The sequence below is a fragment of the Lemur catta genome, chromosome 1 (genome assembly GCF_020740605.2).
Source record: "Lemur catta isolate mLemCat1 chromosome 1, mLemCat1.pri, whole genome shotgun sequence".
Taxonomy (NCBI): Eukaryota; Metazoa; Chordata; class Mammalia; order Primates; family Lemuridae; genus Lemur; species Lemur catta.
Genome location: NC_059128.1, coordinates 128,957,409 through 129,079,304, shown reverse-complemented (window position 1 = coordinate 129,079,304; position 121,896 = coordinate 128,957,409). Strand labels below are relative to the sequence as shown.

General features: G+C 40.1%; 2 protein-coding genes across 5 annotated transcripts; one reads left to right on the top strand and one right to left on the bottom strand.

Annotated features, from left to right (window-relative positions):
- Window positions 1-2,720: 2,720 nt before the first annotated feature.
- Window positions 2,721-11,650, top strand: C1QL3 (complement C1q like 3). The gene is made up of 2 exons (XM_045534101.1): window positions 2,721-3,308; window positions 8,964-11,650. The coding sequence occupies exons 1-2, from the start codon at window positions 2,721-2,723 to the stop codon at window positions 9,141-9,143; spliced, it is 768 nt and encodes a 255-aa protein (XP_045390057.1). The 3' UTR covers window positions 9,144-11,650.
- A 120-nt stretch (window positions 11,651-11,770) lies between these two features.
- On the bottom strand, window positions 11,771-65,063 carry PTER (phosphotriesterase related). Of its 4 annotated transcripts, XM_045534069.1 has the most exons (6): window positions 64,938-65,063; window positions 63,273-63,364; window positions 33,677-34,150; window positions 32,100-32,365; window positions 17,998-18,138; window positions 11,771-12,616 (listed from the first exon to the last, which is right to left on the bottom strand). In XM_045534069.1, the coding sequence occupies exons 3-6, from the start codon at window positions 34,121-34,123 to the stop codon at window positions 12,406-12,408; spliced, it is 1,065 nt and encodes a 354-aa protein (XP_045390025.1). In that variant the 5' UTR covers window positions 34,124-34,150; window positions 63,273-63,364; window positions 64,938-65,063; the 3' UTR covers window positions 11,771-12,405. The 4 variants fall into 4 exon arrangements, with proteins under 4 accessions (XP_045390025.1, XP_045390024.1, XP_045390042.1 ...); XM_045534068.1 differs by lacking the exon at window positions 63,273-63,364; XM_045534086.1 differs by lacking the exons at window positions 63,273-63,364; window positions 64,938-65,063 and adding an exon at window positions 37,070-37,085.
- Between the last annotated feature and the right edge of the window lie 56,833 nt (window positions 65,064-121,896).

The following is a 121,896-nucleotide window of genomic DNA, read 5'->3' as shown; positions in this document are numbered from 1 at the left end:
GTCTCGCTCTTGCTCAGGCTGGTCTTGAACTCCTGAGCTCAAACGATCCGCCCGCCTCGGCCTCCCAGAGTGCTAGGATTACATGAAAGGGGACTTTTAAGAAGCAAACCAGAATGTATGTTGGGGAGAAAGTAGGTCTCATGGCCAGGAGAGAACTTACTATGTGTTTGCTGCTTAAAAATATACAAATAAGGTATTGCATGTGAACAAAAATGTTACAAAAATAGATGTATAATTATGCCCAAGAAATAGACACACATTGCTAAAACCACTGCCCTAAAGTAAAAGTTAAAGGTTTGCAAAGTGGGAAGGCTGTTTTCGAGTACTAGAAACAGTGGCTCTATCAGCAGCCAGTGGCTGGGGACAGAATTTGGAGACCCCACCTCTCCAAGCCACACGGCACAACTCCTAAGTGTTGACTCTCCCAGTCAAGAACTGGAGGAGCTCCTGACATCGATTCTCTTAAAAGAATCAATGAATCTTTGTTTCCTTCTGTCTGTTCATTTGACCTTATTTCATTTGGAAACAGAGAAGAAGGAAAGAGAACTGAACTGTGGGGTGGGCTGGAGTGGGTGAGGACATGTCCGTGCTGTGGAGCCCACAGACAAGATCACAGGCTGCTGATGGTCACCGGACTGGGATTGTTTGCTTGCTGTAGTCTTATTTGTTCCAGCTTCTCATTTCAGATGCTTGCCCTGATGTAATAAGTCACCGTCTTCCCAGCAATCATCCCTGTATTGACAAGCAAATGTCACCCACGTTTGATTGACATCCATTGCTCCTGAATGCAGAAGTATGATTTAGGAATCAATTCTACTTATTTATTGAAAGCCGTTCTTGTGTAGCTACTGTATTTGTGGGTGGGATAGCTTGCCTAACATCTACTCGGGGTTGTGGAGGGGGTAGGGTGTTCCATTAATACTATAAATCCAGGCTGCTCCTTCGCCAGCTGACCCACCAGGAACGGGGGCTCTTCTTTCTCATAGTTTTCCTATTTCCCCCTCCCTCAATGTACATTTGGGAAATCTGCTATGGAGCTTATAGAACTCTTTCCATATTTTAGGAAAAGACCTTGCCCAGCACTTGTGTAAATGCTGCTTGCCTGATCTTAAGATTTTTCATGGCATTTTGACAAGTGATTATTTCTCACGCATGTAGCACCTTTAAGTAAATGCAACTTCAGGTCCCACGGCAGAATTGTGAGTCTGCAAGTAGAGTACATATGTATGCACTCACGACGGTGCATTTGGAAAAAGAACCAACCCTCCTGCCATTATGCTGTGGACGCATCCATTTAAAATCATTGAGAAATGTCCTTTGGCTTTTCAACACACCTTACTGTTCTCAGGGTAACATCTTATTTCATTTCCAAGGCTGGGAAGGAAAAATCATAAGGTTAAAAAAAAATCACATCTACCATCTGAAAAATTCTAAAGGGGCCCTCCTTATGTTAAATGTGGCATTTTGAAAAACACCTGAAGCGCTGATGATGGGTGAGCTAGCAAAGAAATACTGTCTAGCAAGCCACCCTCCTTTCAACCTTCACCCCCACCCTCCAACTGGGGGGGGGGGGGCTGCTGGCAGTGGGGAAATATGGGACTTAGGTGTGACCCTTGAGTCCTGAAGGCTGTCGCCCAGCTGTCTCCCTCCCCCAGGTATGGCCAGCAAGACCGCTGCCCTAGCCTGGTTCAGCCAGGGAGTATTCAGAATCTCACTGTGCATCCATGTGCAGAGAGGGGGAAAAAAAAAAAAGAGAGGCCGAAAAAAAAAAATCCCACATTGTCAGAGTAATGCCAAACTCTCTCTGAGTGGGATGAGCAGAGCAGATGCTGCGAAGAGACGCCAAAGCGGCTCCCCTTCCTCTGTGCCTTGGGTGCCTATAAATTGCTCCGGCGCGCGTTTGTCAGCCTCCTCTCCTGGCAGGTGGTACCCAGGCAGAATTCTGCGCTCAGTCTCTCTGTCGCCGCGCTCCGGGCCGTGAGGCGCTCTCCGCGGCTCGCCAGCTCCTCCGCTGCAGCCCCGAGCCTCGCCGAGCCACCGCCACTGCCCGGCGCACCCGGGGGGGCGCCCGGCCCGAGCCCCGGGGCTTTGGGGTGCGCCTCTGTTCGAGTTGTGGCGGTTGCAAAGGAGGAAGGGAAACACACACACACACACACACACCCGCGCGCGCACACACCGCCACCGGCAGCGGACGGGCGAACTGAGCGAGCGAAAGAAGAGGAGGAGGCAGAAAAAGGCAACTTCAGACGGAAAGTTGGTGCGAACTGGCGCAGTCTGCGAAAACGGAAAAGTCGGCCGCGGGCGGCGGCGGCGGAAAAGTGTGAGCGGCCCGGCGAGCGGCGGCGGCGGCGGCTGGCCCTGCCCTGCGGGTGGCCGCGCCCGCGGCAGCCACAGGTGCGAAGGGGCTCGCGGGAGGCGCCGGGCGCCCTGCGCACCCTCCCCGCCCCCACCCCCGGCTCGGGACTTCAGCTCAAGTCACTTGGCGCCCTCGCTCCCTCCCCAGCCGCAGCCGCAGCGGGGGGAGCCAAAGCGGGCAGGAGCGGCTGGTGCGCGCCCGCCCAGGGGAGTTGGGGTTCGCAGGGGGCTGTTTTCGGCTCTGAAGAGGTCCCCGCCCAACCTTCAAAATTTTGTCCAAAAGCAGACAAGAGGATCGCCCCGCGCTGAGCCGGCTCGTGGGCAGCAGGAGGCGCCTGATCGCCGCCGGGGCGCTGGGGGTGGTGATGGTGCTTCTGCTGGTCATCCTCATCCCGGTGCTGGTGAGCTCGGCCGGCACGTCGGCGCACTACGAGATGCTGGGCACCTGCCGCATGGTCTGCGACCCCTACGGGGGCACCCGGGCGCCCAGCACGGCCGCCACGCCGGACCGCGGCCTCATGCAGTCCCTGCCCACCTTCATCCAGGGCCCCAAAGGCGAGGCCGGCCGGCCGGGGAAGGCGGGCCCGCGCGGGCCCCCCGGTGAGCCCGGACCGCCGGGTCCCGCGGGGCCCCCGGGCGAGAAGGGCGAACCGGGCCGCCAAGGCCTGCCGGGCCCGCCCGGGGCGCCCGGCCTGAACGCGGCCGGGGCCATCAGCGCCGCCACCTACAGCACGGTGCCCAAGATCGCCTTCTACGCCGGCCTCAAGCGGCAGCACGAAGGCTACGAGGTGCTCAAGTTCGACGACGTGGTCACCAACCTCGGGAACCACTACGACCCGACCACCGGCAAGTTCACCTGCTCCATCCCGGGCATCTACTTCTTCACCTACCACGTCCTGATGCGGGGAGGGGACGGCACCAGTATGTGGGCTGATCTCTGCAAAAACAACCAGGTGAGCGCGGGCAGGCGGCGGGGAGGGCGGGGAGGGAGCGCGGGAAAGTGCGGGCGACAGGGAGGCGACCCCGGAAATGGGGGTGGGAGCCTGAGGAGGAAGGGCGCGGCAGCCGGGTTCCCGGGAGCAACCACGGGCGAGGGGGGACGCCGCTCCACCCTGGAGAGGCGGGGGTCGCACGCGGAGGAGGGCGCCCCGCGGCCTGGAGAGGGTGATCCCGGAGTTTGGGACCCTCTCCCGGTGCGCGCGCATGCGAGCGCGACCCTCGAGGGCCGGGAAGCCGGGAGCTGGGTCCCCGGGACGGCTCGTGCGCTGGGGGAGTCCTGCTGCGGGAAGCGACCCCTGGCCATGGGGTCCTCAGCACCGTAGGGTCGTTTACAGGCTTTCCCGGGAACGGAGAGGGCTGGGGGAGCCCGGAATGGGCGTGCCAGGGTGGCCAACTCGGGGGAGACAGACTAGGGCCCGAGGGAGAAAGAAGGGCCCCGAAGGACTGAGTCCAGGCGGGTCGCATCCAGGACGGAGGCGGGACCGAGGGACCGGCGGTCTCAGAGCCCTAGCGGCGTCCCAGGCTGTGAAACTCGCTTACAGTCGATTTCAAGCCGCAAACTCCAGTTTAGTTTTGAGCTGTGGAAGGGGAGAGGCAAGGAGTGCCGACAACAAAAGGAAAAGTTGAGATTCAGGGGTTTACGCAGCCAAACACAGAATCCAAACACCCCACTAGATTGCGGGGCAGGAAGACGCACAGGCAGGTGGCCCGGGGTGGGGGGTGACGACCCAGCCTGGGGGTTGGGGGCCTCCCCGCCAGCCGCTGGCCACCGGGACTTGCTCCCCCGAGCTGGGCGGCGCTGGCACGAGGGCCACTGCGGTGTTCTGCAGGGGCCACTTAACCGTGGAGAAATTCGCGGTCATTGCAAAACCGATCTTAGAGGAGGAAAATAATATTCGTAACTCCTTAAAAGTGTCGTCGGACCTTCTGTACCCGCTGAATCGGCCGCCACTGGGGCGAGGCCTTGCAGCGTCGCAGCCTGTGGCTGTTTCTGGGCTTTAACTTTGCTTCCTGAGTGGCGCAAGGCGGGGCGCGCGACCCCTCCTTCGGCATCCGCAGGCCTCCTCTCCCGCAGCAACTTTGGCTTAACAAGGGCTATTGGGCTTCAGGTGACTCGCCCCCAGGAAATTCAGACCCAGGTCTGTGTTAAGCACCATTAAAGTAGGATTTCCTCCAAAGACCTAACTGAGTGTCAGAATTCTTTCCAAGTGAGAGACTATTGTCCTAAATGTGAGAGAGAGAGAGAGAGACTGTCTCCATCCTTTCCTACAAATAGCTTAAAGGACCCTCAGGACACAGAACAAAACGAGGAAAAATGGCCACCAGGAGGCACTGACGGAGTTGTTTATTATAGTTGTTATGCACGAAAATAATATTAAGATAAATAAAAATTATTCGCGGAGCAGTGGGCTAGTTTAGGCAAATGGCTAAAAAGGGCATGACTCATTGTACCAGAATAGAGCTACCGTATCACCGTAACAAAATGAGGCACCCCTTTATTTACAAATTGGCTCTCTTCTGACTCAAAAGGTTAGATCTGGAAAATACCATCAGGTTCGAGATTATTTTTAGCAGCATCAACTAATATGAAATAAGATCCCAGTTTTCTCAGCAAATATATAAAAATGCTCACCTCTTTAAATATCTGAAAATTGCAACTGCAGGAAAAACCAGGGATTAACACATTTAAATTTCGTTTAAATGTTGATGTCTAGACTGCTGAGTCTGTGTATTTAATACTGATTCCAAGAAAATCATTCCATAAAGGTGTTCTATGTGCATTTTGTTTTTTAAAATGATTTCATTGTTTGGGGTATAAAATGCTCCTTTGTGTCACCCTAGCCCACACATTTCATGAGGCTCAGGAAAAATAATAAGGTAAAACAGCTGACCTTATAACGTATAGTGCTTTCCATTGGCAATATTAAGCTGCTACTTCTGCAAAACTGTGCAACAGGTAATTCAGAAAAATAAATATATAGTGGTAAATAACATATTTTTGAGTTCAGTGTGGACTCTTCTAGAAAATGATTATTAACTGTTACTGTTAAGGAATTTTATCTCTAGAACTATTTTGTTAAGTCTGATGTGCAGGCAGTTATGAATGAGAAACCTTGTGAAATCTTTTTATTAATTTTAAATAAATACTTTATCCTGGATTTTCAATTACACTCTTGTCTGATCACTTCTTAGTGTGGCAGTTTCCCCCTCTGAGCTGACCTAATTTGTTTTCATAAAACAGAAACTCAGAGATCCATGTCAGTGTAATGTTCTATGGATTAAGAGGATTTTGAGAAGCACAAAAATTAAACTAAAAAAAGCAGTTCACTCTAGGAGAGAGCAATGCCTCTGGACTGTAACCATATGAGAGCCATTTTATTTATGCTTTGTGTTGAATGTAGGATCACAGATGGAAACATCAAAGACCAGGAAATTAACGCGATATGCCACACTTAACCTTTTGTTTATGATTCCACAGAAGTACAATGAAAATGCAATTATGAGAACATCAGTAGCAATTAATTAAATTAGCAAATGTTACCATCAATATTGTCTCTAATGATAAACTCTCACTAATAAGATAATGCTAAAGCTACAACCTATTAGATTCTCACAAACACACCACTAAAAGGACCACAGGTCTCATATTCCCCGTGAAACCATCAACCTAAATTTAATCGTACCATTTGTTGAGAGCCCATGACAGTGCATATTAAAGGTGAAAGTTGAGCTCGAATAGCTTTACATAAGATACAGGAAATATTTTGAATGTTTGTATACTTTTAGCAGAAAACCTGAAAAAAATATTGCTATCTGAGTGCCATCACTATAGTACCACTATAACAAGCCACTTTAATAAAAACTAAAACTGGATCAGGATTAAAACTATAAAATGATTAAAGATCAAATTTTACTCTTCAGAATTTATTAGTTATGGCAGCAATGAACATAAAATATACTAACAAGAATGGATAGTTTGTGGGCTGATATTCATTTATTAGAGAGATTAATGACATGTCAAATTAATTATCTTTTTAGGGGCAGTGAGGCATTCTGTTTTAGGATAAAACAGAATCTAAATAGTTAACTTATAAGAAGAAACGATATGAGAATAAATTTAGGTAGAAATGGGTGTATATTGGGCTGAGAAAAGGATGTATGATATTCCCAGACAAAATGCTGAAATCAGTGTACAATTAGGAACCTGAAAATAGCCCCCAGGGTGAACCCATTTCTTTCCTCAATAGTTTGATGGCTTGAAAGCAGCATTGTTGAAGTCACAGAGCTGGATACTAGAGCTTGAAATTTCAAGTCCTAATATACTTTTAGAGTACGATCAGGTGAATAGGCAGACTAAAATCATGCAACGTGCACTGGAGTGTGGCAATTATTTAACTGCGAAAGCCTTATGCTACTGTATAGGTTAAAATCTTAGAGAATTACTTTCATTAAAAAGCAAGCACACTGACTGGCTTTATCCAACAGAGGTGGTGAAAACCGTAAGGGTAACCTTTCAGTCTGGGGAATCATTCTAATGCTTTCCCAGGTTTTTGTGGTTATACCTGCTGAATAAAAATGGTAACTAACATTCACTTGGTTTTGTGGTTACACCCTAGAGAATAAAAACTGCATTCTATTTTTTAAAGACTATTATCTCTAAATCAAGTGATTTTATTGTGTCCTGCTTCCAAAATGCTTTCATGTAGAAAACAATGTGAAAGCACAATACCCATAGAACATATACTAAATACCCAAAGCACTCACTAAAACATGTCTGGTTATTAGTAATAGCAGAGAGGTATATTAAGGATTGATAATCAATTAATATATATAATCAATTAGTACATTACTAATACAGCTAATTAAGATTTTATATTTTCATATTCTCACCCATTAAAATTCCACACATTGAAGAAAAAGTCATAATAGCGATATCCTCTTTATATTAATAGATTTTTTCCCCCTGGGAATTAATGACTAGATGAAATTAATGAAACAAAGCATTCAACTCCTACAAACTGATGATTAATTCCTAGGAAATATTATGAAATTCAATTCTGTTATTATTTAATGGTCAAAATGAATCACTTCACTGAATTGGTGTATACATCGGAGTCAATGCTTCGAAGCATAATTACATGCTATCTTGCTTTCATTCTGTTAGTGCTAGTTAGCACAGTGTTAAGCAATTCTAAATCCTTTAAGCCTTTTTCTCCTTTTGCAATATGATACCCAGAAAGAAAATTTTTAAAATACTACTCAAATGACTTTACAAGTTCAGCAGTGTCAAAGAGCCTTCTCCTTTTTTAACGTTTCAGCATTAATGTGAGACCATATCACACGAAAATTTAATTTAAAAACCTATCATTTAAAATTTGAAAGAAATGCATGGAAATTCTTGACTTATATCTCATTTCTCTCATATTGCCAAGTGATAAAAATCCAGCATATTGTACCCCAAGTCATGCATTATTACATAGTGCAGGTTTACAAAACCACTAAATCACTTGCTGTGTTATTCAGGGAAATATCATTATAGTGGAATAGAAACTGGCCACAAAGTAGGAGATGTTTTACTGAAATAAATCAAATGCAAGACTGCCTATGGAAAGATTTTCCAAGGCAGAATCAAAATAGAGCTAAATGAATATGAAGCCTAATTTGAGCTGAGAATCTGACAGAATGTCTACGTAACATGATATGATCGGCAATTTGATTGTTTGCAAATGTCTGTCAACTCCCTAATGAGATCACAGCTCAACATGAGCAGATTATAAGCAACCTCCATCCTCAAAGCAAACCACATGTTTAGAATCGTGTAAATATAAAAGGATGTTCAGTGAGATCATTCCAGATTCTTGAAATTTGAGAGGTCTCAAATCATGAAAATTTCGTTTCTTCTTTAACATTTAGATATATTGAGATTAAATCATTGATTTAAGTGCAAATATCATAATTAAGTGATAAAAAGGGCACAAATAGAAAAAAGAATTCTGAAAACTCAGGTGATACAACCAAAGATGTTTAAATGAGTTAAACTTCTGAAAGTAGCCTGGTAAAAGGCTTTACTAGAATTAGATTTTTAAAACCCTAAATCAAAAGGCTTTCTTCCTTTTTTTCTTTCTATGTAGCAGAGTAGTTGCTCTTTCCCTGGGTTTTTACCTACTATATAGATCTCAATTTTCTAACAACTGTGCTGACCAACTGAAGTTAGACTTCTGCACTTATCCACTGCTGGTTAGAATATTGCTAGTTTCCTTAAATTAAAATGCAAAAAAAAATATTATGTAAATTTCAAAAAGTGATGAGCATAGGGATTCAGAGACGTAGAAAAATGAGTGATTTAGGAAGAGAATAGAGTGTGTGCATTGTTTACAATGTATAGTTAGAAAAGACTGCTGGATTGTCTCCCTCGCTTTCCTCTTTCTCACTGACGTCATTGAAACTTACAGAGATGCCCTCCTAAAGCTCAGAGGTCAAGGTGGACCTCCCAGGCTCAATTTTGTGCTACGGCAGCAAGTTCAGCTTGGGATGCTGTGCGAAAGGCAAAAAAAAGAAAACTTGAGAATTCTCTTTGGTGAATTCTAATTCTTGTCTGTTTCACGCAGGTGCGTGCTAGTGCGATTGCCCAAGATGCTGATCAGAATTACGACTATGCCAGCAACAGCGTGGTTCTTCATTTGGAGCCAGGAGACGAAGTCTATATCAAATTAGATGGCGGGAAAGCCCACGGAGGAAACAACAACAAATACAGCACGTTTTCTGGATTTATTATTTATGCGGACTGATAATGCCGAAATCAAGCTTGAGATTCTGAGTTTGAACCCTGGATTCGTGTGGCTAACGTCAGTGAATCAAAGATCCGAGGGGATGCCAGTTACAGGGCGCCTCAGTTGTGTATATGTGGGGAAATCAAATGCTACCTGACTCACATCTGTACCGCTCAGAAACATTATGTAAAAAATATATATATATAAAAACAAGATAAACAGATGTGTGATCCACTACCGCCAAAGCAAATACTCCTATTGTTAGTGTCCATGTGAATGAAGTCCTATATAGATCACAAATTTTTATAGAAAAATCTAAGACACTGAATTATTTCTTCGATATATATAATACTTTGGTGTACTGTGATCTTGCTGCTTTTATCCATATGTCAGCTTTGGTTCTTGTGAGTTTACCTGCTTATTAGGATACATGGAGTCCGTTCATAGTGTGGGGAAGAATGATTTTACCCTGCAGGAGAAGGTCTGATTGAAATAATGCTGCTTGTCCCCAAAGAAATTGTTTGCCTTGTTACTTTCGTGACCTTTAGAGCTAGACCTGGGAAAGATTCAACTTCAAGCCTTAACCTGGAATTTTCTGGATTTGAGGGAATTCCCAAGCCTGTGGTCATTTTCACATTTCCTTTTTCTTAGGAATTTTCCTTTTCTCTCTTTTCTAGTGATAGTCTGTAAAAATAGAGATTGACCTTGTATCATAGGATTATCCTCTAAGTGTGAAAATGTGTAATCATGTGTGGTATTTAGGAAATCCCTTATGTGTCCGTTTTGTCGACCGAATACATTTAGATTTACTTGGAAAGTCAGAGAAATTGATTCTTTAGTGTTCAATCAAACTGAGGCTTTTCCCTTCTTTGGAACAAAAGATTATTCATCACCCAATGCACAAAGGTTTAATTTGAGCTACTGCACGTGTCACTGTCACCTTCGAACAGTTACTGCAAGTCTGTGGCCTGAGGTTATTTCAAAATTAACAATTTCACATATAACCAATATGATAACAAAGTGTTTATATTTTATACAAACACCTGCCCCCCCACACACACACGTTAAATGAAATATTTTATATATATATAAAAATATATATATGGCTTTAGTTCCATAAGGCACAGTGGCTGTATAGTCTCAAAATTTTAATTTAAAAAACTATATGCATATATGCAGTCACACACAAACATGCATAAATTATTTGACATATTTTGGATTGAAATATATTCTCAATGATGAAAATATATGGAGTAGCAAAATAATGAAAATGACTTCTCTTTAAGAATTATCCAGAAAATTAAATTTTATTAGATTGACATGCCCTATACGTCACATGTCGGCAAGTTAAGGCTATGGTTGCTCTATCACCATATGCCAATCAATATTTTAACTGCATTCTGTGGCAGACTGTTAATATGAGGACTACATAAACCAAGTGGCTTTCTTTCGCAATATTTATGAATTAGGTGCATTTGAGTAATCAATTTTTTGTTTTTTCTCAGATGGATTGAGGCTGACAGTACAGTAGACTTTGAGAGTAATGCAAATCCTTTCTCTCGGGTTAAAACACTCCCAAAAGCCATCTCTTTAATCTAAGGAAAAGATTAAAAATGCATGTTGATATCTCCTAACTATCACACAACTTCCACTATTACAATGAAAAATCTGTTCCCCTTTCAGTTGCCTTTGAAGACTCTTTTGACAAGTAGATTTCAAAAGCAGAGATTGAAAAATCTGCTTGTTTTAGTCGTGAAGGAGATTTGCATTTTTTCATTTAAAGGAATTAGTTTGTTCTCCTGGCTCGTTCCTCTTTGGTACTTTCTGTTCTAATACACAGAAAGCTTGATCATCTTTGATCAGCACAAATATCTTTTATTTAGCAAAGCTCAACTTTCCAAGAGTTATGCATGGCGTTCCCATCTGAAGGTGTTCTTTGCTCTGTTTAAATGTTTTGGTCTCTGCAACTGTCATGACTTATATGATTAAAAACAGCCATTAAAAAAAATTAAAACCCAGCCATTCATCAAGAATAATGACTAATTCTATCTGGCCTTTCTAATATATAAGATAACTCATAAATGAATTGCAATGGATTTTATTTCTATTTAACAATATGTATTTATCAAAGAGGAATTGGTAGCAAGGGTTTGGAGAAGTTTTTTAGGTCCCAAATAACATAATGAGGATTCAACCAAAAGATTAATTTATAAACAGCAGTATTATATCAACTAAGTGTTTTAACCAAGAGTTTTAAAAAAGGCTTTCTTTACACAAAATATCAGGGTTGGATATCTTTTAAAGAGTAGGCTCTAGAATCAGCCTGTCATTTCCAATAGATCTGACCTTTTCTTCAGATAAAGAAGCATTATTTTTCTCTGTTTAGGCCCAAGGAAAAACAAAAGGTAAAGGATATAAAGGGAATATATATAAGGCAAACATTTCTCTTTTTTTGCATTATATCTTATCAGTTAAATTGTGGCCTTTGTTATTATAAATGTAATGATTCATTAAACTATATTATGTAATATATTTTGACTTTTACGATTGAATTTTTATAACCCAGTACTGTTATATGTTCTTATACAAACTTTGCAAAACACAACAAAATTTACGGCAAAAAAATGGATACAGAAAGCCAAAGGCATCAAAACTGATTTATTATAAGAATATAGAAATAGGTGGACAGCAAAACATTAACCTTTCAAAATATTTTTATCATTGTGATTTGGTAATTGTATTACAGTATCCTTTGGGGGGAAAAAAAGGCTCAAAATTTAACTTCCCTTGCTGCAGAAGCTATTTTAAAGTGCCATATTATTCATCAAGCATTAATTAAAGAACAGCAGGATAATTAGTAGGATCATCAATATTACAAGAAGCATTAGATTGCTCGAGAAGGGAATAATTTAACTAGAAACACTTTAAATTTTCTGAAGTACTGCAGCTAATAGAGTAAAAAAAAAAAAACAAAAAACCACCCAAACCAACGCCACTTAAGGGATACAGACTTTAAATCATTGCTTAGAAATAGGTACTTCTGTATTTATTTTGTTAAGGCAAAATAATAGGGCTCAGTTAGGCTCAGTAACTCCCTAGAGGTGCAGATGTATAGTAACAGTCAGCAGGTTTTGGAGAAGGCAAACTCTCTTATTCTCATAAGAAGGAAATGATCAGTCATTTGTCCTAGGTAACTGATTAATATCTCACCGTGAGTTTGAAATCACTGAGTGTTCTCTGCAAGTTTTATACTCGAGGGTATGAGCCATAAGCCACCATCCTATTTGAAAGTTAGCCATTGCTTGGGGTTTTCTATAAGAATCTTATGAAGTGCGTTCTCAGTTATACCTCTAAGTAACATTTTAGGAACAATATTGGTGAATATATGGGAATAGCCGTGACCTCCGTATTTGATCAGCCGATGCTTCGTATGTATGTCATGGGCCATCAGAATTCGATCTTCGTAGCCCTCATCCACCAGGAGACGTACCCTGTGAAAAACGGTGACTCGTTAGATGTCATTTGTCTCACATTTTAGCTTTTCAGGGTGTTTTTCAACTTTTCACTCGGCAACCTATTATGCTTGTCATAAAGATACTGTCTTCCACTGTGGCATGTGTACTGAGAGACCTTTAATAAATATTGTGTGGTGATGATACAGATATTACTGCACCCTAGTAGGAACATGATCCTTCCTCCATGCACACGCAAATTTCTAAGCTGTGATATTTACGACAACGCTCGGTAATACTGCATTAAAGATAGCTCCTGATAGGACGTGCCAGTTTGAATGAATGACCACTTTAGCGTTTCACTAAATAACATTTTCCTGGGTTTCTATTTAGCATTTGTGTTCCCCTCCCTAAAATGCCTCTCTTAGTGGGCCTATTTTTCAGATCTCATCCCTGTTCTCTCCTTTTATCTAGGAAATAAAAGTAATGGGTATCTGTGATTAAACAGGAATGCAAAAGGAATCTTTGTACAAGTAAAACATTCTATGAGTAAAATTAGCTGGTTTGCAAGTGATAGGCATGTGATAAGTTATGCACTCGGAAAAAAAATAATGTTGGCAAAGGTACCTCAGTATTTTGAGCACTTGCCCCTTTGAAGTCTATGGGAATTTTTGTCTCTGAGCATTGAGTTAAATTGATCAATAAAAATGTATTCTATCTTCCTTCCATGTCAACAACATTGCTAAAATAAGAAGCTGTTCCTTTAAATTTATAGTCAGTTGACTAAAGAACAGCTTCCTGACTATGGTCTAAAAATGCAACCCTGTTTTCTTTGTTAAACGCTCTAATCTGTAGTGTGAGTCACCCCCTGACAGCCACCATCTGTATGTGTCTGGACTCTGGGCAGTGTCTGCCATGACTTCCAGGGGTCTCGGATGGCAGAAGATGCAATTTGCAGACAATGGCTCTTTTCTGTGATTCTCGGTATAGTCTTGCGTGTGTCTGGATTCCAAAGTGGATCTCGGTGGATGGACGGCGCCTTCCTCCAGAGGCTGATTATTTGAAAGGTAGCCTTTCTGTTTCCATAGCATTTCTTGGGCTTCCAGTGCATGAGTCATATTTAATAACTACTATAGTAAGCAAAATGTAGGGCACTATACAAAACAAAAAATCCCTCATACACAAAGCCCTACCCTCTGAGAAGATACATTTTAAGATAAATTATAATTGAAGATTAGACCTGGTATTTGCAGGTCAGAGGAATGCAAGTGCCACAATGGAAGAGCCAACCTGGGTGTTTTGTCCAGAAATCAGTGTGCATGTCACATGTACCCCATGCCTGTCCTTAAGTGTATAAATGCCATCTGTGTCACTAAGGTTTTTTTTCCTTGTTGACATTTGTGTAATGTCCTAAAGTTCTGACAAGCAGTTACTGTTAGAACAAACCCTATTTAAGGGAATTATCTAAGACAGTTATATGATCACTCATTAAAAAGAGAGAAAGATTTGACAGAATGGATACACGATGCTGAACCTTATTGCAGTAAACCTTGATCCAAAACTGCAAAAGGGCACCAAAGCACACGACCTTTCAGGTGACACTTTCTGCCTGATATTTTCTGAGTATTTCCCACAGTATTTGAGTATTTTGCCTCTTTTTCTTATCCAAGAAATATGCTATCTCATGCTACAAAGGCATAGCGTATGGATAAACAAATTCATGTGAGATGCCTTGTGTCGTCTCTTGAAACACGAAGTTATCAAATTGTAAAATATTAATAGTAAAGAAAGAATGTAGTGGACGAGATACTCTCATTTAAAAATGGGAACCCTTAGAACTCATTACGAATCTGGAGACTGGTTGTCTCATGAGAAAGATAATGTTATGGCTCTAGAAACATACTTATATTCTGATTATCAAGGAGACCTGCCTGGTCTTTAAGCTAAGAGATCATCCCTTGTGCTGTGGCGCTGTATGGAAGAACAGGAGCCACAAAGATGCTGCCAGAAGGGAGGAACCACTACAGATGAGAAGACAAAAAATCACAGTAATTATAGAAATACAAATGAGTTAGTGTTTTGCAAACAAATATTAGAGAGAGACTACAAAGTGTGAAAAGGCAGAGATATAATAAGATTCGAGAAATGGAGCAGAAGATTGAAAACAGGTGTTAGACGCAGAATTTCTGGTGCTGAAAACCAGAGGTAGGCAGAAGCGTGTTTCTGTGTTCTTGTTCTTCAGAGGTTTAAGATGGCTCAGAAAAGGACTGCAGATGAATGATGAAGCCAAGTGCACAAGATGGTGGGGGACAGGGGGGCCCTGGAGCACACACACTCCAAAAGATCATTTGGTACTTAACATGAGCTGTCCTTGGGTCAAGCGACCTAATGCATAGTTTGAATTTAAGGAAGATTAAGCACACACACACACACATATAGGTATATATAGAATAGTACATATATATCATGTATACATGCACTCTTACATATATAATATACATTATATATACATAACATTTTTACTGTATTTCATACATCCAGAATGTTCTACATTTGGCACAATAAAAGATAACCAAATAGCCAAAAGGAGGTGAGAAGGAATGCTTGGGAGACAGTGGTCACCCTTCCCTCCTATCTCCTCCATAGATTCCCCTTTGAAGATCTCCTCTCTCTTTTCTAGAGGGTCTAGGAGCCTCATGAAAGGCATAGGGCTACAGAAGATACCCCTCACCGCCATGAAAAAGCTTAGGAAAAGGAAGCAGATCCTGAGTGCAAACTTCCCATTTCCAAGAGGAGTCATAAAACGTGTTGAGATTGATCAATTCTAATCATGTTACCCCTTCTACTATATAAATATATATCTGCCCACTTCATCAAAGCCCCTCCTTTGTTTTCCCCAGGCTATAAATCTCATCTTTCAGATAGAATCCCAACCCTCAATCTCTTAACTGCTCTCATGTTCTGCTTCTACCTTCTACAAAGGTTCTCTGGTTCTACCACCAAAACATGAAATATCGTTTTGGAAAATAATCACCCAGTCACGTGCATTGAGGCCAATATGCAATCATGATTTCCAGCCTCAACTGGGTCTTGCACACATCACGTCCTGGTCTGTGTCTCTCTCGTTCACCCAACAGCCATTCTTAGCCTCGCCCTCCTCTACATGGTCTTGCCCTAAATCCACTCCTTGTTTCTCTAGCGATGGCCATGTCAACCTCACAGGGACACTAGAGGACACATAGCCGTGCGTCCTCAGTTCTCTGTTCCCCTCGCTAAGACATTTATTCAAATTCACACCAATGTTTGCTTTGCGCTCTGTCATTTCTGTGGAGAAAGTATCTATTCAACCAACTTTCTGTTTGCTCCCCGGATACCCTCTATTTATCTCCTTGTTGTATATTGTTGCATATTTCTTATCTATTTGTTTTTTTTAAAAAATCAACATCTATTGAACACTTCCATATTTTGCACCAGCCACTCTGATAAAGATGTGGCATACTTTATTTCCTATAAATTCCATAGCAACCCTGTGGCATGGCCACTATTTCCTGGATTCATTCTCTCTGTGTCTGCCCTTGCTCTTAGCTACATAAATATTGCGGAACTTACCAGAAGCTTCCCTTGATCCTGGGTTGTCTTCTAGCTTCAGCCCCACCTCTCTGCTTCCCTCCACTACCACGATTCTTTTTTTTTTTTTTTTTTTGAGACAGAGTCTCGCTGTGTTGCCCAGGCTAGAGTGAGTGCCATGGCATCAGCCTAGCTCACAGCAACCTCAAACTCCTGGGCTTAAGCGATCCTACTGCCTCAGCCTCCCGAGTAGCTGGGACTACAGGCATGAGCCACCATGCCCGGCTAATTTTTTCTATATATATATTTTAGTTGGCCAGATAATTTCTTTCTATTTTTAGTAGAGACAGGGTCTCGCTCTTGCTCAGGCTGGAACTGCCATGATTCTTGAAAGAGTCACCTCCACATTCTCTCTCCTCTTCCTCACTCCCTGCTCATCCTTCCAGCCTTTTCTACTGAGACCGTGCTTACTGATTATAAGATGCAAGCGTCTTAACTGTGTGATCCAATGGATCCTTTTCGGTCTTCATCTCACTTGCTATCTGCCACCTATTACAGGTGTCCGGGGCCTTCTGCCATGAGCATTCCTCTCTGCTGACTTCCGTAACAACATATTTCCTTGATATTATCACTTTGAAAATTTCTTCCTGACCTGTCCTTGAGTGACAGTTCTGACTCCATCCCTTAAATGTCTCTGTCCTCATACTCTCCTCTGAGTGATCTCATTTATTCCCATGGTTCAAACTATCACATGCAAACCAATGTGTAGATTTCTTTCTCAGCCCAAATCCCTGCCCTGAGCTTCACATCCTTATCTTAGGGCCCCACTGGACAGCAACACATAGATACTCTCGAACTAAAGTCTTCCTTGTCAATACCAAATCTATTTCTCCTCCCAGATTTTTTTTCTTTCTTTTCATTTTAAGAGACAGGGTCTCACTTTGTCATCCAGGCTGGAGTGCAGTGGTGTGATCATAGCTCACAGGAATCTCTAACTCCTGGGCTCAAGCGATTCTCCTGCCTCAGCCTTCTGAGTAGCTGAGACTACAGGTGTGTATCACCACGCCAAGCTGATTTTTTTATTTTTGTAGAGACAGGGTCTTGCTATGTTGCCCAGGCTGGTCTCAAACTCCTGGCCTCAAGGGAACCTTCTGCCTCAGCCTCCCAAAGTGCTGGGATTATGGGTGTGAACCACCCGACCCAACCTCATCCCAGATTTTCTAACTTGGTCCATTCAATCTTCATATACCATGTGACCAAGACCAAACCCAAGCCAGGTAACTACCCTTTCCACTCCTCACATTTTCCACTTGATTGCAAAGAATGACTCCGACAATGGTTAGCTTTCATCACACATTGGACAATTTGAGGAGGTTGCATGTTATATGATGTTTGATCTTCAGACGTAATACTTTTAGCATTTAAATTGCAATCACCCCTTCAATGAACTTTTAATAAAGCATTTCAAATATTAATTGTAGAAAGTTATGACTTTAGTGTGGTCAACCTGGGAAAGAAACAGCTTATTTTATTAGGGGCAAAAGAAGGAAAACGTTTTTTGTTCTCTGATTGCCATGGCAGGGGTTGGGTATTATCTGTGTTTCCTGTTAGCTGCCCATCTGCACTGAACTTCTAAGGCTCTGCTAAGCTTTAGCCTACTTAGGATGACTCATTTTCTCCTTGAAATAATGTATAGAGATTTTCTCCCTGAAACAGCACAGATATATTTTTCTCTGCAAGTCTGTGGTTTAGCCTGCTTACTGTTTTCTGAATCTTTGCTAATACTCACCCACATATGACAATCAAAAAGGGCTAGTAAAAGGAAACGCTCTGAGAGATTTCATCATATTTACCTTCTGATTCTTTCGTTATCATTTGGCATGTCGATGTCCGGGTTGAACGAGTAATGAAAGAGTTCGGTACCAAAGAGATCATATTCCAAGTAACAGCCAAGTTGAGCAAATTCCAGTAGCTCCTTCTTATTAACTAGGGTCCTGGAGACAATGAAACAGACATATTGTTATTTTTAAGAGCATATTTCCCCCGCGTACACATTAAAAGTAGTAAGCACGCCATGTGCTAGAACACAGATTGAGTTGGGCAATGGGACTTTTGAGCTGGCTCTTATGATGTGACTATAAAATAGTTCAATTCATTACCAGAAATAAGAGAGCTTACCCATCCAATAGGGTGTTTTCCTTTCTAAAGTACTTGGGGAACTATAGACTTATTTTAATTTTGCTGTCATTTCTCCCAAACAAGCTTGAATTCTTCGGTCTGGCGAATTAGGTGAGTCATACCTACCTGGGTAAAACATGAAGCTTTGCTGTCAGGTAGCAGGGTGATTCTTTTGTGAAGATCAGAAAGTGGTTCTAAAACTGATTTCAAAGCCTATGTGAATATAATTCCAGCTTTTCTGTAAAGGGACAATGCTCACAGAGATATTTATGTTCTGGAGTGCACGTTTTTTAAATGAAATGCATTATTTTACAATACATTTTATGGATGTCTTCTCACTGCAATAGATATCCTATTAAGAATATCATTATTTTGGCCGGACACGGTGGCTCACGCCTGTAATCCTAGCCCTCTGGGAGGCCGAGGCGGGTGGATCGCTCGAGGTCAGGAGTTCGAGACCAGCCTGAGTGAGACCCCGTCTCTACTAAAAATAGAAATAAATTATCTGGACAACTAAAAATATATATAGAAAAAAATTAGCCGGGCATGGTGGCGCATGCCTGTAGTCCCAGCTACTCGGGAGGCTGAGGCAGGAGGATCGCTTGAGCCCAGGAGTTTGAGGTTGCTGTGAGCTAGGCTGATGCCAACGCACTCACTCTAGCCCAGGCAACAGAGTGAGACTCTGTCTCAAAAAAAAAAAAAAAAAAAAAAAGAATATCATTATTTTAGGATGCAAGACTATGTAAATGGATGGGAAAGGAGAGAAAGGTAAGATGAGGACAGGCTAGATACAGGGGAGCACAGTATGAAGCACGAGTAGATTATCTCAAGGAATTCAGATCAAAACAAGTAAAAAGGGAGGTGTTAAGGGAACCCAAAGTACTGTTGTAGAGATTCAATCACATAGCGAACTAACAAAGAATAAAAACATCCTACCAGGAAACAATATGGAAAGAATGTAAAGAGGCTGGGTGCAGTGGCTCATGCCTGTAATCCTAGCACTCTGGGAGGCCGAGGCAGGAGGATTGCTCGAGGTCAGGAGTTCGAGACCAGGCTGAGCAAGAGCGAGACCCCCATCTCTACTAAAAAATAGAAAGAAATGATCTGGACAACTAAAAATGTATAGAAAATATTAGCCGGGCATGGTGGCGCATGCCTGTAGCCCCAGCTACTCGGGAGGCTGAGGCAGGAGGATTGCTTGACCCCAGGAGTTTGAGGTTGCTGTGAGCTAGGCTGACGCTACAGCACTCTAGCCCGGGCAACAGAGCGAGAGTCTTTGTCTCCAAAAAAAAAAGAATGTGAGAGGAAAATACACCCCATTACACATCACATGCAGAGAATTAAGGACCTACAAGAAGCAAATGATTGGGACCCAGAATTGGCCTGATGAACAGCTGAGAACATCAGACGATCATTGTCGTGTTAAGCTTCTCATCCACGCTGATATTCTATTACTTTGGCAACTCCAGGATGCGAGAATTAGAGCACTATTATATGTCTATAAACCTGCTTCTAAGAGGTCAGACATAGTTTCAGAGCCTTTCTTCCAAACCATAAGAAGACCAATTAAGCCTCCTTGTGTCACAGGTGCAGGAGGTTTCCGCCTTCCTGGGAGTTGACTATCGACTTTCATTCTGAGCTATCATATTGTGGCTGGCTCCTTGTCATTCTATTCACCGATTTAGCATAACTTATAGTTCCCGATGTTGTTTTAGGCAGGGAGGCTAAAAAATCTTCCCTTTATACTATAAAATATACATTAGTTCTGTGCTATCTTCTATTAATACGACTCCTTTTCCATCTTCATACCATGGAGACCATCTTTTGCTTCCAAAATTACTAGGCGAAAAGAATATGTGTTTTTCTACAGTAAACATATTCTGTTTTCCCCGGAAGAACCATGCTTAAAAACAAAATATACGCGATCAAAATAACATAAGAGGGAAGAGATAAGTTTGGTATTTTTTTCCTTTTGAGTCAACTCAATTCAGTTTGTTAATTATCCACTATGGGCAAAAGTACTGGGAGGGGGGAAGTCAAGAGGGCAATCAGGTCACCACAGACAGGTTGGATCAGACTCTTATTTCTGCTGCTAATATCTTTTTCCTTCTTTTGGCCTAATGCCTTGAGATTAAGTTTTCTAAATTTTAAGTAATACACTGAAGTATATGCTTAGTGAAAAGTTAATAGTCAAAGTAAAGCCATTGAAAAATCTTCAATTTTGGTTACAATTGAAAATGAAAAGTAGGCTGGGCGCGGTGGCTCACACCTGTAATCCTAGCACTCGGGAGGCCGAGGCAGGAGGATGGCTTGAGGTCAGGAGGTCAACACCAGCCTGAGCAAGAGCAAGACCCTGTCTCTACTAAAAATAGAAAAAATTAGCCAGGTGTGGTGGCCTGTACCTGTAGTCCCAGTTATTCAGGAGGCTGGGGCAGGAGGATCGCTTGAGCCCAGGCGTTGGAGGTTGCAGTGAGCTATGATCATGCCACTGCACTCCAGCCGGGGCGACAGAGTGAGGCTTTGTCTCAAAGAAAAAAGAAAAGAAAAGAAAAAGTAAAGTTACTTGTCATCATCATCTGTTTCTGGCATTGGGCTTTACATTAATTTTCTCATTTAATATTCTCCATAATCCCAACCAGTTCTCAATTTTACAGATGAAGAAACTGGGGCTTGAGAGATTAGATTGTCACGCAAGGTGACGCACTAGAATTCCAATTCATTTCAAAGCTAGAACCTACTCTCTTGACCCTTGCATTATATAGCTTCTCCTACTGCTAAATATTTTTTTACTCAAAGGACATTTTCCAGAATTACGTTGACTGAATGTGCACAGAGTATATTTTAATTTTTAACTTTGAAATCTGATTTCCTCCTCATAGAACCCTCAAACGACATTTGAAAGATGGGGAATTGACCATCAACAGGTAGTGTGGGGGTCAGGAATTAAAAAGCCCAGAACAGTAAGAAAGGACTCGCTTGTGGAGATCTTTAAATGCTAAGTCAGAGGGTAACTGCATAGAGTAAGCAGGATGAGACCTGACAGTTATTTTGGAAAATTTGAATGATGTGGTTGAGGAGAAGAAACTGTACTAATGAGGACAATCACTTACTCTCTTACTATGAGTCTTACATTGCTCTAAGCTCCTTTCAAATATTCAGGGGCACAGAGGCAGCATCCATCACCAGATCAGAACTCTTTCCTGAAGCCAGACTTGCCCATCCCAATGCCTGCTTACTACCTCCACTTGGATGCCTAATAGATGGTTCATGCTTAACATGTCCCCAAATAACCCCTCATTGGCCACCCAAATTGTCTGCTCCAACACGCCTCCCTATCTCAACTGATGGCGTCTCCACTGTAGCTGCTCAGGCCAAAAACCACGTAGTCATCCTTGACTGCTTTCTTCTTCTCATGTTCCATATTTAATCCATCAGAATAGCCTTTTGGCTCGGCCTTCAAAACGTGAACAGAATCCAGACATGCCATCATGTCCTGTGCTACCTTTTTGATCCGAATCACTCTAATGTCTTGCAGGATCCCTGCAGTGGATTGCCAACCATTCTCCCAGCTTCTCCCTTTGCTCTCTTACAGATTATTCTAAATATAGCAACAAAAGTGCTGCCTCCACGCCTGAGTCACACCAGGTCTCTCTGCTCCAAACCCAGCAATGGTTTCCCACGAGGCCCCCCACATGGTCTCTTTCGATGTGGTCTTACCGATGCCTCATCTAAAAGAGGAACGGGGACCTTCGGGAGCCAGTTCTCCAAGTAGCAATGACACCCAAACATTACCTGTGTTACAAATGTTATCTGAAGAATGTCACCATGGGCAGAGATGTCTTTCTAGAGGAAGGCTAGCACTGTGCCATAAGATTCATCCACACATGTAACTTACACAAGGAACTCCTGGGAATCCTTATCTTGTAGAAAAGCATATAGAAAGAAGCGTGACTTTGAGGGAACTGGTTTCTCCGTAAAATGCCCTTAAAAATGTCACAGTCACATGTAGAGGAGATTTCTTCAGAAGTGAAGCAATTAGGCTCCCATTTTAGACATTAGTAAAATGTAGTTTAAAAAGAGGGGCAGACAAATTTGCTGTCATTAAGATACACACACACACACACACACACACACACACACACACACATATGTAGCTATTATTTTTTTAACTGACATTTAGTGATATGATCCCCTCTGGATAACTAAGCACGGGTGTGAAGGCAATTAAGAAATGAATTCATTTCCATCCTCCTTATTGAAGAAGGAAACAGAGTGCAAAATCCATGGGGAGATAATGGTGTCAGTGATCACACCTATTTTTCAAAGGAAAGTCCTGGAAAAAAGCAGAATGCTGTAGTAGATGTTAATGAAGGGCAGGACAGGAGATGCAGGGGGCACCAGGAAATCAGCACCTTACAGTCATCAGGTATTTAACACAGCCCTCGCTCACTTAATCCTTACGAAAAATGCATCAGGAAGGTAGGTCATCCCCATTGTACAGATGAGGAAACTAAGTCCCAGAGAAGGGAAGTAACTCAAGCTTCCAACTTGAGGAGCTGTGAGGACACCCAGACTGCTTTTGTGTTTAGACTAGGCAGCCTCTTCATGGGGAGAGTACCCGCCCACCATGGCACGTCACTCTACAGAGAAACTCGCACCATCATAGTGATATCTAGGAGCAAGCACCCTGCACCATGAATGTCTAACAAGGTGACTTACCCACATGAAACTGACATTCAGTTGGATGGCTTCCAGGGACCACTCCATTCATGCAAGTGACTTTGTTTTTCACTTGGAGAAAGGATTGACCTCAAATGTCAACATGGCGCCATGGGAAAATGGGCTCTGCTTGACGTCCTCCAGATGAGGATGAAACAGAGGTCCTGCCCTCTCTGTCATCAGTGATCTCCTAGCACGTCTTGGAAGAGTAGAGGTGTTCACCTCAGCCTCTTTTCCTCATTCCATATTCTATATCCATGAATAATTCTATTCTTATTCCAATCCTCCCCAGCTTTTAGGATAAGTATTTTTCACTTCTTGCCCTAAACAATAAGGTGATGGCAACTTGCAGAAGAGCTACTGCATTTCACCCTAAAGAAAGTCTCTTCTTCAAGGAGGATGAACTTATTGCCATGTCATTTATGAAATACCCTGGGATTTCCCAGGAAGATGAGATTTTTGTATCAAGTAGTGGTTCACATCATTCATATGGTATCATTTCTTCTGCTGCATACTTTATACTTTTGTTCCTCAACTAATAAATAAATTCTCTGCAAATAAGGAACAGACAAAAAACATATTGCCATCAGCTAAAAAAAAAATGGTGTTTGGAGTGTTTTGGCTATCTTCATTTTCAGAATACACTTATCATTTACCCAGTGTTTTAAGGCTCATACTAAAACGCAAAACAGTGGATTCCGTTTTTCAACCCACTTTATATTCGAGATCTTATCCTTGTGCTGAGGGGTTTAGTTTAATGTCAAAATGTACTCTGAATGGGAGAAGAGAAATCTGCGTGAAGTGATAATTTAGACAAAGGTCTGTGTGCTCCCTAGGTAGAAAGAACTAAGAGAAAAAGATATGATTCATGGATATGGTCAAGATGACAACAATACCTACCATTTGTCTTGGGCTTTACCGTTTGAAATAACTCTCAAATATATTATTTCATTTCATACACTCCAACATACCTTCATGAATTAATTCAATAAACATCTCCTATCACCTATCTTGTGCTACCCTCTGTGTTGGTTGTATAGATATGAATAAGAAATTTAAGCTGCTGCCTCTAGGATCTTAAACTCTGCAGATGAAATGGACATTTAAGCTAACAATTCTTATTAAATGTGTGAAAAAGCTTTTATACTACAAATAAAAAGTATTCTGAAAGAAAATGAGGTGATTCATTTGATTTTTTTGGGTTCTTTTTTTTTTCATTTGATTCACTTTGATTCATTTGAGTTGAATCATAAAGTATGCTGTTTAGATAAATGTTGGTGGGGTTCAGTGTCAGGTAAGGGATGAACAATCCAGAGAAACATCTGATGAGAGGTTACAAAAGAAAAAAGTAAGCTTGTTGTTCCTCAATATAGGGCTGTAGTTTGTCAGAGCTAAAGTGCATGAGGGAATATCCACCCACCCACCCATCCATCCGTTTCATAAGAAATTGTTGATCACCTACTATGAGGCATGTCCCATCCTTCAAGTAGTTATCACGTATTTACTAATGAAAGAGACAGGGAAACAAATAATCGCTGACAGAATTTACCAAGTGTCATAGTAAGGGTGGTAGCTACTAGGAGCTGGGTTGGCAAACAGAAGGCGATACCAAACACTGTTCAACTGGTTCTAGAAAAGCTTCATGGAGATGAAACCCCCTGGTGAATCGCATTTTGAAGAAAGACTGTGGTAAATGGATAGCGGAGTGGTAAGCACGTGTGAGCAGCCGATAAGAACGATCAGCCCAGAGCCCTAAAGATGGGGTCAGTGTGGCTGCACCCCAGGTCCTGTGCGTCTAGTGGGAATGACATGAGGTGAGGTGTGGGGTGGGGGTGGGACGAGAAGACCAAAACTTTGGATTTTGTGCTGAAGGCAAAGGGGACCCGTTGAAGGGTTTTAAGGCAGGGGGCAGGAATATAACCAGATTGGCGTTTGGGAAGATCCATCTGGTGGATTGTGGAGGGCAGGTTTAGAAGCAAGGCTGAGAGACGAAGCCTGAGCTCAGGTAACAGCAAAGAAGGCGGTAAGCGGGGCTGTGTTTGGAGACCTTAGTGAGGCAGACAGAGGAGGCAGGAACTTAGGCTAACAGCAGGGTGAACAGTGCTGTCCTTGGCCAGAACAGGGACAGCAACAGGAAGAGCAAAGAATGGGATACTGTCCCCACAGTGGCAGCAACAGAGGAGGGGATTCACAAGTGTCCTGGGCAATTGATGCAATGTTGGTGCCATTAAATAACAAGCACATGGAAGGAGGAGGTTTTGAAACTCATGATACACTGGTGAAATAATTGGGTCACATATTAATGTCATTGCACAAATAAAGAAACTAAAGCATGGGTTTTTGAAGTGATCAACAACTCAGGTATTCCCACTGCTAGTCTAGCGCTCCTCCCATACTGCTGTGCTGTGACTTCATTCTAAGTCATCAGCTGTTCCCCTCTGCCAATTCCTGGGCCCAGAGGTGGGCACACGTGGGCCACTCCGTGTTGCTCTCAGAGCTAGTTCAAAACCTCCCAGAGCACATTCCCTGCTAAAACTTACAGACTCGAGTGCTTTTTAAAAACTGGTGTACGATTACAATAACAAGGGGGTACTTCCATATACAACTGACTTATTAAAAATGTTGCAGAATTTCAGTGACTGATGATGATAAAAATCGTTTGCCAAAAAAGTAATTTCAGAAAAATCTCTTTGTCCTCCTCCCCTGCTGAGTTTCTCAATTTAAAACCAATGGATATTTGTACAGATAGAGTTATGTGGGATTCTTTATTATTTTATGAAAGTTTTTTTAATAAGGACTTAAAAGAATTACAAAAGCCAACTAGAATTATTCATCTAATAACCTAAAATGAATTTTAAAATACTTATAATGCAATATTTAAAAGAAATTAATATGTCACTATAATCAAATGATTATAATCTAATGTACTATAATCTAATAAATTCAATATTAACATAATTTTAAAACACTATTCATGTGTATTCCTACACTACTCATGGCAGCTCCACCTCAACTATGAGACCTAAAAAATCCTCAGTTGATGAATTTCAATTAATTAAAAATAAATTTAAATGTTCAAAATAAAAACTACATAGGAGTGGCTTAAGTTTTTAATGTGTGGCCTGAACATTGCCTATGATTAAAAATATATAATTTGCTGCTTCGATTAAATATTTACCAAGAATGTTGGTTGGACCCAAACTCAAGCCATCAATTAGAATGGTACATTTGCATTAATATGCTAGTTTATGCCCACATATGGAGGTATTGTAAAGATTCATTGATCTTTTTTTCATAGGATTCTTTTTGCATGAAGGCATGACTTTTATTGAACAGGATTTTTGATTTGTAGAGTGTCTGGGAATGAAAAATAATAGAAAAAATACCACAGATTGCCATTATTTATGTTTTAACAAGCATCTCCCCTGAAAGTATTCGGTTCTCTGACTTCTTGGGAAGCGACAGTGATGTTTAATGACATCATAGGGAGGGATGACGTCACCCTTTCAATATTGTGACTTAAGTGTAGGCTTAAGCAAAAGGAACAGATGGCTGCAAGAGAGAAAAACCCTTGTTTAAATTAGACTAAAACCAGAAGTTGGCTGTGAATTACAAAGTGTAATTAAAACTTTATTTTAAAATGCATTTCACAGTTTATACATCCTGGGAAGAGCTTTTTACCATATGAACTTTGCAGTTGCCACACAGCACAAAAGAGGTTGTGTGTTTCGTGTAAGGTGATACACGGTTCAAGGAACGATGGTATTCAGGAGAGTGAAGATAAATCTCATAGACATGGCAATCCTATTTGTTAAACTGTCACATTTCATGGAAATGGTGTCAGAGTCATGAGAAATTGCTTTAGAAAAAAATTACTAGTGGAAGGTTTTGGGTGGGTGGAATTGTATCGTGTAGAATACATGACCCATGCCTTCTCTTGCCCTGATGCTAGGCAGATTGCCCAAAGTCTCTGTTAAAAAGTACAATTGGGGATACTCAAGAATTATTATAACTTTATTGCATTTTATTCAGCACTATTTCTGTATATAAAGAATTTTAGTGCATTTCAGCTTGTCAAAAGTTTGCCTGGACTCCCTCTCTCTCTCTCTCCCCACTTCTTTCTTTCCTTCCTTCCTTCCCTCCCTCCCTCCTTCATTCCTTCCCTCTTTCTCTCTCTCTTCCTCCATCCTTCTTTCTTTCTTTCTTTCTCTTTTTCTTTCTTCTTTCTCTCTCCTTCCTTCCTTCCTTCCTTCCTTCCTTCCTTCCTTCCTTCCTTCCTTCCTTCCTTCTTCTCTCTCTCTTTCTTCTTTCTTTTTCTTTTTAAAAAGAGGTCCCGTATATTGAGAGGAAATCCACAGCAAGCATTAACGGGGGGAGGGATCTGCAAAACACTTTGGGGTTTAAAATATATTTTCTTAACCCCTTTTGATATACGAGTAAACAAACCTGGAGGCCTGAGTAACTTGCTGAAGGTCACACATAAGTCCATGCTGGTGTCAGAGCCCAGAACCAGGCAAGCTGGCCCCAGGATCGCCTGTTTCTCCATTGTCCCCCATGGACATAAAACCTACATAGCATTAATGAAAGAATAGCTGCTCCCACTGTCATCAATCAATTACAACATAAATGTATTCAGGGGTTTTGTTTCTATGTCAGTGAGTACTCTTTACAAAACAACGTAGATTAGCATGTAAAATTTACTCACAGTTGTACCCAAGTATATATATGAGTGGCCATGATGATGTGTTAAGAGCATTTAGCTTTTCTTATAATTTTCCATCTCCTGTCGTAGTGAAAACAGAGGAAATGTCCATGGATATTAGTAACTGGAAAAAGGGAAGTGGTGTTAGCAAATATTTTCCATCAAAAATTCTCACCTGCTTATCAGGCCTGTCCTTTGTTGTCCGAACTAATTTTTAAAATTTCTTACTCTGTGTTTGGATCTGAACCAAAAGGACTAAAATAAGTTGATTTCACTAGCCATTATTTACACACTGCATATGCTATTACTGCACACTCATTCTTCTCAATGCATTCTATGCATTATGTATCTAATGCATGCTTATACACAATCCTGACAATAAACCTTTGAGCAATACAGCATCACATTCACAGGATTCTAGATGTTGTAAATAATTCCATGTGCATAACATTCCATTTTTTCTTTTAAAAAATGCTGTTGCACTGTTTAACTATATAAAGATGTTTTGCCCAATTCCAGTCTGCCAAACTTTTGCTTGGAGTTTTTTTTTTTTTTTTTGAAAGACTTCACATTAATTCACTAGTATTCTTAGGGATTAAATGTGTACAGTTCCAAGGATACCGCATAATTATTTTTTGTGGCTTTTCAAAGGAAACCGTAAGGTTAAAAGTCACCATAATTATAATTGAATAATCATTTTGAAGGCAGAGAGAGGGTCGTTCTCCAGGCTGTAGCCGTGTGTCTGGTATATGATAATTAGGCTCTCAAATATTTGTGGAATGAATGAATGAAGTGATATTACAGTCTCTTACTTCATCTAATTAAGAGCATAAAAAATTATATATTTCCAAGAGTTGGGCCACTTTGGCATGAAAGATCAGAGCAAAGGGAATAAAATGTGCTGTTGGCCCATCCCTTAAGTTTTTCCCTCTTGTCTTGCAGAAACCCTTGGGTCAAATTCCTCTACCTTCCATGGCTAAAAATTTTCAAAGAGAGTGATCTGCCATATTCCTACACTTCATTATCATTGTGCTCTTAATTAAACTCTAGGCCCTGGGTTTTCATGAAAGCCCTTTGGCTTGTTGAATAGATACCAAGCAGAAAAAAAGATTCAGGCACAGCACCTGTCTGTCACCATCCACGGGGCTCGACAATTTAATCAGTAAATAGTTAGTACCCAAATACCTGCCAGCCAGGTTGCCTTGCCCAGCTTTCATTGGTGATGAAAGAATTTTGTTGTCCTAAAAATACCCACAGCTACTCCAATAGTACACTAAGGATAAAACCTCCTTGAAGATGAATAGCAAAACAGGTATCTGTCGGGTGTTTTCTTCAATCACATAGAGCCTGTATTAGACCAGGGGGCGAACATGCCACCTAGAAATGTGGGTAGAGTTTTAACAGGTAGTAAAATTACAATAAATGTCTGAAAGGCAGAAAACCTTTGTGGATTAAAAGAGCAAGCAGGAACACTTAAGTGCTGGTGCTATTTTCCCGTAAATGTTGACTTTGGGTGGCTTTCACTGTCAAGGGCAGCCCCCTACAATGTTCCCTGGGGTTAAATCCACACCAGCCAACAGGCCCCGTGTTTCTTAAAGGGAACAGATGGTTAGGGGAGGGCCTAGACACGGAAGCAGATTTATCTTGTCAAGCTGTTATCTCCAGGTAAATGACCTTAAGTGGGTCACAAATAGTCACATGACAACCATGTGGTTCAGAGGCCTCCCAAGGTGATGGCTATTCATTAACTCTTCCCTCTCAGGGTCCCAACTGCCCCATGTGCAAAGCCATGTAGCAACTTATTATTGTAGTGTGTGTGTTGTGCCCACGCGAATGCAGGAATCCTAATGAAGATTTTATTAATATATACCCTCAAAAATATCAAACTGCTTCTAGGTGCTTGGGAAACATACTGGAATATTTTATTATTGTATTCTAGAATGATAGAAATACCAGTTTGAAGGCAGAAAATGAGCTGATTTTATGGGCCACTGAAGCTGAGGCTCAGTCCTGTTTGGAGAGCCCCAGCGTTCTAGAAGGAGCTGTGACACCCTTAACTTGTTACCTCGCAGCCACAGCAGCCTGTGGCTTCCGCACCGTCTCCCTTATCTCTGAAAAGGCATGGTGGGAGAAATGAAATGATTTTCTGTTTTGTTTTGGGTTTTGTTTTTTTGTGTTTTTTTTTTGGAGGCCTTGTTTTGGGTTTGGGGATGCTCTTTTTTGTGTGTGTGTCCTCTGTGCATTTTGTTGCATGAAATACATGCCCTTTTATGATTTGTCCCCATTACAGAAAGCTGAAGTCCTTGCCCTTTCAGTGCGGATCGGATGGTGCACACAGCCCAGCAGACCTCAGAGCGTCTGTGAAAGGCTGACCTAGTCAAACCTCAGCCCGCCAACTGTCTTGCTGTGAACAGTCACTTCAGAGAGCTAACGTTGCCTGCATCTGCCTCCCTGAATTATTTTTTTTTCTGTGATTTTATTCAGTTGTGTTTTTTGAAATGCACCACTTTTTCTAAAGCCATTTTCCCTAGTTGCCTCCTACCCTAGTGAAATGCTCTTCCTTCCATATATTTCTTTTTCAGGCACGGGAGCCCTGCCCTGAAAAATCTGTAACATAGGTACAGAATGGGTGGCTGTTGTAGCAATGGTCTCAGTGTTCTAGGCTGCTCTGAGCTTGTCTGATGTCAGGCCAACCTTTCCATTCAATTCCGAGCCATTCTAGAGGGAAACATTGAAATTGCAGCCAAATGGAAATCATGTAATGTTCTTCATTGTGTAAGAGAAAAGATACATATGTGTGTTTACATATATAAGTGCACACATATGTGTGTATATAGGCATAGTGTATACATATATGCATTTCACCAGTAAATAAATAAAACATTTGCAGTTTATATATTGTTTGATTTTATGAGCAAGGAAACACTATGGTGGTAGGACTTAGGGTTTACTTTACATTTTCCAATGAAAGCTTGTTTTCTCTTTACACCAGGCATAATTTTCTAACTTATATACATGTCTCACCATACATAGATAGGGACAGAAAGACTCTTCTTTCCTTAAGAACCATCTTGAGCCAGTTTCCAGCAGTATGGCAGACTAAATGTTCACAGAAAACCTTTCCAGCAGAGTGCATGTGAAATACTGAATAAAACTGAAGAGGAAAAAAAAATCCATATTTTTAAATGTTTGATTGAGCTGGTGGGAAAGTAAGACTTGCTCAGGGGGCAGAAACAAGAGAGCTGAGAAAATGAGGAATAAGGGGAGACCCGGAGCTAACATTTGCCTGGAAGATTTTAATGGGCCAAGTGAAACAGAGTTTGGGCCTGAACGGGGTGGGAGATCAAAGTGGAGACATACAAGAGGAGTAGTCCCCTCACCCAAAGACAATACCCTTGTGGATGAACTAGGTAAAAACTTGGCCCACAGAGAGTTTTTGGAGATGACAGACAGTCTCTAACTTATTTATGATGATTCGACTTAATGACTTTTTGATGTTACAATGATGTGAAAGTGAAGGGAAGAAACAGAGAGGAGAAGGCTAAGTGAAGACAGAGGCAGAAATTGTAGCTACAGACCCACAAGCCAACAAATGCCTGAATCTACCAGAAAACCAAAGAAACATTCCGTTTCTACCCTACAGCCTTTGGAGGAAAAAGGATTCTGCCCTGCAGCCTTTGCAGGAAGCAAGGCCCTGCCAATGCCTTGATTTCAAACTTCTGGCCTCCAGAACTGGGATAGAATAAATTTCTCTTGTCTTAGGTTGCCCAGTTTGTTATAATTTGTTACAGCCGCTATAGGACACGAATACATAATACCACCAAACAAATACTATACTTATTGCTATGATTTTTTTATAATGGCATTTTCCAAAATTCAGATGATTCAAGCCACAACGGCTGACACAAATGTGAACACTTATATTTGTGGTTTTCTTCTCAGGGTGAAATAAGTGACTTTCCCTCCCTTTATATTTGCAGATAAATTTATCACTGCAACTACTGGCAAATATTGAGCACGCGGAATGGCAGCTACTGTGATATCACAACATGAGACGAAGAAGTCAAGTAGACAGTAACACCTATTATAAAAGGTCATGAAGGATAAAGCAAATTAAAGGAAATGACTTATGCAGGTGACCTGGGATGTCACCTGACACAGAGTAGGGACACAAAAAATGGCAGCATTGAGTTTCATTAATGTCAGCTGTAAAACTTGATAAATACTGTCTTCCATGAAGTTAGTGATTTTCTCTAGGCCATTAGTATGGCTTTGATCTGATTACTGCTGATTTTTTATTTGATCATCCATCAATCAGATGGTGGTTTGCACCAATCTGTAAGGCAGCCTGCTTACCTATCAAGGTGTGACATAACTGTTTTGGAGATGTCTGCACCTGCTTCTTGCAAGACTCGGATAATCTGAAACGGTGCACTTGGGTTCCGTCCAGGATGGATAATAACAGGGCAACCAAGCTGGGTCTGGGCATGAGCTGTTGCCTGAAGAACCTTTCTTTCACTCTCAGTCAAAGGCCAGGAGCAACCGATTTCTCCAATAACACCACACTTGATATCGGTTCCATCAGCTCCATGGAGAACTTCACGAACAAGGATATCAGTAAGCTAAGGAAGAGTGAGAATAAACACACTTTACAGGTCGTGAAATTATCCAAATAGATCTACCACAGTATGTGAATGAATGTATTTATGTAGTCATTCATTCTTTTGAAAATGTATTCAACATTCACTCTATTAAGCTGGCCAATGAGAAAGACATTTTGCTGGCTAAATCACAAATTCAACAAATTATTCTAAATTTAAGAGTCAATAATACCTTACTGTGATTATTTAACAAGAAATTTACAGCTTTGGGGAGCCAGAGGGGGGAAAAAGTAGCTTGAGGGTACAGTGAGATTGAGAAAAAAAATCTGTAATTTAACCTGAGGAGCAGCATCTAGAATGTAGAAAGACTGTCACTCAATCTGTCAATTGCATTAAGTGATTCTTCAATTCTCTCTTATTTGTTCAGTCCTTTGCCCTCCACATCACAGAAATATACAGTGCACAATACTACTGTGACGCTTTGGGGTTCAAGTGCATATTTGCTGGTAAGAGTGGTTGGCAGAATGTATGATCCCTGTCATCTGCATAGTCTTCAAATAAGATAAATATATTAAAATATAAAGACCCGATAGGAAAATGATGTAGGTAGAATTTTGAAATACAAAGTGTTTTAAGGAGTAATTGATCCTTTACAAAGATTGCAACTGACATTCTATGCATATCAAACAGGCAATGGAAGATACATCAGAATAAATACATATATGCATCAACACATATAAACAGATACACCTAGTTAGAAAGAGGGCACATACATGTACAAAAAGGCTTTGCAGCTTATTCCTTCTTTTTGTCCCTAAATGATTTACTTCCTTCTGCCCATTCTTAAGATCATATCATGTCAGAATCAGGAGAGTGAATTTTCTTCTACCTTTCCTGTTTTGTAAAAGGAGAAGGAAACGTATTCACAAATATGCCAAGTCTCTGCCTGCCAAGTTTTGCCCTGCAGTGAATCTTTATTGAGGGTTATTATAAAATCCAGGAGAAAAAAAATCAAGGTTGCATAACTGAAGCTTCTAATGGAAAAATGAGGTTTACAAACAGACTGTGGCACTGCTGCTGGGCACAGATACAATACACAGAAATCTAAGTATTAAAATGTTTTTTTTTCAATGACTAGTACATTAAGATCTCCTTCCTTGACATTTTTTCTTTATAAAATAAAATGTTCCTGAGTCCCAATTGGCAGATGTCTTTGCTAGCTAGTAAATTCCTTTAGGATGGCCCAGCTACCTCTGAGCCAATGGCATTTATAAGATTATGACTATTCTGAATTTATAAACAGATATTGTTAAAGAACTTAGGGCTTTCTACCTGCTCCACTGACATGGCTCTGGTCTCGGAAGAGTGAGTTGCATCCACGTAAAACCCAGCTCCGGATATAATGTGGACACCGGTCTCTTCTGCAAGCCACTTCAACGTCCGCACATCTCGGCTAATTCCGGTGGTCGTGTTCTCCACCAAAGCCCCTCCGCCCTGAGCTTTAAAATACAACAATTCTTCCTTTACGGCTTCTATTTCCTCATTCAAATGAAGGTTCTCTTTATGGCAATAAGGGTTTTTCTGAATCCAAAATAAATTTTTCATCACGATAGGTTCCTTGGAGATAGCTTCGTGGCTGGGAGGAGGTGGATAGTAAGAGCAGTCAAAGGTCATGGTCAAGTGCTCATGGGTCAGGGTGCGGCCCAGTTTGCTGGGTTCCACCAGGCCCAAAACAGTTTGGACTTTCCCACTTAAGGAAGACATTGCTGATGGTACCATCAGGGGATGCTCTAGAAAGAGGGTTTTCTGGAAAAAAGAGAAAAACATAATCAGAAAATTAAACACACATATAAATTCCATGCATAAGGAGTAAGAGGCTGTGAATATATATATACCCATGTAAGAAAGAGAATCACTGAAACTAAAGATACAATGCCATTTATCATCCTGCCAAAGTCAGAGTCTGTCCCCACTAGACCTAAGGGACATGCATGGTTTTATATGACCCTCACCACTTCCACTGGTCTTCCTCTGCCTGACTTAGACCCAACTACAACTGCTGGAAATATTTCTCATTTTTCAGGTCACACTTTTCTTTCACTTAATTTTTCTCTCTTAGTCATAGCTCTGCTTTCTTGGATAATTCAACAAGGATCTTCGTTTAAAAAATAAAAACTCTTCATGATCAATAACTTACATCAAAACCAACCACGTATCAGTACTGTGTCATGAGTCACTTTTTAGCTGACTTAAACATAAGGAGGCAACTGATCATGCCACTGTTCATTTGCTAGCTAAGTGAACAGAATTCTTTCGAAGGTCTACTATGTGCCAGAAATTAGAGCTATAAAGAAGCAAAAGACAAGATGTCTGATTTCACAAAATGTGCCCCAACCAATGACAACAACTGAGGGAGCACACTTAGGTTTAATAATGAAAAAACTGAAACAAACCCACCTCTCTCCACTTGAGATGTTTGGCTGTCAAAGGGCACAGTCAGAAACACCAAAACTACTGAAAAGCAAAAATTCTTAGTCATAATGAAAGCAGCTGTGATCTATTGCGACCAAAATCTGCTATTTCTAAAAAGAGCAAACTGTCCTTGTTTTACTTTCATTTGTAACACAAATTAAGTATTCACCAATTTCTATCAGTGACAACAAGAACTCTAATTCCAGCACTTTCATTTACCGGTACACTACCTAAATAAAAGGATGTGACTTATAAAGAAAAGGCACTGCTGAAAGTGGTGAAGACCAACACCTCCAAGGCCAAGAGCAAAACCACTGGCAGAACCAGTTCCACTGAGAGCACCAACTGGACATGTTCAGAGGATGGTGGGAAAAATCAACTAGAAAACCAACTCGAAGCCTTCAAATTATTTCTTCAAAAGACATTCTGAAATCACTATTTCCCCCCCATATCCCTTTGAAGGTCTTCTCTGATTTTCTGAGCATCAGTTTTCTCATCTATAAATTAGAATAACAAAGCACATTTCATAGGTTGTCATAAGAATAAAGTTAAATTAGAAACCACAGGTAAAAATACCTGAAGAAATGTTTGGCACAGAGCCGCTGTTCAACAAATAGGAGCTTTGTTATGCTAATTCTAGGAACTATTATGTATTTCCTAGGTTATTTCTTTGCGGAAGGAGTGGTTGATTAGAGGGGAGATGATTTTGGGGGAACAATGGGGAAATTTACAATGGGTATAGTACGTACACAAGACAAGGTGAAAACAATGTCAGAGGTCAGAGGGTTACAGAATTATAGGCTGATTTGCAACCAGCTACTGCAATTATCTTGAACTCAGGTGTTCGAGATATATTGGCTCGCAAGGCATAAATGATTTATTTAGACTGTTTGACAGAGAACATGTGGCTAACGTGGCCATTGATTTTTGTTTGATGAGGTTCTTCTGCAAGCCAAGCTTCCAACAGCTAGGCAATTCACAAGGTGGCTATAATAAAAGCAGGTTGTATCTGTTCAGAGAATTACTCTACAGCTGCCAGTCACTGTACAGGGCAGTATTTTTCACTCATGATGTCTAGGAACTCACTGTTCAGCGTCTTATCACTTGTTACTGAGAGCAAGGAATATGTATAGCTCATTCCTTCAGTTGATGAAATCACAGTACCATTAATGATAGATTCAATCTTCCATATGGGTTAATTTTTTTTCTTTTCTTTCTTTCTTTGTTTTTTTTTTGGTTCTAAAAGACCTTTACTGGATGTTCCTTCCAAAGTGGGGGATTCACGCCCACGAACTGTGGTCAGGTCCCTGACACCTCAGTTTAAGGGACCCTGGGAAGGACATTGACTGCCCACACCCAGCACAGCAGGTGCGGTGGAGGGTGGGGGAGGCTCTAGCGCAGTCACGTCTCCAGGGGGCGCAGTTGAGCAGCTTCTCAATGGGGTCCACGTGGGGCAGCAGCACGAGGTGGTGGGAGGCTCAGGGCGCCCAGGGCAGCGTCCTCGGTGTACTCGGGCTGCAGGAGTCCCAGGTAAGCCCCTTACTTGTTGCTGATGATCTTGCTGCAGGTGAAGCGCCATTAATAACAGGTTCAATCTTCCATATGGGTTAATTTTCTGGTTTTTTTCCTTCTGGCTGCTGGTCTTATAGGTGTGTTGCAGAGAGTCACAGAGGGGTAGAAAGTGAGACAAATTGATAAAACGCTATCACTTTTACTAGCAAAGTACCAAACTGCATATTTAATGGATGTATATTTGAAAGAGCAATGTTGGTACGTTTCAAGCTCACAAGCTGTGAGTCTTTGTGGAAAAAAAAAAATCACTTAAGAAATGTCATCCCTTCTGGGAAATTCCTCTAATGCTCTCAGGCAGAACTAGTTGGCGTGTCCAATGATCACACAAAATGTAACCCACACTCAAAGGATAAGGAACGATTAAAGAACAAACCGGAGCCAACACCGCTCTAAGCTGGAATATGTCTTTCAATGGGGTGAAGTGTGTATCTAGAATTTACGGTTTTTCTGTGCAGCCAGGGAGCCCTTTTCAGCCTGAAAGCTGCTTGCTTTTCAACATTCATGCAAGGGGCTATTCCCTGGCTTCCACCATAGAGATGAGAGTTCACAGACCAAGAAAGGGGAGTAATGAACAATGAAAGCAGATGTACACAACTATGGAGACAAGCGTGACTACCAGCAAAAAAGCAGGCTTCTGGTATTTTCCAGAGCATGCATGAAAAGCTTCAGCATTGCACGTACCTGCACAGAAGCTAGTGGAAAAGGGATTAGCTAGAGCTATAAACATGTTGGTCAAAAGCTTTGCTGTACTTCAGATGTGAAGTTTGAGCAATCCGAGGGTACTCTGCAACTACTATCACAGCCTGGCCAGAGAAAACACCTCTTCTAATTCTGATGGGTCTGGAATCAAAAAGAACATGGGATTTTTAAAGACAAAAAAAAAAAAAAAATAGGGGTAAGAAAAGAGACTTAGAAAACAGCCCTACAGAACAGCTGGAAGACAGGGACACTACGTAGGATTTGTCTATTTTTAAAATATATGGTGCATGGAGCTTCTTCTCTAAATAGACTAAAATCTGTAAATACAGAATACAATTGTTTTTGTACTATAGACTGATGATTATTGCTACTATTTTTATGTCTTCTTACTGTAGCTTTTGCCAAATGAATATTTAGATATCAATTCCTATGCTATCTTAATAAAATTGAATACTATGCTATGAAATAAAATATATGCATAAAGTAACTTTGATCAAATATTTAGAAAATTTGCCTAATTGTGAAAGATTTGGTGTGGAGGAGTGTGGTTTGGGGGCAATTTTAGTTTTATCTCACTGAGCTGTTCCCACAGCTATTTCACCCTGGCCTGCCTGCTTAAGATAATTCTGTCTGCTTCAGTTGAATACACGTTTCAGTTGCATTTCACATTTCAGAGAGTAGGATTTCCAGAACTCTTACTCTTTTACCTGTGAATGAGGGGAATTTGTGTTAAATGCAGTACATTATCCTTATTTCACAGACATATGCTCTTCTCTTGCCCTTGCCTCTGCTGTACTTGGCTGTAGACCTGGTTGAAGGTACTAGTCTGACGATTTTAAATGCAATGGTCAAATCGGCACATTGATTTTCGGTGAATCGATTTTTAGTTCACTTCCCCAACTTCTCTCACGACGATGAAAGGTCTAAGCCCTGTCATAAATCCCTTGTTCTATTTCATTCATAGCTGTTTGGTTTCCCTGAACCAAACCCTAACTAATAAAAAAAAAAAAAAAAAAAAAAAAAAGGAAGGTATTTCAGGGTTTTATGGAGAAGATAGCAAGTAAATAGCCTGACAGCCGGGTAGAGATTCGATGGAAGGAAGGTCAAGTGTGCTTGCAAGGAGACCAGTGAGGCATTGCTATTATCCAGAAGAAAATCAGGTGATGGCCTGGTCTGAGAGGACACAGTGGAGATGGCTTAAGCAGTTAAGAGATAGAGCAGATGGAACTTTCTAACTGCACTTGGACTTGCTGGTACTCTAAAAGCATCCTCCAAATAAACGGGTGTCTAAGAAAAAAAAGAAAAGTATTGTCTGATCCAAATACATCAGCACTTCTATTTTTTCATGTGTAACATCACACAGTGCGGCTGCACTCTATAAACATCTCACTTAACGCTGACATTTGATTTGTGACAAAAATATTTTTTAAGCTGCATAATGTTTTTTTAAAGTTTGCTTGAATACTTCCATCGCGAGTGCAAGTTCAAAGCTGTGACACGTCATCTTTCAAGCAGCCGGGTCTGCTTGCTGAACAACGGTGACACCAGGAGTCGCTCCTTGCACGGAGTCACTGCATTTCCAGTTTCTCTGGTATTTATGGGGAAATGGTTCTCCTGCATGTAGATTTATAACTTTTAATATTAAACACTGTCAAAAAATCAATAACGATGTCTGAAGAGAGAGAAATCCGACCACTTGAGTATACAGAGTAATAATGGGACCCAGCAAAGTTCTTCAAACTGTGACATAAATAAAACAAAACTGCTCAGAGATACAAATGAGCAGCTTCGATTCGGAGGAAAATGAAAATGGTGGGTTTCATTCCCACGCTTTTTTTCATTCATTCGATTTCACTGAGAAAGTTATTCTTGAATTTGTTATCTGTTTAATCAACCAATTGAAAACACATTCTTGTTAAAAAAAGAAAAAGAAAAAGAGGGAAGGAGGTAGGCAAAGGTGGAGGAGAGGAAGGGAAGGGAGGAAGAAGACAGTATTTCTGCTATTTCTACTCAGCTCAAAATACAACAGTACTCACTCCTTACTATAGGAACACACTAGAGTTGGGACAAGGGCGATATTGTCAAGGCGATGTATGAATAACTGACCTTTACATTTTACTTAATTTGAAAAACTGCGATCTCATCTCTGCCCTTTTCATTCTCAGAAGAAGGTTGCCCACTCAATGCCTCGAGAATGTTTGATGTAAAATTTTTTTATTTCGCTGCTAACATATAATCCTGAGAGTGAAACATATACCAAGTTGCTGGAATCCAACCGTTGGAACTTCCTTTTCTTCGTACAGAGCTCTCCACTTGGAAGTCAGTTTTCAGCTTTTGTTAGAGGGGATTTTCTGTTCCATAGATCCCTAGCAATAGGTTGCTCCCAGAAATAGCAAGCCTTTGAGCAAATTTTACAACTGGTCCTTATTAACTGTATTTGGTCGCTAAAGAACTTAGAATTTGTTACTTTTCATTCTTGGCAAACCACGAGTTAAAGTTTTACACACGTAAAACATCTATATTCTTATAATTTCATCTGGAAGGCTATTCTTGAGGTGGCGTGGTCTAGTTGGAAGAACAGGGGGTTCAGAGTCAAGAATCTCTGGCTGTTCCGCTAAATAGTTGTGTGACTTTGGGCAAGGAAGTTAACCTCTCTGAACCTGTTTTCCCGTCTTTTGAAATGAGGAGGTTGGACCAGATGACTTCCAGATGACAGCTATGCATTTGTGATGTCCTTTAACTTGAAATGGATATTATCGATCTATAGATCATTAACTATCTATGAAGGTTATACTTTAAGAATGGGTTTTTAAATGTATATTTTATAATATATGCATGTACAGACATACATGCAAATACATGTAATGAGAGGGAGAGAAAGAGAAAATGAATTTCAGTTTCAGGTCCTTAAAGTTTAAAAGAGAACTCTGAGATGAATGGGTAGTTTGCAAGAACCCAGAACTTGGAGTCTTGGCTCCATCGTGTCCTAGCGGTGTGACTGCGGTACGTTTAAAAGCTCCTGGTGAGTTAGTTTCCTCTCTTGAAAAGTGGAATTACATCTGCCTGATCGATCACATAAGATTTGACATGAAAAGCAAGTAAAATGATACATAAAAGCACTACTTAAATTTTAAAGCACCAATGAGTGTTCAGGTTTATTAATGTAGATTAAACTTCAAATTATTTTCCAAATATTTGCCAAGTATCCTTTAGGCAAGTGAACTTAAACTTGGGTTCTAACAAAACTAACACACACAAAAACAACACAAAACAAAAAAACTAATAATAGGAGGTTGAAGTTGATGAATCAAACAAAGGCTCTAATTTGCTTATAAATGAATTTCTTCACTTGAGGCCTGTGATTGTTAAGGGCAGATTGACAGTTGCAATTGACATCACCACTCGTTAGCTTTTCGGAAATGACCCAGCAAAGTGATTACAGCTACAGCGGGTCCTCATTATCCATGGTTAACTGGTACCAGAAATGCCTTTTTAAATGAATGTGCTTAATACAGTGGGTTGGTGTCCATAGATGGCCTTCAGTTAACGTGCTTTCCAATGTCAAAATCCTTGTGTAGCCCATTCCATGCTGCATCTGAGCTGTTCTGACTCACATTAACCGAGAGAATGTGGTGAAAGCAATGGCATGCCAGTTTGGGACCCATAGCCTTGGAAGTAGCTTCTGCTTTTGTGCTTTGGAGGACTTTAAGTTGCAATGCAATAAATCTGGCTAAAATAAATAAAATCTGGCTAAAAAAATCTGGAGAAGGAAAGGCCCTGAGACTACATGGAGAGAGAGAGAGGGGCCCCAGCCATCCCAGGGTCCCCACTGAGCTCAGCCTTGCAGCTGTCCCTGTGAAGGTACCAGACTACCCAGCACAGCCTGACCAAACTACAGAATTATGCCCTCATTAGACACCAAATCTGAAAATCCAATAAGACTTTTTCACTTTTTTTGTTGTTGTTGAAGTTTGCAAGTGGATTGAGCATGTAATGTGCATGCCCCGAACAATGCTCTAAATCCCACTGGATTAAAATATCCTACACATAATTATTATTTTTTCTTTTATCTCCAGACAAATGTGAAGACTGGTTTAAATTTTGCTTTCTTAGTGATAAATGAAGAGAGCAGAAACTGTATACATAAAATGCTCATGCTTATGAACTAAACCTAAAGCATGATGTATTTTATTTTTATAATTTCCAGAGGATACAACATCATGGAGAACTGTCCAAATTTCAAATAGCTGTCCAAATGCCAAATAACTAGGGTATTAATTTGGGATTTCTGTTGCCAGATAAGCCCCAAAATATGGTGGGGGAGAGGGATGCATAATTTCAGTTTTGTGAATACAATGCTAAATAATAAAAATACATATATATATACATATATATATAATATTTAAGGAACTTATATTAGCAATGCATGAAACACCAAAAAACCATTTGAAATTTTTCATGAATAGACATCTAGCTTCATACTTCAAGAAAAAAAATCTTTCCATTTAAAATGATATTGATAACTTAGTCCTTAAAAGTTAGCAGAAGTAGTCACATAGCAGGGATCCAGTAGAAAGCATCACTTGGGAGACAATTACAACAAACCAGGCCAGTTCTCTGACTAGTTTGTGAAAATAAGCAAGATCGCAGTGAGTGTGGTGATTGTGGTGATATGACAACCCTCCTATTTACATTAGTAAAAGTGCAAGTTTGCCCAGCTCTTCTGAAAAGTAGTTTAGCAACATGTATCCAGAGTCTTAAATATGTTACTTTGCTGCTGGGTATCTGACTTAACGAAATATTTAGATGTGCGTAAAAAAATATTTATGCACAAATATTTAATTATGGCATTATATAGAATGGCAACAAAATGTCTTATAGGAATGTTTATATATATGATGGAACATTATATAACCATTCAAATTATATTTGTAAAGAATATTTAGTGACATAGAAAATGCTACTATTATATGAAAAAGCAAAATTCAAGACTATTTTAAGTATGATAAATTTATGCAGTGTATATATCTTCATATATATAGGGCTTAACAACCAGAGATACTGAAATACTATGCTTATCTTTGGGTGGTAGAAGGAGCAAAGATACACGATTGTTTTTTCATTACAATCTAATGTATTTTTCCAGTTTTTAATGTTTGCCTATTATATTTATAATCAGTAAAAGACAGTAAAATGGGAAAAAAATCTATGTTACTAGTTACAAACCCATCAGATGACTATACTAATGTCACAGGCAAAATGATAGAATATAGACCTTGAGTCTTCCAGCTAAAAGACACAGACAGGCAAAGATCTATGAACTTAAAAGCTATTTCAAATTTTTCTTTATTAGCATAAAGTTGTTAATTGCCAGTCTTGCCTGAGATTTGATATTGTTCATGTGCAAATATCTCAGATCAAATGACAGGACTTTTTAGTGGCTGTGGTCCACTTTGATTAAATTCAAGCTGTTTGAGTCAGTCTTTTGTCAACTGACTTTTGACTTTGGTTGAAGTCTTGGAGCTTCCACCAAAAAAGGCTCAGTGGCCTGAATAATTCTTACCACAGTCACGCCAGACAAGGACCAATGTCCCACTGAACACACATCTGTGTGGGGTTAGGAGCAGAGATGGGACGTTGTCAAGAGGACATTTTATAGGACAGTGTCAGAAATTATAAAACATGGGGCATTATTTATTTCTAAGTAAAAAAGAGGCATCAAGGGTAATAAATTTTAAGTATAGATAAACCATATAAGAATAAAACCATAAAAAGAATCCTTTTTAAAGGAGAGTAAACAACAACCTTTGGCAGATTAGCAAAAAAACAAGAAAATGAAATAGAGTGTTATTATAGATTTGATAAATATTTATTTAGCATCTATTAAATGAAGTGTAAGATGCTGTGCTGGGCAGGTCTATGGGAAATACAAAAACAAATAAGAAAACAAGAGTGAATCCCCCTCCCAACCCCATGCCTGTCACTTGGAGGCTGGGAACCAACAATGATGCCTTTTGTTCATTTACTAAGCTCCTACTATGTGCTTCATTAACATTCATATGCTTGCTTGTTTTAATCCAGCCCTATCCACAAAGGATTTGAGGCAGCGGGCACAAAAGAGGCAAATAATGAAGGAAGAACACAAATATCAAAGCAGGAGCAAGGAAATTATACATAGAAGGGGAATATGACTAGAGAAGATCAACATAAATGTATATTCTATGGAGGTTAAAAGTTTGTTAGAATAGGGCTAAACATTTCCCTGGAATACTTATGTAATATATTTCTGATAATGGATAATTCTGAGATCATAGCACACCCCTTCCACCGAATATCACATTATTTCCCTAAATCAGAAGAGCTAAAAATTATTAAAAAGCATTAATGTTTTCCCAAAAAGTCTTTGGGCTGTGGATTTTGAAGCCATGTTTGATTTTTCACCTTGTATCTTCACACTCCAAGCTCTCAAAAGACAGCAAATATCCCATTTTAGCTTTTTATTCTGTGCTCAACTACATAGGAATACCTATGCTTTTTTTTTTTAAACTTTCTCTTAATAAATATAATATTCCCCCTTCATCCATAGGGGATATATTCCAAGACCCCCAGTGGATGCCAAAAACCATGGAATTCTATACTGTGTTTTTTCCTATACACACATACTTGTGATAAAGTTTAATTTATAATTTAGGCACAGTAAGAGATTAACAACAATAACTAATAATAAAATAGAACAATTATAATAGACCATAATAAAAGTTAAGTGAATGTGGTTTCTCTTTTCTGTGTCTCTCGCTCTCAGAGTATCTTAATATTTTCAGACTGTGGATGACCACAGGGAATTGAAACCACAGAAAGTAAAACTGTGGACATGGGGGGACCACTGTAAGAGCAGGAATCTTGAGCACATAAAAATCACAGCAAGTGACTTCATCTTCAAGGACATTTCCTATCTGAATTGGTGGAAGTCAGCTGAAAATCAGAAAACTAAAAATACTTAGCAAAATGACTATAGGTGATGCATGGCCATAACCCTTCCTCAACAAGGAATAAATCTGGATAATGGCTCGCAGGCTAATGTTTTAAATGTGTAGACCATCTACACTAATTTCTTCTTAAGGCCATTTAATTCTACAATAATGTTTGAATTGCAGAAATTCTTTGTGATTCAGTTGCATAAATAACTAGGCAATATATCTACAAGGTATTTCCCACAAAATCTTCTCAGGTCTTTTATGTTGAAGAGCACACCACACAGGAGACGCTCTTAGAAAAGCCTTGATTTTCGCCTCTCCTTTGCTAATTCAGAGTTTCGAAGCACCAGTGCAGGTGTCTGTTTTTAGATGGTCAGGCCTAGCCCCTTTGGTGGAAAAAATGGAAGTTATACGGAGGCTTTTCTAATCTGATTTCAGCTCTCGTTGTCTTGTTCTAGTGACTTCTAAAATGTGATCTGGGGCCGGGTGCAGTGGCTCACGCCTGTAATCTCCGCACTCTGGGAGGCCAAGGCAGGAGAATTGCTTGAGCTCAGGAGTTTGAGACTAGCTGGAGCAACAAGACCCAGACTCTACTAAAAATAGAAAAATTAGCCGGGCATGGTGGTGCATGCCTATAGTCCCACCTACTCGGGAGGTTGAGGCAGGAGGATCACTTGAGCCCAGGAGTTTGAGGTTGCAGTGAGCTATGATGACACCACTGCACTCTATCTAGGATGACAGAGTGAGACTCTGTCTCAAAAACAAAAGCAAAACAAATAAAACCCATGATCTGCTGCCTACCTGGACACCTGTAGAAGAAATGCCACACCGTGCTTGATGAAAAGGAGAGTTGTAGAGGTAACTAGCTTTTGCTTTGATAACTACTCTGATTCCATTCCCACACCTGGAGCAATAGGTACCAACACGAAGTTATAACCGCAATTGGTAAGAAGTAGATGCTCAATAAATGTCTGTTCAACCAATAAAGAGTGTTCTATGCACGCTTCAATTCCACACTGATGGAAGGTAACTTCAGCCACAAGAAAATCTGTATTTTCATTAGCATTGTGATCTCTTTATAGGATTGTAATCGAGTATTGTTACTCTTCTTGAAATATTAAGAAAAGCTGCTTTGATTTGCAGATCTGAGGGCATAGCTTGGGCCTTATGTTCTCAGAGGACAGGAAAGCAACATAAAGAAGCCTTCTTCCCAGGCACCCACAAATTAGACCTGCATAAATTTCAACTCAAATGTTTGCTGAATATCTACCATGTCCAAAGAAGGATATGAAGGGAAACAAAGATAAATAAAGAAATAATCTTGGCTGTGGGTTTGTCATATATGGCTTGTATCATTTTTAGGTAGGTCCCATTTATGCCTATTTTGTTAAGCGTTCTTATCATAAAAGGGTGTTGAATTTTGTCAAATGCTTTTTCTGCATCTATTGAGAGGATCATATGGTCTTTATTTTTGCTTCTATTTATGTGGTGAATTACATTTATAGATTTTCGTATGTTGAACCACCCATCTCTGGGATGAAGCCTACTTGGTCGTGATGAATTATTTTTTTAATAAGCACTTAGATACGATTTGCTAGGATTTTATTGAGAATTTTTGCATCTATGTTCATGAGAGAAATTGGTCTGTAGTTTTCTTTTTTTGTTGAGTCCTTTCCTGATTTTAGTATCAATGTTATATTGGCTTGGTAAAATGTGTTGGGGAGAATTCCATCCATCTCAATATTGGAGAATAGTTTATGTAGGAAGGGCACCAGTTCATCTTTGCAAGTGTGGTAAAATTCAGGTGTAAACCCATCTGGGCCAGGGCTTTTCTTTTTGGGAAGGTTTTTTTTATTGCTGTTTCAATTTCAGTTCTTGATATTGGTCTATTCAGGAATTCTATTTCTTCCTGATTGAGCTTAGGAAGGCTGTGTGTTTCTAAAAATTTGTCCATTTCCTCCTCATTTTCCAATTTGTGTGCATAAAGATTTTTGTAAAATTCAAAGATGATGTCATGTATCTCTGTGGCATTGGTTGTGATTTCTCCTTTTATGTTCCTGATGGAAGTTATTAGAGTTTTCTTTTCTGCTCTTGGTTAGTCTAGCCAGTGATGTGTCTATTTTGTTTATCTTTTCAAAGAACCAACTTTTTGTTTTATTAATTTCCCTTATAGTGGAATCAGAGAAGACCCCAAATAGCAAAAGCAATTTTAAGCAATAAAAACAAAATGGGAGGTATTAATTTGCCAGACTTCAAACTATACTACAAGGCTGTGGTTCTTAAAACTGCCTGGTATTGGCACAAGGGCAGGGACACAGACCAGTGGAACAGAACAGAAAATCCAAATATAAAACCATCCTCCTATAGCCATCTAATCTTTGACAAAATAGACAAAAACATACTCTCGGGACAAGAATCCCTATTCAATAAATGGTGCTGGGAAAACTGGATAGCCACATGTAGAAGACTGAAACAGGACCCACAGATTTCACCTCTCACAAAAATCAAATCACAGTGGATAACAGATTTAAACCTTAAATGGGAAACGATTAGAATTCTAGAAGAAAATGTAGGAAAGACTCTTACAGACATTGGTCTAGGCAAAGAATTCATGAAGAAAACCCCTAAGGCAATCACAGCAACAACAAAAATAAACGAATGGGACCTGATTAAATTAAAAAGCTTCTGCACAGCCAAAGAAACAGTCACGAAAATAAACACACAGCCTACAGAATGGGAAAAAATTTTTGCATACTACACATCAGGTAAAAGACTGATAAGAATCTATTTAGAACTCAGGAAAATCAGCAAGAAAAAATCAAGCAATCCTATCAAAAAGTGGGCAAATGACATGAATAGAAATTTTTCAAAAGAAGATATAAGAATGGCTAACAAACATATGAAAAAATGCTCAACATCCCTAATCATCAGGGAAATGCAAATCAAAACCACAATGAGATACCACTTAACTCCGGTGAGAATGGCCTTTATCAAAAAATCCCAAAACAACACATGTTGGCGTGGATGCGGAGAGACAGGAACACTCATACACTGCTGGTGGGAATGCAAACTAGTGCAACCCCTGTGGAAAGCATTATGGAGATATCTTAAACAGATTCAAGTAGACCTACCATTCGATCCAGGAATCCCATTATTGGGCATATACCCAGAAGAACAAAAGTCATTCTATAACAAAGACACCTGTACCCGAATGTTTATAGCAGCACAATTCACAATCGCAAAGATGTGGAAACAACCCAAGTGCCCATCAATCCACGAATGGATTAGTAAACTGTGGTATATGTATACCATGGAGTATTACTCAGCTATAAGAAATAACGGTGATACGACATCTCTTTGGTTCTCCTGGAGAGAGTTGGAACCCATTATATTAAGTGAAGTATCCAAAGAATGGAAAAACAAGCATCACATGTACTCACCAGAAAATTGGTTTCCCTGATGATCACCTAAATGCACATCGGGGAAGGATACCAATTGGATATCAGACTGAGATGGGGGGGCAGGGAGGAGGGGATGGGTGTATGCCTACATGATGAGTGCGTTGCGCACCGTCTGGGGAATGGTCATGCTTGAAGGTGCTGACTCGGGGAGGTGGGGTGGGAGGGGATGGAGGTATGACTACATGATGAGTGCCAGGCACACTGTCTGGAGAATGGACATGCTTGAGGCTCTGACTCAGGGGGATGGGCGGGACATGGACAATGTATATAACCTGAGCTTTTGTACCCCCATGAAGAGCTGAAAAAAAAAAAAAGAAATAATCTTGCCCTAGGAGGCTGAAGAGCCCCCAGGGCAGAGCTTGGCACCTGGTAAACATTCAATGAGAGATCGATTATTTTTATATATTAGTGAGGCACTTGTGACATCAGGCAGAGGGCAGTCAGTGCTAGGAAAGAGGTACAAGGCAGGTGCCCTGTGGGATGGGCTTAGACAACTTTCACTGATGCTGGAGAGAATAAGAAGGCTTCCTGGGGGAGGTGGCATGTCACAGAGACATTCTGATGGCATGAGCAATGAAGAGCATGTTTTAGGGCTGTTAAGAAGCCTGTAGAGGCTCGTACGCAGGTTGCATATTTGGTACCCAGCGAGGATGAGACCTACATGGGCAGTGTGGAGTCTAGGCTGAATGGAGAAGCAGGAGACAAGTTAGGAAGCTAAAGCAATTTTCCTCGTTCCTCAGAGATCTCAAGAGCAGGACTGAATTTCAGGGGAAAGGCAAGCATGCATGAGGACTCCTTTTTCCCCCCTCTAACTTACAAAAGTGTTGTAATAATCATAGTTTGAAAACAAAAGAGAAAAGCCTTCAATGTTGACTAAAACCAGCACGACTTGAATACTTCACTGACCTGTCAAATGTGTTATTCATTGATGGGAAAAAAAATCACTCAAGATAGGTAGAACAATTTGAAAGTTTGCAGTAAAGGAATTCTGAACTCTCAAACCCACAATGCTGACCATTATTAACAAAACATTGTATGAATGTGTCTTCGTAAAACTTGAACTGTCTCAAAGCCTCAGCTTTCTCTATTGCTGGTTTCATTACCTTCAAGAGATTATGGAGTATCAAAAGTGTTATCTACAATAATAATGCTGTGTGTTCTTGGAAGAGCTTAGATACTCTATACGCTTTAATTAAATCTCCTAATGTCCTGGTGAAGTAGGCAAGGGATCAGCAGAAGGTGAGTCATCAAAAGCAGTGGAAGACTGGACCATAGGATGTGCTTTTAGATGAAATCCATTTTTATTGTTATCGTTCCCATTTCACCAATGAAGAAATGGGGTTATTGTTCACACAGAGATAGTGAGCTATTTTCCACTTTCACTAAAGTTCAGAACTGCACTGCTATAGACTCTGTAAGCATCCCCTGGGAGACCTTTAAAAATAGTATAATAACCATGACCTCTGAGATTTCTCCTTGAGAGTCAACCAACACTTACTAATGAACATGTAAAATGTGTGCCAAAGAAAATCCACATTGCCTTTTTCTTAGAAAAGAACACAGAATGACAATCCCAAGTTATCATGATACATCATCTCTTAGCTTTGATTAACTGATTCATTGCCCCTGCTTCCTTCCCTATATCCCTAAGCTTCCCTCAGCTCCAGAGATACGAGTGGACACGAGGCTTAAGGAGGTAACGTTAGGAGTAGGGTTGATTATGTTGAAGACATAGTACAAATGGCAGGGCTAGAAAAATTGGAAGGACTAGAAAACACAGAACAAGCCCTTACTCTTGGTTCTACCTTTAGGATACTGGTAAAGACCCTAAAGTCAGATGTCTGAAAAACAAACATACATGCAGCTATTATATATGACCTAGTTTATAAACCAACTCCACTTCTTATAAAGGACATTAAAGGGCCCCAACCACTTTGTCAGACTAGGGCACTGTTCTCTCAGTCCCAACTACCTCCTGACATTCTAGGAAATATAGTCACAACTGCCAGGGAAACAGAGACCCTGGTTTGGAAAAAAAATCATAAAAAAAGATAAATGCTGTTGTTTTAGATAATAATTGGGTATCACTAAAGTCTTAAAAAGAAATGCAGATGCAAATCATGAAATCTGATGGCAATATTTGGTTACAAAATGGATATAGTCTTCCAGAATATGCTTAAAATTATTTAGATTATCATGAAAATGAAAATACAAAATCAAAAATTTGTTGAGATTTTGTAGATCCTCAAGTTTGAGAAATATTGCTTTAGAGGTAGTCATGAAGGAATGGTCTGGGAAGGAAGTCAAGGTGATGAATTTTGGCTAGTCCTAAGAGAGGGTGACACGTGACATGGAGACTTCTTTTGGGGGATGACTGGTATTTGATTTACTAAAAGCAAAGTAACCAAGAGCTTATTTGTACTCCCAAAAGCTGTTTTACTACAGTGGGGTCAAGGGTGAATCTATGACTACATGTGTCATAGAGCAATAATCACTCTTTCTCAGTCTTTGAGATGGCTGAAAAAATGCTCTAATAGAACTCTAAGTTGTCTAGAGAAAAAGCCTCACAAAATTAAAAAAAGTTCCTATCATAAAATAACAAATTTTAATTAATTAATATATCTATGCCTTTAAGTATAAAAGGAATTTAATCGCTCATATATATTTTCCCCCTAAAGGTAAGGTGCACTACAAGATTTAGACATGGTTTTCTTGCACCATATTTAATTTGGTACCTTGATCATTGCTATCACCTGCTTTCTAAGAACTCACAGAATATCATATATTTAAAATATTATTTGTCACAACTATTTACATACTTCTATAATTATGCCAGCAGCACTCTTCTTTCATTGTAGTTTTAACTGTATTTTAACAATATTGCAGCTGGGTGTGGTGGCTCCTACCTGTAATCCTAGCACTTTGGCAGACTGAAGCAAGAGGGTAGCTTTTGAGCCTAGGAGTTTGAGACCAGCCTGGGCAACATAGTGAGACCCTCTCTCTATAAAAAATAAAAAAATTAGCCAGGCATGGTGGCACACACCTGTAGTCCCTGCTATTTGGGAGGCTGAGACAGGAGGATCGCTTGAGCCCAAGAGTTTGAGGTTGTAGTGAGCCATGATGATGCTACTGCACTCTAGCCTGGGTGACAGAGTAATATTCTGTCTCAAATAAAAAAAAAAGACATTTTAAGTCAAATTACAAATCCGCTAAAATATGTCAAATTATTAAATGCCATCCAAGTAAGGTATGGTTTTGAATTTAGATTAATAGTTTTAAAGTAGGTAAAATATTATTTAATCAAATATTAAAATGTATAATGCTTATAATGAAAATGTTTGTTTCAATTAATGTTAAATACTAATTGATCTTAGAATCTTTGAGCTGAGACCATGGAGATCATTTAATTTGATGACTTCATTTCTAGATGCTAAAACTGAATCTTTGATCTTTTGAAGGTCAGATAGCTGAAACTAGAACCCAGTCTTTGAGCTTGTCAGTCCAGTGTTATTTTCACGAAGCTATGTAGGTATTTATTATGAACATCAGAGTTACTTATTCTTGTTTCCATTAATAGGAAGAGCTATTCCAAGGTAACACCACACATTTGCTTTAAAAAGACGCTATAGTATTTCAGGGCCAGAAAATCTCATCTGAATTCCACTGTTCATGGGGTGACATGAAGCAAGCCATTTAATTGCACTGTGCTTTCCTTTTCCTAACTATAACAATAAGGACTCTAGCAATTTAGACTTACCTACTTAATTTGGTTTTTGTAAGAAGTGGTAATAAAAACATCTCTAAAGCATACAGCGTATCTAAGTGCAAACTGAATACTTAATAACAAAAACTCATCTTAACTATATTTAAACCAAGGAGCAATAACCACTTGAGTCATAATTGGGAGGGAGAACATATAAGCTACTGTGTGTCCTTATAACATCTGAACAAGCAACTCTTCGCCTTCTCAAAGGCACCATTGATTCCTAAACAGCGAAATGTTAAGTACCTATAGTACTGTTAATAGAATCTGAAGAATTTACTGTAGATCTACCCTCTAACTGATATATGCAGAGCATAAACCCTTCCAAATATTATTCCCTAATAGTAAAGTGTAGTTTCCCAAGTGACATGTAAAATTGTCCAGCTTAAGCTGACCTTTAAAACACAAACAAAACTTATCAACTGGCTTCTGGATAAGAAATAGCTCTTGCAACTAGAAAGGATGGGAAGAATCAATAAGTAGGTTTAAAAAGTATTGTAGAATGCAAATTTTTCAAGCAAAAAATGTGTACACTATGCATAGAAAATAATCTAAAAGAAAATACCCAGAGATGCTAATATAGGTCATCTCCAGGGGGTAGGATTTTTTCAGGCTTTTTTTTTTTTAATCTTCTTTTTCTCCTTTGTGCTTATCTGTTTTGTCTGATTTTGAACATGGATTAATTTTGTTACATATAAAAAAAGGTTACCTTTTGCAGAAAAAGAAATTTGCTTTCTTCTCTTGTTTCAAGGGAGGTAAGGTACTATTATGGCCACTTCAAAAATGAAACGAGAAAGCTGAAAATGTTAGCGGTTATGAGAGGAATGTGAATTGGATCCAGGCATCTCATATGTTGGTACTGTTTTTGGTTCCTTTGGAGGACCAGCAGAGAGGGAGACAGTCTGCAGAAGCCACTTGCATGAGAGCTTTCACACCTAGTAAATACTAACGGGCAGAGTTGCAAATGGTTTCTAGCCATTTCTAAGCTTCCACTCACTCGGCATGCATTCTTCACCCACAACTTTCATTTCTGGATGGCAACGTCGCCGTCTCCGATTTAAACAAGCCTTGCTTTCAGTGTTTAATTACAACTTAATGGAAATACCACTTGCATTCCAATTAGCTTTTAGTTTTCACATCACGAATGGGCATCCAAGTTATTGTGTCATTATAATCTCATGTTATAATGGCTTCATAATGCAAGTCCCTACAGGGTTGAATTAGTAGTTTCCTCTGGTCATGGCCCAACACTATGATACCATAATCACACAGGCATAGCTCCTGCATGCTGCCGCTGCAATCACGGTGACATTGTAAGAGCATTTTAATAGTATTAGCATAGATTCTCCAGAGAAATCATCTCATTGTCACTGCATTACCATATAAGATTAATTGTGACTGAGCCCAGTTGTGGTGATATGAGAGCTTAAAAAAACAACAACTAACGCTCAGCAGTGAAGCATTTCACTTCTCAAAAGGTCAGTGCATTTCGTACTAAGGTCTCCCTACAAGCCTTAATTGAATATTTGTCCTTGCACAAGATGTTAAGTTTTTGTTTTGCTTTTTCTTTTTGTTTGTTTGCTTAGGAATCACATGACAGTAATAAATTGGGTTAGTCCCTCTCTGTGATATACCAAAAAAAAAAAAAAAAAAAAGCAGACATAGTCCCTGTCTTCAAGGAGTTTACAATTTAATCAAGTTGACAACGAATTATGTACAGTATATAGGTAAACACAATGAACACTCTTGTGCTAAACAAAGTACTCTGAAGTATCTGGCATTACATAGTGGTAAGAGTAACCAAGCAACGCTTCCTTAAAGAAGAAATGTTTGATAATCAACTAAAGGGTTAAATCTATTCAGCATAAGGACTTTGAAGCATAAATGGAGGGCATGTTATTAGGATTCATGAGTCTGGCTGGCATCTTTTATTCAGTAACTGTGGGAAGAAGACAGACCACCAAAGACACTAGCAGTGGACACAGCCACATCCCCACCCCCCCCAAAAAAAAGGGAGCAAGAAAAACAAAGCTCTCCCCTGCAGGTGCTTCTGCTGCTCTGAGTGGAGAGAGTAGAAGCTGGACCTTGTTCTTTACTGCTAAGAGAAGGATAAGCAGAGACGTTCTCCTGAATCATCAGCTAAAAGGCCAGAATAAAAGAAACTCCTGTGCAGAAAAGCACTGTGCAGCCCCCCAAAAATCTTCTTGATTTGTTTTCTGTAGTTGAAACCCTTGTGTCCAATGACTATCAGGTACCGGTGACAAATGGCACATGCTGCACAGACTAGCAGGGTATTGTGTTCATTTGAGGGGCCTCTAATCTTCTGGCATTCTCTGGGGACACCACAGGAGAACTGCGAACGGATTATCGGAACTCTCAAGGAACCCTGTGTGCTCAGTGTGTAAGTGAGAACAACATCACAGCCAACATTTAGCACGATCTTGCCCATAGCACGATTACACAAACAAACGTTTATGGACGGGTGAATAAATTAACCTGACTGGAAAGAATGCACAGGCTTCAGAGCTGCTTTGGGTCTAAAAACACCAGTGAACGAACCTGTCATACGTGTTCTCCGGCAGCATTAACAGCAGAAGGATTAATAACAGGAGACATCTCTTGTACTATTAGAGACTTACCTGCCTTTTTGGTTATCGCAATCGCTGCATTCTAAGGGATAATAGTCGCTAATTTTCCCTTTCTCAACTTGTGGGAGACCTCAGAACTACTCTGGGCTCAGTTTCCAAAATAGAAGTAATAACATTTTTTTTAATTGGAACACAGTGAGGATAAAGACATGCTCTCTGCGTGCTCAAAGCTACTGTTACTAACAAGCTGCACAGCAATATAGTATAAACTTGTTATGTAAACAAAACTAGCTGTCCTTCCTTTCAGGTTATTTTTAACTTCACAGGTAAAGTCTCTCTGGCATGAGCTATCCTATTCTTTGAGTTCTTGTTTTGGCATCACCTGAAATTAAACTCGCTTTTCTTAGCTGCTTCTTTATAGTAACTCATTTCATACATTTTTCATTAAGTGTTAATATCAAAAGGTACTTTTATTACATTTGATTATCAGTTTTTATTTTATTATAATATAGCATTCATCATTTTATTATTGAATTCAGTGTTTATTATTTATTATTATTAGACAAAATTATAGATTAAAAATCAAGAACTTGGAATGTTTAAACCCACATATATGTGCCATAAGAAAATAATACTATGTATAATGTTATACATATTAATGTATATACATATACATTAATTATAATATATGATGTATATATGTATATTATATAATAGAATATACATATTATATGCATATATAATAAATATGTATAATATCTTTTTTATTTTTTTTCTATTTTTTTAATTTATTTTTATTTCAGGATATTACGAGGGTATAAACATTTTGGTTACATTTTATGACTTTGCCTCACCCAAGCGAGGATTAGAGGCATGCCCTTCCCCTCTACAATGCTTACCGCATCCATTAGTTGTGAATTTACCCCCTCAACCCCTAATCCTTGGAGAATATTCCTACCATGTGAGCCCCACAGTGTTGGTCAGTTAGTGCCAATTTGATGGCGAGTACATGTGGTGCCTATTCTTCTGATCTTGTGATACCTCACTTCGGAGGATGGTTCTAGCCAGGAGAGTACAAGAGGTGCTAGACCACCGTCGTTTCTTATAATTGAGTAATATTCCACCTGTATACATACACCAAATTTTAATAATCCACTCATGAATTGACGGGCACTTGGGTTGTTTCCACATACTTGCAATAGTGAATTGTGCTGCCATAAACATTCGGGTGCAGATGTCTTTATTATAGAATGACTTTTGCTCTTTGGGGTAGACGCCTAATAGTGCTATTGCTGGATCGAATGGTATTTCTATTTTTAGGTCTTTGAGGTACCTCCAAATTCTTTTCCACAGAGGTTGCACCAATTTGCAGTCCCACCAGCAGTGTAAGAGTGTTCCCGTCTCTCCACATCCTTGCCAGCATTTGTTGTTTTGGGATTTTTTGATAGAGGCCAATCTCACTGGGGTTAGGTGATATCTCATTGTGGTTTTGATTTGCATTTCTCTAATGCTTAGAGATGTTGAGCATTTTTTTATATGTTTGCTGGCCATGATTCTGTCTTCTTTTGAAAAGTTTCTGTTCATGTCCTTTGCCCATTTATTGATGGGGTTGTTTGAATTTTTCTTGTTGATTTTTCTGAGTTCTAGATAGATTCTTGTTATCAGCCCTTTATGGGATGTGTAGAGAGCAAATATTTTATAATTATGTATAATATTATTATCTTGACACTGCTTATAAAAATAGTTTTTCTCCCTCTCTCATTTAAATGTATTAAAGGTAACAGAAATAATTCCTGATTCAATAGGTTAATTCCCTAATTCAATAGGTTAATCTTTTACTGATACAAACAATAGTCACAGTAGCTATAGAGCATCTTGAGGGCTACCAAAAATTAATGTCAACTTGCTGATTTCAAAAAATGGAAGAAGGGACACAGACGAGACAACTTAATGCTCTTCTGAACATACCACTCTTTTCCTTAGAGGAAGAAAAGCCAGAACTTTACCAACGGCACAGATGTTACAAACCAACTTGATATGTGTCTTTGGGCAAATCACTTAAGTCTTGGACCTTGGTTTCCTCATAAATAAAACAAAGGAGTTGAACAAAGTGATCTCTAGAGTTCCTTCCAGATACAAGTTCCCTGATTCTATGTGGAGAGGTGTTAAATGGCCCGTAAATGTCCCCTGCAGTGGTTTCGCCATTAGTTCAATTTGTTTAAATATTAAATAAATGAGGATATATGTGTAGCAGAAAATCAGACAGAACATTTCTTTACAAGGAGCGTGAACCCTATTGACATCTTTCCCGATACGGATTCTTTTTCTGATGTCCCATTAGGCAAACCATACTCAAACAAACTGTATGACAACATTTACTTTACTATAAATGTACTATACACAACAGACTATTACTAACACACAAATGAAACAAAAATACCTCACAGCCCAGAAGTTCCAGGTTGTTAATTATTTATTAACATTTGTTATACTGCTTGTGAATAAGAATAAAATAGAAGCACAAGTATAACGGTGGCTTTATTAGCCCTCAAAGAAATGATGCTGACTGCCTGAGCCACTGAACACTGTTGGCTCTTTTCCAAATAACAGCTTTGGGGATCTATTATCTGTCTTTGTACATATGTATATGTGTATATATACATACAGACACACATACATACAGAGTTTTCCCAGTTTCCAGTCATCCCAGTACAACTACAGAAACTGTTCAGAAAATTTTGTGCCAACTTAACCAAGAATAATTTTGTTCTTCAGTGGATGGTGAAATAAGTTTAAAAACACAATAATCTGCTAAATTTTTGCCAGTGTTTTCAAAAAGTGATACATATATATATATTTTCCACTGGTGGTTCGAACCGATTTTAGGTGGCATATGGGCATTTTTAAATACTTTAAACATTTATTTATTTTAATGTGTTTTAGAAAAGAAAGTAATAAACACTGCAAGCCTGTGATTTCATAGATATTATTGCTTAGAGATGGGGCTAAAGCAAAAAAGTGGATTGGTTTAAAAAAATATACCAAGTAATTAGTGGTAACGGTAGTATTTAATACATAGGCATAGCAAACACTCTTGAAGATGTTATGAGAATAAATCAAGGTTCACAGGAACTAATGAAAATTATACTGAGTCTGTGAAAATTAAAGGGCATATCAACATCTCCACAATGTTTTGTCACACTGTGGTCCCCAACCCCCGGGCTGAAGACTGGTACTTGTCTGTGGCCTATTAGGAACTGGGATGCACAGCAGGAGGTGAGCAGCGGGTGGGCCAGCAAGCAGGGAAGCTTCATCTGTATTTACAGCTGCTCCCTGTCACTCACATCACTGCATAAGCTCCGCCTCCTGTGAGATGGTGGGGGGGGCATTAGATTCTCATAGCAGCATGAATCCTACTGTAAACTGCACATGCAAGGGATCTAGGTTGGGCACTCCTTATGAAAATCTAATGCCTGATGATCTGAGGTGGAGCTGAGGCAGTGATGCTAGTGCTGGGGAGCAGCTGCAGATTCAGATTATTGCCAGCAGAGAGGTTTGACTGCACAATAAATGCAATACTCTTGAATCATCCTCAAACCATCCTCCCCTCCCCCTGCTTCCTCCCAAGCTGGTGGAAAAATTGTCTTCCATGAAACCAGTCCCTGGTGCCAAAAAGGTTGGAAACTGCTGTTATAACACATTCATTTGCTTTGGCCTAGTAAAGAACTAACTAACTCCTTTTTTGGCATTAGCATCCCTCTCACCTCATCAGAAATATAATCTAGACTCCTCATTAGGCAGAAAAAGCTATTATCGAATTTTATCTCTCAGATCTTTTATTGATCCTATCATTGTTGACATTTTATTAATAAATGATGTTGGCTTAAAATATAAATATGATATATTGTATAGAGATTAAGACATTGTGGTCAGACATAGTACAGCTACTTACTAAGCTTTCCAGTATTTACAGACTAAAACTCTAAAGTTTAATACATCATTGACTAGAAACAGAAACTACATGTAAGATAGAAACAATATTTTAAACTTTCATTAAAACTAATGTGAAATTATTACATTATATAGGAATCATTAGTATAAACTTATTTTGGCCAAGATATCACTAACACAAAAATAAAAATAAAGTGGAAACAGGTAAACAAAAAACTATAGTGTCGCTACATAATGCATGATGAAAATTCCACATAAAAAGTCTTTTACCACCCTCCTTTGTCCTATCCAAAAAATAAAAAAGAATTTAAAAATTAATCCTTTTGACCTTACTATAGCAAGAATAAATAGTAGCAAAGGTCCATGAAGTATCCCTAATGCTAAGAAACTGCATATGATCTTTTATACATTATAAATCTAACAAAGAAATCTGATGGACTAATAGCACTATAAGAATCTTCATGGAGATCATTTTAAACTTGGAACTCTTAGCTTGATAGATTTTGATCTCTCTACCCAGATATACTTGGAAGAGATGATGAACATCAAAAAGGAGCATCACAACCATATTGCAAGAGCCTTCCCCTTCCCTGTACATCCATAAGATCAAATATGCCCGCAAAGTCAAAGGCTCAGTAATGTCTGTATTTGAAATAGCAGATTCTTTCCTACTTGTGCACTGAGTGAGCTGCTCCAAATTTTGAGCACACAGGAGAGAGAGAAACACTCTTGAAGAGGCACCTTAGTGAATGATAATGGGGCAAGCTCCAAGCAGCAAAGAAGCAAAACAGAATCTATGTCAGGCCTGAGACTTCAGCAGAAATGTGAGTGGGACTCCCAGGTGAGACCCAGGACAGTTTCTAAACCTAGATGCGAAGGCTGGGAGAACTTGGATGGGCCTTGGCCAGGACAGCAGCAGACAGGGCTTCGGAGTGTCACTCCTCCGAACAGTCAGGGGACAGCTTTTCTGCCTAATGTCAGCCTGTGAGATCCCTCTTGCAATAGCAGAGGACATTTTTATAGAAGGTGTCGGGCAGAAGGCGCTAGCATTGGAGGCAAGTGGCCTTTTCTTAAATTGCTGTGTTCAGTGTATTTCTGCAGCAGCTAATGGACAGGCTCTGAAGTCAAAGACTGAAGTTGGCAGAAACTGCAGCCTGGGAACCTCCCTAACTAGGAGAAAGGCACTGATTCATGTCCTATGCCAGAGAATGACAAATAAAAACATGTGTCAAATAATCTAGGCCAAAACTAGGAAAGATGCTCTTGTAGCCATTCTTGGATAAGGGTTTCAACAAGACTTTTCTATGTCGCAATTGGTAGTTAAAACCACACTCTACCCACACATGTATTGTCTCACATATGCAATGTATACCTTATTTAATCTGTCCCTGAACAATTATCAAATTTGGTATCACAGGAGGCTGTATATTTCATTCATTTCTTATCTTTTTAAATTTTTATTTAAATTTTCAAATACGGACATTTTCAAAAATTCACAAATGTAGGGAGAATGGTATAGCAAACTCTTATGTATCCATCATTCACCTTCAATAATAAATTCCAATTTAAAACAGATTTTAAAGGGAAAATTGTTTCACAGCCCATTCAAATCTCCAAATTATTACTTACATACTCTTATATACATAACAATTGTCTAAGGATTTCTGGCTATCAATTTACTATAAGAGATTTTTTAGGGATTAAAAAAGAAACCCTATTATTCTGTTCTGAAGGAACATTGTAAAGCTTGCTAGAATCAATGATGGTGTGCATTGCAGATATAGATACATGATGTCAAACTGAGGGCTTTTATGCCTTCACATTTTCCAATATTTCTTTGAATATAAGAGCTTTTCTAGCTTCTTGGATGCACAACTTTCTTTAGAGACTTTTTTCTTTTCTTAGACATCTTCAGTTGATAATATGGGGACAATAATATCCATTTAAGCAACATGAGCACAAGATGCCACCTTATAGGGAGAAAAGCGGAGATAGGACCACTGTATATGCTATAGCCTTTTGCCCTTTTTGATGGTACAAGAAAGTATACAATCTAATCATAGCAAGTTTTTTATTCAGAGAGGAAATTGTGGGTAAAAGTATCTGTAGGTTGTTATAGCAAATATTTGGATGGTTATAGTTCAGATGGCAAGGTACACTTGATGTAATAACGTGGCTTCAACTTCTGTCTAATTATGCCGGTGTTTCAAGTCTCAAGTGTTAAGCGCTCCTCCAAGTAATGTTAAGAAGTTCCTCAACTGAGTGGATCCTCCAATGACTTGAAGTCATCACTTGATGGCTCAAGTTATGAGAATCAAAGAAACTAACTCCTCAAATGGTAGTTTCCAAAGAGACCATAACTATTGTAGGGTAGCATGACGGGCTAAATTGTGTCCCCCCAAAATTCATGTGTTGAAGCCCTAACCCTCAGTGCCTCAAAATGTGACTGTATTTGCATCAATAAATAAGGTCTCTAGAAAGGTAGTTAAGTGAAATGGGGTCAGTAGAGTGGGCCCTAATCCAATAGGACTGGTGTCCTTAGAAGAAGAGTTATAAGGTTAAGCCTCCCAGTTTGCGGTATTTTGAGATGGCAGCCCCAGCAAACAATACAGTCAGTAATGGAGGTAGTCCAACTGAAGCTACAGAAATGGCTCTTAATTAAATCTGGGGGTTCTGACCCCCCTAGAAATTGAGAAGAAAATCTATTGAAAGGTCTAGCCAGGAATGTGCAATTCAACCTAACCCTTTGTTAATAAATTTTGATGACAATCAGATCCAAATAAATACTGAAGTCAATGATGTGTCAGGGAATAATAGCAAAGCCTCTTGAAACCTTAAGCAGATACCATGCAACATATGTAGAAGCTTTATGACGTGAAATATCCCTGGACTGGAGGTCAGTCATTATCTTTTCTCCAGACTTTCAGAGAGCAAGACTGATAACATTTAACTTTTCAGATATGTACGGAATGTAATAGATGAGGCAGGTAGAAATGTGAAGGTATAAACGTGAGATAACTTCTCGAGTTGATGAAAATGTTTAAAATATTTTAAAAATCAATACATATATAATTTTTTAAATAGTAGGCAACACCAAGAAAGAAATCTTCATTGCTACACAATAATATTGAGGATTTTGGTCACAATGGGCTTTCGATTACACAAAAGAGCATTCAATTAACAACAATATTTACCAATATTCTCTCAAAGTGCTTTTCAAACACCAAATAATTACCCAATTAAGCCACTGCAAGATAAGCTGTTATTACTCTGGATTTAGTGAAAGGGACTAATAATTACTGTTTTAACAGTTTCTGTCAAGATAGTTCACTGTATACACGGGTACATCCCACCCTTTAAATGAGTAAGGAACACAAAAAAACAAAAGGCTGATTATCTAAGTGCATTCAGTGGAAGACCGAGATGTCTAAGAAAGAACTAAGAGCCATGACCTGTGAAAACAGAGAATTTAATATGCAAAGCAGAGGCTACAATTGGCAGAAGGCTATTTATGAATCCTGCCAATACTCGGTATTGCAGACTGACAATAGAGAATCTTCGGTCGTGCCCTGAACAACATAATTCATCACACTAGTGCTTGGGGCAGTCATGTCCAAGCAATTTATCATCATCATATCATTCGTCTGAGTATGAGAGGGGGAGAACTTTGATTGTTAACCTCTAGGGAGACTGGATTTATAGCCAGCATCCCTAAGAATGCAGCACGTCTCTGCCCAAAGCAAAATGCCCCTTGCTTCACTTCTGTTTAAGTCAGAGTAAAAGCGTGAACACACTGCTCCTAGGTCACTGAGAGAAAAACCTAGGTCTGATACTCTTGGATCCAAAATAGAATAGCCAGGAAACCTTTTAAAAATATTCTTTGAAGCTGTATGAAAAACAGAAATTAGTCAATGGTAAGTCTGGATGATTCATTTCAAATGCCCTTTGGTGACAAAATAATTTCTGAAATGCAACCACTGATAACTGCATTTGGGAAGAATCATCTCTTCACAACTCATCCACGAACATTCCTCTATATTGGAAAACTTGGAAGTACATTGAAAATTTTAAAAAATGCATACATTGTGTTTTTCAAAGTAAAAATGAGAGCTTTGATTTCTATCCCTTCCAGGCACGGAGCCTTTATATATTTTACATTTTAACACCCGCTGCCCTTATGGAAGGTAATTAAACATCTAAATGGCATTCTTACCACCTTTGATTAAAATTATGAAGCTCACTGGAGCATTATGGGAACCAGGGCACCTGCCATCTCCCCACAGTGGGAGAGGCATGAGTCACAAGGCATGTCTCGTACAGCACCTTCCCAGAGGCTCTCAGTGTCATCTGGGTGTGCATGTGGCATGCATGTAACTCACACCTTACCCGAGTGTATGGACGAGGCAGGCTCGGCCAGGCTGTGCTGCAGTAACACACAAATCCCCAAATCTCAGGGTCTAAACACAACAAAAGTTAGTTTCTGGCTCGTATATGCCTAACACAGGGTGGCAAGGGGCTCTATTCATTGCTGTCACCCCGTGACTCAGGGTGACAGGGCCACCACTGGGTGGTCATTGTGGCAGAGCGGAAGAGGTTGCGAAAAATCTTTCACTGGCCCTTGAAACTGTCACCTGGAAGTGACACGTGTCACTCCACTTACATTTCATTGGCCAAACAAGTCACTTGGCCATGTTGGCCAGGAAGGGGACAGAGAAATAGTCAACACTGATTACTCTCCCACGCTGAGCAGGCAGAGGTACATGTACTCAGGCGGATACAGCTTTCATGGAACAGGTAGTCAGAACCACAGAGCCAGCTTATGCCAGATGGGACCAGGTGTCTTATTTTTCTTACTCTTTTCTTTTTTAAGTGAGGGAGGATGTCTATGAATGAGAAGACTTTTGTTATAAAAGTCTTATTAGAAAAACCTGGGCCACCCAACATACACTAGAAAGAACAGCTACAGAAAAACAAAATGAGGCCACAATTGGTGTATGAAAAAAATAGTCAACAACTATCTCAGCCAAGTTCCTACGGCGGCTGAGCAGGATAGAGATTGATCAGGAAGTCTCAGTACTGTTACTGGATGGTTTTCTGGGTTAACCAGGTGGAAGCAAGGTGGACACTTCCCAAGCTTTTCTCATGCTATACAGTTCATCATTTTGTCTTCCAGCTTCATTCCAGAAGCAATCTATAAAACGCCTGCTTAGGGATTCTTGACTTCCTATAATCACAAGGATCCTGTCTATGGCCAAGACCCAGACCAGGAAGGCACTAAGTACACAGGCTTGTACCTCTCCAGACTCTCAGTCTCCTACCCGTTATATATATGTGTTCTCTTGTTCTCTGCTCCTGTCCAGCTCACAATTTAATGACTCCCACTTCAAATTTGCCATTTTTCTTGATCACAGTTCCCTGCTTACAATTCGTAGCTGTTTGTTAACTTACCTATTTGTTGGCTCCTTCTTTGTTTCCTCTGGCTCCTCTACCCCCAACCAGATTATAAATTCCAAGAGGCTGGCATCATCATTTGTCCTGTTCTTAGTGGGTAAAAAATTCATATTTATTGATTGAATGAACAGACCCTTTCTGATGACCTTGTAATTTCAACTTTATCATTAAGTGGTACAATCAGGGTCTTATTTTCAAAAATCCATAGATTAGATTGAGTAGAGACCTAGAGATCAATTACCTTTTAAATCTGCCTAGAAAAGATATACAGCCTAGCTGAGTTGCAGTGGCTCATGTCTGTGATCTTAGCACTCTAGGAGCCCAAGGCAGGAGGATCGCTTAAGGCCAGGAGTTCGAGACCAGCCTGAGCAAGAGCGAGACCTTGTCTCTACAAAAAATAGAAAAATTAGCTGTGTCTGGTGGTGCACACCCATAGTCCCAGCTACTCGGGAGGCTGAGGTAGGAGGATCGCTGGAGCCCAGGACTTTGAGGTTGACGTGAGCTATGATGAGGCCATTGCACTCCAGTCTGGGTAACAGAGCAAGACTCTGTCTCAAAAAGAGAGAGAGGAAAAAAAAAAGATAAATGAAATGGAAATATATTTTGCTATTGTATTCCCAAAATCCATATTACATATATTCCAGTAACTTGTATAACGCTAAAGCAACATCCAGACTCCACAAATGAAAGCATAATTTCATAATGTTACACTATGTGAATTTGGTGTTCAAATTATCCTTTTAAAAATTACATTACTATCTTTCTATCGACAGCAAGTTGTCTGATCTGTTTTTCTTTGCAGGGTGCACTGAGATTTCTTTTTGAAGGGGGTCTAGTTATTTCTGGCATTACATCAGACCTTTAGGCTAACTGCTGTACACTCCTACTGTCTATGTAAAATAAAATGTAACTGGTCAAGTAGGTGTCACAAGTCCCAGAGCTCTTTTGCTTACAGATGTATATATTTTTTTTTGAGATAGAGTCACGCTCCATCGCCCTGGGTAAAGTGCAGTGGCGTGATCATAGTTCACTGCAACCTCAGACTCCTGGGCTCATGAACCTCCTGCCTTGGCTTCCCAGAGTGCTGGGATTACAGGCGTGAGCCAGGGCCCCAGCCTTTTTCTAACTGATATTTACTCCCTATGACAATGAATGCGACAATCCTTTAGGACAGGAATAAAATCTTGTCAGTTTCCTCCACTGTCGAGGTGATTTGAGGACGCGTGGACTCGAGTTTCTACACAACGCAAAAGTTCAGCAATGTCCCCATAGTGGGTGTCACTCGCCCGAGGCATCTTTACAAATATCCCCCCACAGCAGGGCTGTGAGGGCCCTTGCTCGCATCCCTAGGGAGGCGCACCTAAGTGTGTTCGGAATATCTTTGTGATAGAAACGGCGGGGCTGAGGCCTGAGTCTTGGAGGTGCGATAACAAAAGTTAGGAAAAGAGAAAGAGCAGGCCCCCCAATGACACCCCCCAGGGAGTTCCCATCCAGCCACCCTCTGGCGTCTAAAGGCACACGTCGCAGGACTTCAAGCAACACGCCCCCTCCGAGCCCGGGCTGCAGCGTCCCCAGGGCAGGCCTCCGCGGGGCTCCCGCGGGGGATCGCGCTCGGAGCCCTGCAGCAGCGAGTCCCCGGCGTCGGGTCCCCACCCCTCCTACCGGGCCCACAGCTCCTGCGCTCGCTTCGGCTCCCGGGCGCCTTCCCGCCGCTCGCCGCGCGCCGCCTGTTCCCCCGGAGCTCTCGGCACTACCACGGTCCCAGGCCTTTTCCGTGTCCCCACTGCCCTCCCCCTTCGCCCTCCCTTCGGGTCTTCTCCCCGCCCCCGCCTGGGCGCGCCCGGCCACGCCCCCACCCCTCCTGGGCCACGCCCCGCTCGCCCTAGGCCATGCCCTGCACCGGCCCAGGTCACACCCCAACCCCAGTCTAGACCACGCCCCTCAGGCCCTTGCCACGCCTCTCCCTGGTCCCAGGCCACGCCCAGCAGGTCCCTGCCCCACCCCACCCGCCCCCGGGTCCGGTCTGGGCTCCAGGCAGCTGGCGGGCCTAGTTCTCAGCCAGTCTTACTGCCCTGTAGCTGCAGAATCGCTCAGAGGCTGGCGGGGAGCCCACTTCTTCTGCACCCGTCAGGGTTGGGTAACCTGCGGCCTTCTGATCTCAAGATTGTTCTTTTTTAAGCACCAAAGGAAGCAAGAAAAGCGTCATCTACCCCTGCTGCACCCCTTTTAATAAAAGGATTTGTTCTGTAAAATTTGGATTCAGTCAAAAGGCCGCATTTAAGGTCATAGCAGGTCACGTATGGCCTTAGGGCCACAGGTTCCCCACCTTTGGGAGGGGCTAGATCCCTGAGGACAAAAGAAGTAGCTGCATATTCCCCAGAATGGAGCCTTTTGGAGCTCCTTCAGTTTTCTCCAAAGATATCAAATCAGAGATGGCCGGGCTGGCAATTTTGTGTCACAATAGGCTCTGGGTCCCCGTCCTGAATGTAGAACACTGGTTTGTATTCCCAATTCTTTTGTTTCATGTCCCTGGGCCTGAGTTTTCACCTCTTTAAAATTAGAGTTCTGTGTTAGAGCACTCGGACTGGCCCAGGACTTTATGTGACTGAAATAAGCTCAATGAATGTGTGTGAGTCTGTTGGCACACGTGGGATTAGGAGAGGGGGCCACACACAATAAGGAGAAATACCTGTAAGTGTCGTAGGGGCAGGATTTCCCTCCACCCTCTGAAGGTTCCTGAAAATTAGCTGCCAGAGGCAGACCACAGGAGGAAAGGCATACACGTTTACTGGATCATAGTTTTATGAGACACAGCGTACTTCAGAATGGAGACCCAAAGATGCAGGGGAGAGTGTCCATTTTTATGTTTGGGTTCAATAAAGTATGGACGGCTGTGTAGGATTGAACAAAAAAGGGTATGATCTAATGCTAATAGGCTGAGAAAACCCAGCAAGGCCTGTCTAGATTCTTTGTGGCCTCTCTGAGCAGCATCCTTCCTTCTGGGTGTGGGGCAGGGCCCTTTCTGGAATGGGGGTCTTATGACCTTCAATCAAACAAGGTAGGTCAAATAATTTCTTTATGGCCAGTTTATGCACAGAACTGGAGGGGTGAATTAGAGTAATATTTTTATGATTTTAAGATTTTTATGGCTGGCTTTGAGGAAAAGGGGTTCTGGGTCCTATGAATTGCCTTGAGGTTGTGGGATTCTGGTATCCATGTCTAGTCTCGGGGAAGACTGAGCGGCCAGAGAGAGGAGCAGTCAGAGAGTGCTCCCTTCGTTCTAGGGTACCGTTTTCTGAGCTCCAACAGTATTATACCATAATCAGTTTTATCCTGAATTCTGAGAAAAAGAAGTTGAGCACTCAGATGGGAAGAACCTACAGGTGTCATTTCAAAGGAAGATAGAGATAATAATAATAACAGATAATATTGAGGCCAACTCTGCCAGGCTTTGAAACAGGTATATGTTGTCTTGTTTAATTTTTTTTTTTTTTGAGCAACCTATATGTAGTAGTAGGAGCTATTTCCCTCCAATTACAGACACGAAAACAGACTTAGATGAGCATCTTGTTCAAGGCTAGGATTAGAACTCTGTCCGGTTGATCTAGATCACTACACCATGACTTCTTAGTAGAGGAAACAAATGAATCCGTTTAAGTCAGAAAAAAAGAGGAGAAAAGTATATACAGGTCTGGTTTTCTGTTTTTGTTTTGTTTTTTTAAGAGAAGTAAGAGTATGAGAATTTATTGAGAAAGGAGGTTGATTGGTAAGGAATAGGCAGGGAGAAGATTTTGAGAAGAGCAAAGGTTCTTACGCAGGGTGGCTGGGTAGATCCTAGAAACAGGGGAGGGGAGAAGAATAGGGCCTAAGAATAGCAGAAACAAGAATTGATGTTGGAATGCATTAAAAAAAAAAAGAAAGAAAAAAGCATAGATGTAGAAGTTATGAACTGCAGAGATATGAGTACTGGGAGAGTTGGATATTAGTAGGAATAACTGGGGCTCATACCAAGATTTTGTAATGAGTAGATGGATCGAGGGAAGCTTCTAGAGTGATTTCAGCACTTTGTGTGTGCTACAACCATGGAGCCATATAAACGTGGCAATGGTTGTTAAGGAGAGACCTAAAAGCCCGTTATTTTTAATGTTATATATTTCAGTAGTCCATGCTGCCAGATGCAAAATTATACACAGATTCTTGTTCAAAAATGACTTCAGTTTTTCTTTATTGAAGTTACTAAATTCTCCACTGCCCACATTAAACCCATGGAGCAAGATTTCTGATGGATTTAACATACAGGCTCTTCTTTCTATGGCTTTACTCCTAAAAAAGGCAGTGTTAAAGCGAAACTACGCTAGATTTTATTTCTCTTTGAAAGAAGTAGCTATAAAGACACTTCAAATTAGTATGCAGGAGATTTATTTCAGGAACTTTATCAAGCTATTGTGAACAGGTGTGTTCAAACAAGGGCAGAGACAGTATGTAAATCCAATGTACAACACGGGAAAACTTTTTAGGATGTAGCATCTGTGTATGTACTGTAATCCTACTTCACATCATAAGTGATTTAAGCAGTACTGTTAGTTAAGCACCAAATGCTGTTATAGTTTTTAGAAAGTAAAATAAACATTTTTCAGCACTGGCCTCAAAATCTGCTATCCCTGGGGACAAGCAGACAAGAATGGTTGAAAAGTGTCTTTTATGATGTTCTGCTGTCAAAAATGATAACCTGGCATCAAGCTTGTGTCCAACTCCATCTTTCAGTCTTTCTTCCAAGGGAAGCTTAACTTGGAAATATTTTTTCAAACCTAGAATACCAATGCACTGTCATATGTCTGCGATGAAATAGAGAAGTTAAAAATCACATTATTAAGGAAACAAAGGTTTCCAAATCAATCTCTCAGTTAAGGGTTTAGTTCAAATGCACTCTCACTTCTATTGTACTTGCTTTTCATTTTCGTAGTATCTTTGAATTTGGACGGTACCTGTACTCAGAAACATTAAATTGGCAGAGAGAATGAAATCAAAACCAAACATCCAAAGCCCCTTGCTGTTTGGGTTCAATTTCTAGAAAGCTCCCAGGTTTTCATCATCCTAGTTAGTTGTTTTAAATATTTACACAAAAATAGTCTATAGAAATAATTTGGGGATGTCAAGATATAAAGTAATCTTGATAATTATCAGATAAGTAGCAGGAAAAAAAAGCAGAGCCTATGATGTCAATTCTTTAAATGATGTTGCTATCAAGTATTAATTGTTAATTGGAAGTTGAAATTTACAGTGCTGCAGAGATTTTCTTGGTTTAATCTTTAGACATAGTGTGACAAGCCATTCTTATCATTTTTAGTAAATCTATTAGATACCATTGTTAGAAGAGGCTTAGAACAGAACTTTCAACACACGTTTTTTTTCTATCAAATTCCTATTCTTTTCTTTTCTAAAATAGTGACCGGATCTTGCTATGTTGCCCAGGCTAGTCTTGAACTCCTGACCTCAAGCCATCCTCCTGTCTCGGCCTCCCAAAGTGCAGGGATTACAGGTGTTAGCCACCACGCCTGGCCAAATTCCTATTCTTTATACTTCCCAGAGAATACAACTAACTATCCAACATATTTTATGACTTCACCTAGATGCAAAGAAAAAAAATGAAATTAAAATTATTCTAGTTCTTAAAGAGCCAAACTGAAAACACGTCATCACTCAATTGAATGAACCTTTTACTGAGGACCATGGCTTTATCAATGTACTACAACCTTTTGTCGAAGTCAATGACAAGTTTGTCTTAAAAAATATTTTGATTTTATAGATGCTGTGGAAAACAGTGTGGCAATTCCTCAAAAAAAAATTAAACATAGTCTTGCCATGTGATCTAGCAATATCACTTCTTGGTATATACCCAACAAGTAAAAACAGGGACTCAAACAATCATTTATAGTGGCATTATTTACAATAGCCAAAAGGTGGAAGTAACCCAAATGTCCATCAACAGATAAATGGATAAACAAAATGTGATATATACATGCAATGGAATATTATTTAACCTTACAAAGAATGAAATTCGGATAATGCTATAACTTGGATAAACCTTGAAGACATTATGCTATGTGAAATAAACCAGACACAAAAGAGCAAATATCGTAGTATTTCGCTTGTATGAGGTACCTCGAGTCATAAATCCATAGAGACAGAAAGTAGAATAGTGGTTCCCAGGGGCTGAGGGGAGGGGGAAAATGGGGAGTTACTATTTAATGGGTGCAAAGTTTCAGTTTGGAATGATTTAAAAAAAGTTCTGGAGATGGATGGTGGTGATAGTTGCACAACAACGTGAATGTACTAAATGCCACTGAACTGTACACTTAAAAATGGTTACAATGGTAAGGAGTTTGAGACCAGCCTGAATAAGAGCGAGAGCCTGTCTCTACTAAAAATAGAAAAAAATGAGCCCAGGAATTCGAGGTTGCTGTGAGGTAGGCTGATGCCACAGCACTCTAGCCCAGGTGACAGAGTGAGACTCTGTCTCAAAAAAAAAAAAGAGAGAGAGAGACCCTGCAAAAACTTGAATTAGAACACCTGTTACTCTCACTTGTATTTGCCAGTGTTAAATAAAAGGTCATACTTTTAAGTTATATCACCATTACTTTTTTTTTTTTTTTAAATCTTGTTAATTGAATTGCCTTGTTTATTTTTTTTTCTGGCCTAGTAATCCCTTTTGGTATTTGTGACAGAGACTCAGTGGTATTTGGTGGCTAGATGCTCACTGATGCAATTCCCCCCCTCCCACTTGCTTCCTGGACACACAGTTGGACTACATTTCCCAGCCTCCTTTGCAGTTAGGGGTGCTTCAGCCAATGGGATATGGAAAACACATGTGTTCCGGAACTGGCCAGTCAAAAACCATCCACCTGTCTTTGTCCATCAGTGGGCTGGGCAAAGAGGATTCCTAGAACCTGGGGAATGGAGACTCAAGAGGGCAGAGAGCTGTATTTCATTGACTGTGTGGAGGAGAGCCCTCCTGCCAACCTTAACTGTGCAAAGACTTAAGTGAAAAATATATTAATAGTTTTATTGTCTTAAGTCACTGAGCTTTGGAGATTATTTTTTATAGCAGACAGCCTACCTTGATTAATATAGTATTTGTCCTGGTAAGAGAATGGGATGAACCTGTATACAAATTGAAAACCACCTTCCTTTAGCCAGTCATTAATAACTAATATTAAATGGCTCCCATGATGGCTTCCAAATCCTTGAGAGAATTATTTAAACATTAGAGACATCTATTAGCACACAACAATGTGATTATTGATCTCTAATAAATACAGCATTGACAACTGTTTTAAACAGAATGAGTTGAATGCCAAAAAAGACGGCAGAGTAGCTATTCATTAACTGTAAGTTCAAGCATGTGTGTCTGAAGAATACCAACTGGTAGTTTTCCCAGTGTTGAAAAACACGTGGACTCGAACCAAACACTGAAAGGATCACTTGAGTTTATAAATCAAATAACTTGACTTTCTTTTCTTTAAGTAACAGGAATGATTTCTTTGTGTTTCGTTGGAGGATCTTTTAAATTTGTCTTTTCTGCCATGGAGTTAGTTTAAGTTTCTAATCAGACACTTTGTTTAAATATTGTTTTTAATTGTTGTTCTGTCTAAGCAACTCAAGCCTTTGCAGCCTTAGTTGCTAAAGAACTCTTCTGCCTGCATGTGTAGCTTGCAACATTGTGTCACGTCCTTAGTAAATATTACTAAAATATATAAAAATATCCAGGATATGTAAAAATATCTAGGAGATGTAAAATTATATATAAATATGAAAAATCATGTAAATAATATATATTAATAAAAATCATACTGCAGCTAAAATAACTGAGGATAAGAGTTTGATTCAATCTTTTAGCTAGAATAAAGGGGAAAAATCAGTATCTTCTATCTGGAATGACTCTCCTGACAGGGTGTGCTGAGGCAGCTACATTCTCAGTGAACACAGGTGGCATGTGCTAGGCATAGCCATGAGACTAAGAGGATTTGATATGTGTCCCATTCCACTGGCAGATGACAAGAGTCTGTGAAGCTGCCTTGAAACCAGAGATAGAGTTTATGTGTTGAAGATGGCAGAAACCCTGTACCTTCCTAGGGTTGGTGTGTGAATTAAATGATACTATATGAAACTGTATTATCTGGAGCTTTCAGAACGATCCTATGAGGTTTGCTAGACAGGAGAGGGTAATTAGGGCTCAAGTGCAGATAAGGCAGAAGTAGCAAATGGAACTGAATAAATAACGTGCTTTTAAACAGAAGAGTAGGTGAGTCTCAGGGCGCAGTCCTCTAAGAGATCACTGTGCAACGAGCATCAGACAGAAGTCCAGGATCCAAAGTTCATGAGAAGGGACCCAGCCCCCAGAAGAGGGGCAGGAAAGCCAAGTACCAGTGCCCTGGGCCAAGAGTCTAGGCACAATGATTTAGGAATATTGGCCAATGTAGTGGCCACAAAAATAACCATATTAGCAAGAACAACTATCATTTATTGACAGTTGATATACCAGTCTCCATTCTAGTAGCGCTTTGTAAACATTTTGAAGAGTTTATACACACATCATCCCCATTTTATAGATGCTTAGAAATGTCTCAGAGCTAATAAATGGGTAAATCAAGATTCAAATCTAGAACTCGCTGACTCTAAAATGCAAACTCTAAGAACTACCCAGTATCCAAGTGAAGCATTTAGCACCGTGCCTGGCAAAGGGATCAGTAAACGTTACCTGCTGTTATCTAGACAAGGGTTTGGGTGTCTGACACAGATCAGCAGCAGCAAGATTAGAGCTCACCTGGAGACCCTGTGAGGCCAGACTTCTTATAAACTCTGTGTGTGTGTGTGTGTGTGTGTGTGTGTGTGTGTGTAGGGGAGACAAGTAGGTAGGTAGAGGGACTTAAGCGGTGGTCTGGAGGTAAGTAAGGAAAGTTAATGCCCATCAGAGACTAAAGAAGCCAGGAGTCAGAGAGAAAAGTGATCCCTAATCCCAGGCGTCCTTCCTTCTCTTCAGTTGTGCGGAGAAGGAACCAGACACTTTCCTAACACGGAAGTCAGAAAGGCAAGCGAACACTTCTCTTGATTGTCACAGAATCAGAGATTCTCAGAGCCAGAAGAAGATCTTAAAAACAATCTAGTCTTCAACCCTTTCCTCTTGGAAGAGGTCAAACGGCATTCACTGAGATTTTTAAAAATCACCAACTGCAGAGAAATAAGCAAACTCAAAAGAGCTTTTAACACCAAGGGCCTGAAGTCTCAGAGAAAGGTTTGTACTTTAGAGAGGCAGGGGTGAGTCAGAAAGCACTTCATCATCACGGTGCATGCGTGACCCCCAAGGGTAGAATTCGTGGGAATAGTCACAGATGTGGTGGGTAAACTTCTGTCTTAGGCTGTGGCATTCTTTTTCTTAAGATTCCTTAAAATATTTTTAAATAGAGCATTTCATTATTCTGATATCTAGCTGATAATAGTATGTGAAGATGGTTTGGTCATTTTCATAAAGAACTATCTTTTGGGCTGGGCGCAGTGGCTCACGCCTGTAATCCTAGCACTCTGGGAGGCTGAGGCGGGTGGATCATTTGAGCTCAGGAGTTCGAGACCAGCATGAGCAAGAGAAAGACCCCATCTCTACTAAAAAAAATGATAGAAAGAAATTATATGGACAACTAAAAATATATATAGAAAAAATTAGCTGGGCATGGTGGCACATGCCTGTAGTCCCAGCTACTTGGGAGGCCGAGGCAGGAGGATCACTTGAGCCCAGGAGTTTGAGGTTGCTGTGAGCTAGGCTGATGCCATGGCACTCTAGCCCAACAACAGAGTGAGACTCTGTCTCAAAAAAAAAAAAAAAAAAGAACTATCTTTTTAAACAATTGCATAAATGTATAGCAGTTTTGTCTTGAGTATTAGGCACATAGAATTTTTTAATTGATACAGAAAAATATATGCAATATATATTATGTAAGTTACAAGGTCTAGTATAACAGCTGTGAACCCCCACCTGACATGACCAAATCCTCTGATACCCTTTGCGTACCCCCTCCCTGGCCTCATCCCCACCAGAGGCAGCCACTCTCGTGAATTTCATGTTAATTGTCCCTTGGCTGTTCTTAGAGACACTCACTATTTCAGGCCCCTTCACCACCGCCACCTCCTACATGGAGGATCCCAAATACCGGGCAAGTATGACCGTGGTAAATCAGAGTTGCAAAGTGACAGCAAATGCCATATTTCTTAATACAGTTTTGCTCAAATTGAACTTGTCTTTAAATTCAGCTCAGGATGGTCCTTTCCACAGAAATGGAAAATAAGGCAGAAGTGACCTATAAAAGTTCCCTCAACTGCCAAAATGAACACACAGTAGGCCAGTTAGAGTGTATACCAAATTAATAAACTTGACTTGGTCTTAGTAATATGGAGATTATAATTCCCAAAGGGCTAATGTCTATAATAGTTATCTATTGAAAGACTGTTTTGTATTTGGCAGATTTTGAATGATGGAGAAGACTTCCTAGCATGCTCTTCTGCTCCTTAGATCAGAGATCGCAAGCTTTTCCTGGTGAAACTCTGTATTGTATTTGTCAAAACCATTCCATTTTTGCAGGTACAGTGTGGGGTGAGGAAGTTTTGCAGAGAGGGTAAGACTTTGGTAAGAGCAGTTCTGGTTTCACTGGCTTCCTTCTTGGAGTTAGAGGAGGGGCAGATGGAGACCCCGGGTACCTGTGGGACCTCAGGTACCGCTGTGGTATCCAAGGAAAACCATGGATGGCAGGTCCTCGATCTTAACATTGGTTGGGCTCTCCCAGGGAAACAACCCAACCTGACCATTCAACAGAAAGAAACATGGAACTACAGACCCGGAGCCACTGATGATTTGGGATAAGAACGCGTGTGACTTTGTCAGAGTGGAGTAGAAATGAAGAGAAGAAAGAAGAAAATGCCAGGAATTGCTGGCTCTGTCTTATAAGTAAATAACAAAGATAACGATGTGAAATAACTTGTTTTATCATTTCGAGTGGTTGATGACCTGAAAAGTAACATTGGTTGGGTCTTATTTTGTCGCTCATTTTGGCACAGTTCTCTCTGCCTCTGGTTGTGTGTTCTAGAAACTATGTCCCAGTAATAACACTGGCAAAACTATCAGAATGCAGATGCCTGTGTCTAATATGTGCCAGCTCTAAGACAATTGTTTATATTGTGCTTTGCTTCAAAGCAGCCATGTGCTGTTGAGAGTGTTGAATGTTGTTGTAAAACTCCTCTGCCCGATTAGCAGATGGGATAAGTCCTGTGTCTTGCCTGAGAGTTGTGTTTTGCTTATGAATTACATGACAACCTAATGCGGCTCTTCCTCGCTCACACCTGACGTTGCAAGCACACCTGCACCCAACGATTCCTGTGGTTCTGGAAACTTCCTAATGGGTGGGGGATGGCCAGGAAGGGGCCAGGAGGGGAAAAAGTGGGAAAGACAGGATTTGAGGTTAATAAGGGACTTATTTAAAAGGGTAAACTCCTATTACTCACATCACTTATTATAGTAATAGAAGACAACATAATTTTTTTTGGACATCTGGCAAATTCAGTGTTTTACAAAAGTCATGGAGGAAATAAGATTGCACTTAGACCCCTCGGAGCTGGGATTATTACTTTACTTCCAGCATGGGTGCAGTCATGGAAATGTTTATTTCCCTAACTTCTTAGCTTGCTTTCTTCCTCTTTTAGATAACAGGACAGCCTGACTTATCAGCATAAAAAACTATTTCTTTCAGCATCCAGAGAACACGGAGTAAGTGTAAAAGAAGAGTGGTAATGTCAGCCTGCACTTTTAACCTGAGCCTAGACACCAAGAGCCACAGTAAATTAAAAAAAAAAAAAAAGTTGCAGGCTGTCATGCTAATTAACAGTTGATAAGGAACAAATATCTCAGCACATCTTTTAACAGGCAGATTGCGCCTTTTGACAGGCGGTAGAAACCAAATATGAAAATATTTCATTGAATGTGAGTATTAAGGTGGAAAATATGACTTTAGGTGGGAAGAGGAGAAAAAAAAAACCCTCTTGCTACAGCAAGACACATTTTGCCTTCAGTTGTCGCGGTTCAAAGTAACAGTCCGGACGTGCGTTGTGTCTTCATTGAATTATGGTATTGACATGATCTGCTTGTCTCCCAAAATAAAACTCCCATCACCACTTTCTTCTGAACTTATCCAGCTGTAGTGAGGGGCGATGTTGCAAGATTCTTTTAGGATCAAGTGAAAGCCTGCCTGATCGCTTAACATCGAGAAATTTAATTTTAAAATGAGAATGGTGTTTGCATATTAACTCAGGGTCTTGATTGAAACTTCACTCACCCCAATAATATTCCTCGCCCACCCCTACGCCCTCTAGGTATTACCATTATCTTTCAGTAACACCAAAATGAAAATCCCTTGTTGCTGTAAGTTTCTGTTCTCTGAAGCTAATTGTTTTGTTGGGAAAAGAAATCCATGTTCAAGGATTTATGCATAATCATGGATTCACGAGTTATCCATGGTTAGGATATTTGCATACTGCTATGGTCTGAATATTTGGGTCCCCCTTCAAATGTACATAATACATTGAAACCTAATCCCCAGTGTGACTGTATTAGAAGGTGGGGACTCTGGGACATTATTAGGTCAAAAGAATGGGGCCTACATGAATAGGATTAATGCCTTTAATCCTGCCTGGATCTTTCTGGTGACCTGCCCCTATCCTCAAGCTGCCTACTGCTTGCCTAAGGCTATCAAGTTAACATTAGCATACAAAAGACATCACTTTGGTGATTCCAAGGATTTTAGGATTTGTGTAGCAGTATAAGGGGATAAAGACCAAACTTGTATTTCAAATATCACATTCCCCCTCAGCAACTATCTTGAGTACAGTCTCACTCTTTCCCTAAGGGATTAGTGTCACTTGAGATGGTGTCAATATTTTTATTCCTCTATAAATGAAGTTGGAAAGAGATTGGAAAGAGAAACCTTAACAGAAGCACACAGATTTGTCAGTTTAAAGTACTGTAGGATGTCTAACTTCTGGTGAAAAGTAACTCGTATGTATTGCTTTATAAAGGAAATAGACATATAATAATTTACTGAAGAAAAGGAGGTTCACCCATCAAATGGTACATTTCTTAAGCATTATTTGGAAATTTATGGGGGAAGATATTGTTCTCCAAAAGCAAACCAAAACAAACAAACAAGAATTGGCAAAAAGGCATGCATTTGAATCCTAATGTTTGCCCTAAAACAATGTAAAAGGCATTATATTTGTACTTCTTCAGCCTATAACATGACTTTAAAAACATATTGCTCAGAACTTTCAAATATTACTCATAAAATCAGATTGGATGAAAACCTTAATTTAAAAAAATGTACAGTTGAACCAGACTAACAGATTTGATGAACATAATGAAATTTCAGTTTGTTAGGAATATATATTGGGGCTATAGTAAGTTTTGTGGGTTATAATAATGTAAAAGTATTGGATAACAGAAAAATAATAAGCTGATCAAATTACTATTATTAGACAGTCATTCAAATTGCTTTCAGGGAAAAGTTATAAGAAAGCAAGCTCTTCTGGTTAGAAAACCATACTAAAACAAAACCACTGCCCCTTTGCCAATACACCAAGAAGCCCTCCCTCCCCCCCAGCGCCACCCCCCCCCAACTTCAGTGCAAGAATTGGGAGTTCTGAATACTTGTGCTCACACGTGGGCAGACCCAGGAATGCTAAGAACAAGCTAAAGAATATTTTTTACTTTCTAAGAAAAGAGTTCATACATTTTGGAAAGATATTTGATAATGAGTATCGAAAGGAAAAGATCTTTTGTTTAACTGGAGTTAAACATAAATTTACTGTTGTTATCACCAAACACTTCCAAACCGCCCACAATGGCTGTTAGTGAATATTTATGCTAACCGAAGGCAATAGTGGCCTTTCAAGAATAGGGTACCAAGTTTCTAAACCTTTTGCTTTGAGAATGCGAAGTAAAGAGGTGCTTGCCAAGCCTACCCATAGGTATCCAACAGCTGTAACTTAAAAAGTGTTTCCACGGTATATTCAGCCTCTATGCATTAGAGGCTCCTTTGTAGTAAACTAACCTCAGAGTGCAAATGCTCTCTGGATAAACTCAACCTCTAGGTCCTGCATGACTTGGTACAGCCATTGCTAAATTTTTTTTTTTTTTTGGTCCTAGAATTCCTTTACATGCTTAAACCTTGTGGAAGGTCCCAAGATCCCAAAGTACTTTTAATTACGTTGGTTCTACTTCTCAATATTTATCGTATTAGAAATTAAAACTGGGAGAGTTTTAGAGCATAAGAATGCCTGCCACGCCTCCTAGGAGCTGCTAGAGCAATGAAGCCACCGCACAGCACGTGGTCTCTGCAAAGCTTCACTCTCCACTTGTGAAAAAAGACTGGAAAAGGCCAATCACATTCAGATATTATAGGATGAGTTTTCAACTCCTGAACTCCCAAAAAGGGACCCAAGGAACCCCAAGGGTCTCCAGACCACGTGATGAGAACCAATGTGTCCATAGAAACGTTTCTTAGAGTCCAATCCCTTTGACCTTTTGGTGGGCATAGGATCGCCTGCGTGTATGGGTTAAAATGCAGATCTGTGGGTCCCACACCAAGAGTCTCTGATTCAGTTGATTTGGGATAAGGCTCAGGAATTCTCCTAGTCAAAAATCATGACCCCCATTGCTCCTACCCTCACCCCCTACCTCAACTCCTCCTGGTGATTTTCATGCAGGGGTCTGCAAATACACCTCTAGAAACCCTTGCCTGTATCTTATTGCTAGATTGTTAATATACATCTTTATCAGATTGGTCCTAGATACATGCATGCAGAGTTCTGGATCAGAGACAGATTTCATGTTAACCATCCCATAGTAAACGTAACAAGTGCGCCGGTCCCGCTGGCCCCAGTCTTACCCCTGCGGTGACGCGATGAGAGCCAACAAGAGCCAGGGCAATTATCCTACAGGAGTGGGTAAGAACAAGGAAAATGATTTTTCCTGTTTTTAAAGGGACAGGAGGCAGCTGCTCCCTCCTCTCCTGAAAGGTTTCCTCCTTATCCCAGTCCTTTTGTATGTAAATGAAATCTTGCCAGGAGCTGTATAGCTTGGGACGTCTGACCTTGGGACCTCTTTAAGTTCCTGGACTCTTTCCTCTTTGAAATGCAAATACCTAGGGAGATAGCACCGCAGTTTTTCCAGGCAACTGGGGCTTACTTAGCCTAAGAACCTACTCAGGGTCGACTCACTTAGTGGAGCTATGAAAAGTTAGTACACTTTCAGATCAGAGAAATTAACTAGACAAATGGCTCCAGATGGAATTCTTCTGTTATGTGAAGAGTCACAGGAAACTAGGGCTTTTTACGGAAATGCTGAAAAATTCTAGGGAAGTTTTCTTTCTCTGCACCTATTTCCCAGGAAGAGAAAGAAAGAGAAACTTTCTAGCTGATCTAAGCTGCAGAAGAAGTAATTCTGTCACCTGGACTTTATGAGTTAGCAAATGCAATAGCGCCTGTATGGCCTGCGGTGTATTGGGGTGGATTATGGAACTTGTGCAAAACTCTGGTGGATTTAAGCTGTAAAGGAGCCATTTTTATGAACGGATAACAAGAATTGTCAGGAAGGTAGGGACTAAAGCTGTAAATAAGGAGAAAAGGAGACTAAGCAACGTGGCAAGGACATCGTTATTACTGCTGCCCCGAGGCAAGCAGCCATCGGTACCAACGCTGTCAAATCCAGGCCACAGAAGCGCCTGCCCTGGGTCCGCTGTCACACTCAGTGCCCTTAAATCCAGGCCACAGAAGCGCCTGCCCTGGGTCCTGCTCGGGTCCTACATATCTCTCTCTCTCTCTCTCTCTCTCTCTCTCTCTCTCTCTCTCTCTCTCTCTCTCACACACACACACACACACACACACACACACACACACACACACACACACACTTGGGCCTCCCTGACATTTGGGATCTGGCCTTCAGTGTTCGCAGTGCAGCGTGACTTGTAATCTTAAACATCTATCTGTTCTTTGGGTTAAAAGACTGCCTGTCACCAAGGTATTGTTCCTTGTACGAGTTAGGTAAGTTTTTGCCCCTCCCCTCCCCCTTCCTCCCTGCTCCCTCCTGGTTGATTTCCATTGAGTTTCCTTCCCTCTATGCTCACGTGCTTATCGGTTAGTTCCAATTTAGTGGTGAGGGGTGAGGACATGCGGTGTTTGCTTTTCCATTCTTTAGATACTTCACCACCTCTATGGAAACATCTGTTCTTGAGCTGAACACCGTTCTGGCCCCAGGGAAAACACTTCTCCAAATCTCTTGTTCTACGTTCTTGAACAAAAGGCCACCATACCCAATGCTGTGAATACTTGTGCCAACACTAGAGATGGACACTGCTTCAGTGCATGGGGACAGTTTGAGGAGCAAAAGGATGTAGGTAGGAGGTGCACAGAATTAACCTGTCAGATCCATCTTGGATACTGTCAATGCAATTTATTCTTACACAGGGAAACAACATTTCTTAGCAGAGCTGAACACCCACTTCCCTGCTTTTCTTCACGTTCTAATTTTCAGTCCTGCAGATGCTCATGAATTAACGTGGTATGTACTGTAGTCACACATGGCAGCGGAGGGAAATTTTGCATTATGAATTCATGTTACTCTTAAATTTGTATAGACTTAGGTCTAGTCTGCCATTATCGTCTCTGGAAATTGGATGCTATGGCCACTGACGATAAAATTTTGGGTCATTAGCTGTCAATTCTAAGTCAAGAGTTTGTGTATTGACAGATCAAGGGTACCTATATAACCAATGCCTAGCTGCAAGGGATTTGGTATTTGGGGCTTCCACAGTAGAAGGTGGACTTTGTCTCCTGCCAGTTCCCACTTGGTGCATATTACCAAGGTATAGAAAAAGGTCCAAATAGTGGGCAATTAAAAAAACAAAACAGAATGAAAAACATAAACCAATCAACAACTACACAAGTCTACTACACCTGGTAATTCACACTGTGCTACGTGAGAAGTAGAACTGTTCTCTAAGAGTGGTTGGTGTATGCTTGCATATTGAATAATTTTCTTTTAAAAATCTTATCAGGAGACTCGGTGTTGAGACCATTGAAAATAATAACTTTTACACTTTTGCTATTATCTACCCTCAGTATATTTGTTGAAATTAAGCTTCTAGCTGGTCCTATGATTTTCTTTCTTTTTGCTTCACGTTCTTTATGTTTTTTTTTTTTTTAAATCTATTCTTGGGAAGCAAGAATAGTCTTGGGAATCAGTTTTCAAACACAATGGGCAAGCCCATTTTGTAAATATATTTTCTCAAGGAGCTCATTGGATACCTTGTGTCCATCATTTGGGTGCTTGTTAAAAGTGTGGATTATTCGACTCTTCCATAATCCTTCTAAATTAGTGTTTTCCACATTGTGTACCCTCAAGTCTGAATTTCCAGGAGATTCTTGTGCCTACTAAAGTTTAAGAACCCCTACTTTTTTTTCCCCTTTAACTTGCTTGTATCACTAGTTTCTTTTGGTGCAAATAGGAAAACAAAACTTTGCAATCTGCAAAGAGCCTATTTTCTGAATGACAGCAAATGAAAAAAGTAGTTGAGACTATGAATATGCATTATGTAATGAGGTCTCTTGTATTTTTTCTAAAGTTCAGGACCTGTGGTCACTTTGAAATGAGTCTAGACACAGTCCCCTTTTTAGTATCTCTATGAATTACTCCTGAAGAAAAGAGAACGTACGAAAATCACAGAGTAAACCCTCCCTTCTTTCGAGGATGTATGAAATATAGGTGAGGGCCAGTTGCCCAAAGATCTGTTTGTTGTGTAACCTTGGCTGGATTCCTTTATTTACCTGGGCTTCAGGTACCTCACACAAAAGGTGAGATAAATGAGCCAGATGATCTCTAAATTCCCTCTGAGCACTAATAATCAATATATCGTTCTTTTTCTCCAGGGGAAGCATAAAGTTGAGTCAGAGGCAAAAATGGAAATGAAGATAGGAATTCTCTTAAACAACAAATAATAAAGATACATGTTGTTTTACAGCCAGTTTCCCCTTTATGTTTTTTTTCTCTCTCTCTCTCTTTTTCTCCCTCTGACTCTATGTACCTCTACTTCCCTTGTCACACAGCCTTCTCCTCTTCCAACCCTTTATGTTTTTTAATGTAATGATACTATACATCAGTGAAAAAGAGTAAAACACAGCTATACACACTGAGTTGGATGCATCTCAGGAAATAATATTGAGTGAAAAAAAATCAAGTCACAGAAGGATTCAGACAGTGATTCCATTTATATCAACTCAAAACATCCAAGGCCAACCTATGTGCCAAACTACAAGGAAAAGCAAAGGAATGATAAACCGGAATTCAGGGTAGTGGTTTCCTCTAGGGAGCAGTGCTATGACATCATGGAGCAGCACATACCTTCATAGGTGCAAAAAGGTGTCAGACTTTATCTTCAAAGATAACAGAAAAACCTTCTCTTCCTGGGTGGTGAACACCTTATACACGCGTTATACATATTCTTTTATATTCACTCAGTTTTAACTAAAAAACAATTTTTAAAACATCAAAAGCATTCCTATCTTGATATATTTACCATAGTAATTTCTTTTCTGTGCTGTATGTGTTCCCATGCTCCTTTTCTGTTTCTTTACAGACTTCCATGTTTAATTAAATAGATGTTTCTTGAGAAATACGAAACAGAACCTCTTACTTTGGTGGTTCTTCCTAGAAAAACAAAACAGCATCAACAACACAAGGTAAGAGAACATCAACAAATATGTAAGAGGTACCCTTTGCTAAAGTAAACCAGAACTGAGTAAACACGGATGGGTGAGCTATGCCATTTCTACAAACAGAGGAATTTGGTGCCAGATTTCCATGGCATCACCGTCTAGAATTATTATGAGTTCCTTACATTTGAAAACAGCAAACAAATTCCTCTTATTCACAAATATTGAAAAGTAGGGCTTACTCTTCCTCATCCCCTGCATCATGAATGCAATTATTCATTGTAAAATATCAATGTCCAGGCACTGCCTTGTGACAACTGTCCTTCCAAAGGACACCAGGTTGTGTGAGTGTTGAGTCTGGAATTCCTGGCCACACTGTTGAACCGGGAGTCTCCCGCCAGTAGATCAGTGGCTTTGGGGGCTATAGAAAATGTTAAATGAGTCATCATAATTTCCTTACTGCAGTTGGCCAGGTTTTTCAGCTCACAGAAGATAAAATATCTAACGGGGCAGGAAAAACAACAAAACAACAAAACAACAGTGAGCTCTGAGATTTTAGAACTTGTTTACTTTCCCCAAGTCTAAGAAACTTCACTGTCAACAATACCACCATGTTCTCCCACATACAATCACAATTCCTTACTCCTTTCTTTACCAATCCTAGTCATGATTTAGATCCTGGAAATTATGTATGTAGCTGTGTGTGTGTGTATGAGAGAGAGAAGGGAATGCATTTTATTTATTTTTTTTATTTCAGCATATTATGGGGGTACAAAAGTTTAGGTTACATATATTGCCCTTGCCCCCCACCCCGAATCAGAGCTTCAAGTGTGTCCATCCCCTAGATGGTGCGCATCACACTCATTATGTATGTATACACCCATCCCCTCCTCCCCATCTGCCTGACACCCGATTAATGTTATTCCTAGTGTGTTCTTAGGTGATGATCAGTGAAACCAATTTGATGGTGAGTACATGTGTCTTATTTTTCCATTCTTGGGATGCTTCACTTAGTAGAATGGGTTCCAGCTCTATCCAGGAAAATACAAGAGGTGCTATATCACCATTGTTTCTTACAGCTGAGTGGTACTCCATGGTATACATATACCACATTTTATTAATCCACTCATGGATTGATGGGCACTTGGGTTGTTTCCACATCTTTGCAATTGTGAATTGTGCTGCTATAAACATTTGAGTGCAGATGTCTTTTTTATAGAATGACTTTTGTTCTTCTGGGTATATGCCCAATAATGGGATTGCTGGATCAAATAGTAGGTCTACTTGTATCTGTTTAAGGTAGCTCCATATTGCTTTCCACAGACGTTGCACTAGTTTGCAATCCCACCAGCAGTGTATGAGTGTTCCTATCTCTCCACATCCACGCCAACATTTATTATTTTGGGACTTTTTGATAAAGGCCATTCTCACTGGAGATAAGTGATATCTCATTGTGGTTTTGATTTGCATGGGAATGCATTTTAAAAGCAAGGATCAAAGTAGCTCCCATCCATTTATCCCAGAAAATGCAAAAGGAAGCCATATCCTTTCTTATGTCTGGTTGTTAAGGAAAGTTTCACAGCTGGGATAAGCACCCTAAACTGTTTTCAAAAATGGAATATACAATGCAATACAAGTGAAATTCATTGTTCTAAACATTTAAAACAGAGGTAGGGTTTGATGATAAAATTTATAGGATTTCTCTTCTATTAACATGAAAAATAAGTTGTCTCCATTTGTAATTTTTCCAGAGGCAAGACCTCCCTTGTGGTTTTTCAAAAATAGAGTGATAAAGCTGTGCATAACAGAGATAACATACATGACACCTAAGAATAGATACAGAGGGAGACATAGAGCGACGGAAAAGACAGGGCTGAAGGGATGTACCCAGAATACTGGCTGGAGGGAATATACAAGCCAGTGGAATATTACCAGATGCTCACTTGTTTAAATGGAAACAAAAGCAGAGAAACACTGAAGTGAGTAGAGAAACAAGATCATATCCTGTAGGAGCCCAACCTTACACACATGGCAAATTAAAGGACTCCGTGAGCAACGTGATCAAAAGCAGCTGACATTTCTAACGCAAATAAGATCTGAAAATTTTGGTGGAGCTGCTTAGGCTTCTATTCAGACTCTCAAAGAAAGACCCTATTAAGCCAAACTAAATTGTACCAAGTGCCTTAAAGAGATGCCTGTCTGTTTTAATTTTCCCGACATTCCTCACTGAGGCTTGGTCTAATAGTGATTGTACGGAGCTATTAGGAATGCACCTGATAGAAAAATGCAATTGTCAGCTACTGCTTTCTTATTTTGATGCTATACAATAATTTTTCTCTTGACCACTGTTACAGTAAAAGAATATATTGACCTACCATCTCAGACCCTAATTAAGCAGCAATGAAATTTTATGCTAACATTGGATTTGAAGGGAAGATTGTATTGAAGACTGCATTTATCTTCAGACGTTACCTAATTATCATTAGTGTGCTATTCTAGACATAAAGAAATCCACTTTACAAATGGATTTAACAATGCAGTGCATTTTGTTTATTTTTTTTGAAATCTAATTTTTAAACAATGGTCGGATTTTTAACACTTACTTTCCCTTTAAAAACATAGACTGGAATGACTTTTTATGTGGCAAAGACATTTTCAGGCACTTTTTTTCTTTTTCTTGTGCTCCCAGAATAGGTGCTATAGAAATGTCACATTTCATTAATAATATATTTTGATTCTTCCATGATAAACCAATCAGAGAAATACTGAGCAGATACAAACTAACCTGAAAGAGGTGGGGAGTTCTTTTATAAATAGGGGACCACTTCTAAATTAGCAAGAAAATCAATGAAGTGAAAATTGTCGGCTATTGAAACACAATGGAGCAGAAAAAGGATTGATCACCAATCCACCACTGTATTCATTTGTGTTTATTTTAGCCACGCATACTTTTATTTCCGTGTTTGCACATCCATAATTTGGTATTTCCTGACCTTGACTGTCATAACCCTTAAGATGCTTGCAAATTTCCAGGTGATCTGTGCCCACGTGTGTCCCCGCCTGCCTTCCCTGACTGCTCCTTTCTTCTTAGTACATACTGTCAATTTCGATTCTTGTCCTAGTTTATCAAATACTATTTCAGCTCCAACTGGCCTTCTGTTGTTACCTTCAAATTGTAAGCAACACATTTCCAATTTCTCATGAACAAAGTACCTCCAGATGCTGGTAGGGCCTTTACAGACAATATCATTTAATCGGCAACATTCCTACAGGGTAGTTATGATTATCCTCACGTTATAAGAAGCCAAGACTTAGAAAGGAAAATGACTTGCCCAAAAATTATCTCCTCGCTGCTAAGTGGCCGAGGCAGGATTTGAACCCAGGGCTAGCCAACTTTGCAATAAGTTGTCTTTCCCCCTTGGTAGGCCACGTCTTCTGGATAGAGACCTTATAGATAGAAGACATCCGCAGTTTGGTGGATGTCTTCATCTGTTTGGGCTGCTATAATGGACTACCATAGACGGAGTGGCTTATAAACAGCAGAAATTTATTTCTTGCAGTTTTAGAGGCTGAGAAGTCCAAGGTCAAGGATCTAGCAGATTTGGTGTCCTGGTTCATAGAGGGCCACCTTCTTGCTGTGTCCTCATATGGTGGAAGGGGTGAGGGAGCTCTGGGGTTTGTTGCTAAGGGCACTAATCCCATTCATGAGGGCTTCACTCTCATGACCTGGTCACCAAGAGCCCACATCCTAATACTAACACCTTGGGGGTTAGATTTCCAGCCCAAAAGATCACCTTTGGGGGGGGGGGTAGATTTCAACCTGTGAATTTGCGGGGAGGATGGTGCACAAACATTCAGCCTGTAACAGTAGAGTTGTAAGTCAAATGCCTGAGCAAGCAAAATTGTCTGTGCAAGGAATATCTACAGGGAATAATGCTTAGGATAATTAGCTGAGGATAGGATGAGTTAGCCCATTTGGAGGTGAGTCCTGAGATATTAGAGAAGTTGGCGGTGATGGCAGTTGAGTCTTCTGGGGTATCGGAACAGAGGGCAGAGTGCAGAGCAGTGAGAAGCAGGATAGTCTCTAAGGCAGAGGTTCTCAACGGGGGGTGACTTTGCACCCCCTCCTCCTGCCCTGGGAACATCTGGCAATTTCGAGACATTTTGGTTGTCATAACTTGAGTGGGGGGCGGTGCCACTAGGATCTAGTGGTTAGAGTCCAGGGATGTGCTGATCATCTTACAATGCACAGGACAGTGCCGAAGGACAGAGAATTATCCAGCCCAAAATGTCAATAGTGCTGAGGTTGAGAAACCCTAGGTTAGGGTGATCCAAAAATATCAGAGTGGAAGAATATTGCTCCAGTATGGTTCATTTCACTGCACTGATTTCTCTTTGTGAGACCAACTGTTTTCACTTAATTATTTTCAATGAGTTGGATTTAAATGACTTCAAAATGAAGCCATTTTCAGCCTGTTCATTTTTGATCAGTTTCACTGTTATGCTACAGAGGCAAAGTCTTTAGTAATATATCTTCCCTCAATATTTTGTGACCCTAGTAACTTTGAAGTTAACTACTAATGGAAAAATAGCGTTCCGCTTTGTCTGTGACAGAGGCAACAGTCCTGTCCTTTGCATTGTTTTTAAACCAGAGGTTAAAAAAAGGAAAAAGCACTTTCTTTCCCTGCAAACTCCCCTTTTGTTTGTGTTGACTCCTACAAAAATCTGGGCTGCTACATTGGCTTCCGACAGGGGATGACTTCTCAGAATGTGGTATCACCCTGTCCAATCTTTAAGTGAAGACACTTCCTCTTCATTCTCTGTGGGTTTCTTTTCAAAACACCACAATGAAATCATTCCTTATTCTCCCCGAGATGGAATCTTAGATTGAGCAGAGTATTAGCAGCTCATATATTCATCGGCCTTTTTTTTTTCCTCCCTTGAAGATAAGGTTTCTTCTATGTGGAATATGAAAAGGCATTTTAACGCTATCTCTGTGACTTATTCTCCTGCGCATTTCCCTTTCCATGTTCGAGTTATTCGCTGCAATACTCACTCTTCTTTCTTTTTAAATAGTGTGTCTTTTAAGCAGGGCAGACCCTGGTGGAATGATCAGGGAGGATTTCATAGAAATATTGCTTCCACCGCGGGCTTCAGAGTCCCCCTCCTAACAGGCTGAGCGAGAGCGGTGTTTGTCCTCTTTTCAGTTCCACGGTGCAGAGAATATTTACTGCTCTTCTTTATTGAAATCTCCTGCTCGGGAGGTTCTTGAAAGACGAATCAAAAATATATATATATATTTTCTATTCCAGCTATTGATAGGCCATTCATTGCTAAGGGATATTGATTATGATCTTGGACAGAGAATAGAATGGAAGGAGCAGTTCCCTGCTACGGTGCTCGTTTTTCCTTTGACAACCCGCTGCCTCCAGAGAGTGGTCGCTCGGTGGCATCTCACTTGGGGCCTCAGTGTTTTCATTTGCTAGAAGTAATGCAACCTGCCCCCCCACCCCCCCTACCCCGCTAAACTTGTTTTTGTTTTTTGAGACAGAGTCTTGCTCTGTTGCCCAGGCTAGAGTGCCATGGCATCAGCCTAGCTCACAGCAACCTCAAACTCCTGGGCTCAAGTGATCCTCCTGCCTCAGCCTCCCAAGTAGCTGGGACTACAGGCATCCGCCACCATGCCTGGCTAAGTTTTTCTGTATATATTTTTAGTTGTCCAGCTAATTTCTTTCTATTTTTAGTAGAGATGGGGTCTGGCTCTTGCTCAGGCTGGTCTCAAACTCCTGACCTCGAGTGATCCTCCTGCCTCGGCCTCCCAGAGTGCTAGGATTACAGGCGTGAGCCACTGTGCCCGGCCCTGTCCCACTTATATTTGAGGTACCTGATGCTCCACGGATAATGGGCAGAATGGCTATGAGATTCTCAGGAATTTTAACTATTCAACACATTTTTATCAAGCACCCATTAATAACCAGAGTAATGAGGCTTGAACACGACAGTTCACATGCAAAGCATGTAGTTTGCTCCAGATCTGTGTTTATGGTTATTGCCATCCTAATTAACATCTAAAGCCAGACATCATGCACCATATTTTAAGGATCGAAGGCCAAGACAAAGCACACTGTGCTTAAGTGGAAAACTCCTTTCTGGTAACCCTGTTCATAAACTATAACTGACATGAGGGAGCCACAACCTACCAGCGAGGTATTGTCGCATTTCTCTCTTCTGTACAACTACTGTGAGAGTCATCTCTCTCTACATCCCCCTCCTACCCACCTCCCTGCAAAAAGGTTTACTCTAATCCAAACAGGTGCTCTCTCTCCAGCAATAGTTCTCTTCTAATATTTATTGAGCACTAATTGCAAACTAGGCTTAAGCACTGATCTTTCCAGAACATAGGTGCTGTTATTAGCTCTCACTTCACAAGTGAGAGGCTGGGATTTGGATAGTTAGCACCTTCTCAGGGTCCCCCGATGAACAAGTAGTGGCACTTTAATCCCTAAGTTTAACTGCAGACTCAGTTACGTCTACTGTATCTGACAGACTGGCTTCTTCTTCCACTGCCAGAGAAATGCATCAGTATTTGACACACATCTTGCTCTTTGAATGATTCTAGTCATTATGGGGGTAGAAATAGTGTAAGCCCTATCTTTACCCCCCTGGATTGGTAAAGATCATCCTCCCAGCTGCAGTGAGTGGATAGTTCTTTATTTTCTTAGGGAAAAAAACTAAGTCTGGACTTCCTTAGTCTGAGGCCCAAGATTATAGTAAATAGTCATGAAAGTAGAATCACAATCAAAATTTTGGGAAAACGTTAAGTTCTTTTAAAAAACAAAGTGCAGCATAAATAAATTAGGGATAATTCAATTTATTTGCAAACTCATACTTAACATTATGTAAAAGAGGAACCGCGGAGTCTGGCTTCCTGGCTATTCCCAGCTATAAGACAGCTATGAGGTAGGTTTCTTTTCTACTTCTCAAGATGGCTTTCTGGTGGTTTCAACATTTTGTTTTCAGGGAATTTTTCTGGGGCCTGGGTTCGTGTCTAGGGCTTCTTACAAATGTTTGTTTTCTTGTGTTGCTGGAGTGAAGTGATTTTTCTCCCTTCTTTGGTCCCTGGATAAACCTTCATTTTGTTTAGAGAAAATTGAAAGCTCCTATTGCTAAAAATAAGGGAGATGAATTGATAGTTAAACGTATTAAATAAAAACATTATACTTGGCTGAATATGAGGCTAGCAAAACATAAAAAGCACCATTATAATATTTTCCACTTCTCTTAATTTGACACTAAGCGGCTTGCTTGCCTTTCTGCGCAGTCAACATCAGCTCACCAGAAGGTTGGTAGTTAAGAAACAAGCTGTTAAATATTAAAGCTGCATCTATGTAATTGAATGTTTTTGGTATGGCTGTGTTTCTAAATATATCCTATTAAGATACTGTTCTACAGAGATATTTAATTACTGACATCTAATCATGTTACTGCTGTTTCTTTAACCAAGCGAAAATACGAAGTGCTGGAAAGAAAACAGTTTCATTTGGAACAGCAACATTTTATTAATCTCGGCAATAAAACTAAACTCAAATCTCCAAATGAAATCATACCATTTTTAAAGATAGCACTTCTCAGTTTGGTTATCCTTGTGTAATGCTGAGATATATGGCTATACTTAAGGTGTTAAAACATCCTCAGAAATAACACACACAATAAAAGTTAATTATGCTCGTTTATTACATCAAAATAAAATCTAAACTATGAAATGCACAAGGAGAATTTCACAGTCAACTATGGAACGTTATTTTAGATGTTTATGACTGTAACATTTTTATTACCTTAGACAACTTGGGAAGACATTAAGGCTATAATCAGATAATAATAATATTTTTCACTTGTATAGTGCTTTCACAAATTCACGAACATTACCTCATTTTATCATAACAGCAGTGCTATAAATTAGGTGGGGAAGATATTGTTCCATTCATTTTACATATGGGCATTTGAGAACTTTCCATTTTACATATGGAAATTTGTGTGACTTGTTTTAGTTCACAAGGCAATTTAAGTGGCAAAACTGGAATTATGATCTGAGACACTTAATTTCAATTCACGAGAATTAGAAGCAAGGTTAAATATTAATAGTTTTATAGTCGTGGTTTCTGATGTTCAATCTTAATTTTTAAAATTGAAGGGGTGTTGTTTAAAGTGATGTAGCAAAAGTGACTTGATCATTAAATATTTTCTCTCAGTCCAAATATACTATTAATGAAAGTTCTAACTTCATGCAAATACCACAAACAGTGGCTTCTAAAACAAAACTACAAAGCCATCTTTATTAAAAGATAGTATTTTTGAAAATCAAAGGCCTACTTCTTGATTTTTCTTCTCATCCTCACTTTATTTCCTCTTACAAACAAGTTAATTTCTACCAAAGAGAATTGAGTGACTGTCTCCAGTCTCTGCATAAACCGCGAGGAGGCAAGTAGGAAGTAAAAATGATGCACCTTGAATGCTGAAACAATTTTTTAAGGGTGCTACTGTTAAGTATTGGCATTGGTCCACATTCAGATGAAGGAGTTAGGAAAGTTGAAGTTTGATGATTGAATCGGTAGGCTGTAAGGATTAGAATGTGAGGGGAAAAAAAAAAAAAAGAAATTGGATACACCACTATCTTATCCCAGCTATCAAGATATTCAAAATGAGTGAATTGACCAACTTTATGATTTCATGACTGTGGATTAGAATATCAGCCCACTAATCTAATAGGTAAGAGGCAGTCCAGCTAAATAGATGGACATTCAACTTCCATAATAGCTGAATATGTGAAATCAGCTTTCAGAATGGTTAATCTAACCTGCAGTGAGCAAACTTCTGATTTAATCTTTCTAATTATCTAGACCAGTGGTCAGCAAACATTTTTTTTTTTGTAAAGGGCCAGATAATGAATATTTCAGACTTGCAGGGCATATAATCTCCATTGCAACTACCCAACACTGCCATGGTAGCACAGAAGGAGCCACAGCCAACATTTAAACAAATGGACCCAGCTGTGTTTCAATAAAACTTTATTTACAAAAAACAGGCAGGCAGGGGCTGGAGTTTGCTGACCCCTGATCTGAACTGGTTGGATTTTGTTGTATTGTGATTATCTATGAAACATCATTCCAAAAAAATTAATCTGATTGCGTTTTTCCAACCATTTGTTTTGGCATCCACATAGATGCAAAAGTTTGTGGATAATACTTTCTCATCAAATAATAAGCCTTATAGTTAAATTGTCCTTGCTTTTTCTTTTTCTCTGAGTTTCTTTCCCACAGATATTCATTTTGATGGATTGAACATCTGCTAAGTACTAAGCAACATTCTAGGCACTGGAGAAAGAACCTGAAGACCCAGAACACCTCTCTCTGGGGGACAATAGCTTATTAAGGTGACTTCTGCAAACAAAATGTACCTGATTGTCATGCAGCTGTCCTGGACATTTGTAACAGGAGAGTGGGGCTTACAGGGGGTAGGCAGAATAATACCTCCCCCAGATGTCTGTGTCCCAATCCCCAGAAATTGTGAATATGTTGCTTTATATGGCAAAAGGGACTTCTAGAGGAGATGTGATCAGGCTAAGGATCTTCAGAGAGGACAATTATCCTGTATTATCTGGGTGGGCCAATGTCATCAAGAAAGGACAGAGAGAGGCAGGAGAGTCAGCAACAGAGAGAGGGATGTGACTCAGAAGCAGAGATCAGAGTGATTTGAGGCAGGGGACCCAAGCCAGGGTCATGAAGACAACATGTCAAACAAAGTCTAATCACTTGAGAAACGTCTTTGCTCTGACTATGCTATTTAAGAAATGAAAGTGTATTTGAACTTTTGCATTTCCAACCAGGCATATGGTTCCAGGAAAAAACTTTTCAAGTGGGACCAGCTCTGATTTAGGTAGATATCATCAAAATAGAAGAATAAAGAAGGAGATAGTTTGTTCACATTTAGCTCAGACATATTCTCACTTTTTGTTTATAGAGTTCTGTTTCCTAAGGTTTCATCCAGGGTGCTATATTTGAGCGGAAGCTACTTGGAGGTGGGAATCTTACCTGTTCATCATTTTTTTTTTTTTTCCTGAGGCAGAGTCTCACTCTGTTGCCCGGGCTAGAGTGCCGTGGCATCTACCGCACCCAGCCCTGTTCATCATTTTTGCATCTCCTACAATTTCTGATACAGTATCTTACACACTGTAGGTATTTAAGAAAGTAAATAAATGAATGAACAAATGAAAAAAATGAATTAAAAATGAATGAATGGGTCACCCTGCTTTACGCTGGTAGAGTTGGAATGGACAAAGGACTAGAAATATTGATGGCCTTTTAACCCTGTTGCTTATTGCCACGTTTTAACGCATTTTCCAAATTATCTTGATGTATCAGATTTCTTTTTTTTCACTTGCTGACCCCCTTGTTGTAAGACTAACACCATTTTTTCTAGAGACTGCTGAACAAATGCCTAGCAGTTTCACATCGGGTTCTTCAGTCCTTAACAGGAATTCAATCTGACCCTGGCAAACTATTGAAATTCTGAGCTCTTTCCCCATCCATGTCTGTGCTGTGATGGAGGATATCGTATTGCTGAACTTCTAATAAGATTCAGTCATTTTGATAAATATAAATTATTTATCACTTATTCCCCATTTTATAGGCTGGATGGTATTTAGAATTATATTATCCGGCACCATAGTGCTCCCTGTCCCACTTCCCACCGTATCGAGACCCTTTGCTAAAGGGACACATTGGCAAATGCAGCATAGGAATGACAGGCTTTCTAACAGACAGATGAAGTGATTGTATAATTTAATCCTGGTCACTTACTGCATAGAAGACTTTATGAGGGAAGGAATCACAGTAGCTGTTTTTGCCCTTCAAGGACATAAGCCAAGGGACATTAATCTTCGGTGATTGAGATATTGGTTTGACTGGTTGGCAACAATGCAGCAACTTTTTCCAAGAGGAGAGGACCACATGAGCTATGTGGGTTGTTATTCTTCCATAACAGCCTGATGAGGAACCTTCAGCTAGTTCAAATCAAAGAGTGTCTGGGAAGAGGTCCCCCCGCCCCGGCAGATAGCTGAGCATCTAATTCCAGGGAGAGAAATATGAGCGCACTAGGAAACGCAAGATCAATGTATGGCGACTTGCTGCAGTTATTAACTCAAACACCCTTACAGTTGACCTCCAGAGCCCAGCAACTTTATTCCTGGAGGTGAGCAGACTTTAGCAGAAACTAGACATAAAAGCAGAGAGAAAGTAGGGGGTTTTATCTGATTATTTAAGACTCTGAGAGCTGGAGCCGTTCACTGCCAAAGATGCTTTGCGGGTGATGGAGAGAAAGCCTACTTTAAAAAACACACATGTAAACCGAAGCGAAGCTGGAATTGGGACGTTGCCAAAGTGTTCACCTTTCTTTTAAAGCGAGGCACACGGAAACCAGGCTCAGGAAGATCACTTAGGCAGAGATCGGAAACAACAGCTGCAAAAATCAGGCAGCCGAATATGTAATTCAGGTAGACAGGACGAGTACACACCGATGGAACCAACGATAGATCCATTAATTAGAAGGGAGGCTCTGGCTGAAAGACAAGAAAAATGAAATAATCAATATGTCAAGGGGAACTTGTTTGTGGTGATGGATGTAACAGCTGGTAACTGGCGATGCTTGGAAAGCAGTCAATACTGATGGGGCTGGATGGCCATTTGGGGGTGTTTACAAAGGGGGTGGGGCAGAAAGGTGCTGCCCTCTGTGAATGAATGGCCTGCAACGCTTTGGAGAAGCCAGCGAAATCTTAATGCGGAATAGATTTCAAGGATAAGCAATCTTGGGATTTGTTTGGGCCGAAACGTATTCATTCGAAGTCCTTCTTGGCACAATTATGCTTCTCTTTCACTCCTCACGTTCTCTTTTTACCTTATTCTGTATTCTTATAGCAAAGGAAAATTGCCCAACTGCCTCTCGTAATGGTCTCCTTATGGAATGTAAACTCTATGAAGGTGGCGGGGGTTGGGTTGACTTCTTTTCCCCTTGTTTTATTCCCAGTGTTTAGGACAGTGTCTGGCACTTAGGACATGCTCTCCACACATATGTACTGAACTTCTACATTTCCCTTTTGGTTTTACTTTCTGCTCCTAGTTACTTTCTGTTCCCTCTCCTGCCGCCCTTTGCTGCCAGAGACCTGAGCTAGCTAGGATCAAAACAAACAGAAACCTTTCTATGGAGCTGAAAGCATCTCACGTTTATCCACTCCCCTCCCCAAACACTCGGAGTAGGAAGAATCCATTTGGTAGCAATTCTGGGTGTGTCATCATTTAGTCTGCACTTGATCACCTCCCCAGTGCGGGGCGCTCACTTCCATTCTGGATTCTCCGTTGCATTTCTGGAGATAGTTAACTGTTTGTTTCATTGTTTTTTCTCACATTTAACTTTATATGCCATCTTGAAACTGTCACATACTCATGGTCTTGTCTCACACCAACAGATTAAGTCTACAGAAAATCCATTATTTGAAGAAAGAAAAGGTGTTCCCTGTCTACCCCTCCAGCTAAATATAGTAGTTTATGGATTTCTCACCATTCTTGCAGTCCACTTCTGGCTGCATGGTAATTTGAAGATGTTTCCTTTTAAAATCCCAGGCTTAGAAGTGAATGTGTGTGTGTGTGTGTGTGTGTGTGTGTGTGTGTGTGTGTGTGTGTTTAAAGTAGTTTGACCAGTGTAGAATAGAGTAGGGCTATTCTCTTCTAAGAACTGGAAAAAAAAAATACATACATAAGAGTAGCAGTAACACTATGGCTCAAACAAAATTTGTATCAATCAAGTATGCTGGTGTGCACCTATAATCCTAGCTACTTGGGAGGCCGAATCGGGAGGGCTCCTTGAGCCCAGGAGTTCAAGACCAGCCTGAGCAACATAGCGAGACTCTGTCTCATAAACACAAGCAAACAAACAGACAAAAACAATATTTGTATCAGTGACACATTCCCAAAACCATACTGATTTTTTTTTTCTTCTCAGTTGTGCTATCTGTTCCGTGATCTTATTTGTTTTTGGTTCTCATTCCAGCCTGTTGGGATTACTTCGTAGCTTGATCATCATTTGTTTCTGGGCATTTCTTCCCTCCAGATTTTGCATCATCTGCATGGTACTAGGTCTGGATATTCCTAGATAAGGTAAGCATGCTTCTTGGGTCTCCATCCAAGTTATTGATAACATGACTGAGTAGGATAGTCCCAGAGAGCACATTTTGCCATCCCACTAGAAACCTCATTTCAGGCTTCTGTGGCTGCAAATCCACTTTCTCTAGGAGGATGGTATCTCTGCACAGTAGAGACATGTCTCAGCTGATATTGAATCATCTTATCCACAGCATATAAGAGATACCCAATCTTGCTGAAATCATGAAGTATGTCTGAATGGCATGCCCTTCATCCACAATTGTAGTAGACCTATTGAGAAAGAAAATGTACAAGCCAGACACTCGCCTCTTAAAGCGAAAGAGAAGGGTTATACTATCGGTAGAAAATTGGACTTCTTCTGAGCTAGGCAGGATTGTATATGGAATCCTGAAAACTATCTGATCAGTTCTTTATTTCAGATTCAATCTACCAGTGGGAGTTCTTAAATGAGATGGAATTCAGAATCACCTGGTGGGAAGTTGTTAAAGAAGTAGAATGCCTCCGGAGGTCCTGATGTAGTGGGCCAGGACAGGGTGGGGAGGTTGTGTTTTCATCAAGGTTCCTTAGGTGGTTCTGATGCGGTTGGACCACAGACCACACATGGATAAACAGTGCCACATGAAGTCCATGTGGAGTTCACACTTGCTCTTGTTCTCTAGGGTCCCCACGAGACGTAATCTGCAATGAGGCATCTCCCTGCAGCCCTTGCAAATGCTATTATTTGCTCTTGACTTTTCGCACTTCTTCTTCCATATTTAAGTTCACAAACCATCCTGTGGTTCGTTCTCTTGCTTCCTGACATCCTAATGTACCTCAGTGAGGTCACACATTTAAAACAAAGGTTTAACCACACCTGTTGCTGGAGATGCGTTCAGGTGTCTCAGCAGGCTAAGGTGTGGCATATTTTAGCATGGGTCAAACTTCGTATAACCTGTAAGCAATACCACTTTGTGGTAGCCTTTTGTACATTTACTCAAAGACAGATCCAAACATACGGGCTGTGAGTCCGGTGACAATAATACCATTTATTGGCGAGGTGCAGTGGCTCACGCCTGTAATCCTAGCACTCTGGGAGGCCGAGGCAGGAGGATCACTCGAGGTCAGGTGTTTGAGACCAGCCTGTGCAAAAGTGAGACCCCCCCCCACCCCCGTCTCTACTAAAAAATAGAAAGAAATTATCTGGACAACTAAAAATATGTAGAAAAAATTAGCCGGGCATGGTGGCGCATGCCTGTAGTCCCAGCTACTCGGGAGGCTGAGGCAGGAGGATCGCTTGAGCCCAGGAGTTTGAGGTTGCTGTGAGCGATGCTGATGCCACGGCACTCACTCTAGCCAGGGTGACAGAGAGAGACTCTGTCTCCAAAAAAAAAAAAAAAAATACCATTTATTGAACTATGACTACAGGCCAATTACCTTCTGTTTATTATCCTTTTTAATCATCATACAAGGTAGATCCAGGACTTGTGGGGCCTGAGGTTTATATAAGTCAGGAAGCTTTGTTTAAGAAAATAAATAAAAAGTACGAATACAGTATTAGGTCGGGGGCCTTGGGAGGGAACCATGTGAGGGAGCCGTCCTGCAAATTCAGCTTTGTGGCAAATCCACCTGGGTCTTTGTGCTAAGAGATAGATGTGTAAAACCTGTGGCCCAATTGTGGCAACAGATGCAGCCAATTCGAATACCATGTCGGGAATCACGCAGCTGAAAATGGTAGAACTGGGATTCGAACCCAGATCTGCCTCATTCCAAAGGTTACCCGCCCCCTCTCCCCCCACACTGTATATCAATGGGCCTCTTCTAACGCATTGCTGTCCTGGTTCCCTGCCGCTCTGGGTTTTGGTAGCGGCTTGGTCTAGGATGTCCCTGCATACCCTGACTTGAGGACAAGGAAGAATGAAGGAATTTGAGGTAAGAAAGGACATTCAGTTGATTTGGAAGAAAAATGTATCTGTGAGGAGGTTTATAGATGAGTGTGTTTTGTCTTAGTCTCTCTAGTCAGTTTCCCAAGGATTCACTACATTACGGGCCCAAGGGCTTAAAAGCTACTCTTTTCTTTGGCGTTTTGTTTTTGTGAAATAGCAAATAAAACTGAAACAGAATTTTGTTATTTAAGGATATTTAACACAAAGTCATGACATAAAGATTGTTAGAGAATGGGAGGGGAGGGTTAAGTAACCCATATTTTTTTTTTTTTTGAGAGACTATTACCTGCCAAGTCTGTAATCCTCACTGTGAACCTATGGGATAGACACACAAATCTCAATTTCTTCAATGATTGAAGAGACTGAAACTGAGAGATTAAGTAAAATAGGTCAAATCTATGCCACTATCACAGCAAAGAGGAGGCTGCTATTTATTTTAAATGGCACCAGTTTAAAACAAAGAAAATTTCTACAAAACGCTATGTCAAATCCAAATTTATTTTAACGCAAGTTAACTTAACACAAGGTAGTGGTTTTCTGCAAAAGAAAAAAAAGATGAGCTTTATTTTCACAGATGTAAAATGTGGTTTATCCTATATGGTACAGCACCATTGAATTTCTTAATTGCAATCTACTTAAGGGGTTGGTTAAAAAGAGTTTGAGGGACCTATTAACACCCAGTATAAAACTGTGACAGAAAAGTAAGAGAACAGAAAATTCCAACTTCTAATTGTGGAATTGGTGTAGGCTTAGGTTCAGTGCCATTTTTCAGCAAGTTCATTAAAGTGCTGTAAGGACCATCTCTCTACTCGGAGCTGATTGCACGGAGCCCCCCTGAGAAGTGGTCTGTTAGCCCAAGTCTTTCTGCCATATGGGGCTATGTGTCAACCTCTGACCTTACCAAGGTGGGGACTTTTTTTTTTTTTTTTTTTTCTTTTTTTTGAGACAGTCTCACTCTGTTGCCCAGGCTAGAGTGAGTGCCGTGGCATCAGCCTAGCTCACAGCAACCTCAAACTGCTGGGCCCAAGTGATCCTACTGCCTCAGCCTCCCGAGTAGTTGGGACTACAGGCATGCGCCACTATGCCCGGCTAATTTTTTCTATATATATTTTTAGCTGTCCATATAATTTCTTTCTGTTTTTAGTAGAGACAGGATCTCGCTCTTGCTAAGGCTGGTCTCAAACTCCTGAGCTCAGGCAATTGACCCGCCTCGGCCTCCCAGAGTGCTAGGATTGTAGGCATGAACCGCGCCCGGCCAGGTGGGGACTTTTGATGAGGGCTTAGAAAATATTTCTGTTCCTTGATCATCTATAGAGAAATGTTCCTAGATTATTGACATTAAAGAAAAGTAATGGTTGTAAATGCACCCTTCTGAAGGCCTTCGAATGCATAGAGTAATAAAGTATGTATGTGCCCACAACAGGTAATAATGAGAGTGCATATATTAACTTCTGCCTGGAACAATTTTATTCCAGCTTTGTTCAGTGAGAACACCAACTTCATGCAATAGTAGGAAACTAGTTGGTCTTGTTTGGCACACTGGACATTTTCGTCATATTACAGAGGTTATACACTAGAGGCATATTTTTCCTGTATGTTTCCTCCTTTATGTATATTTTAATTGTTTTTTTCAGAGGGTGTCTGGAACAAAAGTCATCATTCTATGTAGGGTCGATAGAGCAGAAAAGAAAAAATATTTAAATTAGTTTGTTCTTTGCTGGTTAAAGTTTATGCAAAAGGACTGTAAAATCTAAATGGATCATAATGATAGTAGCGTTTAGGCTCATGTTGCTTTCTCTAACGTTTTCATAGGACCAGGTTTCTTGGATTTTTCTTGCACCGTATTTGCTAGTGAAGTCATTCGCTGATTGCAATCCAGCTGTCTTTCTGCAGATACCCGTAAGTACCCTTTGCCGGGGCTGAGCAGGTCTTACTCAGTGCTGACCCAGACCACCAGAGCAGAGGCAGCTGTGCGGCATCAGAAGTTGGCACGTTTTCCCCACTCGGTTTCCAACCATATGCCTCGTTCCACGTCTTGGCACGGGCTCTACGTGCGTGCGTAAGAACAGCCTAATCGGAGGCAGCAGCCTGCTCCAAGGAGGCAGCTCTTCTGAGATAATCAGATATGCTTCCTCCACGGCGCTGTGAATTTTACCTTGCCCCTCTATAAGGGTGAGAGCCTCTGATTATTGCCATGGTGATCAATTTGTCCCCTAGGAACCAGCTGCAGCCCATCAAACTGATTCTATGCAGGCCATTAGGTAATGCAGAGAATCTTGAAGAGAATTGCATTTCTCTATGAAAAGAATCCCTGTGGACGACCAGCGCTCGGTTTAATTGGACTGTCTAGTTAATACTGACTGAGAGGGGGACAAAGGGTCTGGGGAAATAGTCACAGAAGTGAACCGACTGATGGGTTAGTCATATCCCGCCCCCTTGTTCTTTTCCTCCCTTTTTAGATATTTAACAGGAAGGAGGTGAATCTCGGTGTTTTAGGGCCAGAAGCTGTAAGGCTATTTGCAAGTAATGGATTTGCAGATAAATAGTTCAGACATTTTTTAGAGTACGACATGCATTTAGGTCTTCATTGGTAGGACACCTGAAAAGTAATTGTTGCTTCTTAGAGGCCAATTACTAGACATCAGCCTGGTTGGAGGCCACATTCCCTCCCTCCCCAGCTCTTGCTGAGATTTTGCCATAGATGAACCAACCGCTCGTGGGCACCTTTGTGGACCGTAAGGAACCTCATCCCTGTCTTTCCAGATGTCTAATCAACCTTGTTCTGATACTGGAGAAGTTTATTGTGGATTTAAGCTCCACAGCTGTGAGTTCCTACTGCACTCTTCAGTGATTTGTAGGGTGGGTCCTTAAGCCGATAATGAGAGTTGTTATGGATTCCAAAGCTTGACCAATTTGTTAATTTCTCTGTCATTAGGTACCTGCTATTTGATGCTTTATCTATAGGCACTGGAGAAAAGTTCGCAAAGTGACTTGCCCTGAGTGGTCATACAACCAGCTAGAGGAGGGGAGAACTAATATTAAAGTCTTTTGGCTTAAATCAAATGCACTTGATGGTATAAGACAACATTTGCCTTGTTTGCTATTCCCTTCTGTTGAGGTTTTCTAACTTCAGTGTGCATCGGGCTAGCTTTACAAAGTTCCAACTGTGCTAATGTCTATGTTCAGATACTTTTTTCCTGAGATTTACATGCCTAGACAACAAGAATGTCTGCAAAGATCACCCCATTCTGGGATATTCTATTCCACAGGGCCAAACTGCCTTACCATCTCCCCTGGTACCTTCCTATACCTCAGCCCATGGTTATCTCAGGCACGTGTACAGGGTATCACTACACTGGCTGAGGCCCTGCCTGGAGCCCTCTCCTAGAACACCGAGCTGTTTGTTCCACCCATCGCTAGAGATGCTCCTACATCCTCCTCTACTCCCTGTGGGTCTCCCAGAAATGAAAGTAAAGCTGACCATTGCCCTTACAGTATGTTGCAAATATGTATTCATTTGAATAACTACGAAGTGACATGTTTTGGACCATTTCTAATTATGTTTTCCTATCCTATATTCCTGTGCATTATGGTGTTTGCAGCCTAACAAAGCAACTGGCAAACAATTATGCACTAAATACGTAACCAAGTGATGTGTTAGGTAAAAACTGAGAATATGAAATTATTGCAAACACAAAAACTAAACAGCAAACGGGACCTAACCAGTCATGCTCAATGGACATTTACTAGATGTTCCTGGAACATGATGGTGATGGTTTGTGATGTTTGGTTAGCAGATCACACCTGCTCAAAATGTGATTGAAAAATTACCTAATTTTAGTTGAGGGCCTCAAAACTCTTTGAATTGTGGATTCTATTACTACTATTCCATGTTATCCAGCAACTTCTCTCCTTTTGTTCAACATCTGTGAAGTTTGGTTCCTTTCCCTAAAGGTCAGGCTTTTTTTGCATTCTTCCTTCTCCCCTTGAATTGTCTGGGTTTTTTTCTTCGAAAAACTTAATTTCTGTTTCATATTCCTTTTCTCATAGCTTCAATACTTCCTGCAAAATGCTTCTGTCCTACTCGGCAACATCCTTCGATCGTTTGTCTATGATCCGGTTGCCATAGCATTCTCTCTTGGTGCAGACACTATAAGTAGCAGAGGAAAAAACAAATTCTTTACTTATTAATCATTTTTCTCAGTCTCCAAATCAATGGAGCCCACAGCAGAGGTTAATCATGAAGCAGATTTCCATCCATACAGGGCAGTGCTCACAGACAGCGGTCACCAATGAGTCATCTCTGAATCAAGAGCTGTAGATGCTTTACTTTTCCAATAAAGGTCAACCATTCGGTCTACTTTTTTTTTTTTTTGAGAAAGAATCTTGCTTTGTTGCCCAGGCTAGAGTGAGTGCCGTGGCATCAGCCTAGCTCACAGCAACCTCAAACTCCTGGGCTGAAGCGATCCTACTGCCTCGGCCTCCCGAGTAACTGGGACTACAGGCATGTGCCACCATGCCCAGCTAACTTTTTCTATATAGATTTTTAGCTGTCCAAATCATTTCTTTCTATTTTTGATAGAGACGGGGTCTCACTCTTGCTCAGGCTGGTCTCGAGCTCCTGACCTCGAGCGATCCACCCGCCTCGGCCTCCCAGAGTGCTAGGATTACAGGCGTGAGCCACCTCGCCCGGCCTATTTCGGTCTACGTTAAACCACTCCTTGAGTCAAGGTGCAGAAAGTCATGTGCAGGTCGAAAGATGAATCAACAATGTAGTAAAAATTAGTTTACGGTGGTTTTGAACCTTAGCTTTCCTTGGTAAGGTTTTTCTTTGAACATTCCTTTCTATTTCTTTGTCCAAGAATTCTATGGGCTAAGGGTGGTTTCAGGTTGGCCCTGAAGTTTGACTTCTAAAAATTCATTAAATTATATTTAAGTTTGTTTGATATCTCAGGAGACTCTCCACCTTATGAAAATGTCATCACTTTTTAAAGTTAATTCCATTAACCTTCCAAGTCATTCCTTGATCATCTTAGGAGATAGGAACTAATGTTATGGGTTCTCTGAAAAAAATGTTTAAATCTGTTTGATTTTAATTGAAATATACTTAAAATAATGATGTAGAAGAGATTTCATTGTGTTTTCTTAAAAAAAAAAAATCAGTCTATATCAGAGATGAGGCCAGATCAGTTTTTAATAGGCTTAAACATTGTATCTGAATTAAAAATCTAAACAAGAGTAACTTGAATGGGTAAGGAGTTGAGATAGAAATGGAGTCAATGGAGGGAGGCTCTCTGAGGGAAAAATAGGGGAGCAAAAAAGCCTAAGGATAAAGTGCTCTGAAATCTAGCAGACAGGGTCTGAAGTTGAGGCCACGCCCCTAACTGGCTGTGTGCCCCCAGGCAGGTGAGTTGACCTCTCTGAGTTCTGACTTGTGAAATGGTAGTGATACTAACAATACTTCATAGCCTTCACAGGGCTCTTCTGAGGATACATGAGTAGAACACGTTAGCTGTATGCTTAGCACGTAGCCTGTACTAAATAATTTTTTTTTGAGGGGGCTTGTTACTTTCTGCCTTTGTTTATATTTAAAACAAAACAAAATCTTGATTATTTAGAATGCTCATGACGGGTAGAAGATATGACTCAAGATATTCTCATGCTTAGAAAAAAAATGTAACAGATACAACTTGGGCCTGAGCTATAAAAGAAGCACCATTTTCATTTTCTTCTATTCTAAGTGAAACTGAAGGTAAATCCTTTTTTGTTTCATTTTTAATTGGCAAGTAGTAACTACATATATTTATGGGGTACCATGTGATGTTTTGATACGTGCAAACCTTGTGGAATGATCAAATCAGGCTAGTTAGCAAATCTGTCACCTCAAGTATTGATCATATCTTTGTGGTAAGAACATTTAAAAATCATCTTTTTTAGGTATTTTAAAATATACATTATTATTAATTACAGTTACCATGCATAACAATAGAACACCAGAACTTTTTCTTCCTAACTAACTTTGTACACATTCAGCAAGTTCACCCCTCCCCACCCCCGACCCAACCTCTGGTAACCACCATTCTACTCTGTACTACTATGAGTGTGACTTTCTTAGATTTCACTTATAAGTGAGATTATAAGGTATTTGTCTCTGTGCCTGGTTTATTTTACTTAGCATAATGTCTCTAGGTTCATCCATGTTTTTGCAATTGATAGAATTTCCTGTTTTGGCCAGGCGCAGTGGCTCACACCTGTAATCCTAGCACTCTGGGAAGCTGAGGCAGGAGGATCCCTTGAGCTCAGGAGTTCGAGACCAGCCCCAGCAAGAGTGAGACCGCATCTCTACTAAAAATAGAAAAAATTAGCTGGGCATGACATATGCCTGTAGTTCCAACTACAGAAGGCTGAGGCAGGAAGATCACTAGAGCCCAGGAGTTTGAGGTTGCTGTGAGCTAGGCTAATGCCACAGCACTCTAGCCTGGGCAACAGAGTGAGACTCTGTCTCAAAAAAACAAAAACAAAAAAAAAAAAAAAAAAAAAACCAAACTTTTTTTAAGGCTGAATAGTATTCCATTCTGTGTATTACTACATCTTTAAAATCCATTCATCTGTTGATGGACAGTTAGGTTGTTTGCGTATGTTGGCTGTTTTGAATAATGGTGCAGTAAGCGTGATAGTGCAAACATCTCTTTGGCATACTTCAGTTCCTTGGGTATATACACAGTGGTTCACACCTGTAATCCCAGCACTCTGGAAGGCTGAGGCAGGAGGATTGCTTGAGCCCAGGAGTTTGAGGTTGCTGTGAGCTATGATACTACAGCCCTCTAGCCTGGGCAACAGAGTGAGACTGTTTCAAAAAATATTGAACCACACGCTGTTCTACTGATTTTTAGTTATAGAAAAGCTATAGCTCTATATACAGTTTTCTATTTTGATACTGTGAAGGTGTATTTGTCAAGGTGGCAGAACATACTTTATTTCATAAATTTTCAGCTGGATTTTTAATGTGAAAATGTTTAGACAAATATTACGTCTGCCTACATTTGTCAACTTAACCATCCCACAAATGTTGGCAGCAGGTGTAAACTGAGGCAGAACAGAGCATCTGCAGAGAAACAGTTACTTTAATTTCCCTACTACTGAACTCTACAGAAACATCCTCTGTGGCCACGTAAGAGAAGCTGCTTCCTCCATATTGTCCTCACAGAAATTGACACATGCATTTCTCTTTTCAGTTAATTGTGGTCCCATATTCAAGGTTCCTTGACTTTAGAAGTTTCTGGAGTTGCCGTCTGTCTCTCTCACAGCCCTTGTCTATAGAAACAGATCTGATAGAATTGTGTCACATATTGATGTAAGAGAACAAAAATTAAAGAGTGGAATTAATACCCTTTTTTTAAAAAAAGTGGGATTGACGTCTTGTGGGGAAAAATTAGAAACATTTTAGAGATGTTCTTTTACCTACAACTGTGCTTAGGTTTTGTCATTTCAGAGATGAACATATTTATGTACTCTTCCTATACAAAAACATTATGCACCTACTACAGTGATATTCACATGAAAAAGGAAGCCTTGTAGATGTGTTAGTAACTGTTGTATCATGTGTGATATGCATCATACTGTTATTACATGAATTCAAGATAAAAAATACATTCAAAATACATTCTTTGCAGAGTTCATATTATAATTTCAGTTCTATTTTTTCTTGTAAGTAATTTGAAGCAAAAACAGGGCTTTTTGTACTACCAAAACATACATCTGTTGAAAATGTGGTTGCTTCTCTGCTGATGTTGAGGTTTACTGAATTTTTCTCGCCTTACTAGTTGGCCAGTGAAATTGATCAGGAGAGTTCTAAGTGTGCCACGTGACTTGCCACTAGGAAAATGTCTTAAAGTTTTCTCCCTCGAACCTGGAAGCAAATGCCTCCTCTTTGCTCTTCTCAGTTTATGAAAAGACTTGGCATGAAGAAGGGAGCACTTGAACAACGAAGAAGTGAGTTGATTCCTTCTCTTTAATCCTAGACTCTCCCCCCAAAACATAAAGGATGACCTTGAGCACAACTGATCTCTGAAACCTACCAGCTGCTGCCTTTATGGGGAGATGTCCCTGCCTGTGACTACCTGATGACTTTATCATCTTCTCTCTGAACAGTTGAGTAGCTTGACATTGGTGATTTCTCATGTTCCTTGTGACTTCAGGGCTTCCTTACTGTAAGCTTCAAGGATAAAGACCTGAGTCATAAGCTCCTCACCTCCCAGCGAGGAAGGGACCTCCTTCCACCTTTTCGTGTGTCCCAGATGCAATATTTTAATTTCCTAAGTGTGTAACAGTCAGTGAGGTGTCTTTGCCTCCATATTGATCCCATCAGATATCCAGAAAGCATGTATTATGAATACCCAATGACTTTTTGCATTCTTAGGGGAGTGGAATCTACAAAGAAGTAAATATAAGGGAGAGTAGAATGTCATGAAATTGGCATCCATGTAACCATATCATAAATTTTAGATGCTGATGATGAACTTGGAGGTCCATTCTGTGAAGCGATCAAAGGTACTTTCTGGTCACCAGGATCACCTGTATAGCTTTTATTTTCTTATTTTTTAATAAAATTGCTAGTGAAGCAAAGCAGTGGGAATGGAAGGGAACAAAGGAATCTGTAACTGGTTGTGATCAATAAGTTGTAAACACCACTGCACACAGGCCAGCCACCTGCCTGTATAGCTTTTAAAGATTCAACCCCCTGGCCTACTGTTTACCTACCAAATAAAATTTGGGGGCAATGAGAAGGATTGAAGGAGTTGGAAGTGATGCTACGTTTATTCTACTCACCTCTCCGCATTCACTCTCCAGTCGTCTTTACTCTGCTTTGTACCCAAGAAGCTGGTCTGTACAGATATTATCGCACACCTTTGCCTCTGGTTTCCAGGTGAGTGCAGTAAATGGAGCCACAGCAGAAGGAGGGAGGGAGGGAGGGAGGAGGGTGAGTCTGTATCTTCATCTTCCACCCACCCTAACTCCTCTCTGCAGGCTGTTTGCAGCTGGCTACTGCCCTGCTAGAGGTCCTATCGAGGCAGCCCTCTACAGGACTCTGCTATGCTGGTTAGGACTCCCTTCCTTGTGCCTTTGGCCTTGGGGCTGTTAAAACCTCTCGGTTACTGCACTTTCACTTACAGTTTTCTTGTGTTCTGCCCATGTCTTTAAAATAACTCCTTCATCAAAATTCTCCTCAATTACCTAATTTGAGTTAGTCATCTCTTTTTACCTTTTTGCCAGAATTCTGACCTGGGAGTTTAAAATACCCATTGAGGCCAGGTGTGGTAGCTCATGGCTGTACTCCCAGCAATTTAGGAGGCTGGGATGGGAGGATTGCTTTGAGGCCAGGCATTGAAGATCAGTTCTAGGCAACATAGGAGACTCTCCTGTTTCTACAGAAAAATTAAAAAAGATTTGCCAGGTATGGTGGCATGCATCTGTAGTCCCAGCTACTCGGTGGGCTGAGGTGGGAGGATTGCTTGAGCCCAGGAGTTTGAGGTTGCTGTGAGCTACGATCGTGCCACTGTACTCCAGCGTGGGCAATGGAGCAAGACTCTGTCTCTTAAAAATAAAATAAAATGTCCGTCTAAAATTTGCAAGATCTTTGTTCCTGGAGATAACACATTGCTATATATCTTATGAGTTTATTTAGAATGAGTTTACGTTCTGTGTGTGCTTGTACCTAAAACAATTTAAAAACTTTGGCTTCTGAAATAATATTTATTGTACCCATTTTAAGTGTATAGTTTGACTTTTGAAAATTGTATGTGATGTAATCATCTTGACCTGCAATTAAAAAACATCTCTATCGCAACAGAAAGTTCTCTTCCTGCCTGGCTCCTGCTTCCACTAGCCCCAGGTATCAACTGATGTGATTTGTCATTACAGATTAGTGTTGCCTGTTCTAGCACTTTAATAGAAATGGAAACATGTAGACATACTCTTATGTCTGTCTTTATATTCATCATCATGTTTGTGAGATGCATCCTCATTGTGTCTATTAGTGGTTGGTTCCCTTTTTTATTGCTCATCAGAGTTCCAATGTATAATAAACATAACAACTTGTTGATCCATTTGGCTATTAATGGATATTTGAGTTATTTCCAGTTTGGGGCTATTATGAAGAAAGGTGGCATGAGTATTAATGGAGGTCTTTTTGTGGAAATATGTTCTCATTTTCTTGGGTAAATACCTAACATGGAATTGCTGGATCAAGAGGTATGTGCTTAGCTCTCTTAACTGAAATCTTTAAGATTGGTTTTATATGCTGCTTACATACCATACATATGATACTTATCCATTTACTTAAATTTTTATTTTTTCCCAATAATGTCTTATAGTTTTCAGTGTGCAAATCTTATATACTCTTTCTTAGATTTATCTCCAACTTATTTTATGTTTGATGCTATTTTAAATGGCATAACTTTTCAACTTCCATTTTTGTTGCCGATCTTTAGAAATGACTTTTATATGCTAGTCTTGGAACCAGTGACTTTGCTAGATTTAATTGCTATTGCTAATAATTTTATTTTTTGCATTTTCTGTGTAAAAATCATGTTAAATAGTTTTGTTTTTTGCTTTCTGATTCTTACACTTTTTTTTTCTTGCCTTATCACACTGACTAGAACTATCTGATTTTCAATAGAATTTCTGTGGCATCCTTGTCTCTCTCAATTTGGGGACAGCTTTGAATATTTCACAATGTCTCACAAAATCCATATTTCTTGGTCAGATAAAGGAAGGTCCTTCTATTTGTATTTTGGTCACTGTCTTCCTATTACCATGAATGAATACTGAATTTTCACAAATGCTTTTTGGGGATTTATTTAGATGATTATCTCAATCATTTTTTATAGATTTGTCATCTGCACGTTCATTTAATCTTTTAGGAACTTGCTGTTACTTTATGTCTCTATCATCACTTGGATAATGATTTAATTTGCTTTCTTATATTTATTTGCATATTTCCCGCAAACGTGAGAAACTGTTGCTACAGTGCTGAGTAAAAAACAGAAAGCATGTTTATTCAATTCACTTTTTGTAATTTTTATAAACTTTGATCATAATCACTTTCACTTTGTTTTTGCGGATAATATCCCTTAAATGTATGCTTAAACTCTCAAACCTATATATATATAGATATATAGAGAGATTTTTTTTTGCAGGGCCCCATAGGTGAACCTACTTATATTTTTAATGTGTTACAATCTATATGACTTGTTTCATTTGTTGTATCCCTACAACTTAAATAATCATTGCACCTAACTTTAGAACAAATAAGAGTAAAAAAAAATAAGTGGAGTACACGTGACCAAAAATGAGGAGATACTAATTGGTAAAAATATTCTTCAGAAAAACGTGTATTTGCATAGTTATTTCTTATGTGCCCAAAATGTGAAATTCCTTATTTTTGGGGTCAAATCCGGGTGCTCGTTGTCAGAAGTCACATTCTCTGGTCAAATGGGCTCTGAGATGGGGATTGGTTTGCAGGGGGCTTAGTAGGAACCACACATAGGAAGGGAGTGAGGGAAGCCAGGTGGAATCAGTTTGGAAGTCCAAGTGCAGCGCAGTTACCATAAGACCTCAGTGATTCCCACAGTGACTTCTAAAGCCAAAGTGGTCTTCAGTGTCAACCTACCTTGGAGGAGGGGTCAGTACTCCTCCCTGGGCCAGTCATTCTTGATAATGTTCTGATATTATTTACTTAGCACAGTTGAAACTGTTGCAGAGTGCTACTATGCTGGAAAGAGATGGAATTTGGAGTTAGAAAGCTGTCCCCCCACCCCCATTTCATTTCTCCCATTTTATGGCTCTTTGTATACTTGTAAGTATGGCCTCTTAAGGAATCTGCATCTGGGTTTCCTGTTCTATGAAAAGAATAGTATATCTTCAGGTTTTGAGGCATAAGAAACTAGTGACTGTTACCTTATACTTTCCTTTTGTATTTTTGCTGAAGAATGTTTCAATTGACATTTGCAGATTATTTGCTTATTCACAAACCAAATCCCATGGAGTAACTTTAAAAATATTTGATTGCACTATTTTAGAAGCAGGGTGAAATGGCTGGTTCTAAGGACCTCTGAATAACTTAATTAGTGTCTCATACTGACTCTCCCTACACGAGATGGAAACTGACAGGCAATGGCCATGTTAATGGAACACCTACTTGAACCCAGTGAAGAGCTCTGCCCTTGTAAGTAGCATTACATTTAGTTCCAAAGAAAGTCTCCTCCTAGGAGACCACATGGACTCTGAAAGTTTTTATTACTGTTCAGTGATACATTTTTGCATTCAAACACGAATATTAATATAAAAAACATGGAATAATAAAAACTAGTGAGCTAATTTCCAGGAAAATGCCCTCTAAAACTGCCCTGTTGAAGACTGCATAGTGGCTCTTCCACGACTAATCCTTTTCTTGTCTTCTGGATACAGTAATCACTCTTTTCCAATGGGACATATGTGTAGTCATCGTTGTCTTTCTGTAGCACAGATCATCCATTCCTAAGCAGTGGCTGTTTGAGGTTGAATTTTAATTTCCCCTAGGCCACGGTAGATTTTTAGGCTGCATCTGGGTTCAGAGGGTGAAGTACAGTTGCGGGAACCTACTCGGAGTTAAATAACAGCTAGTTGGTCAGTCTTCGACCTTTGTTATTCTACAGGAGTGTGAGATGTATTACATCTCCTAAAATCTCCACCACACTGCATTTTCTCTTCTCTTCTCCCTGCCCATGAAATGACATTATGAGATTTCTTCTTGCATGCAAGTTAGTTAATAGCTAAATTCCATCAAAATCAATTTGTGAATAAGTAAACACCTCATAATAAATAACACACTTTCAAAGTTCATGTTTTCTTGGATAAATCTAACATGATCCCGTAAGTTTTTGCCAATATCATTTCATGTTAACTTCTGTCATGTTTAAATGCTTTCATAGGCTAATGGGGCAGTTTGTAATTTTGCTATACCTACGCTATAGCTCAGATATATGGCATATGACGGGTAAATAAGATGTCCACAAAGGTATTTGTATTGAATGTTCACCGAGGGTTTCCTCTATTCCTGCCCCCACTCCCAGAAGCTACCCTGGGAGATGAAATGTGCCAGGATAAGTTATCTGGGACTCATAAAATCTTTTTCAGAAGATTGAAATAAAGTCAGTGCTTGCAGAAGACAAATCAATTGTGACATTTCTGAATAGAGTGCGATGCATTTAATTAGCACAAGACATACTGGCAAATGCTGAATTACCCAATAAATCACTGGATGCTGGAACCCATACAGAGCGGGGAATCGGCTGTCTTGTGAGATGTACAGCAAGTGATAATAGGGAAATCTGGCCATTTGTATTGTCACTTTGCCCCATTTTCTGTTAATTTTTTTCCGTGTTGACATTTGCACACAGAGCTCCTTTAATTATTCTAAACTATCAGCCCGAACTCTGTCCCACCTACTCTGAGAATACCTTGCAAATATTTGCATTTGCAAAGGACATTCACTGCTGTTGATGTGATAGGGCAGGTGTGGCAGAGGAGGTCCTCTGTAGCAAGGGAGTAAGTGCAGATAAAAATCCCCAGCACAGACATCCTCAAAAAAGCAGCTAACAGGGTCATTGTGCTACAGTTCATTGAAAATATTGAAGGTGTTACTTCAGTCAATTTTTAAGTCTCACAAAGATATCTACCAGTTTAGGCAGAAAAATGGCTTACTTTCATGTTTGACACCTTTGATTTAACATTTTTTTTTTTTTTTTAACCTGGAACTTGGATGCTACTTCAGTCTGTGTCTGAAATGCTACAGCTAAAAAGCATTGAGGCTTAAGCCCAATGTTTTGGCTATTGAGAATCTGGGGAAAAATTGAAAATGAATTCTAAATGAATCTTGCTGGCTCTGGAAAGACAAGGCAGAACATTCCCTCCAAGATAAATTGGCGATTGTGCTAGTGAACCTCTTACAGAGTAGCTTTCTATGATACAAACATTAAGGTAGCTCACCTAGTAAGTACTAGATCGTATAAAAGCCTCCTGCTGCACACCCACTGCACTCTCTGCCTTTGTCACCATGGCAAGCGGTGTCATTTCAAAGGTAGATACAGGTAGATAGATGATAGATGTTACATAGGGGTAAGGATGCTGTTGCCTAAGAAAATATGAGGTTTGCAATGTAAGGAAACAAACAGGTTTTCACTGATAAAGAATCTCAGGTCTACAGAGTTGGAGTCTGATTTTCTGGAGAGCTGAGACTCCAGATACACTTAGCACCATCTGTCTGAGCGCCTGGGAGTCTAGCTTGCGTTACTAGGGCTTCTCTGATCACAATGCACAGAGGGGAGAAGGAATCTCAGTATCCCCTGGAAAAAAGGGTTTTCCCTCCCCTAGACATCCTAAAATGTGAATGGAGAAGAGCTCTCTTTACCCCTCAAAAATCTATAGAGGTAGGGAGAGCAGCATAAATTTAAAAAATTAAACCCCCATGCATCCAACAATATCGATGACACACTGTTCAAACCCATCGGCACCCACCTGTACCTTTCTTCCTGGTTCTCCTCTTTTAGTGTGGTTGGGGGAGCTGACTTCCCCAGCCCTGGGTGGCTGAATCTTGATTAGGTTGAACCTGTCCTGCTAATTCCATTTCTTTTGCCAACATCTGGTTGGGGAGAGGGGACATCACACAGTTCTAACCAGTGAGACATCTGGGGAAGTCTGGTGGACGGTTTCTAGGACAGTTTATTGCTTTAAAATAGAGGCACAGAAAGAGAAGTATCCTTTTCTGCCTCTGAGTGAATTTGAATGAGAACTTGAGCTGATGTAGCCATTTTTAGCAATGGGAGCACAGGCCTGAGGACTAAAGCCAACACCTTGAGGATGGAAGGGTTGGTAGGGGGACCAACCATCCAGGTTTGTCAGGGGCTAAGGGGGCTTTCAGGACATCTCGTTTTAAGTGCTAAAACCAGGAAATGTCCCAGAAAACTGGGACAAGTTGGCCACCCTAGAAAAGAAAGCGTTGGATGTTTGAGGATATCGTCATGTTGCTAAGTTAAGCAGCTCTGCAGAAGGCCTACACCTCTGGACTTCAATCCTTGTGACAAATGTCCTTATTGTTTATACCACCCTGAGTCGTTATGTTTCATGCAGCTGAAAGTGTTGCAAATGACCAACATGCAAGGAATTTTACTCCAAATAAAACCCAACAAAAATGAGTGGATCCTAACAGTCATAGGAAGAAAACCTTTCCCTTACAGCCATTAATTCATGGACACTTATTAAAATGTACCTAATAGGAATTAATAATTTAACAACCAGCCATATTATGTTGTCTTTTTGTCTTATATTGCCACTCTCTGATCCTACACTGTAGTGAATTCTTAGAAATATAAATGAGTATGAAAGAGAACAAGCAAATAGTATTGTTGAAGCATCTTTTACATCAACAGCAATAAATGGCAAGTGATAGGTAAGAATTCAAAAGTGAAATAGTCTCTTTTTTTTTTTTTGAGACAGTCTCACTCTTTTGCCCTGGCTAGAGTGCCATGGTGTCAGCCTAGCTCACAGCAACCTCAAACTCCTGGGCTCAAGCAATCCTCCTGCCTCAGCCTCTCGAGTAGCTGGGACTACAGGCATGTGCCACCATGCCCGGCTAATTTTTTCTATATATTTTTAGTTGTCCAGATAATTTCCTTCTATTTTTTTTTAGTAGAGACCGGGGTCTCGCTCTTGCTCAGGCTGGTCTTGAACTCCTGACCTCGAACTCCTGACCTCGAACTCCTGACCTCGAGCTATCCGCCTGCCTCGGCCTCCCAGAGTGCTAGGATTATAGGCATGAGCCACTGCACCAGGCCGAAATAAAGTCTTGATGAGCAGCTTCAAATGACCACAGCAGCAATGAACCATAAGAAACAAGGACAGAAAAAGGACCTCAGTATTATGTATATTTAAGAACCGCTGATTTTTAGATAACTGTCACCAATCCACTGACTATTATCTTTTAATTGTCTGGAGATGCATTTCTCATTCTGCACTTCCAGGGAGAAGGGTTCTATTAGAAGTCTGTCTCAAAGTCTAAGCAAACCATAAAGCAGAGACTTTGGAAAAAAACCTGTAGATAATTGGGCATTGGAACATTTGGCAGTAGATGCTCTGATCTAGAGGACTCTCCCAGTTGAGTACCTTGGGATCCATTTCCATCCATCTCTGCTGTAAAACGTGCGATGGTACCACTCAAGCAATGAGGAAATGATGTTGGCGTTGGAATCATCGGCTCAGTGACAGCACTGAGCTATTAATCTCCCTTTATTGGAGCTGGATGGTGGCAGGTTTCAATGGCTGGTCAATTGAGGCTCTGAATCAAAGTAAACTGGTGGGACTTGGGATCTACAATCAGTGATAATAGCCATCTAGGGGTGTCCTCAGTGGACTTAAGGAGGTCTTAACGCTCAGCAGAAGGGCATATAATTGCACTTTGTGATTTGTCCAGCTTTAGTGGACTATTCTCCTTTGAAAAAGATAAGCATTCATAACGGAATCCAAACTAAGCCTTTCTTGCTCCATATTTTCCTTTTTCAGCCCAAATAAGGTGAGAGGAAAACCTAGAAAGAGTATCCGATTTCCACAATAGTATGTTTTCAAAAATTGCTGCTTTGTAACTGTTAAATTAACAACTTGCCTTGCCTTGAAGTAAGGCAGTTTTTTTCCTGCAAAAACTTCTCTCTGATTAAAGGATGTGGTTACACATGCTTAATTATATCAATTTGTCATTTCTCTGTGTTTGCAAAGAAGCTTCACTCTGACTCTCTAATTATCCCTTAGGATGGACCCACTAAGCACTCTGGGTAGGCCCCATAATAAGTAAAGCTTCCTATATCTATAAAAGAATCAAAAATTAAAAATCCAATATCAAATCAAATGTCACTTTACGAAATATTTAGAAAAGGATCTTATAAATCATTTATAACAGCCTCCAGAGAAAATTAGAAGAATTCTAAATTTTCGTCTGAACCAGGACTTTAGTGGTGTGTGCTTTCTTTTTTTTCCATGAAATGAGGTAGTGGAACATAGAAGCTTAGATTTAGAAAATATTTTTTTGAGATGCTGAGGGCTTTGGGTTCAAATCCTTGCTCTCCCACTTGCCTGTTTGATATGTATCAAATTTTCAGAGATTTAATTTTTCTCATTTGAACACTGGGGTCATAATAGTTATAACATCTGCTATTACATAGGTTGTTAAATTTTAAACTTTAGATGGTATAAAGCAATTAGCAGAATTCCTGGAACAATAATGTTCAATAGATAGTATCATTGTAATTAGTAGTAATTTGGATTTGTGTTATTTCTAAGTATACAACTTCTTCACTTCGAGTTGCTCTCAAACTCATCATTCATTAACCCTTACAGCAATCCTTGTCGAATAGTAGTATCCTTGATCTAATATTGTCACCAACCTTTTAGCCAAAGCATTTTGCCATTTGCCTTTGACTCTTTAATCATTTTTGTTTTCATAGTTAGAAGTTGATTATCCTTTGTAGATACAAACCAACAAATACACAAAAAATTCTTTCCCCACACTGCTACAATACAGAAAAGAAAAACAACTGTATGTTTTTTTCTTGGGTTTCTTCTACTGGATCATTTTAAAGGAGAGAAATTAACAACTATATTAGTTTCTTAGAGATGCCATAACAAATTAACAAAAACTGGGTAGCTTGAAAGAACAAATGTATTCTCTCAGTTTTGGAGGCTAGGCGTCTTGTATCAGTGTTGGTTCCTTCTGGGGCTCTTAGAATCTGTTCCAAGGCTTCTCTCTCCCCTCCCTTCTGGTGGTTGTTGGCAATCCCTTGCCTAGTAGAGAAATTGATCTGATCTCTGCTTCTGTCTTTATAGGGCCACCTATGTGTTTCTTCTTGTCTTTGTGCATTGTCAGATCTCCTCCTGAGCATGCTGGTGGTTGGATTTAGGGCCCACTCTAGTCCAATATGACCTTATCTTAACTCATTTGCATCTACAAAGAACCTATTTATAAATAAGGTCATTTCTCTGAGCTTCTTGGTGTACATGAATTTTGGAGACACAACAGTCAATACAACCACACACAAAAGTTCGTATTATAAAAAGAGGCAATAAAAGTGAGTTTGTAGTTTTCTGAAGAATGTGCCTCTAAAGCATTAAACTGGTCATTAGTATTTGCCGTTCCCTTTTTCCTCCAAATTCTCATTACTACCCTAGATAAGCTTACAGTGCATAGAGCTAATATTTTGAAAAGTGTGAATGGACCTGTTTTGCCTTCTCCAGTGAACTTGGCTCTGGGCTTGGAATATCTCTCTGCTGGGGGTTGGGAGTCCAGGCAGGAGGAAAGAATTAAGATCCTTAAAGGAATAGAAGTGATATCAGATTGACATTCAAGTTAGGTCTTTACAACGAAGGTAATTGCCTTTGCAAGCCTATCTATTTGTTGAAAAGGAATTCACGAACTTCTTTTGGCACTAGCCTCCGTGTTTTTTGGCATATTATAAAACCAGGGATTCGGGTCATAGACTACTCTCAAAATACATAGCAAATACCAACATTTGTGATTAATTCTTAGCTAGGCATTGGGAACTGGAAAGGAGGAGGTGTATTTGAAAAAAAACAAAACAAAAAACAAAAAACCTCTGCTTGAGATTCTTCTGGAAAAAGACAAAACTTGAAAACCCCTGTTTCCTGGGTTATGGGAAGGAAATTGGGAAAGAGAAGAGATCTAAACAAGATATCGGTCAAAAATTTATCTTCTAGCTAGGATACAGAAGTTCATCATTCCTCCCATGATAAAATGGGTAACCATAAAATCTAAATATTTTTAAAACCAGCAAAGAACTTTGGGTGCAAAGATATCTAAAGGAACTACATTCCGGAGAAGGACAAGCCTTTCTTAGGTTAGTAAAGACTAGCCAATTTTATCCCAGGAACAAATTACCAAGTCAGAACATGGCAGGCCAATTATTAGGTCTGCCACAGGAAGGGGTAATGAGGTAACAGCAGAACTTTAAACCATTATGTGTAGGTTGGTGACAGATGAGAATGTATAATAGAGAACCTCAAATGCAGAGCTAGTTCTTCCTAATTCCTGGGTCCCCCTCTTTCCCGAGAACTTTGCTGAACATAAAGGGCCCAGGGAAGCTGAGGGTGGAGCTAGAAAGCAGAGAGAGAAAGAAATACAAGGAAGATCTTGCCTTTTGAGATATTTAAAGCCGGAAGTGAACCAAAAACTAAAGTGGCAAAGCAACCTCAACCCAGGGCAATTCCTGATTGGGTCAAAGTAATCAGTTACTCATTCTGGTTCCAGACAGAAAAAAGGATATGTCCTCTCTGGAGGGGAGGTACTATTCTAGTTTCTACAGTTCTTTAATCAGAATGTCCGAGACACAAGAACAAAAAAGAGACATGTAAATTATTTTAAAAATCCAAGAAGAAAAATAGTTAAGAGAACCTGATCTACCGATGACCCAGATGTTGGAATGAACAGATTAGACTTCAACAATTATGAGTATTTTAAAGAAAATAAAGGAAAAAAGTACAGAAGAATGAAAAATAAGTTTTAAAAACAATAAGAATGCTACTAAAGAAACAAACTGACATTTTAGGACTACAGAATACAGTATCCAATACAGTTAAGGATTTATTGAATGGACACAGCAGAAGAAAGGATCAGTAAATTTGAAGATCAATAGAGATGATTTAACTGAGGGAGTAAAAAATAAAAGTAGGAAAGATAGCATTCAAGAGGTGAAGGGCAGAAACAAATGGTCCAAGTACTTGTCACTGAAGTGAAAGAGAATGAGAATGAGGCAGAATAAATGTTCAAAGAGATAATGGATGAAAATTTTCCAAAACTGATGAGAAGAGAACCCACAGATTTAAGAAGCTCATCAAACTCTAATCTGCACAAATGCAAGGAAAATCATACCCTGGCACATCCCAGTGAAATTGCTGAAAAGAAGAGAAAAGCAGCCAGAGAGGAAACAACAATTGTACTCAAGAAAACAGGGATGAAATTGACTTCTCAGCGGAAACAATGGAAGTCAGAACACAATGGTTGATTACTTTATGAGTAAAAAAAAAAAGCCTATCCAGAATTCTATATCCAGCAAAAGTAAACTTGAAGTTAAAATAAAAACATTTTTAGACAAACATAAGCAGAGAGAATTCTTTGTCAGCAGATCCAATAGTACAAGAAATAATACAGCCCTTTATCGGGCTAAAGGGGAAATATTCCCAGATTGAAAAACAGATCTACAGGACTGAATGGAAAGTAACATAAAAGGTAATTGAAAAATATTTTGAAGACTATTTAAAGCAATAATAAAACCAAAATGATACAAATGCCAAGTATATTATGTAATTTATAACATGTAAAAGTAAAACATAGTAACAGTAGCATAGCAGGCAGGGTAGGTTAGGGAAATTATGGTTTTGTTATGTTCTTGTACATACAGTGATAAAATAATCATTAAAGGTAAACAGAATAGGTTAAGAATGCATATAATGTCAAGAGTAACCATTGAACAAAATACAGAAATGAATAGCTAAGAAGTAAAATAAAGAATTTTTAATCCAAAAGGTGGAAAAGATTGAAAAAAAGGAACAAAGAACAGAAGGAATAATTAGAAAATAAATAGCAAGATGGTATACTTAATACGATTACCAATACACTTTAAGCACAAAGGGAATTAATACTCCATTCTCAGATGCTGCCAGTCTGAATGACAAAGTGCCTGTTCCCTTGGTCCCATCAGGAAAGTCTGAATAACAAAGCATCCAACTATGTTCTGTTTATAAGGGACACACTTTAAATATAAAGACACTGATAGGTTGAAAGTAAAAGGATTAAAAAAGTTACTCTGTGCAAGTATTAACTCCAGTAAAGCTGATGTGGCTATATTAATATCGGACAATGTACTTCAAGACAGAGAACATTATCAGAAACAAAGAGGGACTTTTCGAGGTAATAAGAGTAATTTCATAAAACTACCCATAACAACTCAATGTGTTCGCAACTAACAACATAGCTTCAAAATCCCTATCACCTGATATGAATTCCCTGTAGGATTTGACATAAATTAATACACATTCCTCCTTGATACCATTCTTTTATGTAGCTTGCAGGACTGTACACTCTCATGGTTTCCTCGCTGGTTAATACATTCCAGTCCCTTTTACTAAAATCTCTTATCTTTCTTTGTGATATGAACATGTTCCAGGGTTTGGTCTCTATTTCTCTTTTCTTTTGGTTTACATTTACTTCACTGGTGTTCACATCCTGTGTAACTGTTTCAATTGTCACGGCTATGCTAACAACTTCTAGATTTTATATCTACAGCCCCAACTTGTCTCTCAGATTCCTGACTTGATATCTAAGTAGCTATTGAAATCTGTACTCAATTGTCTTATAATCATCTCAAACTCAACTTGGCCAAAACTGAACTCCAGTTACTTGGCTCCTGCTTTAGCCTTCCCATCTCAACTGAAAGCAGCTATACTCTTTCAGTTGCTAAATTCAAAATCCTAGTGATTTCATTTCCTTCTTTCATACCTCACATCCAACCCCTAGGGAATTCCTGCTGGCTCTACCATAAAAATATATTTGGAATGCAACCACCAGCCACCTCCCTGGCTGCCACCTTGGTCCAATATAGCCTGTGCTTGGACTGGCTTTGTGCAGTGGGGGTCTGGATGACTTCTACACTTATACCCTGTGATGCAGAGTTCTTTCAATATAGCAGCTGAAATGATACCCTCCCTTTTTTTCAAGAATGAGAGGCTAATTTATATATTTTGTGTTGTTCTGTTGAGGTGAAACAAACATAAAACCATTTTAACATGTACAATTCAGTGGCATTCGGTACATCCACAATGTTGTCCAATCAGAACTTGCATTAAATTTCAAAATTTTTCATCTCAAAAGAAAATTCTATATCCATTAAGCAGTCACTCCCCCATTTCCTGCTCCCTCCAGCCCCTGGCAACCACCAATTGCTTTTTCTATGGATTTAACTCTTCTGGATATTTCATGTAAATGGAATCATATGATATGTGACCTTTTGTGACTTTTGTTTCTTTTGCTTTTATCATGGTTTTGAGGTTTATTCATGTTGTAGCCTAATGTATCAGCACTCCTTTTTTTTTTTTTTTCATTTTTTCTTTTTTTTGGAGATGGTCTTCCTCTGTCACCCCATCTAGAGTGCAGTGGCACAATCATAACTATAGCTCATCACAACCTCAAACTCCGGGGCTCAAGCGATCCTCCTGCCTGGGCCTCCTGAGTAGCTGAGACTACAGGCGTGCACCACTGTGTCTTGCTAACTTTTTCTATTTTTGGTAGAGATGGGGTTTTACTCTTGCTCAGGCTGGTCTCTAACTCCTGAGCTCAAGCGATCCTCCTACCTCAGCCACCCAGAGTGCTAGGATTACAGGCGTGAGCTATGGCGTCCTGCCAGAACTTCATTTTTTATGGTTGAGTAACCTCCCACTGTGTGTCTGTATCGTGTTTTATTTATCCATTCATCCATTGATGGGCGTTTGGTTTGTTTCCAGCTTTTGGCAACTGTGAATAATGCTACTGTCAACACTTGTGTGCAAGTATTTGAGTACCTATTTCTCATTCTTACTTTTGATATTTTTTAAATATATGAAACAAGGACAAACTTACAGAGAAGCTCAAGAACAGTACAAAAGAACAGGTATTTTCCTGAATCATTTGAGAATACATTGCTATCCTTATGCCCCAAAGTCCCCTGATGCCTTAATGTGGCTTTCCTACAAACAGGGACACTCTCCTAAGTAACCGTAATACAGCCGCTAGCATTGACACATTACTGCCATCTAGTCTTTAGATCTCACTTGAGTTTTGCCCATTGTCCTAACATCCTTTATAGCAAAATGATTTGGTACAGAATCACATGTTGTAATTAGTTGTCACATCGTTCTACGTCCTTTCAGTCTGAAGCACTTCGTTTTTTTCTTTGATTCATACAGCTTTGACACTCTTGGAGATTATAGGCAGGTTATTTTCTAGAATGTCCCATATTTTGGAATTACAATCTTTTCTCATGATTAGTCTTAGATTATAAATGTTGGTCAGGAACATCACAGAAATGACAGTATGTTCTCTCAGTTGACACATAATCTCAGTTTGTCCCATTGTTTTTTGTTTGTTTGTTTTTGTTTTTGAGACAGAGTCTCACTTTGTTGCCCGGGCTACATTGCCATGGCATCAGCCTCACTCACAGCAACCTCAAACTCCTGGGCTTAAGCGATCCTCCTGCCTCAGCCTCCCGAGTAGCTGGGACTACAGGCATGTGCCACCATGCCCGGCTAATTTTTTTTTCTGTATATATATTTTAGTTGGCCAGATAATTTCTTTCTATTTTTTAGTAGAGATGGGATCTCGAACTCCTGACCTCGAGCAATCCACCCGCCTCAGCCTCCCAGAGTGCTAGGATTACAGGTGTGAGCCACCGCGCCCGGCCTCCATAGTTAATAGTGTATACTCTTCTCTCATGCAATTAAGATGAATTTTACAGAAGTTTTACAGAAATATTAAAAGACTTTTATAGTAATTAATAAGAATTTTAAAACTATGTTAACATACCAATCATCAAACTTTCGAATTATTCATTTTAGTCTGTATGGACTTGTGATTTCCTATTTTAGCAACTCTTATTATTTACCATGATGCTCAAATTGTCCCATATTTGGCCAGTGGGAGCCCGTTTGAGCTAGCATCTGTGTCCTTTTTAACATGCTGTTCTTTTAGTAATTCTGTGACTTGTAGTACAAGACAATGATTGAGGTTTATTTTCTCCATGCCCTGTGCCAGCCCTGGAAATCAGTTCTTTCTCCAAGACACCCTTGTTCTTTATAGTAAATCACAGGATATAGAATTCAAGACCTGGGTGCTAGGAGTGCTCACTGCTGCTGGGATGTCCCTGTTCCCAGCCCTCTCAGAGGACAGAGTTAGGAAATATGTGTGTGTGTATACTACATATTAATTTAATCTATATCTAGATTATTTGCATAACTATATATTGAAAGCCAAGAATTGATACTGATTACTTCTAACACCACAGGGTTTATTAAAATTTCTTCCCTTCCCTAGTTGTTACTTCCTTCTGTAACCATAAGAAAATTGGCTCCCATTATCTTTAATATATTTCACTGTGTGTAACTAACCACTTTTCCATCTGCATCATCACCTGCTCTGTTACGTAAACACCTTCTCCACCCAACTGGGGCTCAACACAGCTTTCTGGGCTGTTCTCCCTCCCACTCCCTCCCACGCAAAGATGCTGTCCTCATCTTGCTTGGGCTCCGATTCCCCAAGCCAGACCCCTGTGTAGGGGTTCCCTCTATGGACTTGCAGACTCTGATCCCGCTTACTGGGTGGTCATCTATGTGGTGATCCTCACCTGCTTGGGCTGTAATACCCGACGTCAGCCCAAACCCCCAACATAGATGCCCTCCTGACTTGACTTGGTCTCTGGTGGCCTTGGTCAGGCAGATCTTCTGCCTGGACGTCCCTTTCACCCTACTTGGGCTGTGACACCCATTCTGGGTCACCATGGGTCGGTCCATCCTTCTGTGCTGCTGGTATGAAGCCCACCTTGCTTTGTGCTACCTAAT

Coding starts and splice junctions, on each gene's coding strand:
- C1QL3 (XM_045534101.1), top strand. CDS start 2,721: ATGGTGCTTCTGCTGGTCATCCTCATCCCGGTGCTGGTGAGCTCGGCC. Junction 3,309..8,963: donor ATCTCTGCAAAAACAACCAG/GTGAGCGCGGGC, acceptor TGTTTCACGCAG/GTGCGTGCTAGTGCGATTGC.
- PTER (XM_045534069.1), bottom strand. CDS start 34,123: ATGGTACCATCAGCAATGTCTTCCTTAAGTGGGAAAGTCCAAACTGTT. Junction 18,139..32,099: donor GTTATGTCACACCTTGATAG/GTAAGCAGGCTG, acceptor CATTGTCTCCAG/GACCCTAGTTAATAAGAAGG. Junction 12,617..17,997: donor GATAACGAAAGAATCAGAAG/GTAAATATGATG, acceptor CGTTTTTCACAG/GGTACGTCTCCTGGTGGATG.